Raw genomic sequence first — 144179 nt, forward strand, 5'->3', positions numbered from 1 at the left:
AAGATCTGTGAAGGAAGCTCGACAATGGCTATAACCTGCACAACGATCGGGCCCAATAGATTGAATGACTCTCAATCGATTGGGGAGGCTTTGAATTGATCAACTGATCGATTCAGAGTGCCTCTGTGCTCTCTGGAAATAGCCTGAATCGATCGACCAATCGATTCAGGCTTTCTCGCGATCGCGCAAGAAATCCAGCCTGTCCCCAATCGATCGACCGATCGATTGGAGGTTCCCAATCGATCAACTGATCGATTGGGAAATCTTCTGTGCGTGCAACATAAGCTCCCAATCGATCGACCGATCGATTGGGTCATCTTTCTTCGCGGCGCACATCCAATCAATCAACTGATCGATTGGACCACATTTGACTTGCCTAAAACCAAGTCCAAGGTCTCCAATTCCAACATCCGATCAACTGTGACCTGTTGGAATATTATGTCTAGCATCCAGTCAACCTTGACCTACTAGGACTTTTTCACCAAGTGTCCGGTCAATCCCTCTGACCCACTTGGACTTTTCTTCTCGTGCCAAATGTCCGGTCAACCTTGATCCACTTGGACTTACCATCTCGTGCCAAGTGTCTGGTCCTTCATGACCCACTTGGACTTCCTTCCACCAGATATCTGGTCATCCTTGACCCATCTGAATTTCCTTGTACCAAGTATCTAGTCAACCCTTTGACCTACTTGGACTTCCCACACCATGTGTCCAGTCAACCTTGACCCACCTGGATTTCTATGTGTCTGACTTTACTCACCAGGTCTTTCCACTACCCAGCTTCACTCACCAGGACTTTCCACTGCCCGGCTTCACTCACCGGGACTTTCCACTGCCCAACTTCACTCACCGGGACTTCTACCTGTCTGGCTTCACTCACCAGGGCTTTCCATTGCCCGACTTCACTCACCGGGACTTCTACTTGCCTGACGTTACTCACCAGGACTTTCACCTAGCTTCACTCACCAGGATTTTCCATCTGCCTAGCTTTACTCACTAGGACTTTCCCAGTCAACTTAACTCTTCTTCACGTCAATCTGGTCAAATCCTGACCAGAGGGGAATTGCACCAGCAATCTCTCCAATCAGATGATTGCACCTGCAATCTCCATGTATTGTCAAACATCGAAATCCAAAGATCTAGACTCAGGCGTGAGCCAACTCAAGCCTAGTCAACTTGGTCAACCTTGACCCAGGGGATATTGCACCAACAATCTCCTCCTTTTTTATTTTTGACAATACCCTTAAGTTAGGCTAATCCATAGCCTCAACTTCTTCCTCATGTCAAAGCATGAATGAGGATTTCCTCCATTCTCTCCCTTTTCTAGAGGGCAAACTCCCTCTTAAGGTAATGAAGGCATAATACAGACCCTGCATTCTCCCCCTAACTTTCCTAGAGGGGTAAAGGCCTAACTTAATCCTATATTCTCCCCCAATTAGCACACATAAAAAATTATGCCCCTGAAGAGTTACTCACATTGTTCACAACTTCACTTGTTGTGTTCAACACCATAATGAAAGTCTCATACCCTTCATTATCTTCAATGCTCACCCTCGAGCATGAACTGATCTAACAAACCCAATGAAGGTCTCATACCCTTCATTGTGTCTAATGCTCATTCTTGAGCATACACAATTGAACAATGAAGATATCCACTCTCTATTGTGTTTAAATGCTCACCCTTAAGCATTTATGCTAAGGAAAGTTAACCACCTTCCAAGGTGTATGAAAGATTAATTTTCATGTCCTTAAAGAGTAACTCCTTCTAAAGACATGTACGTAACTTCTGTCATTGCACCAACAATGACTTGGAATTCCTAAACATTTAGGAAACCCAAAAATTTGAAGTTTTGAGGCTCAAATATCAAAATTTGAATGCAAACTTCAACCTAAACTTCAACTTAGTCTTCCTTAACCATTTCCCCTTGTTTTCTTCATGAAAACTCCCCCTAAATATATACATATGTGTATTAAGGGGTTATGTAACGCCCGAAAATTCTCAAATAATTATTAGAAATATCCTAGTATTTTTCTGGAATTTTAGAATATTTTTATGGAATTTTTAGAATAGCGGAAGCAGCAAAAATAAATAGAAAACAAAAATAGCCTACGCGGGAATTGAACTCGAGATCTATGGGGTCCTATGACTTATGGTGAACCATGGTAACCAAGTGAACCCAGCAAAGTCGTGCTGAAAGGAAAGGGAATCAATAATATTTATGTTAGATTTGGGCGGAAATTACCACTTAATATAAATAGGAAATAATTAAGTGAAGGGTTATGTGGGATCGTGATTTTTCCTCTCCTCAAACCCTCACCGCCGACTCCCCTTCTCCTTTCCTTCTCTCGGCGCCAACCACAAGGAAGGCTAAGGTTCGGCCCAAGGGCACTTTCCGGCAACGACTTCGAGACGAGGACTATCCCCTACGCGAGAAGAGCACGTAGACGTAGGAGAATCGTCAAGGAGATCGTTCTTCCGGGAAAACTAGCGATTAGAATCGTAAGAAACTTCGAATAGGAGGTAAGAAACCCCCTCACCTGCAGTATAAGTAGTTTTTCGTACGATTCTATGTTTTTTTAAATTAGTTATATGTAGACTTTTCGACGCATAGGGTGTATTTAACCCTTCTCGCAGGTTTAGGGATTTAGTTGAGCACCTCTAGATGGGTCGGTCACGTTTCCTCCTTTCAGTTGGAGATTCTGGACGTTGTCGGGTGCCTAGAGGTGGTCTCCCTAATAGAGAGGAGAGTTGGAGCACACTAAGTGTTCGATAAAATGCTTAGCTCAGTAAAATGCTACAGTAGACAATTTTTAATAGCTCAGTAAATGCAATAGAAGCATTTAAATAGTTTAGTTAGTCTTGCTACAGCTTATATGGGACTACGGTCCAATGGGTGGGCACCCATAGTCGCCTCTAGGTTCAAATAACCCAGTAAAAGCAAGATAAATTAGTTAGCTATGATTCAGTATTTTATTTTCAGTAGGGGCACTGTACAGGATTAGATATCCATTGGGCTGGGCTCCCATAGTCGGTCCCTAGGTTTAGATAACCTAGTAAACCTTACTAAATTTGGGATTTGCAACCCCGGGTTCAGTTAAGGATGCGCGCATAGCATGTACAGTTGCCGGGCCCACTAGCAGTATGATTATGTATTTTAATCTATTATGATATTAGTTTTCCAAACTCACAATCAGTCATGTGATTATATGTCAAATCAGTTCTAGTTCAGCTTTAGTTTAACTCAGCTATGTTTCAGTTAGTCCTTTCTTATTGATACACATGCTAGCTTATGATTCACTTTGTATATCATGCTTTAGTGTTCATGTTCAGTGATTTCAGTAGGCCATGCTTCAACAAGTTTAACATATGTTTAATAGCATGTTTTTAAAATCATAGATGCATCGTATGCATGTTTTAGTGAGGTAGATGGTTTCTTACTAAGCGAAATCTTATAGATACTTTCTTTTCCTTATACTGCAGATAAAGGTAAAGGAAAGATGGACTAGCGGAGGCTGGAGGGCAATGCTACGAAGATGTGTGTGGGCAGGAACTTGGAGTAGAGATCCTAGGGAATTACAGCAAGCTTGTTTTTAAGCATTAGAACCTTTTAGCATTTTGTTATTTTGCACCTTCATATGTTAAGTGTTATGAATTAGTTAATCATGCATCCTATCATGCTCAGAACACTATTTTTATGATGTTAGAATGTTTGGCAATTGGTTTAGAAATGTTATAAGTAGTCTTGGCACAAGCAAGTGCTGACATCAGACCTTTGGCACGAAATCAGAAACTTGAATCGATCAGCTGATCGATTCGAGAGTTTCCAATCGATCGAAAGATCGACTGGGCATCTGGTTTCGTGAACAGTAGGCCTCTTGATCGATCGGTCGATCGATCCAGCCAATTCCGTCGCGAACAGAAGGCTCTGGGATCGATCACTGGATCGATTGACCAGTCTGGATCGATCAGCCGATCGATCCAGAATATTGCCCGAGCACAGTAGCGTGCTGGATCGATCACTGGATCGATCCAACCTATATTCCGCATACAGTAGCCGGCTGGATCGATCACTGGATCGATCCGACCATTCCAATCGATCCGTGGATCGATTGGGAGGCCTGATATTAGCTAAAAACCCTTAGTTGAGTTCCTTGACCATTGGGGAATGTAATATATGTCATGAATAGCTTAGATTACACCCCTTAGCACATGTAGAATAAAGAAGTGACAATAGTTTAGCAAAAATTTGATTAGTACAGCTTCCGCACTTAGTATTTAATGATGGTCATGGATTAGTTAGCACAGATTAATGTAACGATCGGCCTCACAGCCTAGTTAGTAGGAGGTGGGTCGTTACAGGTTAGGAATGGTTACCTAGACTAAAAATGGTTTAAAATGCTGAAATCAGATATTTATAGTCAAAATCAGCATTTTCAATCGATTGGGTTGGGTCTCAATCGATTGAAACCATTTCAATCGATCCACTGATCGATTCAGAGAGGTTCTGTTCGCAGAACCTGCCTTTGAATCGATTGCCTGATCGATTAGGAGAGAATGGATCGATCGGCTGATCGATTCCGTGAGCTACTGCTCACGGGAAATACCTCACACTCGATTAGCTAATCGATTTGGGCACTCCAATCGATCGGCTGATCGATTGGAGCTCTGATTTTCTGAAATAAAATTTCAGCGAAATTCAGAAACTCTCCAAATATTCTAAAAAATTATAAAAATTATTATAGACATTATTTAGGGTATATACTATCATGGAAAAATAATTTTCTAAGAAAATACTTTATATTTTCAAAGATTAACATAAAATTGAAAACTTGTAAAAACTTTAATGTTTCTTCCAAGTTTGTGACTAACTATTCAATGATGATTATTATCAAAAGTTAGCCTTCACCAAGGTTTTCCAAAAGTATTTTAAAAATATTTTCAAAACCAATTTCCAACCATATTTTTTGGGCTCAATGCACATAACTTGTACATTAGCTTTCCCAATGATTGGAGTACACATAACTATGTGTTTTGATGAAACCAAAACTCAACTAGATGCACAAAATTAACATCTTGAGTCGTGTTCATCATCCTATCATCCCACTTGTATCTAATGTGTGCTAAAACACATATAAGTCACCTTATAGTCTTTGTGAGATGTAGATTTTGGCTTTGTCCTAAATTGGGATCATGTATATCTATCTAGACATTTTGAAAGTTATGAACATCCACCTAGGATGTTACTTGATAGTAAATGTCATTTTCCTTAATTGCAAGGAAATTAAAATAATGCATGATGATTTTTATGGCATATATCAAAATGAAAATAATTTTCAAAAGAAAATATACTATAGCTACATGATGTATGTATGACATGTCATGATATTTTTGTTATTTTTTATAATAAACATGAATGCAAAATATGATGTCATAGCATGTAATGGGAAAACAAAGCATGACAATTAGTATAAATAAAATATATCTAGATTATCTATCTAAGTGTCCTTAAATCCTTAGCTAAACCTAAAAGTAATCCTAAATTGCTTATATTTTCTTAAGAAAATGTCAAAACCCAACTTGACATTTCTTTTGCACTTAATTTATTTGTGCCAATATAAATTACATCAAGTTTCTCAAATAATGGCACATTTTACTCTTACAAATAGTAAAGAAATTAAATTAAGACTTAAATTTGCCCTTAATTCATTAAGAAAATGCCAAAATCTCAACTTGACATGTCTTGTGCTTTTCTTATTTATGCCAATTAAAATTAAATTTAATTCCTCAAAGCTTGACACATTTTACTCTTCCAAAGAGTAAATAAATAATCCATTTCATTTTCAAAAGTTAACAATAACCTTGAAAATGCTCTACGAGTGTCAACTTCATCAACGTTGGGTTAACTACCCTTCCAATTTGAGTTGACACTCTCTAACCTTCTAGGGTGTAGAGAATATGCTCCTAGGAACCCAACACCTATTGGTGCTCCTTGGATGTTCTAGGTACTTACTAGGGATAACTTCCCTAGATACCTTCTTAATGACCTTTTTAGACTTCTTAGAAGCATTGATCACTTCCTCTAGGTCAACTCTAGGGATAGCTTCCCTTGTGACCTTCTTGGTGACTTTCTTAGACTTTTTAGAAGTCTTAGTCACATCAGTTGTCGCAAAGATACTCCTAGGGATAACTTCCTTTGTATCCTTGAATTGACCGCTAGACCTATGGTTGGTTCCATAGGTATATGGAACCCTATGATAAGAAGGCACATCCTTCTTGGTTTTAGGTTTGTATCCCAAACATCTATGACTATTGGATGCCCCTTGTTGTACTCCTAGACCTACTTTATGTTCATTTTGCCCTTCTAAGATGTTTTCCATCCTTTTAGGGTATTTTTCATTTTATCAAACCTTGACCTCAAGACTTGATTTTCTTTTCATAAATTCCTAGATTTTGGATTTTTATTTTATCCTTGAGCATTTTTATTTTTAGGCCTATTACTAAAATCCTTAGATTTATTGCCTAAATTTTTATCTACCTTCCTAACCTTAGATGTGATAGTCTTAGCATGAAAGACCATATAATTTTCCTTAAGCTTATCAGGCTTCCTATTTTCATGGTAAATAGCGTTAAAATGATATAAGTTAGAACTAGCATGCTTCTTACCATTACTCAAAGGGATAGACTCAATAAATGATACCTTGGGGTTTACCTTGGAAGCTCCCCCTTGACTTGAGCTTCCTTCCTTGACTTTGACTGCTTTCCTCCCCTTAGGACATTGACTCCGAGAATGTCCTTTTTGATGACACAAGAAGCACACAATGTGCTCCTTCCTCTTCTTTGTTGTGGGGGCGGTCTCCTTGGACTTCTCCTTTCCCTTAAGTGCCACTTGGACCTTCTTCTTGGCCAATTTAGGACACTTACTCTTGTAATGTCCATGTTCCCTACACTCAAAATATATAATATGATTTTTATTTTTAATTGGAATAATTATACCTTCATATGTAGGGATGACACTTTCTTCTTCTTCTTCTTCTTCTTCTTCTTCTTCTTCGCTTGACCCGGAAGTAGAAGCTTCTCCTTCTTCTTGGTCTGGTGTCAACGAATGTCTCTCCCCTTCAATCCTAGAGGTGGAGGCTTCTTCATCTTCATCTTGTACATGAAACAAAGAGTATGCTCCCTCTTTGCCCTTCTCATTGTATTCCTTTGAAGATGAGGTTTCTTGGAATTCTTCTTCGGATGTTGAACATCTCTCAACTTCCGAGTCCTCTTCTTCTTCCTTTTGGTCTTGATCTAATGAATCATCATCTTTTGAGTCTTCTTGGTTTGGTATAGGGGAGGGGATTGTTAGGATCGATGGATTGCGGCTAGAGAGGGGGGGGTGTGAATAGCCGACCTCAAATCTTCGTTTCTTTCTACAAGTTGACGTTAGCGCAGCGGAAAATAAAACAAAGAAACAAAGACAAGAAGATCAAACCTCAACACGCAGCGATGTAACGAGGTTCGGAGATATACTCCTACTCCTCGGCGTGTCCGTAAGGTAGACGAAGCCTATCAATCCGTCGGTGGATGAGACCCCGGAAACCCGGCTAATAATCACTCCTTCTGGGTGGAGAAACCTCGCCACAATAGCTTGCAACAGCAATATGGAAATACAAAGAAGAGCAAGAACAAAATACACAATGAATGTACAAATACTCGCTTGCCTTCTCGTCGACTGAAGTCCCGGATGAAGCACCAACTTCACGGACGAATGCCAACAAGCAACTCAGTCAAAGAAGCTCACCCGAAGCTTCGGAGCTCAGCAAAGCTCAAGAGCACAGCTTTCAGAAGAACAGCAGCTCAGTTCAGAGGAGGAAGAAGTAGTCTGTAGCAGCCCTCGATCTCCTTTTATAACCTCTGATATCCTGAGCCAACCTGCGAACCTGCAAGCAAAAAGGCCAGAACACAGAAGCCCGAAATAACCTAGCCGTTGAGTCACAACGGCTAGTCCTGGACCGATCAGGCTCCACCCTGATCGGTCCAGGGTGCTGCTGATCGGTCATGGGGACCGATCAGGCTCTATGCTGATCGGTCCCTAGACCGATCAAAATGCTTCACAGAGAGTTGCCCAACTCTCTGTGCGTACCCTGATCGATCCCGGGGACCGATCAGGCTTCATGCTGATCGGTCCCCAGACCGATCAGTAAGCTCACAGAGGCACACTGATCGCTTTCTGATCGGTCTCCAGACCGATCAGGAAACCACAGTATCACTGGATCGGTCTGCCGACCGATCCAATGGCTAGGTTATAGCTTCCCAGCTCTAAACCCTAACGCCTAGTCTAGAGAACGAGCTACCGAGCCCTCTCTGACCTAGTCCGGAGAACGAGCTACCGAGCCCTCTCCGACTTCCACGTCCGGTCCAGAGAACGAGCTACCGAGCCCTCTCTGACCTAGTCCGGAGAACGAGCTACCGAGCCCTCTCCTACTCCGTCCGGTCCAGAGAACGAGCTACCGAGCTCTCTCCGACTTCCCATGCCAAGTTTCCATACTTGGACTTCTCCGTGCCAAGTCTCCATACTTGGACTTTTCCCGTGCCAAGCTCTCTGCTTGGACTTTTCACCAGATGTCTGGTCAACCTTGACCCATCTGGATTTCCCTTGCCTGGCTTCACTCACCAGGACTTCCAAACTGCCTAGCTTCACTCACTAGGTCTTTCCCCTGCCTGGCTTCACTCACCAGGTCTTTCCCAACTGCCTAGCTTCACTCACCAGGACTTTCACCAACTGCCTGGCTTCACTCACCAGGACTTTCACTTTCACCTAGCTTCACTCACTAGGATTTTCACCTGGCTTCACTCACCAGGATTTCCTGACTGCCTGGCTTCACTCACCAAGAATTTCCGAACTGCCTGGCTTCACTCACCAGGACTTTTCGCTTTCACCTAGCTTCACTCACTAGGATTTTCACCTGGCTTCACTCACCAGGATTTCCTGACTGCCTGGCTTCACTCACCAGGACTTTCCGAACTGCCTGGCTTCACTCACCAGGACTTTTCGAACTGCCTGGTTTCACTCACCAGGACTTTCCGAACTGCCTAACATCCCAGTTAGGACTTCCCAGTCAAGTATCCGGTCAACCTTGACCTACTTGACTCTTCCTCATCCAACCTGATCAGACCCTGATCAGTATCTCTCCGCATAGACAACTGCACCTGCATTGTCCATGTCTACATGTCTTTCTGTATTGTCAAACATCGAAACCATGACCAAGGTTTACGCTTGGTCAACTAGGTCAACCTTGACCTACTGGAAATTGCACCAACAGGGATCTCATGAATCATTTCCAATTTTCTCTAAAGCTCCTTGGCATCCTTGAATTCTCCAACTTGAGCCAAAATATTGCTTGGCAATAAATTGACCAATAACTTGGTCACTTTGTCATTTGTCTCACTTCTTTGAATTTACTCTTGGCTCCACTTGCTCTTCTTGAGGGGCATACCCTTTGAGTTGGTTGGAGCTTTGAAGCCTTCCATTAGAGCAAACCATTGCTCTATCTCCATCATAAGAAAATTTTTGATCCTTGATTCCCAAGAATCAAAGCTTGTGGATACAAATGGTGGAGGCACCCTCGTATCGAATCTAAGTCCATCTTGGAATTCCATTTGAAGTTGAGCCTTTTGATGAAGTCTTCGACTTGTTGATCTTACTTCAACTTCTTCACCCTCTAGCCTTGTTGCCCTTTCCGGCGATGATTCTAGTAAAGAGCGACCTCGCTCTGATACCACTTGTTAGAGTCGAAATATGCTAGAAGGGGGGGTGAATAGCTCGTCGCGCTTGATTGCTTGCTTCATTGTTGTTGATAGGCAGTGGAATAAGACTACGAATCATTCTACAATGCTAACATGAGGATTTACTTGGTATCCACTTCAAGAAGAGGTGACTAATCCAAGGATCCACACACGCGAGCACTCTCCACTAAGAAAATACTCTTTCTCGATAACTACCGGAGGTGGAGAAACCTCGTACACCACTCACACATACAACACTCAACACAAGGAGAAAATTACAAAGAGTACAAGTGTAAAACTCTCTCTTCTTGCTTATTTGTTGCTTGTTGTTGCCTCTTGAACCTTGGAAGTGCACCAGCACTTGCCTCCAAGAACCTTAGAAGTGCACCAGCACTTGGCGCCAAGAACCTTCAAGAACTGACGGTGAGAGATCGGAAAGAATCGCTGAGAGTGGAGTCGAAGATTTGCGGAGGAAGACGCTCGACAACAGCTATAACCTGCGCAACGGTCGAACCCCAATCGATTGAATGACTCTCAATCGATTGGGGAAGCTTTAAATCGATCGGCTGATCGATTTAGAGTGCCTATGTGCTCTCTGGAAATAACCTGAATCGATCAACCAATCGATTCAAGCTTTCTCGCAATTTCGCAAGAAATCCAACCTGTCCCCAATCGATCGACCGATCGATTGGAGGTTCCCAATCGATCAGCTGATCGATTGGGAAAGCTTCTGTGCGTGCAACATAAGCTCCCAATCAATCGACCGATTGATTGGGCCATCTTTCTTCGCAGCGCACATCCAATCGATCAATTGATCGATTGGACTTTGGTTTAATCGATCGGTTGATCGATTGAACCACCTTTCACTTGCTTAAAACCAAGTCCAAGATCTCCAATTCTAACATCCGATCAACCGTGACCTGTTGGAATATTATGCCTTGCATCCGGTCAATCTTGACCTGCTAGGACCTCCTCACCAAGTGTCTGGTCAATCCCTTTGACCCACTTGGACTTTTCTCCTCATGCCAAATGTCCGATCAACCTTGACCCACTTGGACTTACCGTCTCGTGCCAAGTAGCTAGTCCTTCATGACCTACTTGGACTTCCTTCCACCAAATGTCGGTCATCCTTGGCCCATCTGGATTTCCTTGTGCAAAGTATCCAGTCAACCCTTTGACCTACTTGGACTTCCCGCGCCAGGTGTCCGGTCAACCTTAACCCACCTGGATTTCCACGTGCTCGGCTTCACTCACCAGGTCGTTCAACTGCCCGACTTCACTTATTGGAACTTTCCACTGCCCGACTTCACTCATCGGGACTTCTACCTGCCTGGCTTCACTCCCAGAACTTTCACCTGCTTCACTCATTAGGATTTTCCATCTGCCTAGCTTCACTCACTAGGACTTTCCCAGTCAACTTGACTCTTTTTTCACATCAATTTGGTCAAACCCTGACCAGAGGGGAATTGCACCAGCAATCTCCCCAATCAGATGATTGCACCTACAATCTCTACATATTGTCAAATATCGAAACCCAAACATCTAGACTCAGGCGTGAGCCAACTCAAGCCTAGTCAACCTGGTCAACTTTGACCTAGGGGATATTGCACCAACAGTTAGAATGAGCGTTGAGGTTGGATTCGACGTAACCACTCCGATACCCAAGTTAACACAGGATCTGGGATAAAATGAAAGCACTGGATTAGTAGAGTGTTGGTGCAATTTAGCTCAGGTCAAGGTTGACTAAGTTGACTAAGCTTGGATTGGCTTGAGCTTGATTTTTGATGTTTGATAATATGCAAGAGAGAAGTCAAGTAGGTCAAGGAGGACCAGATACTTGACTTAGAAATTCCTAACTGAGGTTAGGCAAGAGAAAGTCCTAATTGAGGTTAGGCAATAAAAAGTCCTAATTGAGGTTAGGCAAGGAAAAGTCCTAATTGGAGGTTATGCAGGGAAGTCCAACGAGAAGGTTGACAAGAGGAAAATCTAAATGGATCAAGGAGGACCGTACTTGGTGGATGAAAGTGCAATGGGAAGTTGATAAGGGAAATTTTCAAGTGAGTCAAGGAGGATAGGACACTTAGTAAACGGAAGTCCAACAGGAAGGTTTGCAAAAGAAAATTTTAAGTAAGTCAACGAGGGCTATACTTGGTGAATGGAAGTACAACTGAAGTTGACAAGTGAAAAGTTCAAATGAGTCAAGGAGGATTTGACACTTGATGAAGAAGCCCAAGCAGATTAAGGTTGATCGGATGCTAAGCAACAGTAAGTCCTAATAGGGCACAAGACGATTGGATGTTGGACAATGGAAGTCATGGTTAGTTGAGGTGAACCGGATACCACGCAAGATATGATTTCAATCTTGGAAATGATGAAACTTGGGCCAGTAACCAATTGCCAGGAAGTGAAATCGATTGATAAACCCTAAACCCAAATTTTCGGATTTAGTTGCTTGAATTGATTGCCTTAATCAATTGAGCAACGCCAATCGATTGGTAGTCATTACCAATCAATTGGGAGGTTAGTTTTCACGACGTATAGTAGGCTACTGAATCGATTAGGCTAATCGATTTAGCATAGTCGATTGATTGAGACAATCGATTAGGAGTTTTTTTACGAGAGCACAAAAGGTGCTAGAAACAATTGAGACAATCGATTGAAAACTTTTTCGCAAGAGCACAAAAGGTGCTAAAATCAATTGGGGCAATTGATTCAGTAAGGATAAATCAATTAGGCTAATCGATTGGAGTGTTTTTGCGAATAACAGAAAGATTCGAAATCGATTAACTTAATTGATTACAAGCTAATAATTGATTGGTATGACTCATTAGTTGATCAGTCAGGCAAAAAAGAGTTGCACTGTAAGTTTTAAACGGTCGATATAAGGTGGCAATCGATTGGAGGTAAAGCTAATCAATTAGGAGATATTTTCCATATCGAAAGGAACCCTAGAAAAGGGAAGTCTGTGGATATTTGAAGAGTCCAGTTCTTTGTGATACTAAGCAAAGTGCCGCTACATTTTGGAGTCAACAAGATGCATATTCGAGCAACAAGAAATGGAAGCAAGGTCTTCATTGTATTTTGTATCATGTTCTTGTTGTATTCTTGTGTTCGAGATTGCACTAGAGTTCTCCATTTGAGAATGAGATTTTCAAGTTTCCTCTGTAACATCAAATTCAAAGAAGCGAAGTGAGCTAATCACTCCCTCTGACTCATGTGTCATAACATAGAGAAGTCTAGATGGTTATATGTGTGTACCTGCATCTGCCGGAGTAGACGACTTTATAAAGGGTGGTGAGTATACCCGTTACTCCGACGTACCGACATCCAATTATCACGTTCTTTGAGATTTATGATGGCATTCTCCCTTCTTCCGTGCGAAACGGTCCCATAAATGGAGCTATTTTACCGCCTACCACGTTTTTAATGGGCCCCATAGGATAAGGGACAGCCGAGCCCAATAGGGCTAGAGAAGCCTAGGAAACAGAGTTGACGAGGTCTAGGAGGCCGAGCACGGTAGACTGTGCTAGGGAAGTTCGAGGAGCATGTTTTTAAGGAGCCCGGTTGTGTTGAACTGTAGGAATCGGGCGAGGGAGTCGGGTGACGAAGTTAAGGGAGGGTGATGGAGCCGAGGTAGTTAGGTGTGTCATCTTGATCAAAGTTGATTGTCTGTTCCCTTAACGTAAGCTCCATTTGACTTTTGATCAAGAGCTCGACTTCTACTTTGACCCTGCCACGGGAGACATCCACCATTACGACATCAATAAGGAGTATAGAATTTAATATGTACTAAATCTACCTGAGTTACTTGATGTAATACACATTGTGCGAGTTTAATGCTACAATTTTTGTTGCCACAAATATTCATCTTCCTTGTTCAATTTATAAAGTCAACTTTTAAAATATTTCGTTCTAGTACAATTTAAATTTAAATTTTTATTTTTTAAAAAACATAAACATTGACTTTAATCCAACGTCAATTAGTCATGTGTGAGAAGAAAGGTAAGCTCTTAAATTTAACATTAAATAATTATTCACAGCTGGTTCATCTTCCAATAAAAAAAAAAGAAAAAATAGAAAGTAAATGGCATATCATTTTCTTAAAATAATTACTCATTAATATTTCAATAAATCAAGTAATTATTAGAAAGGAAAAACTATCCAACAGTCTCGTTTTCAATGACCATGTAATGGGTAAACATTTATTATAGATAATGTTGTGAATATTTTGCGTATAATTTCCTGACTAATAAATAGAGTCGACATAATTTTTTTAATAAAAAATTTAAAATTTACCAAATTACCTTGTAAATTTTTTTATTGAATTCACAATTAATTTATATCAAAGAGTAATATTTAAAATTTCACTTTACCTTACAAACAATTTAATTTTAATATTATTTTCACACAAAAATTAACTTTTCTTTATAAGTCTCTATGAAAATAATATCTATTTAAGGATATTAAAATTCTAAAATTTAACTAAAGGTCTTTCTAAATTAGCTAAGTATTAGCTATAGTTGAAGATTCAATTTAAACCAAACCAATTGAACTAAACTAATCAATTTTTAAAATTCAAAATTAAAATCAAAACAAACCAATTTAATTAAAATAATCAATATTTTTTTAAAAAAATAAACTTTAGAATAAATCAAATTAAAATTTTGAATAAGTTCGATTCGGTTGATTATTTGTATTTGAATAGATATTTTGCTCACCCTATTGTTAATTGACTCTAATTTTTTTGAAGTAAAGTTGAAATTGGGAAATGGAAATTAGAGATACATTTCTTTTTCTGCAAATTTGGAAAAGGAAAGGGCATAGTTGCATAAATTTCTATATCATTTTTTTTTGGCATCCGCTTAAAATATGCCAAGCAGTAAACGAAACGTTTAGGGTCAGAAGTAATTCATTCCATAATTAATTACGCGATTATTTAATAACCTCCATCGACGCGGAAGCCATAGCATAGAATTTAATAACTATGTTGGTGTGAACTGTGAACAGGTGCATATCTATTTATGTATTATAGTAACGTATAGGCATCGCATCTCTATATACATGAAGGACAAACATTAGAACTCTCAATCGATAGAATTAAGCATATCCATATGGCCGTGGAAAGAAACGGGGAGCCCATGCCCACAGCCATAAACGGCTCCTTAGAGATCGACATCGGTGATCATTCACGCGACGAGTTTCTCGACGACGATGGCCGTGCAAAGCGTACTGGTAATAATATATATTTCTATAAATTTTAACTTCTTGATTTGTAAATGGAGTGAAGGGATATCATATATTTATATTTATAGGGACAATGGTCACTGCAAGTGCTCACATCATCACGGCGGTGATTGGGTCAGGAGTGCTGTCGCTGGCCTGGGCCACGGCTCAGTTGGGTTGGATCGCCGGACCAGTTGTTCTCTTCATCTTCGCTCTCATCACCTGGTACTGCTCCATCATGCTTGCAGACTGCTACAGGAGTCCTCAAGGGAAGAGAAGCTACAGCTACAAAGATGCTGTCGAGGCCATTCTAGGTAAAAAAATAAAATTGTTAACAAAGAAGTAGCTATTCAAAAGCGTCGTGAATAGCTAGTTGTTAATGATATATTCGTTTATTGACAGGGAGCGTTTACTGTAAGTTCTGCGGATGGGCACAGTACGTAAATCTGGTTGGAGTTTCCATCGGCTACACCATCACAACCGCTATTAGCATGGGGTATCCATCCATCCATCCATCCATCCATATCTGATATCTGTTACTTTAAACGCATGCAATATAATCACAGTGGTGGGATGCAGGGCGATCAAGAAGTCCCACTGCTTTCACAAGAACGGCCAAAATGCGACGTGCGAAGTGTCGACGACGATGAATATGATCATCTTTGCGGTCATCCAAATACTGCTCTCCCAGTTGCCTAATTTCCACAAGATCTCGTGGCTCTCCATTGTGGCATCGATCATGTCCGTGGCTTACTCCAGCATCGGCCTCGGCCTCTCTGTGTCCAAAATAGCAGGTTTCTAATTGTCTGCACCCACCCACCGAGCTTTTCACATAACTCGATCCCGCAATTAATGCATGCATGTATGTGTGTCTAGCTAGCTAACACGGTATCTGCTTGATTTGGTACTACGCAGAGGGACCTCAGGCGACGACCACTCTCACAGGAGTAGTAGTGGGGGTGGATGTCACAGCGACTGAAAAACTTTGGAGAACATTTCAGTCTCTCGGAAACATAGCCTTTGCTTACTCTTATTCCAACGTTCTCATTGAGATCCAGGTACGTACATTAGTTATGCATGAATTGCATTCAAGTTAAAAATGAACATGGATGCAGTTAAAAATTTAGTCAGCAGAAAATTTATTGCTAAATGCCGAAACTTTATCTTCATTGATCTGCGAGGAGTTTGGTGAGGAAGTGGTTCGAGTGTAATTGAATAAGCATGCATATATGCATGCTTAAATTGACTCACTTTGACTTAATTATATAGGACACTCTGCGATCAAGCCCTCCGGAGAACCAGGTGATGAAGAAGGCCTCCTCCATAGGAGTTTCCACCACCACGATGTTTTACATGGCGTGTGGACTTCTGGGCTATGCAGCTTTTGGAAACAGTGCGCCAGGCAACTTCTTAACTGGGTTCTACGAACCATTTTGGCTCATCGATATTGCCAACATTTGCATTGTCATTCATCTCGTCGGTGCTTATCAGGTACATGCCCTGATAAATTCTTCCATTGCTTCTAATATTTGGATCACAAATTCAACTTTTTGATTAAAAAAAAGGACATTGGCTCCACTATAAGACCCACCGTTCATTGAACGGAGCAAAACAGAGACTACCTGACATGGACAATATATTCCAGAACTGAGAGTCTGAGACCTAATACCATACGAGTTGTGGACTCTTTGAACTACTAATACCATACGAGCTGTAGATCTTGGGCATCCTCACCTAACCTCATGACTAAAGCTACAAGTTTTGAATCTCAATTTAATTTGTATACGTAAATTATATTGCAGGTATTTGCTCAACCATTTTACCATTTCATCGAAACTTGGAGCAGAAACCGTTGGCCGGATAGCCGCTTCCTAACATCAGAGCATGTTGTCAAGGTTCCATTGCTGGGTGATGTTCCCCTCAGTATTTTTCGGCTGACCTGGAGAACTCTTTACGTCATTGTCACAGCTGTTGTCGCCATGATCTTCCCTTTCTTCAATGATTTCTTAGGCCTGATAGGAGCTATATCATTCTGGCCGCTGACTGTGTTTTTACCCGTAGAGATGTACATCGTGAGAGCAAAAATTCCAAGGTTCTCTTCGACGTGGAATTGGCTAAAGATCCTGAGCACGATCTGTTTGTTAGTGTCACTGATGGCCGCCTGTGGGTCTGTTCGAGGACTTATTCAGAGCGTTCAACATTATCAACCTTTCAAAAGCTCCTGAGAAGCAAGACAAATCCAGCTGTTAAAATTCAGCATAGTTTAAACTTACAAATTATGATCTCTCAATGTTGTTTACTCATGTTATAGAACTTACAAATTGTGCTGAGTGGATTTTCATTCACTTACCGTAGAATAAAGAACTAATCTTCAAATTGATTCAAATGCCAAATCCTAACCTTAAGTTGAATAGTTTCTTCGAAATCAGATTCCATATGCCACTCGAAAAATGGAACAATTGCTTTTCTAGCACCAACATCGTCAGTAAAAGCGAAAATGATGCCATTTGCTCATGCTTTTTGAATGCAAAAATACATTGCTGTCTCCTTGGATAACTTTGATAATTATTCATATTACCATGCCATTAAGTGTAAGAAATGTATTCATTTCCACAGCAGAGTTGCAAATTTGCTCACAAGTATTGTGAATGGATTGAAAACACAAGTGAATTAGCTTGCGAATTGTTTTAAAAAGCCATTACAAGGTAGGTAACAAATATTGAAAGATAGACATAAAAATAAAGTATTTAGACTCAAGAAGGTAGGTAACAAACACTAGAGAATTAAGCTTGGCAGTAATCTGCAATGTCAAAAAAAAAAAATCAAGTTATTTATTATGACCTAGCTAAAATGTAGTGTTACTATCGCCAAAGCTAATTATATTTCGTTTTACTAGCCAAGCTTTTAAAATTGAAACCTACAAAGAAACAAATATAAGTGTTAAGTGTTGCAGATAAAAATGAGATAGCAAGTTGACATCGAAAAAAGATAAGGCACGTCGCTGGCTTGGGCCACGAATCAGTTGGGTTGGATCGCCGGACCACATGCTCTCTTCATCTTCACTAACACGATTATTTAATTAACTTCATTGACATGTAGGTCATAGCATAGAATTCACATCTATACATACAAGAACAAACATTAGTACTCTCAATCGAAAGAATTAAACATTTCCATATGGTCTTTGAAAGAGACGGGGAACGCACACCCACAGTCATAAATGGCTCCTTAGAGATCAATCATGTTACTTTTACAATCAATACTTTAGTTGTTAATACTTGATTGTATTTTTTAAATTTTATTATTTGTTGTCAATTTATTAACGCTTTTTTATTATGAACAGGAGTATTGTATAACTTCTAAATTACTTATATTTCTTAGTGTCAAAGTAATTTCGATATACCAAAAGTTATGGTATAATGAAATCTTCAGTATGTCCGGTATGCAATTTATTATGTATCAAAGTTTCGGTATATCGAATTTTCGATATACCAAATTTTCAGTATGCTGAATTTTCAGTATGCTGAATTTTCAGTATGGTATCAGTACAATTATTTTTTATACTAAATTTTTGGTATGATATACGATATCGTATATAAAATTTAATATACCATACCAAATCAACCCTAATTTAGTGGCTTTAAATTTAAAAGAAAGTGTCAAATTCTCAAATTAGAATTCAAATTATAACTTACATCTCACAAAAAGCCACGAGATATGATACATCCCCACAAATATACATATATTTATTTATTATTTATTTTTATGTTTACTAGACCATATATAATTGTATACTGGACAAGCAAACATAATAGATAGAGTGTCCCAGCTACTCAAGTTTAATAGTTTAAAATTGCATTGTATTGATGTACAACCCATTCCACATTTTTGCATGCTATAATTTTTATTTGTCACAAATATTCATTTTCTTAATTTGTACAATTTACATAAATATTCATTTTAGTAAAAGTTAAATTTTATTAATTATTTTTTTACATAACATTGACTTAAATCCAAAATCAATTAGTACTGTAATTAAGCTCTTAAATTTAATATTAAATAATTATTAATTGTTGGCTCATCATTCAACACAAAAAAAAAAAAAGTAAAAAAATATTACATAGCTTATCATATTCCTGGAAGTAATTACTCATTTTAGCTATTATCAAGTTTTAAGATTCATGCATACACGAGATATTCTTTCATACATGGCCAACTCTATCGCCCAATCATTTGGTTCTAGCCATCCAATCATTGCGACATCTAAGCCCTAAACCTTTGGACAAGACATTGATCAAACACGCGCTAATCCATGCTAAGTTGTAGGAGCTATCAAATTGTACTTTAGGTATTATCAAGTTTTAAGTTTTGTGCATAGACAAATTCACTTTATTCATCGCAAATAAAGTGGTATTCTTTAATACGTGGCCAACTCTATCACCCATTCATTTGGTTTACCTAGCCATCCTCCTACCTATCTCTATCGCCCATTCATTTGGTTTATCTAGCCATCCTCCTACCTATCGCTCGATTTGTCTACTTGACCAAGATATTTATTTATTAGAAGTTCTACCTCCAAACTTCGGTCCTAGTTTCCGTATTCAACTCAAATTCTTAAAACCAAATCCTTTTGAATTAATCATTTTAATTATTTTGTTTACAAATTAATAATATCTGCGATAACCTTGTTTGGATTCATTTCCAAGTGGTCTTTAGCTGTTTATCATTATCATCCAACGCATTCGACATCATGTTGACGCCCCAACTTTACTTTCCCATATTCTACCCAGGAGCTAAGTTACTGCCTATAAACAACTTGTTTAGTTGCCCCATGCCAACTCAACTTTCTCTTAGGGCATCTCTAATAGTTAAAGTTCTAAATAATTTTTTTTAATATTTTTAATATTTCACATCAACATTATAAAATTTTATTAAAACATCTCTAATGGTTAGAGTTATAAGTAAGTTTTTTTATAGTCTAATTTATAATATGTAGTTGTATGGATTTATTCATATTACATCAATTTCAAGATAAAATAGTAAACTTGAATTTTTACTACTGTTCTTAAACTACAAACCTCAAATCTCACCTCTACAATGGTTCGAACATTTTTATTCTACTTTTTTGACTCTACAAAGCTTTCACAAAACTTGCATTGGAGATGCCCTTAATACTACCTCTATCAAACCATACTTATTTTTCCATAGCATTTTTCTTATACAGTTCATATTTCCACATGTTTAGTGTAGGGGTGGAAAAAATATTAAAATTTTTTGTATATCCTATATTAAAAATTTATCCATAACTTTCACTTTATTTATTAGAAGCAAGACAAATCCGGCTGTTAAAATGCAGCATGGTTTAAACTTACAAATTATGATCTCTCAATGATGTTTACTCATGTTATAGAACTTACAAATTGTGCTTAGTGGATTTTCATTCACTGACAATAGAATAAAGAACTAATCTTCAAATTGATTCAAATGCCAAATCCTAACCTTAAGTTGAAAAGTTTCTTCGAAATCAGATTCCATAAGCCACTCGAAAAATGGAACAATTGCTTTTCTAGCACCAACATCGTCAGTAAAAGAGAAAACGATGCCATTTGCTCTTGTGCTTTTTGAATGCAAAAATACATTGCTGTCTCCTTGGATAACTTTGATAATTATTCAAATTACCATGCCATTAAGTGAAAGAAATTTATTCATTTCCACAGCAGAGTTGCAAATTTGCTCACAAGTATTGTGAATGGATTGAAAACACAAGTGAATTAGCTTGCGAATTGTTTTAAAACGCCATTACAAGGTAGGTAACAAATATTGAAAGATAGACATAAAAATAAAGTATTTAGACTCAAGAAGGTAGGTAACAAACACTAGAGAATTAAGCTTGGCAGTAATCTGCAATGTCAAAAAAAAAATCAAGTTATTTCTGTACAATAATGCATATAGATGTCTATAAGGCTAACTTTTTTTCTTTCTTTTTTTACATATAGGACGGAACAATATCCAATGACACAAGTGTCAATATTATGACCTAGCTAAAATGTAGTGTTACTATCGTCAAAGCTAATTATATTTCGTTTTACTAGCCAAGCTTTTAAAATTGAAACCTACAAAGAAACAAATATAAGTGTTAAGTGTTGCAGATAAAAATGAGATAGCAAGATGACATCGAAAAAAGATAAGGCACGTCGCTGGCTTGGGCCACGAATCAGTTGGGTTGGAATATAGCCGGACCACATGCTCTCTTCATCTTCACTAACACGATTATTTAATTAACTTCATTGACATGTAGGTCATAGCATAAAATTCACATCTATACATACAAGAACAAACATTAGTACTCTCAATCGAAAGAATTAAACATTTTCATATGCTCTTTGAAAGAGACGGGGAACGCACACCCACAGTCATAAATGGCTCCTTAGAGGTCGATCGTGTTTCTTTTACAATCAATACTTTAGTTGTTGATAGTTGATTGTATTTTTTAAATTTTATTATTTGTTGTCAATTTATTAACGTTTTTTTATTATGAACATGAGTATTGTATAACTTCTAAATTACTTATATTTCTTAGTGTCAAAATAATTTCGGAATACCAAAAGTTTTGGTATATTGAAATCTTCAGTATGGTCGGTATGCAATTTATAATGTATCAAAGTTTCGGTATATCGAATTTTCGATATACCAAATTTTCAGTATACTGAATTTTCGGTATGGTATAAGTACAATTATTTTTAAACTAAATATTTGAAATGATATGCGATATCGTATATAAAATTTAATATACCATACCAAATCAACCCTAATTTCGTGGCTTTAAATTTAAAAGAAAGTGTCAAATTATCAAATTAGAATTCAAATTATAACTTACATCTCACAAAAAGCCATGAGATATGATACATCCCCACAAATATACATATATTTATTTATTATTTATTTTTATGTTTACTAGACCATATATAATTGTATACTGGACAAGCAAACATAATAGATAGAGTGTCCCAGCTACTCAAGATTAATAGTTTAAAATTGCATTGTATTGATGTACAACACATTCCACATTTTTGCATGCTATAATTTTTATTTGTCACAAATATTCATTTTCTTAATTTGTACAATTTACATAAATATTCATTTTAGTAAAAGTTAAATTTTATTAATTATTTTTTTACATAACATTGACTTAAATCCAAAATCAATTAGTACTATAATTAAACTGTTAAATTTAATATTAAATAATTATTAACTGTTGGCTCATCATTCAACTCAAAAAAAAAAAAAAGGAAAAAAATATTACATAGCTTATCATATTCTTGGAAGTAATTACTCATTTTAGCTATTATCAAGTTTTAAGATTCATGCATACACGAGATATTCTTTCATACATGGCCAACTCTATCGCCCAATCATTTGGTTCTAGCCATCCAATCATTGCGACATCTAAGCCCTAAACCTTTGGACAAGACATTGATCAAACACGCGCTAATCCATGCTAAGTTGTAGGTGCTATCAAATTGTACTTCAGGTATCATCAAGTTTTAAGTTTTGTTCATAGACAAATTCACTTTATTCATCGGAAATAAAGTGGTATTCTTTAATATGTGGCCAACTCTATCACCCATTCATTTGGTTTACCTAGCCATCCTCCTACCTATCTCTATCGCCCATTCATTTGGTTTATCTAGCCATCCTCCTACCTATCGCTCGATTTGTCTACTTGACCAAGATATTTATTTATTAGAAGTTCTACCTCCAAACTTCGGTTCCCAGTTTCATTATTCAACTCAAATTCTTAAAACCAAATCCTTTTGAATTAATCATTTTAATTATTTTTTTTCCAAATTAATAATATCTGCGATAACCTTGTTTGGATTCATTTCCAGGTTGTCTTTAGCTGTTTATCATTATCATCCAACGCATTCGACATCATGTTGAAGTCCCAACTTTACTTTCTCATATTCTACCCAGGAGCTAAGTTGCTACCTATAAACAACTTGTTTAGTTGTCCCATGCCAACTCAACTTTCTCTTAGGGCATCTCTAATAGTTAAAGTTTTAAATAATTTTTTTTAATATTTTTAATATGTCACATCAACATTATAAAATTTTATTAAAACATCTCTAATGGTTAGAGTTATAAGTAAGTTTTTTTATAGTCTAATTTATAATATGTAGTTGTATGGATTTATTCATATTACATCAATTTCAAGATAAAATAGTAAACTTGAATTTTTACTATTGTTCTTAAACTACAAACCTCAAATCTCACCTCTACAATGGTTCGAACATTTTTATTCTACCTTTTTGATTCTACAAAGCTTTCACAAAACTTGCATTGGAGATGCCCTTAATACTAGCTCTATCAAACCATACTTATTTGTCCATAGCATTTTTCTTATACAGTTCATATTTCCACATGTTTAGTGTAGGGTTGGGAAAAATATTAAAAATTTTGGTATATCCTATATTAAAAATTTATCCATAGCTTTCACTTTATTTATTAGAAGCAAGACAAATTCGGCTGTTAAAATTCAGCATGGTTTAAACTTACAAATTATGATCTCTCAATGATGTTTACTCGTGTTATAGAACTTACAAATTGTGCCATTCACTGACAGTAGAATAAAGAACTAATCTTCAAATTGATTCAAATGTCAAATCCTAACCTTAAGTTGAATAGTTTCTTCGAAATCAGATTCCATATGCCACCCGAAAAATGGAACAATTGCTTTTCTAGCACCTACATCGTCAGTAAAAGCGAAAATGATGCCATTTGCTCTTGCTTTTTGAATGCAAAATTACATTGCTGTCTCCTTGGATAACTTTGATAATTATTCAAATTACCATGCCATTAAGTGAAAGAAATGTATTCATTTCCATAGCAGGGTTGCAAATTTGCTCACAAGTATTGTGAATGGATTGAAAACACAAGTGAATTAGCTTGCGAATTGTTTTAAAACGTCATTACAAGGTAGGTAACAAATATTGAAAGATAGACATAAAAATAAAGTATTTAAACTCAAGAAGGTAGGTAACAAACACTAGAGAATTAAGCTTGGCAGTAATATGCAATGTAAAAAAAAAAAAAAATCAAGTTATTTCTGTACAATAATGCATATAGATGTCTATAAGGCTAACTTTTTTTTCTTTCTTTTTTTACATATAGGACGGAACAATGTCCAATGACACAAGTGCCAATATTATGACCTAGCTAAAATGTAGTGTTACTATCGCCAAAACTAATTATATTTCGTTTTACTAGCCAAGCTTTTAAAATTGAAACCTACAAAGAAACAAATATAAGTGTTAAGTGTTGCAGATAAAAATGAGATAGCAAAATGACATCGAAAAAAGATAAGGCACGTCACTGGCTTGGGCCACGAACCAATTGGGTTGGATCGCCGGACCACATGCTCTCTTCATCTTCACTAACACGATTATTTAATTAACTTCATTGACATGTAGGTCATAGCATAGAATTCACATCTATACATACAAGAATAAGCATTAGTACTCTCAATCGAAAGAATTAACCATTTCCATATGGTCTTTGAAAGAGACGGGGAACGCACAGCCACAGTCATAAATGGCTCCTTAGAGACCGATCGTGTTTCTTTTACAATCAATACTTTAGTTGTTGATAGTTGATTGTATTTTTTAATTTTTATTATTTGTTGTCAATTTATTAACGCTTTTTTATTATGAACAGGAGTATTGTATAACTTCTAAATTACTTATATTTCTTAGTCTCAAAGTAATTTCGGTATACCAAAAGTTTTGGTATAATGAAATCTTAAGTATGACCGGTATGCAATTTATAATGTATCAAAGTTTCGGTATATCGTATTTTCGATATATCAAATTTTCAGTATACTGAATTTTCAGTATGGTATCAGTACAATTATTTTTATACTATATTTTTGATATGATATGCGATATCGTATATAAAATTTAATATACCATACCAAATCAACCCTAATTTAGTGGCTTTAAATTTAAAAGAAAGTGTCAAATTCTCAAATTAGAATTCAAATTATAACTTACATCTCACAAAAAGCCACGAGATATGATACATCCCCACAAATATACATATATTTATTTATTATTTATTTTTATGTTTACTAGACCATATATAATTGTATACTGGACAAGCAAACATAATAGATAGAGTGTCCCAGCTACTCAAGTTTAATAGTTTAAAATTGCATTGTATTGATGTACAACACATTCCACATTTTTGCATGCTATAATTTTTATTTGTCACAAATATTCATTTTCTTAATTTGTACAATTTACATAAATATTCATTTTAGTAAAAGTTAAATTTTATTAATTATTTTTATACATAACATTGACTTTAATCCAAAATCAATTAGTACTGTAATTAAGCTCTTAAATTTAATATTAAATAATTATTAACTGTTGGCTCATCATTCAACACAAAAAAAAAAAAAAGAAAAAAAATATTACATAGCTTATCATATTCTTGGAAGTAATTACTCATTTTAGCTATTATCAAGTTTTAAGATTCATGCATACACGAGATATTCTTTCATACATGGCCAACTCTATCGCCCAATCATTTGGTTCTAGCCATCCAATCATTGCGACATCTAAGCCCTAAACCTTTGGACAAGACATTGATCAAACACGCGCTAATCCATGCTAAGTTGTAGGTGCTATCAAATTGTACTTTAGGTATAATCAAGTTTTAAGTTGTGTGCATAGACAAATTCACTTTATTCATCGCAAATAAAGTGGTATTCTTTAATACATGTCCAACTCTATCACCCATTCATTTGGTTTACCTAGCCATCCTCCTACCTATCTCTATCGCCCATTCATTTGGTTTATCTAGCCATCCTCCTACCTATCGCTCGATTTGTCTACTTGACCAAGATATTTATTTATTAGAAGTTCTACCTCCAAACTTCGGTTCCCAGTTTCAGTATTCAACTCAAATTCTTAAAACCAAATCCTTTTGAATTAATCATTTTAATTATTTTTTTTCCAAATTAATAATATCTGCGATAACCTTGTTTGGATTCATTTCCAGGTGGTCTTTAGCTGTTAATCATTATCATCCAACGCATTCGACATCATGTTGACGCCCCAACTTTACTTTCTCATATTCTACCCAGGAGCTAAGTTGCTGCCTATAAACAACTTGTTTAGTTGCCCCATGCCAACTCAACTTTCTCTTAGGGCATCTCTAATAGTTAAAGTTCTAAATAATTTTTTTTTAAATATTTTTAATATGTCACATCGACATTATAAAATTTTATTAAAACATCTCTAATGGTTAGAGTTATAAGTAAGTTTTTTTATAGTCTAATTTATAATATGTAGTTGTATGGATTTATTCATATTACATCAATTTCAAGATAAAATAGTAAACTTGAATTTTTACTATTGTTCTTAAACTACAAACCTCAAATCTCACCTCTACAATGGTTCGAACATTTTTATTCTACTTTTTTGATTCTACAAAGCTTTCACAAAACTTGCATTGGAGATGCCCTTAATACTAGCTCTATCAAACCATACTTATTTGTCCATAGCATTTTTCTTATACAGTTCATATTTCCACATGTTTAGTGTAGGGTTGGGAAAAATATTAAAAATTTTGGTATATCCTATATTAAAAATTTATCCATAGCTTTCACTTTATTTATTAGAAGCAAGACAAGTCCGGTTGTTAAAATTCAGCATGGTTTAAACTTACAAATTATGATCTCTCAATGATGTTTACTCGTGTTATAGAACTTACAAATTGTGCTTAGTGGATTTTCATTCACTGACAGTAGAATAAAGAACTAATCTTCAAATTGATTCAAATGTCAAATCCTAACCTTAAGTTGAATAGTTTCTTCGAAATCAGATTCCATATGCCACCCGAAAAATGGAACAATTGCTTTTCTAGCACCTACATCGTCAGTAAAAGCGAAAATGATGCCATTTGCTCTTGCTTTTTGAATGCAAAATTACATTGCTGTCTCCTTGGATAATTTTGATAATTATTCAAATTACCATGCCATTAAGTGAAAGAAATGTATTCATTTCCATAGCAGGGTTGCAAATTTGCTCACAAGTATTGTGAATGGATTGAAAACACAAGTGAATTAGCTTGCGAATTGTTTTAAAACATCATTACAAGGTAGGTAACAAATATTGAAAGATAGACATAAAAATAAAGTATTTAGACTCAAGAAGGTAGGTAACAAACACTAGAGAATTAAGCTTGGCAGTAATCTGCAATGTCAAAAAAAAAAATCAAGTTATTTCTGTACAATAATGCATATAGATGTCTATAAGGCTAACTTTTTTTTCTTTCTTTTTTTACATATAGGACGGAACAATGTCCAATGACACAGGTGCCAATATTATGACCTAGCTAAAATGTAGTGTTACTATCGCCAAAGCTAATTATATTTCGTTTTACTAGCCAAGCTTTTAAAATTGAAACCTACAAAGAAACAAATATAAGTGTTAAGTGTTGCAGATAAAAATGAGATAGCAAGATGACATCGAAAAAAGATAAGGCACGTCACTGGCTTGGGCCACGAATCAATTGGGTTGGATCGCCGGACCACATGCTCTCTTCATCTTCACTAACACGATTATTTAATTAACTTCATTGACATGTAGGTCATAGCATAGAATTCACATCTATACATACAAGAACAAGCATTAGTACTCTCAATCGAAAGAATTAAACATTTCCATATGGTCTTTGAAAGAGACGGGGAACGCACAGCCACAGTCATAAATGGCTCCTTAGAGATCGATCGTGTTTCTTTTACAATCAATACTTTAGTTGTTGATAGTTGATTGTATTTTTTAATTTTTATTATTTGTTGTCAATTTATTAACGCTTTTTTATTATGAACAGGAGTATTGTATAACTTCTAAATTACTTATATTTCTTAGTCTCAAAGTAATTTCGGTATACCAAAAGTTTTGGTATAATGAAATCTTAAGTATGACCGGTATGCAATTTATAATGTATCAAAGTTTCGGTATATCGTATTTTCGATATATCAAATTTTCAGTATACTGAATTTTCAGTATGGTATCAGTACAATTATTTTTATACTATATTTTTGATATGATATGCGATATCGTATATAAAATTTAATATACCATACCAAATCAACCCTAATTTAGTGGCTTTAAATTTAAAAGAAAGTGTCAAATTCTCAAATTAGAATTCAAATTATAACTTACATCTCACAAAAAGCCACGAGATATGATACATCCCCACAAATATACATATATTTATTTATTATTTATTTTTATGTTTACTAGACCATATATAATTGTATACTGGACAAGCAAACATAATAGATAGAGTGTCCCAGCTACTCAAGTTTAATAGTTTAAAATTGCATTGTATTGATGTACAACACATTCCACATTTTTGCATGCTATAATTTTTATTTGTCACAAATATTCATTTTCTTAATTTGTACAATTTACATAAATATTCATTTTAGTAAAAGTTAAATTTTATTAATTATTTTTATACATAACATTGACTTTAATCCAAAATCAATTAGTACTGTAATTAAGCTCTTAAATTTAATATTAAATAATTATTAATTGTTGGCTCATCATTCAACACAAAAAAAAAAGAAAAAAAAATTACATAGCTTATCATATTCTTGGAAGTAATTACTAATTTTAGCAATTATCAAGTTTTAAGATTCATGCATACACGAGATATTCTTTCATACATGGCCAACTCTATCGCCCAATCATTTGGTTCTAGCCATCCAATCATTGCGACATCTAAGCCCTAAACCTTTGGACAAGACATTGATCAAACACGCGCTAATCCATGTTAAGTTGTAGGTGCTATCAAATTGTACTTTAGGTATTATCATGTTTTAAGTTTTGTGCATAGACAAATTCACTTTATTCATCGCAAATAAAGTGGTATTCTTTAATACGTGGCCAACTCTATCACCCATTCATTTGGTTTACCTAGCCATCCTCCTACCTATCTCTATCGCCCATTCATTTGGTTTACCTAGCCATCCTCCTACCTATCGCTCGATTTGTCTACTTGACCAAGATATTTATTTATTAGAAGTTCTACCTCCAAACTTCGGTTCCCAGTTTCAGTATTCAACTCAAATTCTTAAAACCAAATCCTTTTGAATTAATCATTTTAATTATTTTTTTTCCAAATTAATAATATCTGCGATAACCTTGTTTGGATTCATTTCCAGGTGGTCTTTAGCTGTTTATCATTATCATCCAACGCATTCGACATCATGTTGACGTCCCAACTTTACTTTCTCATATTCTACCTAGGAGCTAAGTTGCTGCCTATAAACAACTTGTTTAGTTGTCCCATGCCAACTCAACTTTCTCTTAGGGCATCTCTAATTGTTAAAGTTCTAAATAATTTTTTTAATATTTTTAATATGTCACATCAACATTATAAAATTTTATTAAAACATCTCTAATGGTTAGAGTTATAAGTAAGTTTTTTTATAGTCTAATTTATAATATGTAGTTGTATGGATTTATTCATATTACATCAATTTCCAGATAAAATAGTAAACTTGAATTTTTACTACTGTTCTTAAACTACAAACCTCAAATCTCACCTCTACAATGGTTCGAACATTTTTATTCTGCTTTTTTGATTCTACAAAGCTTTCACAAAACTTGCATTGGAGATGCCCTTAATACTAGCTCTATCAAACCATGCTTATTTGTCCATAGCATTTTTCTTATACAGTTCATATTTCCACATGTTTAGTGTAGGGGTGGGAAAAATATTAAAAATTTTTGTATATCCTATATTAAAATTTTATCCATAGCTTTCACTTTATTTATTAGAAGCAAGACAAATTCAGCTGTTAAAATTCAGCATAGTTTAAACTTACAAATTATGATCTCTCAATGATGTTTACTCGTGTTATAGAACTTACAAATTGTGCTTAGTGGATTTTCATTCACTGATAGTAGAATAAAGAACTAATCTTCAAATTGATTTAAATGTCAAATCCTAACCTTAAGTTTAGTGGTTTCTTCAAAATTAGATTCCATATGCCACTCGAAAAATGGAACAATTGCTTTTCTAGCACCAACATCGTCAGTAAAACCGAAAATGATGCCATTTGGTCATGCTTTTTGAATGCAAAAATATATTGCTATCTCCTTGGATAACTTTGATAATTATTCAAATTACCATGCCATTAAGTGAAAGAAATGTATTCATTTCCACAGCAGCAAATTTGCTCACAAGTATTGTGAATGAATCGAAAACACAAGTGAATTAGCTTGTGAATTGTTTTAAAACGTCATTACAAGGTAGGACATAAAAATAAAGTATTTGGACTCAAGAAGGTAGGTAACAAACACTAGAGAATTAAGCTTGGCAGTAATCTGCAATGTCAAAAAAAAAATCAAGTTATTTCTGTACAATAATGCATATAGATGTCTATAAGGCTAACTTTTTTTTCTTTCGTTTTTTACATATAGGACGGAACAATGTCCAATGACACAAGTGCCAATATTATGACCTGGCTAAAATGTAGTGTTACTATCGCCAAAGCTAATTATATTTCGTTTTACTAGCCAAGCTTTTAAAATTGAAACCTACAAAGAAACAAATATAAGTGTTAAGTGTTGCAGATAAAAATGAGATAGCAAGATGACATCGAAAAAAGATAAGGCAAGTGTTGGATCGAAAGCGCTAGAGGGGGTGGGGGGATGAATAGCGCTCGTGACTTTCACTCGTTTCGGAATCCCAAAACTCGAGTAATAAACACAGAGGAAATAAAACAATCAACAAGCGAATATAAGTGATTTACTTGGTTCGGAGCATGTGGCGACTCCTACTCCAAGGTCCACGCTCGTTGAGCGTTTACGTTGGGCAACAACTATAATCTCGTAAAATTCAGTACAAGTATAGAATGAGTACACAAGAACTTTAAAGTAATACCGACAACTAAATTATAGAAAACGGAGCGCCGGGTTGTCGGGAACTTGTCACAGCTTGATCGGAAGCTTTCGTTAGCAGCACGTTGGAGATGATTCACTTTTGAATTGTGGTTCTTGGCTGCTGCTCGAATCCCTCTTTTATACAGTGCTGGAGGCGCCTCCAACCCTGTCCGAGGCGCCTCCAGGTTGCCGAGTCGCACGCGTGGATCAGCATAGAACTGGTCGCACTTATCGGCTTTAAGGCGCCTCCAAGCCTCTTCAAGGCGTCTTTAAGCCTTGGTCTAAGGCGCCACTAGCTACGTCCGAGGCGCCTCCAGCTCCTCTGGATAGCTGGCTTCGGCTTGCACCCGAGACGCCTCCAAGCTCCATGGAGACGCCTCAAACACTGTTCATCCGAGGCTTAAGGTGGTCTTTTGTACCTGCAAAGTATGTTAGTCCCAAAAATACCCTGCAAAACAAAGTTAGCACAAAACAATAATATGAATAGAATATTTTGACAGTCTTCGGACTATCCCGTTCTGACTTCGGATTTTCATCCGGAAACCCTAGGTCGAACCAACGTCTACTGTTCCCTCCGTGGGGAACACATCCTCACCTACTCCTCTCAGGAGATTTACCTGTTGCCAGTGCGATCCTCCAAATCGACTGGACTTTTGCTTAGCGTCCGATGCTTCCGGTCTTCATGCTGGATGTCCAGTCCTCGACCCATCCAGACTTCTACCCGATTCGCGACACCAGGATTTTAACCTAGGGTTACCACCCCCTAGGATTTTTGCCCGAAGCTCCAACCTACCAAGACTTTCCGCATAGGGTTACCGCCCCCTATGACCTAGGGTTACCATCCCCTATGACCTAGGGTTACCACCCCCTAGGGTTTTCCCCTTGCCTAACCGCAGCTAGGACTTTCCTGAAACACTCAATCATACATATTAGATAACAATTAAACTTAACTTTGAATCCCTTTGCCATTATCAAAACTTGAGTTCGATCGTCAGATGCTTCCCGCACCAACAATCTCCCCCTTTTTGATTATGGCAACCGAAATTCAAAGTTAAGTAAAAAATACAATAAAGATAAACATAAATGAGCACAATCATAAATAAAACATAAGCATATTAAAGCTCCCCCTTAATAGAAGCTCCCCCTTTAAAAAAATTTCTTTTGAATTTCCTTATACTCTCCCCCTTTGCCATATATGAAAATAAATAAGAGAGAAAAATGAGTATAGAAGTAAACACTTAGCTTTTAAACTTAACTTTCTTGTAAACCTTTAGCTAAGTTAGAGAAGATAATTCGTCATATATTTGGAAACATAACTTTTTCTTTTAAAATCTAAGTTTGAGAAATACTTTCATCTAAGATAAAATTATTTTGACTTTGAAAAATAACTTAGCTAATTTTTGTGATATCAAAACACTTAGTTAAATTTTTGAAGAGTAGTTTTTGAAAAGATACTTAGTTAAAATTTGTACAATACCGGTTAGTTAAGCTTTTGAAAATAATTGCCTTTTGAAAAATTGAGCTCTTTAAAGGATTTTTCAAATCTTTTGAAATTGATTTTTTAAAAGAATTTTCAAATATTTTTGAAATTACTTTTAAAGAATTTTCAAATAATTTACAAATGATTTTGAAATAATTTTCAAAGTATTCTAAAATAACTTCTTTTCAAATGATTTTGAAGTAATTTTCAAAGTATTCTTAAATAACTTTTTCAAATGATTTTGAAGTAATTTTCAAAGTATTTTAAAAATATTTTTCAAATGATTTTGAATTAATTTTCAAAGTATTTTAAAATAACTTTTTCAAATGATTTTGAAGTAATTTTCAAAGTATTTTTAAAATATTTTTCAAATGATTTTGAAGTAATTTTCAAAGTATTCTTAAAATATTTTTCAAATGATTTTGAAGTAATTTTCAAAGTATTCTTAAAATATTTTTCAAATGATTTTGAAGTAATTTTTAAATTATTTTAAAATAACTTTTTCAAATGATTTTGAAGTAATTTTCAAAGTATTTTTAAAATATTTTTCAAATGATTTTGAAGTAATTTTCAAAGTATTTTTAAATGGCTTTTTCAAATGATTTTGAAGTAATTTTCAAAGTATTCTTAAAATATTTTTCAAATGATTTTGAAGTGATTTTCAAAGTATTTTTAAAATAAATTTTTCAAATGATTTTGAAGTAATTTTCAAAGTATTTTTAAATAACTTTTTCAAATGATTTTGAAGTAATTTTCAAAGTATTTTTAAAATATTTTTCAAATGATTTTGAAGTAATTTTCAAAGTATTTTTAAAAAACTTTTTCAAATGATTTTGAAGTAATTTTTAAAGTATTTTTCAAATGATTTTGAAGTAATTTTTAAAGGATTGTTTAAAAGATTTTTCAAATAATTTTTAAAGGATTTTTGAAAAGATTTTTCAAATTTTTAAAGGATTTTTGAAATTATTTTTGAAATAATTTTTAAAGGATTTTTGAAAAGATTTTTCAAATAATTTTTAAATATTAGTTAATTGATAAGTTGAATTAATTAAACTAATTGAGTAAATTGAGTTAATATTTTGAATTAATTAAATTAATTACTAATTTCAACCTAGATCCATCTCACCCGATTCTAAGTTATCAATCAGGTAATCTTAAGTAGTTTTGTGAGATAGTTATCTTTAATTTAGGTTATGTCTAAGGATTAATTTGCATTGAGTTAAACTTAGGTTTTCAATTAGTTAATTAAATATACATTTCAAAGATTGGTTCCCAGTTAGTGGCGAGACACTAGGCCTTCCTTGGTATGGGAACATCCACCACTTTCTAGACAGAGTCGTTCAAAGAAATTACATATTTAATCTTCTTTTTGAAACCCCTAGATTTAACTAACAAGTGTAAATTATGCCTAGGTCCTTAAACTATCCTAAATCTAAACATGCATAAAAAAATAAATAAACAAGCAACAATCAGTTCTATCTATTGGTAAAGATGGTCTTTCTATTGGCTCCCCCTAGATCATAACCTCGATATGGTCTATCAAGGTAATGGATCTGATCCTTGGGGACCCAATATTGCCCAAGTCCAACTTGATTAATCAAGTTTGACTTGAGGACCCATGATTGAATTATGTTTCTATTATTTCTATTTACTAAGGATAGATATGATTTATATTTACTTTTAGTTTTGAATCCAAGTCCGGACTTGTTGTAAATGGCTCGCTGTTTTCCAAGAATCAGATCCAAATTCTTGGAGCCCATGGTGAACCGTTCCAACGTGTCCTTGAGTTCTTTAATTTGAGTTTTCAAATTGGAGTTTTCTTCCTCAAGTTTGACTTGAGGACCCATGCTTGAATTATGTTTCTATTATTTCTATTTACTAAGGATAGATATGATTTATATTTACTTTTAGTTTTGAATCCAAGTCCGGACTTGTTGTAAATGGCTCGCTGTTTTCCAAGAATCAGATCCAAATTCTTGGAGCCTATGGTGAACCGTTCCAACGTGTCCTTGAGTTCTTTAATTTGAGTTTTCAAATTGGAGTTTTCTTCCTCAAGTTGTTCGACTTGAGTTGAGTTTCCAATTTAAACTGGCTCAGTTAAAGAACTCAAGTCAGCCGCTTCCTTAAGGGTTGTTACCTCCTTTTGGAGTGACTTGACCCGAACGTTGGATTTAGCCAACTTTTTTAACAAGGTACTAATTCTTTCAATTCATCTAAATGAGTTTTGGCGAGTAGGGCACTTACAGTGGGGTTCGGTCCTTCGGAAACGGATACGGATCTGTGGCTTCGCTCGGACTTGGTGTCTGATTCGCTCTTGGTTTTTGAATTGGACTCGAACTCGGACTCGATTTTAGCAACATGTGCTAGTACTGGTAGAGCGAAAAGGCTCGCTTGCTCTTCTTCGTCGGATTCAGATTTATCTGATGACTCGGACCATGTTTCCTTCAGTGCTTTCTTCGTCTTGGTTGTTCCTGCAAATAACGTAACACCTTCCTCGACCGGAATAGTATTAGTCTGCTCAAATAATTTGTTTATTAAAACATGCTTACCTATTTTCGTATCAGGAATACCTTCGTGTAGCTCAATCAGATTCTCCCATAGCTCTTTTGCAGTTGAGAATGAGCTAACGCGGTTCAGCTCATTATAGGTTAGGCCGCACTGAAGTGTATACGTTACTTTGGCATTTGCCTCCACCTTCTTGATTAATGCTGGTTCCCAGTCCTCGCAGGGTGTTGGTTTGCTATCTTTATCAGTTGGTAGATCCAATCCAGTCTTGACGATTATCAACGTCTCAAACTAGATTTTGAGGAAATTCTCCATTCGTCCTTTCCAATATCCGAAGTCTTCTCCGGTGAAGAGCGGGGGACGAACGGTGCTATATTCTTCTTGCTGAGCCATTTAGTTAATATGCAAAAACACAATAGAAGAGATGTCCCAAGACTAGGTCTTGGATTAGTAGTGCGGGAATAAGTTTAATAAAATAACGAACTCGAGTGGTGTTGCACCAACTTCGAGTTAAAACCGATTTGAAGGAAAAATAATTAGAATTTAGCTATTAAGCTAATTCTAATTGGCTCCATAAAACTGAAAATACCACGAAAAAATTGCTTGAACGATGGTTGCACCGATTCAAAGCGACCCCGCTCTGATACCAATTGTTGGATCGAAATCGCTGGAGGGGGGGTGAATAGCGCTCGTGGCGTTCACTCGTTTTGGAATCGCAAAACTCGAGTAATAAACGCAGTGAAAATAAAACAATCAACAAGCGAACACAAGTGATTTACTTGGTTCAGAGCCTGTGGCGACTCCTACTCCAAGACCCACGCTCGTTGAGCGTTTACGTTGGGCAACAACTATAATCTCGTAAAATTCAGTACAAGTATAGAATGAGTACACAAGAACTTTAAAGTAATACTGACAACTAAATTATAGAAAACGGAGCGTCGGGTTGTCGGGAACTTGTCGCAGCTTGATCGGAAGCTTTCGTTAGCAGCACGTTGGAGATGGTTCGCTTTTGAATTGTGGTTCTTGGCTGCTGCTCGAATCCCTCTTTTATACAGTGCAGGAGGTGCCTCCAACCCTGTCCAAGGCGCCTTCAGGCTACCGAGTCGCACGCGTGGATCAACATAGAACTGGTCGCACTTATCAGCTTTAAGGCGCCTCCAAGCCTTGGTCCAAGGCGCCTCCAGCTACGTCCGAGGCGCCTCCAGCTCCTCTGGACAACTGGCTTCGGCTTGCACCTGAGGCGCCTCCAAGCTCCATGGAGGCGCCTCGGACACTGTTTATCCGAGGCTTAAGGTGCTCTTTTGTACCTGCAAAGTATGTTAGTCCCAAAAATACCCTACAAAATAAAGTTAGAACAAAACAATAATATGAATAGAATATTTTGACAATCTCTGGACTGTCCGGTTCTGACTTCGGATTTCCGTCCGGAAACCCTAGGTCGAACTGACGCCTACTGTTCCCTCCGTGGGGAACGCGTCCTCACCTACTCCTCTCAGGAGATTTACCTGTTGCCAGTGCGATCCTCCAGATCGACTGGACTTTTGCTCAGCATCCGATGCTTCCGGTCTTCATGCTGGATGTCCGGTCCTCAACCCATCCAGACTTCTACCCGGTACGCGACACCAGGATTTTAACCTAGGGTTACCACCCCCTAGGATTTTTGCCCGAAGCTCCGACCCACCAAGACTTTCCGGATAGGGTTACCACCCCCTATGACCTTGGGTTACGACCCCCAGGGATTTTCCCTTGCCTAACCACAGCTAGGACTTTCCTGAAACACTCAATCATACACATTAGATAACAATTAAACTCAACTTTGAATCCCTTTTCCATTATCAAAACTTGAGTTCGATTGTCGGATGCTTCCTGCACCAACAGCAAGTCACTGGCTTGGGCCACGACTCAGTTGGGTTGGATTGTCAGACCATTGACTCTCTTCATCTTCACTAACATGATTATTTAATTACCTTCATCGACATGTAGGTCATAGCATATAATTCACATCTATATATAAAAGAACAAACATTAGTACTCTCAATCAAAAGAATTAAACATTTCCATATGGCCGTTGAAAGAGACGAGGAACACACATCCACAGTCATAAATGGCTCCTTAGAGATCAATCGTGTTTCTTTTACAATCAATACTTAGTTGTTAATAGTTGATTGTATTTTTAAAATTTTATTATTTGTTGTCAATTTATTAACGCTTTGTTATTATGAACAGAAGTATTGTATGATTTCTGAATTAGTTATATTTTTTAGTGTCAATGTAATTTCGGTATACCAAAAGTTTTGGTATAATGAAATCTTCAGTATGGTCGGTATGCAATTTATAATGTATCAAAGTTTTGGTATACCAAAGTTTCAGTATACTGAATTTTGGTATGATATCAGTACAATTATTTCTATACTAAATTTTTGGTACGATATACAGTATCGTATATAAAATTTAATATACCATACCAAATCAACCCTAATTTAATGACTTTACATTCACAAGAAACTGTCAAATTCTCAAATTAGAATTCAAATTATAACTGGCATCTCACAAGAAGTCATGAGATATGATACATCCCCACAAATATACATATGTTTTTCTATTCTTTATTTTTATGTTTACTAGACCATATATAGTTGTATACTGGACAAACAAACATAATAGATAGAGTGTCCTAGCTACTCAAGTTTAATAATTTAAAATTGCATTGTATTGATGTACAACACATTCCACATTTTTTCGTGCTATAATTTTTATTTGTCACAAATATTCATTTTCTTAATTTGTACAATTTACATAAATATTCATTTTAGTAAAAGTTAAATTTTATAAATTATTTTTTTACATAACATTGACTTAGAATTCAAAATCAATTAGTACTATAATTAAACTCTTAAATTTAATATTAAATAATTATTAATTGCTGGCTCATCATCCATCACAAAAAAAAGAGAAAAAAATATTGAATAGCTTATCATTTTCTTGGAAGTAATTACTCATTTTAGGTATTATCATGTTTTAAGATTCATGTATACACGAGTACATGACCAACTCTATGGCCCAATCATTTGGTTCTAGCCATCAAATCATTGCGGCATCTAAGCCCTAAACCTTTGGACAAGGCACTGAACAAACACGCACTATCCATGCTAAGTTGTATGTGCTATCAAATTATACTTTAGGTATTATCAAGTTTTAAGTTTTGTGGATAGGCAAATTCATTTTATTCATCGCAAATAAAGAGGTATTCTTTCATACGTGGCCAACTCTATCACCCATTCATTTGATTTACCTAGCCATCCTCCTACCTATCACTCGATTTGTCTACTCGACCAAGATATTTATTTATTAGAAGTTCTACCTCCAAACTTCGGTTCCCAGTTTCAATATTCAACTCAAATTCTTAAAACCAAATCCTTTTGAATTAATCATTTTAATTATTTTTTTCAAATTAATAATATCTACGACAACCTTGTTTGTATTCATTTTCAGGTGGTCTTTAGCTGTATATCATTATCATCCGACGCATTCGACATCATGTTGATGGCCCAACTTTACTTTCCCATATTCTACCCAAGAGCTGAGTTGCTGCCTATAAACAACTTGTTTAGTTGTCTCATACCAACTCAACTTTCTCTTAGGGCATCTCTAATAGTTAAAGTTCTAAATAATTTTTTAAATATTTTTAATATGTCACATCAACATTATAAAATTTTATTGAAACATCTCTAATGGTTTGAGCTCTAAGTTTTTTTATGGTCTAATTTATAACATGTAGTTGTATGGATTTATTCATGTTACATCAATTTCAAGACAAAATAGTAAGCTTGAATTTTCATTGCTGCTCTACAAACCTCAAACCTCACCACTACAATGGTTCAAACTTTTTTATTTTCCTTTTTTGATTCTACAAAGCTTTCACAAACCTTGCATTGGAGATACCCTTAATACTAGCTCTATCAGACCATACTTATTTGTCCATAGCCTTTTTCCTATACAATTCATATTTCCATGTGTTTAGTGTAGGGGTGGGAAAAATATTAAAACTTTTGGTATACCGTATATATCATGCTGATATTTATTGTTTATACCAAAATTTCTTGTATATCAAAAAGTTTGGTATGGTATTATACCGTACTAAAATTTTTATTTTCGATATCAATATCAATATAATATTTACCATTTTTTGATATTTCGGTATATACCGAAATATCCAATATAATTTTTATAAATTATTTATTATTTTATTTAGGCTTAAAAGTTGTATCGGCAGGCTATAGTTGACATTAAAAAATATTAATAATCCCAACTACATTGAATTTAGATTAAATAGTATTGAGACACTCCGGAGCTAGAGGCGAATAGCAAATCTTGCTTCATCGATATTAATTTGCAGCCAAAAATACGACGCAAGCTCCTCTAATGCTAACTTAAAAGATTTACTTGGTATCCACTTCAAGAAAAGGTGACTAATCCAAGGATCTACACAAACATACTCTCCACTATGAATACACTCTTTCTTGAAAATACTCTGGAGGCAGAGAAACCTCGTACAAACTCTTAATACAACAAGAATATAAGAGAAGTAAATACAAATGAAATCTTAGCTTGCTCTCTTCTTGTTTGAAAATGCCTCTTGATACTTGGAAATGTAGTAACACTTTGCTCCAAGAAACTTCAAGAACCGACAATGAGAATCAGAGAAGAATCAGAGAGAAGTAAGTCCAAGAGTTGTTACGTTTGAACTTGTTGTTGACTTTATATCTACATTTTTAGGGTTCTCAATCAATTGGGCCTACTCCTAATTAATTGTCATGTTAGATCCTGTTAGAATTTGAGGGATGTCCTAAGGCAATGACTTTACATTTTTTTCTATTTATTTGATAAGTATAGATTCACTATTTGAATGCATATTATATGTTTAATTGTTTTAAACTCATTTATTGAATGCTTATAATATAATTCATAGCATGAGAGAATTTGTGATTGGATCACAACTAGTGATTATCTCTACATGTGCAATTATGAATATATTGAAATTTCCCTAGTCGTCGAATTGATGCATTCGAACATCATCAATTCTGTAAGACTAGCACGGGTTATACTCCTTGGTTCAGTCAAGCAGTTGTTTTCTCAACAGCTGGAGACATTGGAATATCGAGAGTTAAATGTGGATGCTGGTTATGGTAACTATTTCATTGGAATAACTCGCTGTAAGACTTCATATGTGTTCGAACCCCAAGGTTGTTTTGATGTGATCAAACAAGTTAAGTTAGGTTATGTTTGGTTTAACCCTTGTGTCTAAGTGTGTAGGAGCTTAGGAGCATAGGAAGTCGAGCGGAAGACGTGGCTAGCGAGAAAGACGACACGGGGACAGAGCCGATGGGCTTGGTGCGTCCGAGGGATGAGGTGCTGCGGAAGAGTACACCGGTGGACAAGAAGAACGTACGCGACATTCGAGGGACAAGAAACCGGGGAGGAAGGCTACGCGAGGAGAAGGCCAAAACTTGGGTTCGGGTGAGCCCTATTCCGGATGGACGAGATCACCCAATCTAGTGGAGCCGGAGTGAAAGACTCGGACTGAGACGAGCACAACCGGAGTAGAGGAATTTGACCATAAAATGCCAATCCTGTTGACTTTTGTGGTTCGGGCGCCCAGAGCCATTCCGAGCGCTTGGAACCCTTTCGGGCGCTCGGAACCCAAAGATTATCAAGAGTGATGTGGTCATTGACCGACGCATCGGGGATAGAATTTTATCCCCCCCCCCAACCGCCCGAAATCCTTCCAAGCGCCCGGAGCCCTTCCAGGCGCCCCGAACCCTTCCAGGCGCCTGGAACAGTGTTATAAATATAACACTGATTTCAATAGTTAGAACAACAACTTATAATCCATTTCTTTATGTTCTACTTTTCTTTGTGTGCTATTAACGCTATAAAAGGCTACTCCGCCCGAAGGAGATCTTCAAGAAAGTGCACTTCATATTCCTTGGATTAGCAATCTTCTGATTGCAAGCCAAGTAATTTCTCTTGTGTCTATTTCATTTTAATTAGTCTCTTTATTTTTAATTACAAGTGTTCTTATTCAAGTTATAAGTCGAGAAATGGTTGATTTGATTTTGTAGGGCAATTCACCCCTCCCCTCTTGCCGCCCTCCAAAGGGACCAACAAGTGATATCAGAGCAAGGACACTTCAGAAGAACTAACTGCCGACCGAAGCAAAGCAACCAATGGTCGGACCAAGTATCGTTCCACTAAAATTTGAGGGAGACTTCGCACACTAAAAACGTCGTATGGAGGTATTTCTGAAAACAGACTTTAAGATTCGTTTAATAATAAAATATGGTTTTATAGCTCCTATGAATCAAAATGGAGAGGAAAAAGAAGAGAGTCTTTGGACGAAGAAAGAGCAAAATGATTCCGTAGCGAATAACCGAGCGGAGTATCACTTGCTGAGCATACTGTCGCCTTTAGAAGTCAACCGCATCAAGAGTTACTCGTCAGCCAAAGAACTCTGGGAAAAATTTCTGGAACTCCATGAAGGCACATCCAAAGCCAAGCTCGCAAGAAGAGACATACTTCCGAACAAATTGATAAATATTTGTCTGGAAAGAGGTGAGAAGGTAGCCGATCTACACGCGAAGGTAAAAGAACTAATCACCGGACTTGAAAACCTTGGTGAAACGGTAACCAACCGGGACACGATACGCTACACACTCAATGTCTTTCCCAGAACTCCAGAATGAACCTCAATAATCGACGCCTACTACATCTCAAAGGACCTGGAGGTAAGTACCCTATAGGAACTTTTGTTCACTTTAGAATTACATGAAACCAAATGTGCAGGGACAAAAAAAGAATCAAGCCAGATTATGGCGCTAAATGCAACCAAGACGAATGAACCTGAGTCAAACTTAGAAGAAGATCAAGAAGCTTATATGGTAAGGAATTTCAGAAAATTCTTTAGATCTAATAAATTTAAAGAAATGCAGAATATGAAAAATCCAAGAAATAGAAGAAGGGTTCAATACTACTAGTATCAAAAGGAAGGACACTTAAAAAGAGGACTGCCCATAACTCAAAAAGGATAAAGTCAAGATACCCAAGAAGTACAAGACTCTAAAAACTACTTGGGACGATAGCTCATCATCTAAGTCCGAAATACAAGAATATGCCGGTATAGCACTGATGGCGAACCATGAAGAGCAAAGCATATCAGAAATCAGCATCGATGAAGGAGGAGCGACTTCAGATGAATGCAGCGAAGTAGGGGGAGAGTCAGACTTCAAGTCTGATATGGTAAGTGAGGTATGTCTTTTACCTCTTGATCAACTTTATTATGGTATTAAGTCTATAGCAAAATCTATGTATAAATTTAAAAGTAAAAATAATAAATTATAAAATAAAAATATAGAAATAAAAAGAATTTTAACAAAATCATGTCTGATAGAAGATTTTGATAGAGTAAGACTTGAAAATGATAAATTATAAGAAGAAATAGAAAACTTGAAAATTTTCTACTTATTCAAATATTTCTACTTTTAGAAACTATAGAGGATTAAACTGGTACTATAGGTTTCACAAAAGTCAGATCAAAAAAAATATCAAAAGCTAATATACCTATAAAATACCTGATTAACCCTATAGGAAGGAACCTGTATTGGGTTCCAAAAACTTGTTTGAATTAAAAATAAAATTAGACCTAGGACTTTCAGGTAGAAAATTGAATATTTAAATTCATTAAAAGGCTTTGTCTAGAAGTGGTTGATGATCCAATAACCAAGAAGGCATAGTGCCTCGCCACTGCCTGGAAGCCAATTTCTAAATTAAATATTTAATTGACAAACTGATAAACATAAAAATTAATTGCCTTTAATCTTTGTCAATGGTTTAACATTTGTTAAAATTTCTTCTAAAAATAAAAAAATTCTTCACTTAGAAAATTTGTTTTCTTAACTCTACATTTTTTTATAGCAGACTTCATTTAAAATTATTTCAATTAATTTTTTTTCGTTACACAAAATTTTATTTTTAATTTAGAAAATTTTCTGCTTGAAAATTTTCTTAATTAGAATTTTTTTTAACACTTAAAAATTTCTAATTTATTAAAAAAAATTTTTAAAAAATTAACCTTAGACTTATTAAGGAACCCCATTTTTTATGTGATCAAAGGGGAAGAAGGATATTAAGTCTAGGGGGAGGTATATTTTTAATTGAAATTTTTTTTTGCACTTATTTGCCAAATTAATTGTCTTTACATTACATTTTTTTTCATTTGTTTTACCCTAGCTTAACTTGGGTTGCTCACATTAAAAAGGGGGAGATTGTTGGAACCCCAAGGTTGTTTTGATGTAATCAAACAAGTTAAGTTAGATCCTGTTTGGTTTAACCCTTGTGTCTAAGTGTGTAGGAGCTTAGGAGCACAGGAAGTCGAGTGGAAGACGTGGCTAGCGAGAAGGATGACACGGGAACAGAGCTGACGGGCTCAATGCGTCCAAGGGATGAGGTGTTACGAAAGAGTAAACTCGTGGATGAGAAGAACGTACATGACGTTCGAGGGACGAGAACCCAGAGAGGAAGGCTGCTCGAGGAGAAGGCTGATACTTGGGTTCGGGTGAGCCCTATTCCGGATGGATGAGATCACCCAAGCTAGTGGAGCCAGAGCGGAAGACCCGGACCGAGACGAGCATAATCGGAGTAGAGGAACCGGACCGCAAAATGTCAATCCTGTTGACTTTTATGGTCCGGGTTCCCAGAGCCATTCCAGGCGCCTGAAACCTTTCCGAGTGCCCAGAACCCAAATATTATCAAGAGTGATGTGGTCATTGATCGACGTGTCAGGGATAGAATTCTATCCCTCCCCAGGCGCCCAGAACCCTTCCAGGCGCCCGGAACAATGCTATAAATATAGCACTGATTTCAACAGTTAGAACAACAACTTGTAATCCATTTCTTTTTGTTCTACTTTGCTTTGTGTGTTGTTAACGCTGTAAGAGGCTACTCTGCCCAAAGGAGATCTTCAAGAAAGTGCGCTTCATATTCTTTGGGTTAGCAATCTTCTAATTGCAAACCAAGTAATTTTTCTTGTGTCTATTTCGTTTTAATTAGTCTCTTTATTTTTAATTACAAGTATTCTTATTCAAGCTATAAGTCGAGAAAGGGTTGATTTGATTTCGTAGGGCAATTCACCCCTCCCCTCTTGCCGGCCTCCAAAGGGACCAACAATATGGTCCTCTACATATGTGTGTGTATAGACAAACACACATATGGTCCTCTACATATGTGTGTGTATAGACACACACACACACACACACACACACACACACACACACACATATGTAGAGGACCATATTGTTGGTCCCTTTGGAGGCCGGCAAGAGGGGAGGGGTGAATTTCCTTGCAAAATCAAATCAACCCTTTCTCGACTTATAGCTTGAATAAGAACACTTGCAAGTTTCCTTCAACTTGAGGTATACAAGTCATCTTGGTTATGGAGACTTATACTTTGACATCTTAAGCAAACATCTCATTGAGGTGTGGACCCGGGATAATTGGGTATTTGTTGAAGTGGCTGAAGATGTTTGGATATCCCACAAAGGATTCACCTCTCCTTGAGAGGAGACGTATACCCTATAGTCATTCATTATGATTATTATTCAAAGTCTTTGGCCAAAGCATCACATGTTGAGAGTGCAAGACTCTTGTACACATGTATGAGTAATTTGAATCCGCAGAATGAGGAAGTATTACTTGGGCCAGGTGTGACATAATCAGCCTAGTGGGGACAAGACACATACACCATGTCCTGAACCAAGTGGGTATAAGATGAGTGAAAGGAATGAGACACAACTCACTATAGCTGTTGAAGGGTTTAGAATTAATTCTAAGATCAACTATGATTTTCTGACTAATTGGGGATCATGATGAACTACTAGGTGCCACTCATGATTATTCTATAATTGAATAATTAATTATGGGCGACCAAGATAAACCGGGAACCTATTGGGTCACACACACTAACGAGTCTCTAAAAGACGTAAAACAAGTTAAAGAATAGGATTCTTAGATCAAGAGATAAATATTTGGTGTTGGATCGAGAAGCGCTTGAGAGGGGGGGGGGGTGAATAGCGCTTGAGGGGGGGGGGGGGAATAGCGCTCGTGGCTATTTTGTTCAATTTAAAACACTCAAGATAATAAACGCATCGGAAAAGAAAAGAACACAGTCAAACGCTAACACAGGTTGTTTACTTGGTTCGGAGCCTGTGACGACTCCTACTCGAAGGCCAGCAATCGTTGATCACTTCCGGTGGGCAAAAACTATAAGCTCGAAAGATTATTACAAACTTATTACAATTTGAACTGTAAAGAAAGCAATACCGACAACAAGAATATCAAATCTGGAGCTCCGGGTCATCGAGATGTTGCTACAACACTTCAGGAACTTCTTGTTAGCAGTTTATTGCGGAAGGATCGCTTAGAATGTGTGTCGTCAAGCTGCTGGTCGAGACCCTCTTATATAGGGTGTTCAAGGCGCCTCCATCATGCTTCAAGGCGCCTCCAACCTGAAGTTTGATCCCGAAATCCACTCTGCGATAAGCCTCTTCTCGCTGCCCATTATCCATCTGAAGGCGCCTTCAACGCCACTCCAAGGCGCCTCTAAGCAGCAGTCCTAGGCGCCTCCAAGTCCCATGGAGGCACCTCCAGCTCCTTGTCGCAGACAGCTTCCGCCTTGCACCCGAGGCGCCTCCAAGCTCCATTGAGGCACCTCGGATACTGTTCATCCGAGGTGTGACTTGCTCCTTTGTTCCTGAAAAATGTGTTAGTCCCAAATACATACCCTACAAAACAAAGTTGGCACATAATAGTCATAAAATATTGACAGTCTCTGGACTATCCGGGTCTGACTTCGGATTTCCTACCAGAAACCCTAGGTCGACCCGATGCCTATTATTCCCTCTGCGGGGAACACGTCCTCACCTACTCCACTCAGGAGAGTTACCTGTTGCCAGTGCAATCCTCCAGATTGACTGGACTTTTGCTCAGCGCTCGATGCTTCCGGACTTTCTGCTGGACGCCTGCTCCCTGACCCATCCAGTCTTCCACCTGGTTCGCGACACCAGGACTTTCCACCTAGGGTTACCACCCCCTAGGACTTTTGCCTAAAGCCCTCGACCCGCCAAGACTTTTTGCATAGGGTTACCACCCCCTATGACCTAGGGTTACCACCCCCTAGGGTTTTCCACCTGCCTATCCGCAACCAGGACTTTTGCCTAAGTACACTTAGGACTTTCCTGCAAGTTTATTCAAACTGTTAGATCACAAACCAACTTAACTTTGAACCCTTTGCCATTATCAAAACACAGGTTCGATCATCGGATGCTTCCTGCACCAATAATCTTCCTTTTTTTTATTATGGCAACTCAAATTCAAAGTTAAGTAAAAACAGGTATAATTAAACAGATGCATAAGTAACAATTTTAAAGTTTTAGTGTAAGCATAAGAACACAATTTTAGACGCAATCAAAGCTTAAACTAACATCTTAAAGTGTAAGGCTCCCCCTTAATTAGAGCTTTCTTTTTGAATTTTGAATTTATGCTACTCTCTTCTTTGCCATATATCAAAATATAAGGAAAAAAAAAGGAAAAACCATTGTACTTAGGTATATTTAGAAAGATTTTAAAAAATGTTTAGTTATACCTTGAAAGAATACTTATCTTTTTAGAAGAAATATTCTTGTAAATTATTACAATTTTGAGAAATAACTTTGCTAATCAAAATACTTTGAAGAAAAACAAAATACTTAGTTGAATTTAGAAGTACTTAACTAAGAGAGTGATTTTTGTAAAACATTTAGCTAAGTAAATGTTTAAGGATTCAGATAGGATCTTTTTTAAGAAAGTCTGAAAAGGTTATATTAAGAAGAAAAATTCGAAAAAGTACTTAGGTAACTTTTGAAGGAAAAACCTTTTTGAGAAAAGTTAGTTAGATTGGAAAGACTAAAGAATTTTTCTCAAAGAAGGCATTTGCAAGAATATTTGAAAATGGCTATGCAAGGTACTTTTAATAGGTCTTTTGAAAAATAGCTTTGAAAAGTTAGAAAATACAGCTAACGTTGAAATATTTAGTTTGAAAGACTTAGTTAAATTTAGCTGTAAAAAGGGAGGAGCTTAACTTGTAAAAGTTTGAATTAAGGTCATTCATCTAAATTCAGGTAGCCCTAAAGTCCAAGCATGAGTATTTATTTAATCTCCTGGGTCAAATGTCTAACCATTAGCTACTAACTATTTACCTAGAAGGTAACAACTTTCACTTGGCTAGTCAAGTTAAGTTGACAATCCAGTTAGATTTGATTAAGTCAGGATCACTTAACTTGATTACTGTATTTTTAGTATTTAAGGCCCAGACTTCCTACAATGCACAAAAATAAGCATTCTGAAGTCTAGGCTGTACCCTATGCATCTCACACCGTTCTAAGTTTTACAAACACAAACAAGTTATGCCTAGTGTGCTTATGAGATGCTCTGGCTAAAATCTAGGGGAACATGATATGTAAAGGTAAGTGCCTAAGCTAAGTTGTAACGCCCCGTCTTCTACTTGTAACAACCCACCCTTCTTACTACTACTCTCTAAGGGTAATCGTTACCTATCTATTACTCTACTTACTAGTGTCACTGATGCTGTTATTAGCATCAGTTAGATTTATCACGGCTCAGAGGAATTCCTACCAAAAAATTTCGGCAGAGTCTCCCCTGTACCGGTGACCAAATCAATAATACAAGCAATGTATACATAGCCACAGGCGGCTAGAACATATTTTTCACAATCACGCAGTGATAAAAACCACAATAAGAAGAAAGAAACTACTCTAGCAATAGTAAACAACTATATCACTCCATGAATAATAAAAGAAAACTAATTACAAGTGCGGAATAAACTCAACTACAATCCCAATTGCATAATAACATTAAAAGAGAACTAAAAGAACTAAACAGAAAAGTCTTGGCAATTTGCCAGCTCATTCTGGATCTCTCCATAGTCCAGTCATCACACATCTTCATCACCACCACCTTGTCACCTTCCTTTCATATTTTAGCTTTTCTTTTATCTGCAGTAGGAGGAAAAAATAGATCTATAAGCGAAACGCTTAGTAAGTACTATACTATCTCACAAAAACTCGAAATGCATAAAAATGCAAACGATACTGAAACTGAAATGCTAAAAGAAATCTACTCATGCTCATCTAATAGCAAAGTACTCAAATAAACTGCATACTCATGATATATAGGAATAAAGCTGAATACTGGAAATAATACTAAACATGCTCACTAAACTGATAAGAAAGTAATGAAACAAATGTTGTATGCTTAGAAATAAAGAAACTAAACTTCTGTTGATTCTAAACATAGGTGATACTTGTTTCATTTACTTATAGCTTTATACTTGAAATTAATCTTTTAATTTCTTTTACTTTTACTTTTCTTTCTTCTTCTTTTTCTTTTTCTTTGGGCCCAGGCTTAGTACCATCTTTTGCGCGCTCTCTAATAGAGACTGAGGTAGCGAGCCTCTAGTCCTATGAGGTAAAGACCTTGGTCTTACCAGGGCTAAGACCTTGGAATTGGTCACCTGGATTTGTTTAACGACAACCTTGGAAGTCGGGTACTAGCCTCTTACTTTAAATGATCTACTGGTTAGCTCTTCTTAATTAGACCTTGGTCTTTTTCTTACTTATAGCTGCTTATTACAGCAAAGAAGGTCCAAACTAAATGCTATGTGCATATATGAATATGCTAAAATCTGTTCATGCACATTTTAAAGCAAGGGAAATAAAAATCAGCATACTACTACATGCTAAAATCTGTTCGTGCATACCCTAAAGCAGAGGGAAGCCAAAATCAGCATACATGACTAATAAAAATCTGCACATATGACTAATAAAAATCTGCACATATAACTAATAAAAATCTGCACTTAAGCTCAATAAAATGCTTAAACCATTCTAACTAAATGAAGGGTTGTTCTTGCCCCTTGAGTAGCAAGGAAAGCTGACTGCATGCTTCAAACTAAAAATCTGCTGAACTAAAACCCCTTGCAAGCATATTCACAGCATAAGGCAACAGAAATATTCAATTCCTTGTTTAAACCCTGACACACATCAGCAATCATCTTAAAACAACAAGATGGGTATATGGCCACAACAAGATCTACACTGGATTACTAAGGTCACATGCATAACTGGAAATAAACCCTAGCATGTAACTCTACTCGGCACTGTGGAATCCGGAGCAAGGGAAGAAAACCTAAAGCTTGTCTCTGCCACCTGGGAAGTTAGCTACAAGATCCAACCGAAACTTAGAATACATGGCAAAATGTTTAAGCAGCAACTGAAGGTAAGAAGGAAAACAAAATCCGGTTCTGCATTTATTTTCTTTGCTTAAGATCAAATTCAACTTACTGTAAAGCTAAAACGAGCATAAATATCATTTCACAGCTTAACTCTTCTTGTAAGGCAACCCTAAATCCCCTATTCTGTTTCATCCGATTGGCACAGAACAAGAAGTGTTATGCACCTATTCGAAGAACCCTAACATCATCCTCTCCTACAACCCAAAGTCTGTAGCCATCCAAAATAGATTCCTCTCGGAACTGAGGCACAGCAAAAAAACCCGAACAAGCAATTCACGGCAGCAACCCTAATTCCACTATCTTCACAGAAAATTCGGAACCAAAAAGAATAGGAAATCTGAAACAATCCTACAGCAGGTGAATAGTACTTACCGCGGTTTGCTTGAACTTACAACCGAAATCGGCTTCTAATGCTTCTAGGGTTTCGGGTGAGATGAAGATCCCAGTGATCTCTTCCTATCTTCTAGTTCTCCTTGGCGAGAGGAGCTCGAATCCACAAGGTTCACCGAACAAACTTCGCCGACCGTCGGAAGGAGACGTGCCCTAAGTCTTCTCACTGGGATTTCGCCCGAGTCGTCGTCGCGAGAGAGAGGAGAGGTTTCGAGAGGAAGAAAAATAGGTTTAGGGAAAAGAAATCTAATCCTTATACTTAGGGTTATTTCCATTGTAACTACATCTTAAATCTCTTTCTCCTCATACTTGGTTAACAAAACGAGCGCAGCCTAGTTGGTTGGCTGCGTCCGGTTAGGTCGGGTTCGGCCGGAGGTCATGGGTTCGAGTCTCACCTTCAACATTTTTGGTCAAAACTTCTTTCTTTTTGTAATATACTAAACGACCTCCAAAAATTACGTAAAAATACTCTAAAAATTCCTAAAAATCTCTAGAATATTTTAAAAGTATTTCCAAATATTTTTATGGACTTTTAGAACTTGAAATAGGCAAAATTGGGTTGTTACAATCCCCCATACCTTATAAAAAGTTCATCCTCGAACTTAGAATAGTTCTGGATACTTCTGTCTCATATTGTCCTCACGCTCCCAAGTGACTTCCTCGTGCTTCTGGCTCTCCCAGATGACCTTCACTAGTGGCACTTCTTTATTTCTTAGTCTCTTAACTTCTTTGTCCACTAACAATTTATTAAAATATTTTATTTTTTGGAAAGTTTCCTAAATTGTTAGAGTGTATATTAAAAGCATAACTTTTTTGTAAACATTTTATTTTGAAATAAAGAATCACATTGGTCAAATGTCTATATTTATATGTTAAGTGTAGTTGTTCAATTAATTTATATTGTAGATAACATGGTGTGTGGTGTCACGCACAGAAGATCATGTTATTAAGTCCTTATAAATTATAAACAGTAGCTCACGACTAAGATGGAAAGGAACAAACCATTGGAATAGTTGTAGTGTAATTTGGTATTAGTTTATCTTAACTATAAAATTACACTAGTACACTCTGAGTGTATTGAGCAAGACCATTTAAGGTAAGTTCTTTTTATACTGACTAAATAAAAGAACAAGATCTTTGTTATTATGGAAGTGTGTGCTCTTAATTCTGATATAATAACAAACACATATATCTAGTATTTATTTCTTTAACTTATCAATGGGTGAGATTTAGTTCGATAAATCAAGAGGTCCGATAAGTTGGAAAGTGATATTATTTATAGTGTGTGTTGTTGATTATAGAAGGAAATTGTGTCCTAGTAATCTAGGTTGATAATGTCCCCAGGTTGAGTGGTTCTACTCTTGGAGCTTGATATTAATTAAGTGAGTTGTCAGTAACTCATTTAATTAGTGGACATTTGATATCTTAAACACAGGGAGACTAACACACTTATGATAAGAAGGAGCCCATATAGTAATATGGGATTTGTGCGGAAGTTCAATAATAACTCTTTAGTGGTGTGAGTTATTATTGATGAACTCGAGTTGTGTGTTCGGGGTAAACATGGGAAGCTCAAGTTCATCAAGACACTAAAACCAATTCCTCCTCTCCGTCCCTGTCATAGCCTCTTATTTATAAAGTGTTATACCCACTCATACCCATCTTCTTACCCACCTTAAGGTGGCCGGCCAAGCCTAGCTTGGAGCCCAAGCAAGGGTCGGCCAAACCAAGGTGAGAGGTGGTCGGCCCTAGCTTGAACCCAAGCTTGGTGTGGCCGGCCACAATAAATTAAAAGGATTTTATTTTTTAAAATCTTTCTTATGTGGAAGCCATGGTTTTAAAAAAGAGTTTAAAATTTAAATCTTTCCTTTTATAACTTTCTTCAAAGGATTAAGAGAAATGTTTGATATCTTTCCTTATTTGTAGTTAAAAGTGAGATTTTAATTTTTGATAAAACTTTCCTTTCTTGTAACCATTCTCATGATTTTAAAAGAGAGTTTTAAAATTATAAATCTTTCCTTTTATAGTTTTCTACAAAAGATTAAGAAAAAGATTTGATATCTTACCTTATTTGTAGTTAAAAGGAAGATTTTAATTTTAAATAAAACTTTCCTTTTTGTAAATCACCCACATGTTTTAATAGAGAGATTTTAATTTATAAAAGTTTCCTTTTATAACCAACCATGAAGGGAATTTTTTAAAGAAAAATTTTTATTTTAAAAATTTTTGGAAACAAATTAGGAAATTTTAATTTTGTGTTTAAAACTTTCCTTGCTTGGAGGATTATAGGTGGTCATCCACATTGATTGAGAAAAGGGAATTTTTAAAATTTTCCTTTCAATGGCAAAGATAATAAGGAAGTTTTTATTAAAACTTTCCTTATTTGCCAAGACCAAAGAATATAAAAGAGAGGGTAGAGGTGCCTCATCTCAATACAAGATATCATCTATTCCTCTCTCTTTTCTTCCTTGGTGTGGTCGACCCTCTTCCTTCCCTTCTCTTCTTCTTGTGGCTGAACCTCATCTTCTCTTGGAGTTCTTGTGGTAGACGGATCTTGCTTGGAGCAGAAGGAGAGAAAGGAGACTTTGTTTCTAGCATCCCTTGGAGCTTGGTGGTGGTGGTCGAACCTCATCTTCTCTTGGAGATCTTGTGGTGGCCGAAACTTACTTGGAGAAGAAGGAAGCTTGGGTGGATTCTCGTCCTGGTAGATCATCACTCACATGACGCCCGAGATAAGAAGAGGAATACGATAGAAGATCGTGAGGTATATAAGCTACAAAAGGTATAACTAGTTATTAGTTTCCGCATCATAACTAGTTCATCCTTTTGTTTAGATCTTGAAATACCAAATACAAGAGGCTAATGAATCTAGGTAATCGAATTTATGTTTTTGATTTTATGTTTCTTTTGTTTTTCGAACTTGTGATTCGATTGTTCTTTTTGGTTAAACCTAGGGTTACTATAAGGAAATTAAATATTGAATTTCATTGAAAGGCTTTGTCTAGGAAGTGGTGGATGCTCCCATACCCAAGAAGGCTTAGTGTCTCGCCATGTTTAACCTGGAAGCTGATCTCTGAAATTAATATTTAATTGAATTTGTAACATGGGTGGATTTGGATCAATAATGTTAAGCATCGTTTGTGATCCAAGTCTAAACCTCTAAGAACAGATAAGTTGAATTTGGAATCAATAATGTTAAGTTTCGTTTGCGATTTCAAATTTAATTTCTAAAGAACACAATAGGTTGTTAGGAACAGTTCAGGACGTGTTCAAAATTTTTGTACAGGGGAACCGGTACGATATTTCGAGTAGCAACCAACAATTGGTATCAGAGCTAGGGTTTGCCTCTGTGTATTTGGTTTTCAGTTTAATTATGCACATGTCATACATATTTTAGGCAGGATAATAGTAGGATATGCTAACTCTGTGGTTGCAGGCTCCAACTATTATGTCTTAATGTGATTGTGTGTGATTGGCCCCTTGGACATGTCAAGGGCATTTTATGTGTGTGCATGATTGTATGTATTAAATACAATAAGAGCTCTATTAGTTTTAGAATTTTATATTTTTGTTTTGATCTAGATTACATGTACATTCCTTTGTGGAATATACGATTGATATATGTAAAATTTTATTTTTGTCGTGGATCGTATCCTTGAGAGGCATGGTACTATTTGAGGACCAGAGGTGCAATGGAATAAGAAGCAAGATGGATGCGGTGACTGGACCCGATTACGATGGCTAAAGATGGCAGCAACTAGGGTTGGCAGCACATGGAGGGTAGTGATGGAAAAAAGCCATAATAGTTGGAAAATTAATTTTCATATTTATTGCTTTTATTTACTGTGATGTGTGCATGCATGTGATGTGTGCTTGCATAGTTAAAATTCCTCACCTTAAATAACTAAGTGGGAGAGGGATTAGTAAATAAATTTCACGGTCTCCATTACTGGTTTGTAAGTGATGCAACAAACTTGTGTGTTGGCTCTGAGTGCCTTCCTCCACAACGGATGAGTTTGTTTATGGATCACTAGATCAAACTTCCTTTATGAATGATTACTGGTTTGTAGGTGATGAATTCAAACTTGCATGTTGGCTATGAGTGCCTTCCTCCACAACGGATGAGTTTGTTTGCAGATCACTAGATCAAACTTCCTTTATAATTATTGGTTTATAGGTGATGCATTCAAACTTGCGTGTTGTCTTTGAGTGCCTTCCTCTACTATGGATGAGTTTGATTGTGGATCACTAGATCAAACTTCCTTTATGGGTAATTATAGGAAATTGTTTAGGTTTGTGTGATCTTCTCTAGGTGAAGGAGCACAATTCTATAAGTAATCAAGTAATGGTATACGCTTAGGCACATCTAATAGTATCCTCCCCAACGGAGTCACTGCTATTATTTGTATGACCAAAGGAATATCAACTATTAATTTTAGATGTCATAAAGTTAGGATGACAAGATAATAAAAGTAATGGGTAAGACCCTCCTCTTACAAATGTTGAATTTGTATATGTTCACACTAACGTGGCATGCAAAATTCACGGTGTTTTGAGGTGTTGGTAAATTTAAATAATATTGTTTGAGGAATCAATATTATTCTAAATTTAGAATCTTGACCAAAAGTTTATTTTGTGATTCTTAGGATGACTTTCAACCCACTGGCTATTATACTAAAAGAGAACAAACTTACTGGTCCCAACTACATAGATTGGAAAAGAAACCTGGACATTATCCTAACTACTGAAGGCTATAAGTTTGTACTGTTAGAGGTATGCTCTAATGTTCCTAATAGCGATTCTAGTGAAGAGGAGATTGAGTATCATAGGAAATGGGTCAAGGCAGATGAGATGAAGCGGAGTTACATTTGACTTTTATATCAAATGTGCTGCAACATCAGCATCAGACCATGCCTATTGGCCAAGACATGATGTACAATCTCAAGGAACTCTTAGGACACTAGAATCAGGATGACATGCAAGACTGTATAATCTCTAGGTATTGGACTAAAAGCAGGAATGAAGAAGCCGAAAGACAAGTACTTCATTTGCAAGCAGTCTGGACATTTATAGGCGCACTGCCCTCGTAGGAAGTGAACAATATAGGTATATCTTATTCTCTAGTAGTTGGAACATGATTAGTGGTGTTATCTACCAGTACCTGGCATGTAGATATGATAACCACTGATCATGTCTGCAAATCATTGCAGGGATTCCAGGAAACCCGACAACTACACGAAGGAGAAATCACTGTTTACATGGGCAATGCTACAGAAGTAGCAACTATTGCAGTGGGAGATGTTTTGGTTTTAAGAAATTATCTTTACGTACCAAGTTTTAGAAAGAACTTGATTTCAATTTCTAAAAATACAAGGATGGATATTCTGTCTATTTATGATAGCAAAGGTGTTATCAAGATAAATAGGGAAGTTATTTGTTCTGGTACATTAGTTGACAATTTATAATCCAATAACTCTCATGATGCAATAAATGGAAATTAATAACACATCTTCTAACTCTATTAAGAGAAAGCAACCTTCGGAAATGAACCAATTGTTAGGACCAAAAGTAGCTAGAGGGGGGGGGGGTGAATAGCTCGTCGCGTTCACTCGGTGCTCGGCGTTGCTTGTTCCTTCAAAGATGTGCAGCGGAAATACAAAGAAACAATCACACAACGCTAACACGGTTGGGATCCACACCAACACACACACCCTCCACTAAATAAAACTCTCCTTTATGGTAACTACCAAGGGCGGAGAAGCCCTACAAGACTCAATACAAGAAGAGAGGGAAAGGATACAAGAAATACAAGCTTACAAGCTTACAATGAGTATAAACCCTAACCCTAGCTTCTCTTCTTGGCTTTGATCCGCCTCTTGACTTGGAAAACTTCCAAGATCCTTCAAGAACTGGCGATCTGAGCTTTGTGAGTGCTGTAGAGGAGCTGGCGAGAGATCTGGAGTGAATCGGAGAAGAGATGCCGCAGCCAACGCACGCCTGCAGCTCAAATACGACGCAACGGTCGGATCCCGATCGATTCGAATATTCCCAATCGATCGGGGAGGCTTTGGATCGATCCACGGATCGATCCAGAGCGCCTCTGTGCTCTGGAAAAACGCCTGGATCGATCCACGGATCGATCCAGCGCTTATCGCGCAAAGCAGCCGCGTCCCAATCGATCCACTGATCGATTGGAACATCTGGATCGATCCACGGATCGATCCAGAGGCTCTCTGTTCGCTTAGGAGAAGCCTGGATCGATCCACTGATCGATCCAGCTCCTGGATCGATTCACTGATCGATCCAACACTTGGTTTTTGCCCAAAACCAAGTTCCAAGCCTCTCAAACCAACATCCGGTCAACCTTGACCTGTTGGTACATCATGCCTAGCATCTGGTCACTCCTTTGACCTGCTAGGACTTCCCACCAAGTGTCTGGTCAATCCCTTTGACTCACTTAGACTTTTCTATTCATGCCAAGTATCTGGTCACTCCCTTGACCTACTTGGACTTCCATCAGATGTCTGGTCAATCCCTTTGACCTATCTGTATTTCCTCGTGCCAAGTATTCAGTCAATCCTTTGACCTACTTGGACTTCCCAACACCAGATGTCCGATCATCCTTGATCCATCTGGATTTTCCCTTGCCTGGCTTCACTCACCAGGACTTTCACCTAGCTTCACTCACTAGGGTTTTCCATCTGCCTAGCTTCACTCACTAGGACTTTCACCTGGCTTCACTCACCAGGATTTCCAATCTGCCTAGCTTCACTCACTAGGACTTTCACCTGGCTTCACTCACCAGGACTTTCACCTAGCTTCACTCACTAGGGTTTTCCTTCTGCCTGGCTTCACTCACCAGGACTTTCACCTAGCTTCACTCACTAGGGTTTTCACCTGGTTTCACTCACCAGGACTTTCACCTAGCTTCACTCACTAGGGTTTTCACCTGGTTTCACTCACCAGGACTTTCACCTAGCTTCACTCACTAGGATTTTCACCTGGTTTCACTCACCAGGACTTTCACCTAGCTTCACTCACTAGGGTTTTCCTTCTGCCTGGCTTCACTCACCAGGACTTCCCTGTCAAGTATCCGATCAACCTTGACCTACTTGACTCTTCTTCAATCAATTTCTTATTGTCAAACATCTAAACTCAAACCAAGACTCAGCTTGGTCACCCAGGTCAACCTTGACCTGAGGGATGTTGCACCAACAATCTCCCCCTTTTTGATGTTTGACAATACCACAATAACACTTACAATACCACATGTAAGTTAGGCTAATCCTATAGCCTCAATCTTCATGCCACTAGGTAATGAACATATAAATTAAGCTCTTCATTCTCCCCCTACGAGGGCACACTCCCTCTAGGTAATGAAAGCCTAACTTACACCCATTCATAGGTCCTTTCATTCTCCCCCTATTGGCACACATCAACCCATCTTTGGGCACACATCAACCCATGCCCCAATTTTGGGTACACATCAACAAATCCATTTGTTGACGACTCTCCCCCTGAAGAGTTACTCATCATTGTTCACAACATCACTCGTTGTGATCAACACGATAATGAAGGTCCCATACCCTTCATTTATCCTTAACTTCTCCCTCAATGTAGACAAATACCCAACCTTGAGCATTATCTAACCACTTGAGTTCCCACTTGAAATAATGAGGATATCCACTCCCCATTTCAAGTTCAAAAGCTCATACATGAGCATTTTCTTTAAAGAAGGTTAACCACCTTCCAAGGTTCATGAAAAGTAATTTTTCATGTCTTTAAAGAGTCCCTCCTCCTAAAGACATGGTGGTGACTTCTGTCATTGCACCAACAATGACTTGGAATCCCTAAACCTTTAGGAAACCCAAATTTAGAAGTTTTGAGGTTCAAATACTCAAAATTTGAAACAAACCTCAACCTAAACTTCAATAAAGCCTTCCTTAACCAATCCATCCTTGTTTTCACATGAAAACACCCTTTGTATGTATACAAATGTATTTTAGGGGTTTGGAATGGTTACCTAGACTCAAAGAGGTTCAAAGATGCTGAAATCAAGCCTTCCCAACCAAAATCAGCAACTTGGATCGATTGGAGTTGGGTTCCAATCGATTGAACCTTTCTGAATCGATCCACTGATCGATTCAGACTACCTGGATCAATCGGCTGATCGATCCAGCGAGCTTCTGCTCGCGGGAGACTTGCCTTCTGAATCGATCCACGGATCGATTCGGGCACTCCAATCGATCCATGGATCGATCGGAGCTCTGATAGTTGCTGAAATTCCATTTCAGTCAACTTCAGAAACCCCTAGAAAATTCTACAAAAATCCAAAAATCATGAAATTTCGTGTAGACATTATTTAGGGCATACTTAATCATGGAAAAATAGCTTTCTATGAAAATACATCATATTTTCAAAGATTGACACAAACTTGAAAACTTACAAAAACTTTAGTGTTTTTCTTCAAGTTTGTGTTTAACTATTCAATGGTGATTACTATCAAAAGATAGCCTTCACCAAGGTTTTCCAAAAACATTTTAAAAACATTTTCAAAACCAATATCCCATCATGTTCCTTGGGCATAATGCACATGACTTGTACATTAGCTTTCCCAATGATGGGAAAACACATAACTATGTGTTTTGATGAACCTAAAACTCAAAAGAATGCACTAAATCAACATCTTGAGCTTTGTTCATCATCCTAACATCTCACTTGTATCTAATGTGCACTAATCACATACAAGTCACCTTATAGTCTTTGTGAGATGTAGATTTTGGTTTTTGCCCTAATCTAGGGATCATGCATATCTATCTAGGCATTTTAGAAATATTAGACATCCACCTAGGATGTCACTTGTCAATAAGTATTGTTAAATGTCATTCGTCCTTAATTACAAGGAATTAAACTTAATGCATGATTATGTTATGGCATACATCAAAAGAAAATAATTTTCAAAAGAAAATATCCTATTACTACATGATGTATGAATGTCATGACATGGTATTTTTGGAGTTTTCATAATAAAACAATGAATTCAAAAATAGACATGATGTCATGGCATATGATGGGCAAACAATCATGGCAATGTTTAGCATAAATAAATATACCTAGATTACCTATCTAAATATCCTTAATCACTTAGCTAAACTCAAAATATACCACTTGTTTTAACTTAAAACGATACCACTTGTTTTAATTTAAAACATTAAACCTAGATTGCCCTAACTGCTTCAAAGAAATGCCAAAACCTAAATTGACATTTCTTATTTCTCTTGATTTATTTATGCCACTTAATAATTAAACATATCCTCAAATGTTGGCATATTCCATTTTTCCTCAAGAGTGATTACATAAATCAAGGCCCGGATTGCCTTAAATTTCCAAGAGAATACCAAAATCCCAACTTGGTATTTCTCAAGGTTTTCCCAATTTGTGCCATTTTAAGATAAAATCAATTTTTTACCATTAGACACATTTTACTCTTTCAAGGAGTAATCAATAGGTCCATTTCATTTTCAAAGGTTAACTAAAACCTTGAAAATGCTCCTTGAGTGTCAATTTCCTCAAAGTTGGGTTAACTACCCTTCTAATCGGAGTTGACACTCTCTAACCCATCTATGGGGTAGAGAAGATGCTCCTAGGAACCCAACACCTATTGGTGCTCCTTGGATGCTCTAGGTACTCACTAGGGATAACTTCCCTAGATACCTTCCTAGTGACCTTGTTGGGCTTCTTAGAAGCCTTGGTCACATTTTCTAGGTCAACTCTAGGGATAGCCTCCCTTGTGACCTTGTTAGTGACTTTCTTAGACTTCTTAGAAGTCTTAGTCACTGTGGTTGCAAAAATACTTCTAGGGATATCTTCCCTTGTATCTTTGACTTGACCTCTAGACTTAAGGTTTGTTCCATAGCTATATGGAACCCTATGATAACTAGGCACATCCTTTTTAGCTTTGGATTTGTATCCCAAACCTCTATAGCCATTGGATGACCTTTGTGCTCCTAGCCCTAGGTATTGCTCATTTTGCCCTTTAAGGATATTCTCCATCCTTTTTAGGGTCTTTTCTAGTTTGTCAAGTCTTGACCTCAAGACTTGATTTTCTATCATTAAATCCTTAGGTTTTGGTCCATGAGCATTTTTGATCTTGGGCATGTGTCTATTTTCCTTAGTGTTCCCGCCCAAGTGTCTATCTACCTTCCTAACCTTAGGTTGGGTAGTTTTGGCATGTAGGGCCACATGTTTTTCCTTAAGGCCCTCATGCTTTCTATTCTTATGGTAAATTGCATTAAAATGATAAAAGTTAGAACTATCATGCTTTTCACCATAATGTAAGGGGGTAGGCTCAATAAAAGATACCTTCTTCTTTACCTTGGAGGCTCCCCCTTGACTAGTGCCTCCTTGAGCCTTGACCACCTTCTTCCCCTTGGGGCATTGACTTCGGTAATGCCCCTTTTGATTGCAAGAGAAGCATATAATATGCTCCTTGCTCTTCTTTGTGTTGGGGATGATCTCCTTGGGCTTCGCCTTGCCCTTTTGTGCCACTTGGCCCTTCTTCTTGGCCAATTTAGGACACTTGCTCTTATAGTGCCCATGTTCCCTACACTCAAAGCATATAATATGATTTTTATTTTTAATTGAAATATTTATACCTTTGCTTGTAGGGGTGGCATCTTTCCCTTTGGATCCGGAGGTAGAAGCTTCCTCTTGATCCGATCTTGATTCTCCTCCATTTGATTTTTCTTGACTCGTGGAGGTAGAAGCTTCTTCAATCTCTTCATCTCTTGACCCGGATGTAGAAGCTTCTCCTTCTTCTTGATCCGGCGTCACCAAGGATTGCTCCCCCTCAATCCTAGAGGTGGAGGCTTCATCATCTTGAATATGAAACAAGGAGTATGCTCCTCCTTGTTCCCTTGTGCATTCCCTTGAGGATGAAGCTTCTTGGATTTCCTCTTCTTCGGAGGTTGAGCATCTCTCAACCTCGGAGTCCTCCTCTTGGTCTTGCTCCAAAGAGTCACCCTCTCTGGATTCTTCATGATCTTGTACAGTGGAGGGGATTTCTTCATGAAGCTTAGCCAATTTGCTCCAAAGTTCCTTTGCATCTTCAAATTCTCCAATTTTGCAAAGAATGGTGCTTGGCAATAAATTGACCAAAAGCTTGGTCACTTTGTCATTTGCCTCGCACCTTTGGACTTGCTCCGGGCTCCATTTGCTTTTCTTTAGAACTTTGCCCTTCGAATTTCTTGGAGCCTTGAAGCTTTCCATTAGAGCAAACCATTGCTCTATCTCCATCATAAGAAAATTTTCGATTCTTGATTTCCAAGAATCGAAACTCGTAGAAGTGTATGGTGGAGCCACCCTTGTGTCAAATCCAAGCCCATCTTGGAATTGCGTCTTGAAGTTGAGCTTGATAAAGTCTTGAACTTGAAGAATTTGCTCCAACTTCTTCACCCTCTAGCTTTTCTTGATATGTTTGCCCCTTTCGGCGGTGATTCCGGTGAAGAGCAACCTTGCTCTGATACCACTTGTTAGGACCAAAAGTAGCTAGAGGGGGGGGGTGAATAGCTCGTCGCGTTCGCTCGGTGCTCGGCGTTGCTTGTTCCTTCAAAGATGTGCAGCGGAAATACAAAGAAACAATCACACAACGCTAACACGGTTGGTTTACTTGGTATCCACCTCACAAGAGGTGACTAATCCAAGGATCCACACCAACACACACCAATCATATCTTTGGCATCTAAGGCTAGGTTATATTAACTTGAGTAGGATTCAAAGGATAATAGCCGATGAACTTTTGGGTTCATTGGTAGTGAAAAACTTTCCAACCTACGAGTCTTATTTGGAAGGAAAAATAACCAAGAATCCTTTTAAGTCGAAGGGGTATGGAGCCAAATATGTGTTGGAATTGGTTCATTCTAATTTATGTGGTCCTATGTCTATCTAGGGAAGAGGTGGTTTCGAATATTTTTTCTCTTTTATAGATGACTATTCGAGATATGAGTACATTTACTTGATGCGTCATAAGTCTAAGTGCTTTGATGAGTTTAAAGAGTATAAGACTGATGTGGAGAAACGTCAAGGTAAAAGTATCAAGACTCTACGGTGAGATCGTAGTGGCGAGTACCTCTTAGGAGAGTTTAGGAGTCACTTATCAGAAGTCAGGATTCAATCCCAACTGACGGCACCTGATACACCCCAATAGAATGGTGTGGCAGAACGAAGGTATAAGACTCTTATAAAATAACTAGATAAATGATGAGTTATTTAGAATTACCAAATTTATTTTGGGGATATGCTCTAGAAACAGCAGTGTACATTCTGAATATGGTACCTTCTAAGTCAGTACTCTCTACTCCCATAGAATTATGGAATGGGCGTAAGCCTAGTCTGAGTCATATTCGGATATGGGATAGTCCAGCACATGTGCTGAAGGGAGATACTGACAAGTTGAAATCACGTACAGAAGTTTGTCTGTTTGTAGGATATCCTAAGGGAACGAAAGGTGGCTTGTTTTATAATCATAAAAATCAAAAGATCATTGTTAGCACCAATGCTTGATTTTTAGAGGAAGATTATGTAATAAACCATAAACCCATGAGTGAAATTGTTCTAGAAGAAATGTGAGAGGACACGCCTACTTTAGTACCAACAGTGCAAGATGAAATATCACAAGAAACTACAACATGTATCACAAATGATACACAACCACAGACAGTGCCTCGTCGTAGTGGGAGGGTTGTAAGGCAACCTGAGAGATTCATGTTGTAACAACCCAATTTTCCCTATTTCGAGTTCTAAATGTCCTTAAAAATATTTGGAAATGCTTTTAAAATATTCTAGAGATTTTTAGAAATTTTTAGAAATTTTTAGAAATTTTTAGAAATTTTTAGAATATTTTTATGCAATTTTTGGGGGTCGTTTGGTATTTTTACAAAATGAAAGAAATTTTGACAAAAAAATATCCAAGCCGAGGTTTGAACCGAAAACCTCGTGTTAAGTAAAGATTCGCTTAACCAACAGACCAGTCGCGGGTTTCTTAGTAAAATCCGAACCAAATAGTATTTAAGCTATAGTTGGAACATTTAAAATAAATTGGAAAAAGGGGGCGCGGCGGAGGAATCGAAGCCCAAACCTTTGATTCGGTTAAAAGTCGGCTTACCAACTGGGCTAGCGGTCGGTGCTAATTAGATAGACAGCGACAAATATATAAGCAGTAGTTAGGAATGTTTTAAATAGATCGAAATAAAAGTGCGTGGCTGAGGGATCGAAGCCGAGGCCTTTGACCCGAGCAAAAACCTGCCTTACCAGCTGTGCTGGCGGGCGGTGTTAATTAAGGAAAGAGTGAATAATATTTAAGGTATAGTAATTAATAAAAATCTTAGTTATAAGAAAAGGTTTAAGTTTTTCCCGAACCCTAAAACTTTTCCTCACACACGACGTCGTTCTTCTCTCGGGCGAAAACCGCAGGACGCACCTAGGCGACTCCGGCGGCCGGCGAGCTCCCTCCTCCGCGGATTCTTCACAAGTCCGAGCTTCTCTCGGCAAGGAGAGCGCGCGGGCACAAGAAGAGGCCGAGAGTTGCAAGTTTCCAAACCCTAGAACCTTCTTTCTCCTTCGGTTGGGGGCTCATCCAAACCCTAGGTCTTCCTCCGGTTGTAAGTCCTAAAAGCAAGGGTAAGTTGCTTACTCGCCTGCAGTAGGAGTAGCTATCGAGTTTTTGGTGTTTTCCTTGTGTTTTTATGGGTATGCCGTGAGAAAGGATTGAACTTTGAAATCCTGCCGTGAATTGAGGTTTCGGGATTGGTTTTCTTCCTTACATGAATGCTGTTCAGGAATTTGAGTTTACTAAGAGTTTTTGAAACCGTTCCTTTGTTTTTGGAAGGCTGTATAGAATCCAGGTTGTTGCTTAGGGTTGGCTGCCGTGAGTTAAGGTTTAATATCTTGTTTTTTTCCTTATCTAGTATGCTGTAAAGAGTGTCTTAGGGTTTTGCTACTGTGAAACACATAAAGAAGATAGAAGGGGTTTTGGTTGGATTAGGTTTGGATTTCCTTGATGATTTTACCTTAAGCTTGTTGATTGTATCTTTCGTGCCATTTATGAAGTAATTGTTCCTTGCTGTTTATAAGCATGAGAAATTAGTAGCTTTATAAAGTATAGATTTTAACAAACAAAACAAGCTTTACATAGGTTCTAAATGCCAGCAAGTTTTAATTTGTTTTGCGCTGAGAAAGGGGCGCGAACAACCCCATTTCTTTTCTGTTGCAGCAAGCACGGACAGCTCTAATAGAGCCTAGAACCGTCTTTGCCTCGTTGCATTTCTGCAGGGCACGGACAGCTCCTGTGGAGCTTATTCCAGCTAGTTTCTTTGCATTTCTACAGGCCGAACAGTCCCATTTGGGGCTTAGAATAATGCATTCTTTTAGTTTATGCAGTAGACGTGGAAGTTATATGTAGCAGAATAGTTTTATTTCATTAAGAATGCGCTTTTCTTTTAAATTGCAATAGGCGTGAATCACATATATAGCATTGTAGTTTAAGTCTTTTAATAGTAGCTTTTATTTGTTATCACATGTATGTGTACTGCCCTTCCATGCTATTACTGAACAACAGTAGCTTTGTTTGTTATCATGTGAACATGGACAGTCTTAACAGTAGCTTTGTTTGAACACCAGTAGCCTTAACAGTCTTCATTGCTATTAGTTGAACATCAGTAGTATTCATTTGCTATTAATTGAGTATGTACAGCTTACATTGTTATTAGTTGAACATGAGTAACTATAAGTAAGAAAAGACCAAGGTCTTGCTAGGATCCCTAAATTTTAAGTATTGGGATCAGCAGCACATCAAGTGCTCAAAGAATTGCCAAGGTATTTTGTTATAAGAGAATTAAAGAATAACAAGTATAAGGAAGTTATAGTTAAAAAGAAAATAAGTATTTTACTTTTTAATGGCATGTACCGGACACAAGGTCCATTGGGTGGGCTCCTAGATCGCCCCTAGGCACAAGATCGCCTAGAAGTACCTTAGTAGTTTCGGGATTAGTTACCTCGACTCATATTAAGGATGCGCGTAAATTGGTACAATGTCGGGCCCAAGAGAAGTTGATTATTATTTTAAAGTAATAAAGTATAAGTTTTGAAACAAGCACCATTTATGCTTAGAGTCAGTAAGTTTAGTTCTTTTGAATTCTAGCATGCAGTATTAGTTTTGTTTGTTTCCTGATTTGATATTTAGCATGATTAGCTTTATCTACCAGCATGCAGTTTTATTCTTGTATAGCATGATTAGCTATTAGAATTACATGAGTAGATTCCTTAGCTTTTCTTTGCTATTAGTTTGATATGAGCAGATATGTTTATGCTTTACTTTCTTTTAGAGCATATAGTTTCTAGTTCTTTCTGTATACATGCATATTTGTGTTTTTGTGAGTTAGATAGCGCTTACTAAGCAAATTTTGCTTATAGATTGCATTTCCTCCTACTGCAGATAAAGGAAAGGAAAAGATCTAGCAAGGAAGGCGACAAGGTGGTGCGGATGGTGTGTGATGCCAGGACTATGGAAGTCTTGGGGCTAGAAAAGAGTTCTTTTAGTTTTCTTTCTTTATTACTAAGTTTTCCATGTTTTAGTGGACTGTAAATGTTTGAGATTGTACTTTATAGTTCATGTCATTTGAGTTCATCTTTGTTTTAGATTGTTATTACTGCGTGGTTGTGAAATATGTATACCAGCCGCATGTGGCTGATGGTTATTATTTGCATGTATTGATGAATTTGGTCACCGGTACAGGGGAGACTCTGTCAAAATTTTTCGGTAGGGATTCCTCGTGGTTTCAATCACACCGGTTAAGTAGAGTTAATAGTTAAGTAACGGTCACCTTAGAGAGTAGTAGTAGTAGTAAGAAGGGTGGTCGTTACACATGTTTTTGGGAGAGTCGTTAGACTTGGTCCCAGGTAAACATGAATCTGATCCCCGAACATATGACGAAACACTCCAAGATATAGATGCAGAATCTTGGCAAAGAGTAATGAATTCAGAAATAGAATCTATGTATTCTAATAAGGTCTGGAAGCTTGTAGAACCACCAAATGGTGTAAAAGTCATTGGATGAAAGTGGATCTACAAAAGAAAAGAGGGACAGATGGGAAGGTGGAAACCTTCAAAGCAAGGCTTGTTGCGAAAGGGTACACTTAGAAAGAGGGAATCAATTATGAGAAAACTTTTTCGCCAGTGGCCATGCTTAAGTCTATCCGGATACTCTTATCTATTGCTGCTCATATGGATTATGAGGTTTGACAAATGGATGTCAAGGCAGCTTTCCTTAATAGAAGTCTTGAAGAAAACATCCATATGAAGCAACTAGAAGGGTTTATTGCAAAGGACAAAGAGCATCTAGTATGTAAGATCAATCGGTCTATTTATGGACTGAAGCAATCTTCAAGGTCTTGAAACATTTGGTTTAATGAAGTAATCCAATCATATGGATTTATTCAGTGTCCGGATGAGTCTTGTGTATACAAGAAGTGTGATGGAAACGTGGTGGTATTTCTTGTACTATACGTAGATGACATTTTGTTAGTTGGAAACAATATCAAAGTGTTGTCGGAAGTAAGGGTATGGTTGTCTAAGCAATTCGATATAAAGGACTTAGGAGAATGCGCACATATTCTTGGGATCAAAGTGATAAGGGATCACAAGAAAAGGATGTTGTGCTTGTCCCAAGCTTCATATATCGATACAATCCTTGCTCGTTTTAGCATGCAAGACTCCAAGAAAGGTTTTCTACCTTTTAGGCATGGAGTAGCTTTATCTAAAGAGATGTCTCCAAGACATCAAAGGAGATAGAGGACATAAAGGTAATTCTTTATGCTTCGGTTGTCGGAAGCCTAACGTATGCTATGTTGTATACGAGACCGGATATCTGTTTTACCGTGGGCATGGTTAGCAGATATCAAAGTAACCTAGGACCGGGACACTGGACTGCCATAAAGCATATATTAAAGTACCTTAGAGAGACTAGAGATTATATGCTAGTTTACAAGGTAGATAGTTTGCTCCTTATGGGATACACAGATTTTGATTTCCAATCAGATAGGGACAATAGTAAGTCGACCTCAGGGTTTTGTGTTTACTTTAGGAGGTAAAGCTATAACAATGGAGGAGTGATAAGCATAGATGTTTTCAGACTCCACCTTCGAAGCTGAGTATGTGGCAGCCTCTGAGGCAGCCATAGAAGCTATATGGCTCAGAAACTTCATGATGGACTTAGATGTGATTTCTGGTTTGCCTAAAAATTATTACAGTGTATTGTGATAATAAGTAGTGCAGTATCAAACTCGAAGGAACCACGAACTCATAAGGCAAGTAAACACATAGAGCGCAAGTACCACCTAATACAAGACATCGTATAACGAGGAGAAGTTGTTGTCGCCTAGATTGCATCAGATGATAACCTGGGAGATCCTTTCACTAAGGCCCTTACGGCAAGAGCTTTTGATGGACATGTTGAAGGTTTGGGAATTAGATGTATGACAGGGAATATGACAACATAGTCTTTTAGTATAAGTGGGAGATTATTAGAGTGTATACTAAAAGCCTAGCTTTTTTTGTAAACATTTTATTTTGAAATAAAGAATCACATTGGTCAAATATCTACATTTATATACTAAGTATAGTTGTTCAATTAATTTATATTGTAGATAACATGGTGTGTGGTGTCACACATAGAAGATCATGTTATCAATTCCTTATAAATTATAAACAGTAGCTCACGACTAAGATGGAAAGGAACAAACCATTGGAATAGTCATAGTGTAATTTAGTATTAGTTTATCTTAACTATAAAATAACACTAGTATACTCTGAGTGTATTGAGCAGGACCATTTAAGGTAAGTTCTTTTTATACTGACTGAATTAAAGAACAAAATCTTTGTTATTATGGAAGTGTGTGCTCTTAATCCTGATATAATAACAAACACATATATCTAATATTTATTTCTTTGACTTATCAATGGGTGAGATTTAGTTCGATAAATCAAGAGGCCCGATAAGTTGGGAAGTGATATTATTTATAGTGTGTGTTGTTGATTATAGAAGGAAATTGTGTCCTAGTAATCTAGGTTGATAATGTCCCCAAGACGAGCTCATAAAGATTGTCATGTAAACTATGCAGGTGAACTTAGTCCGACATGACAATAAGGTTGAGTGGTACTACTCTTGGAGCTAGATATTAATTAAGTGAGTTGTCAGTAACTCATTTAATTAGTGGACATTTGATATCTTAAACACAGGAAGATTAACACACTCATGATAAGAAGGAGCCCATATAGTAATATGGGATTGGTGCGATAGTTCAATAATAACTCTTTAGTGGTATGAGTTATTATTGATGAACTCGAGTTATGTGTTCGGGGCAAACACGGGAAGCTCAAGTTCATCGGGAGACCAAAACCAATTCCTCCTCTCGGTCCCTGTCGTAGCCTCTTATTTATAAAGTGTTATATCCACTCATACCCACCTTCTTACCCACCTTAAGGTGGCCGGCCAAGCCTAGCTTGGAGCCCAAGCAAGGGCCGGCCAAACCAAGGTGAGAGGTGGTCGGCCCTAGCTTGAACCCAAGCTTGGTGTGGTCGGCCACAATAAATTAAAAGGATTTTATTTTTTAAAATCTTTCTTGTGTGGAAGCCATGGTTTTAAAAGAGAGTTTAAAATTTAAAAATTTCCTTTTATAGTTTTCTACAAAGGATTAAGAGAAAGGTTTGATATCTTTCCTTATTTGTAGTTAAAAGAAATATTTTAATTTTTGATAAAACTTTCCTTTTTTGTAACCATCCTCATGATTTTAAAAGAGAGTTTTAAAATTATAAATCTTTCCTTCTATAGTTTTCTACAAAAGATTAAGAAAAAGATTTGATATCTTACCTTATTTGTAGTTAAAAGGAAGATTTTAATTTTAGAGAAAACTTTCTTTTTGTAAATCATCCACATGTTTTAATAGAGAGATTTTAATTTATAAAAGTTTCATTTTATAACCAACCATGAAGGGAATTTTTTAAAGAGAAATTTTTATTTTAAAAATTTCCGGAAACAAATTAGGAAATTTTAATTTTGTGTTTAAAACTTTCCTTGCTTGGAGGATTATAGGTGGCCGGCTACATTGATTGAGAAAAGGAAATTTTTTTAATTTTTCCTTTCAATGGCAAAGATAATAAGGAAGTTTTTATTAAAACTTTCCTTATTTGCCAAGACCAAAGAATATAAAAAAAAAGGGTAAAGGTGCCTCACCTCAATACAAGATATCATCTATTCCTCTCTTTTCTTCCTTGGTGTGGCCGACCCTCTTCCTTCCCTTCTCTTCTTCTTGTGGCCGAACCTCATCTTCTCTTGGAGTTCTTGTGGTAGCTGGATCTTCCTTGGAGAATAAGGAGAGAAAGGAGGCTTTGTTTCTAGCATCCCTTGGAGCTTAGTGGTGGTGGTCGAACCTCATCTTCTCTTGGAGATCTTGTGGTGGCCGAAACTTGCTTGGAGAAGAAGGAAGCTTGGGTGGATTCTCATCTCGGTAGATCGTTGCCCACACGACGTCCCAGATAAGAAGAGGAATACGACATAAGATCGTGAGGTCTATAAGCTATATAAGGTATAACTAGTTATTAGTTTTCGCATCATAACTAGTTCATCCTTTTATTTAGTTCTTGAAATACCAAACACAAGAGGCTAATGAATCTAGGTAATCGAATTTATGTTTTTGATTTTGTGTTTCTTTTGTTTTTCGAACTTGTGATTCGATTGCTCTTTTTGGTTAAACCTAGGATTACTATAATGAAATTAAATATTGAATTTCGTTGAAAGGCTTTGTCTAGGAAGTGGTGGATGCTCTCATACCCAAGAAGGTCTAGTGTCTCACCATGTTTAACCTGCAAGCCAATCTCTGAAATTAATATTTAATTGAATTTGTAATATGGATGGATTTGGATCAATAATGTTAAGCATCGTTTGCGATCCAAATCTAAACCTCTAAGAACAGATAAGTTGAATTTGGAATCAATAATGCTAAGTTTCGTTTACGATTCCAAATTTAATTTCTAAAGAACATAATAGGTTGTTAGGAACGGTTCAAGACTTGTACAAAATTTTTGTACAGGGGAACTAGTACGATATTCCGAATAGCAACCAACAATACACTCATGACAACTGTTTACTTGCTAAACAGAGTCCCAACGAAGGCAATCTCAACTACTCCATGTGAGGTATGGACTAGTAAGAAACCCATCATATCTTATTTGAAGATATGGGGATGTCCTGCTTATATGAAGAGGACTATATCAGACAAGTTGGACGCCAAGTATGATAAGTATTTATTTATTAGATACACTAAGAAAACTAAGGGTTACCAATTCTATCACCCCTTGAAACAAAAGTGTTTGTTTCAAGACATGCTACCTTCCTAGTGAAAGAATTTCTCTTACAGGAAGCAAGTGGGAGTATGGTTAAACTTGATGAAGTTTAAGAGACTCTAATAAACACTAATGAAATTCCTAGTCAAGAACCACAACTGATTATGACACAACCTCCTCGTAGATCAGGTAGGACACGCAATATTTCTAAGAGATATGGATCTCTTGTAAGAGAATCAAATAATGTGTTACTCATTAAGGATGAGGAACCTACTGATTGCGAAGAGACTCTAAATAGTTCAGAAAAGGACAAGTGGTTTACAGCTATGAAGTCAGAAACGGATTCCATGTATGAAAACCAAGTTTGAAACTTGGTGGACCCACCTGAAGGCATTACGCCTATAGGGTGAAAATGGGTTTTCAAGAAGAAAACTGACATGCATGGTAATATTATTATCTACAAGGTAAGGCTGGTGGTGAAAGGCTATCATCAAAGGTAAGGCATTGACTATGATGAAACTTTCTCACCTATGGCCATGCTTAAATCCATCAGATACTCTTGGCCACATCAGCTCATCATGATTATGAGATATGACAGATGGATGTGAAAACAGCTTTCCTTAATGGAAATATGCTCGAGGATGTGTATATGACATAGCCCGAAGGCTTTACATCTGTCAACAAGAATAAAGTATACAAGCTTCAACGGTCCATTTATGGACTAAAGCAAGCATCCAGGAGTTAGAATATCCATTTTGATAAGGCAATCAAATAGTTTTATTTCTCACAAAATCCAGACGAACCTTGTGTGTATCAAAAGATTAGTGGGAGTGTAGTCGCATTCCTAATATTATGTGTTGATGACATATTACTTATAGGAAATGATGTGCCAGCTCTACAGTTAGTTAAAGTTTAGTTTTCCAATACGTTCTCCATGAAAGATATGGGAGAAGCAACTTACATCCTCGAGATGAAAATCTATAGAGATAGATTGAAAAGGTTGCTTGGTCTTTCATAATCGACATATATGGACAGAGTGCTAAAACGGTTTAGCATGTCTAAATCTAAAAAAGGTTTCATACCTATGAGGCATGGAATTCAACTTTCGAAGTCTATGTGCCCACGCACAAAAGACGAGAGGATTTGCATGGATAAGATACCTTATGCGTCCGCAATAGGATCTATCATGCATGCTATGTTATGTACAAGACCTAATGTATTATATGCTCTGAGTGTTACGAGCAGATACTAGTCTGATCCAGGAATAGATCATTGGGTGGCTGTCAAGATGATCTTTAAGTACTTAAGAAGAACTAAGGATATGTTCTTAGTTTATGGAGATAGTGATATGACCATACGTGGATATATAGATGCTAGTTTTTAGACAGACAAGGATGACTCCAAGTCCCAGTCTGGATTCATATTCATATTAAATGGAGGTGCAGTTAGTTGGAAAAGTTCCAAGCAAGACACTGTTATAGATTTTACCTATGAGGCAGAATATATTGCAGCTTCGGAAGCAGCAAAGGAAGCGGTTTGGATCAGGAAGTTTATTACCGAACGTGGAGTGGTTCCATCCATTGTTGATGCATTACCTATTTACTATGACAACACTGGAGCCATTGCGCAAGGAAAGGAACCAAGGTCTCATTAGTGATCAAAACATGTGCTTCACCATTATCATCTGATTAAGGAGATCATTAGTAGGAAAGAAATACAACTCGAGAAAATTCTCATTGAAAGGAATCTAGTAGATCCTTTGACAAAGACTCTACCACAAAGCAAGTTTGAGAGTCACATCTGTGTTTACGGTTTAGTACATTGTGGCGATTGGATTTAGGCCAAGTGGGAGTGTTAAAATTTGAGGGATGTCCTAAGGCAATCACCTTATATTTTTTTCTATTTATTTGATAAGTATAGATTCACTATTTGAGTGCATATTATATGTTTAATTGTCTTAAACTCATTTACTGAATGTCCATAATATAATTCATAGCATCAGAGAATTTGTTATTGGATCGCAACTAGTGATTATCTCTACATGTACAATTATGAATATATTAAAATTCCCCTAGTAATTGAACTATAAGACTAGCACGAGTTATACTCCTTGGTTCGGCCAAGCAGCTATTTCTCACTCGCTGGAGACATTGGGATGTCGAGAGTTAAACGTGGATGCTGGTTATGATAACTAGTTCATTGGAGTGACTCGTTGTAAGACTTCATATGGTCCTTTATATATATATATATATATATATATATATATATAAAGTTTTTATTGTATCACGAGTGTAAGTTTCCTTCGACTTGAGATATATAGGTCATCTTTGTCATGAAGACTTATACTTTGACATCTTAAGCAAGCATCTCATTGATGTGTGGACACAGGATGATTGGGTATAAGTTGAAGTGCCCGAAGGTATTTGGATAGCCCACAGAAGATTCACCGCTCCTTGCGAGGAGACGTATACCCTATGGCCACTCATTAGGATTATTACTCAAAGTCTTTGGCCAGAGAATCATATGTTAAGAGTGCGAGACTCTTGTACACATGTACGAGTAATTTGAATCTACAAAATGAGGAAGTATTACTTGGGCTAGGTGTGACATAGTCATCCTAGTGGGGACAAGACACATACATGATGTCCTAAATCAAATGGGTATAAGCCGAGTGAAAGGAACGAGACACGACTCATTGTAGAAGCTGAAGGGTTTAGAATTAATTCTAAGATCAACTATGATTTTCTGACTAATTGGGGATCATGATGTATTACTAGTGCTACTCATGATCATTCTATAATTGAGTAGTTAATTATGGACGACCAAGATAAACCGGGAACCTATTGGGTCACACGCACTAACGAGTCTCTAAAAGACACAAAACAAGTTAAAGAATAAGATTCTTAGATCAAGAGATAAATATTTAGTTGGACCTTACATAAAATAAATATGAAAATATTTGTCACAGTGGAAGCACGGATGAACCACATCTCTTATGGAAGAGTTGGACCATATTTGGTTTAATCATGAATTCGTCATTAACCAACTTATTTTAGTTGTGAATCAAATCAAGGGGTTAATGAGCTAATTTTTGGTTAAGAGATAATGGGTTGGATTTGGGCTTTCTAATCTAACTCATTAATAAGGGTTATATATTAATATGGTTGAGAGAAGATTATAAACATGAGATCATTAATTAGCTTGTAAGGATTTTGGAAAACCATAACCCAATTTCTCTTCTCCTCTCCCTCTCCCCTCTCTCTTTGCCACCGCCAACAAGGGGAAGCCTTTCCCCTTGTTGCCGTGACCACCACAAGGGAGAAAACTCTCCCTTGCATGCTTCTCTTCCTCTTTCGAAAAGAGTCTGCATTTCTGGTAATTTAAAATAATTAGCAGCGACATATATTAGCAAGAAATTTAAAGAAAGAGTCTACATTTCTGGTACCACATGGAGACATGTAGACCAGGAGACAAATTTTTTTTATTATAATGAATTTATGGTAAGTAAATTGAATATGTACAATATATTTATCCTTTATTATACTAAATTTTTAATTTTTAATTACAGAAAAAATATACGTGGGAGGATGGACATGAGGTAGAATTTGCAGCGATGTGGAATATTTATTGTGCCAAATTGTACAAAGACCTCTTATATTATATGAGAAAGGATGGCACAAGGCCAGCTTATGTATCTGAGGAGATCTGCGATGCATGGATGACCACTTGGTCTGCAAATAGATGGCAGGCAAAGGCTCTAAAAGCTCGAGAAAATAGGAATACAGAGTCAGGTGGTCTGAGTACCGGATCCGCTCGGCATACATCAGGATCCCCATCCATTGTTGAGCACGCTATGGATCTGGTGAGTGTAATTTAAAGTTATATAAATCAAATTTTTATTTATTAACAAACTTGCATAATTTTGGCCCAAGTTATTTGTGTATGTAGGAGTGTTCTTTAGAAAGACAACCCACTTGCCTGGAGATCTTTCTCAAGACTCACCAGAGAAAGGATGACACATATGTTGATGCTCGATCCAAGAACATTAGGGTTTGAATTATTAACTTTATTATATTTAATCATTAATAATGATTACTTATCTTTAGTAATTGTGTACAACATATAAATCGTATATTTTTTCTCTACACAGGAGGAAATGACAAGTAGGGTGGCTCAGGCATCTCAGCCATCAGTAGAGGGAGGGGAGTCACAGGATCTATCCACCCAACAAATAAATGATATTTATTATGATGTTGTGGGTGGAAGGACAAAGAACTCCTCCCTCTATGGCCTTGGCTCCTAGCTAAGGTGGTATTTGATCGCTTGAGGACTCCTAGGAGTCGTGCTAGTTCCTCTTCTTCTTCTTCTTCTTCTGAGGTAGCGTCATTAAGAAAAGAAAATCAAGAATTGAAGACTCAAATGACTACGATGGATCAGAGGTGGGAGGAGAGGTGGGCTGCTCAGGAGTAGGCATTGGCTCAGATGTGAGCAGTCATTGCTAGATGGGACCAGTCACAACAACCCTAGTCACAGGATGATATTGAGTCATAGGAGACTCGAGACTTATCAGACCCTACTGATGATTAGATTTTCTGAGGTATGTTCAAATATAACTTGATTTTTAAATTTATCATACATTAAGTAAAATATATTTGTTCTATTTGGATATTATTAAATATTTATCTTAAATTGTATTACATTTTTCAGGAGTCCGTATTGATATATTCACCGTCATTATCATTACATATCCAAAATATAATCCAGGTATTTTTTTTACATGTAAAATTAGTTATATGCTGCAAATTTTGAGTTATATATTACATTTGTATAGATTCGTTCTAATCATGACCCCTTGTATTTGACTTTCACAGGATTATATTTGGATATATGTAGGAGATGTATCATGGTAAGTATTTTAGATATGTTGTATTTGCCTTTTACTTGTCATTCAATTTGGATAGTATGATTTTGAGTATGTTGTATATTTGGATACTTATGCTTGTATTTTGTGCTAAATTTTAGACATTTGGACAATTATGATTGTGTTTAATATTGAATTTTGCATATTTTGATTGTTTGTATGTTGTGAGTATGTTGTAGGAATTGTGATTTATGTGTGGTTTGTATTTGTGTTGCCATCGTTTGTGATGGTTTTGTTGATATGAAAATTGTTTATAGGATAACATCTTAACAAGAGAGGTACTGCTGAATTTTTTAGCTGGCATTACCGACGGAATCATGATTCCGTCGGTAATTTCCGACGGAAAGAATGATTCTGTCGATAAAATATCGAATCTATATAGTCGTGTATTGATAAATTACCGACTGAATGATTGTTTCTGTCGGTAATATACCGACGGAATCATGATTTTCATTGGTAATTACCGATGAAATCATGATTTTTGTCGGTAATTACTGACGGAATATTACGTTCCGTCGGTAATTACTGACGAAAATCATGATTTCGTCGGGATATTACCGACAGAATGTTGGTTTCCGTCGGTAATATACCGACGGAATGTTGGTTTCTATTGGTAATTATCGTTATCTTCCGTCTCCTCCCTGCCAACGGGGTAGATTTCTGTCGTTAAATATTACCGACGGAAATTTATATTTCCGTCGATGAATACCGACTGAATATCATTTCCGTCGGTAAATTCCCTTCCTGACGCAATAACTTCTGATGTCACAAATTTCGTCATTATTCCATTGATAATCCAAGTTATCGACGGAATTGTGACAGAAATTTTAGTCAGTATTTGCTGTAATTTTTGTAGTGTCCTCTTGATCCTTCTTCTTCGCTCGTGGCTAGTAACTTCTGAAGGAGAGACATGTAGTCAAGGAGTTATCTTGAGGAGCTCTGCGTGGATACGAATAGACGCGAGGTTCGACAACGTCACTACGGTTGATGTCCTTCTCGTTACTGGTCATCCGTAAGGTACACGTAGTGTAAATTTACTTTTAGTACAAATTTAATTATGCGATCAAGTTTGACATGTTGTATCCTTGTATGCATATGGTGCGTGTGATGTAATAATTTAAGAATTATTATTATTTTATTTTCCGCTACGCATGTTTATGAAACATGTTTTAGCACACACCGCTTTGGGCATATCCTAATAGATCCAAGTGATCATAATCATCCAAAGCTCGCAACTTGCACAACGGTCATATCCCAATCGATTGGGGAGGCTTCAATCGATTAGCTAATTGATTCAGTGTGCCTTTGTGCTCTCGTAGAAGACCTAGAATCAATTGGTCAATCAATTCTGGCTACCTCTTAATCTCGCGAGAAAACCTAGCCTACCAATCGATTGCGATCGATTGACATAGCCCCAATCGATCAGCTGATCGATTGGGTAGCCTTTGGTTGTAGCACTCTCCCAATAGATTGGGCTTTGGCTCAATCGATCTCCTGATCGATTGACCAACCCTAACCTACTTAGCTCAAGTCTAGGGTTTCCATGTCCAATATCCAGTCAACCGTGACTTGTTGGGACTCCTTATTGCGTAGCATCTGGTCAACCTTGACCTATTGGACTTTGTCACCAAGTGTTTGGTCAACCCTTTGACTCACTTGGACTTTTCTCCTCATGTCAAGTGTCCGATCAACCTTAACCCACTTGAACTTACTGTCTCGTGCGAAGAGTCTGATCATTTATAAGCCACTTAGACTTTCACTCACCAGATATTCGGTCAACCTTGATCCACTTGGATTTCTACTATCTGGCTTCATTCACCAGGACTTCCTCACTACCTAGCTTCACTCACTAGGACTTTACCATATGGCTTCACTCACCAGGATTTCCATCTACTTAGCTTCCCAACTGTCTGACTTCACTCACCAGGACTTTCTCACTGCCTAACTTCACTCACTAGGATTTTTCACCTAGCTTCACTGACCAGAACTTTCTCGATCTTCCTATCTTCACTCACTAGGGCTTTCTAATTACCTGACTTCACTCACCAGGACTTTACAGTTGTCTAACTTCACTCATCAGGACTTTCACACCAAGTGTCCGATCAACACTGATCCACTTAGATTTTTTTTTTCTACCGACCTTCCCCTTGGACTTGCCATTGACTAACCTTCAGTTACAACTTTCCAATCAAGTATTTGGTCAACCTTGACTTACTTGATGTTGGTGTCACGCCCCAGAGGAGTCTCTGTCCGAAGAAATTTCGGCAGCATCTCCCCTGTACGGCGGACAATCTGAAACTTTTCTACAAGCACTATATACCTCAGCCACATGCGGCTGGAATAATAACAATAAAAGAAAACAAACACCACGCAGTTAATATCAAATTCAGCCTCTGGCTGACACAACCACGCAGTTAAAAATAAAGCAGCCTACTCGGCTGTACCAAAAACCAAAACACAAAACTGCTAGCCGGCTAGGCTTACACAACCAATAACAAATACAAAACACCACATAACAACATCAACCCTCCAAAAATAAAACCAGAGTACAGAGCTAAACAAACTGATACATAAAAACAAGCAAAACATACGTGAAACCGATAAGTCTTCTGATGTGACGTGGGGACCAACAGACAGGATGCTCCAAGCGACACCATAAATAACCTGGTACCTGAAAAAGATAGTGTCAACGGGGGTGAGTTCAACAACTCAGCGAATACCACTGGACATGAGTAGTAAGATATATCTAACAGCAACAAACATGGAATATAGCTTCCTAATCATATATAGGGAATATGCAAAACTGAAAGGTAACTGAGGAAGCTGTACTCACCAGGAACTCCTATCCAGACAAGAGGGTCGTCAAACCGAAAATGTCAATAATCCTGTATGCAGGTCAAAGGTATGCATCCAACCAAAATGCAGCAACCAAATGCAGCAAATACAATCACAATAATATAAATACATCAATGCATATGATGCTAATGATGCGTCCTGGTCACCCCTGATTGACAATACAGTTAGGGATGATTAACACAACTAAATATGGCTTAATGGACTGAAATTAGACAATACAGATAAAATCAATTTTTCCAATCGATTTAAGTTGGGAGTCAATCGATTGAAGCCTTTCAATTGATCAACTGATTGATTCAGCAAGGCTCTGTTCAAGGAAAATCACTTGAATTGATCAACTGATCGATCTAGGCAGGGTCAATCGATTAACTGATCGATTCTGCGAGGTTTTTCCAGCGGAAAACCCTAGTTTAATCGATCAACCGATTGAATAAACATCCCCAATCCATCAGTTGATCGATTGAATTTCTGATTTTCTAAAATAAAATTTTAGCTGAATTTCAAAAATTCCTAAATAATTTTATAATTTTCTAAAAAATTATGAAATTTTGCATAGACATTATTTATGTCATATACTATCATGAAAAAAATAGTTTTCTAAGAAAATAATTCCTATTTTCAAATATTGACACAAAACTTGAAATCATTGAAAACTTCAATGTTTTGCTCTAGTTTGTGTCTAACTATACAATGGTGATTCCTATCAAAGGTTAGCCTTCACTAAGATTTTCCAAAAGTACTTTGAAATGATTTTCAAAATCAATATCTAACCATGTTCCTTGGGCTAAATACATTTGACTTGTACACTAGCTTTCCTAATGATTAGATAACACCTAATCTAAGTATTTTGATGAAACTAAAACTCAAAAAGATGTATTAAATCAACAACATGAGTTTTTGTTCATTCTCTTAACATCTCACTTATATCTAATGTGCACTAAAATATATACAAGTCAACTTATGGTTTTTATGAGATGTAGATATTGGTTTTCTCTAATCTAAGAGTTCATGCATATCTATTTAGGCATTTAAATTGTGATTATTCATCTAAGATATAATTTGTTAACTAATGTCATTATCCTTAACTACAAGGTATTAAAATAATGCATGATGATTTATGGCATACATCAAGATGAATAATTTTCAAACGAAAACATACTATAGCTACATGATGTATATATGACATGACATGATATTTTTATTTTTCATAACAAATATGAATACAAATTTATAATGTCATGACATATGATGGGAAATCAATCATAAATAATATACCTAGATTATCTAGTTAAATATCCCTAATTAATTGCTAAATTTAAAGAATCAACCTAACCTTGCCCTTATCTCTCAAAAGAATGTCAAAATCCCAACTTGACATTTCTTTCCCTCTATCTTAATTGTGTCAATTTTAATTGAGTCCAATTTTTCAAATTTTGAAGCATTTTACTCTTCCAAAGAGTAAACCTTTAAACCTACATTTTCAAAGGTTAATCAAAATCTTGAAAATGCCTTCAAGTGTCAACTTCATCAAGATTGGGTTAACTACCCTTCCATTTAGAGTTGACACTCTCTAAATCCATCTATGGTGTAGAAAACACACTCTTAGGAGCCCAAAATATATTGGTGCTCATTGTGTGCTCTAGGTACTCACTAGAGATATCTTCCCTAGTTACCTTCCTAATGGCATTCCTAGGTTTCTTAAAAGCCTTGGTCATGCTAGACTCCTCTAGGTCAACTATAGGGATAACTTTCCTTGTGACATTCTTAGTGACTTTATTAGGCTTCTAAAAAACCTTAGTCACATTAGTCTCTTCAAGGTTAACTCTAGGGATGACTTCCTTTGTAACCTTGACTTAACCCCTAAACCTAAGGTTAGTTCCATAACTATATGGAACTTTATGGTATGAAGGCATATTCTTCTTGGTTTTAAGTTTGTATCCCAAACCTCGACCCTTGGACACCATTTGCCATTCTCTTAAGGGTCATTTCTAATTTATCAAGTCTTGATTTCAAGACTTGATTCTCCTCCCTTAAGTCCTCAAATTTTGATTTTTCATTAAAACCTTGAGTCTTCTTTTTCTTAGGCATATATCCAAAATCCTTAGAGTTCTTACCTAAATTGTTCTCTACCTCCCTAGTTTTAGATGAGGTAGTTTTAGCATGATACGTTGCCTACTTTTCTTTAACCCCTATTATGCTTTATATTTTCATGATAAATTGTATTAAAATGATAAAGATTAGACCTAGCATGTCTTTTATCACGACTTAAAGGAATTACTTCAATCAATGATACCTTGGATTTGCTCTTGAGAGCTCTCCCTTGATTTGAGTTTCCTCCTTTGACTTTGGTCAATTTTTTCCCTTGGATATTGACTCTGATAATGCCCTTTTTAGTTGCAAGAAAAGTACACAATGTGCTTCTTGCATTTTCATACAACGGGACCAACTTTCTTGGGTTTCTCCTTGCCCATTGGTGCTAATTAACCCTTTTTCTTGGTCAACTTTGGACACTTACTCTTTAATATCCACTTTCTCTACACTCAAAGCATATAATGTGACTTTTATTATTTACAATTGAAATTATTATACCTTCTTTGCTTGTAGGGGTGGCACATGATCCTTTTTTTGATCTGGATGTGGAGACTTCTTCTTGATCTGATGCCAAGGATTGTCGCTCCCCCTCAATCCTTGAGATGGATGTCTCTTCATCTTTATCCTAAAATGTCGAGCATCCCTCAACCTCCGAATCCTCATCCATGTCAAACAAAGAGTATCTCCCTTTGCCTTTGCCCTTATGATCTCTTGAGGATGAATCTTCATCAATTTCTTCTACCTTGGAAGATGAGCATCTCTCAACCTCCAAATCTTCTTCTTTATGATCCAATGAGTCTCCCTCTTTGGATTCTTCTTGATTTGGTATAATGGAGGGGACTTGATGAATCTTTTCTAACTTACTCCAAAGCTCCTTGGCATCTTCATACTCTCCAATTTGAATCAAAATGTTTCTTGGCAATAGGCTGACCAACAATTTGCACACTTTGTCATTGGTCTCGCTTCTTTGAATTTGAATTTTCTCCTTCCTTCATTTGCTATTTTTGAGGATTTTTCCTTTGTCATCCTTTGGAGCCTTAAATCCTTCCATTAGAGTAAATCATTACTCTATCTCCATCATGAGTAAATTTTGATCCTTGATCTCCAAAGATCGAAACTCCTAAACCCATACGGTGGAGGTGCTCGTGTATCAAATCTGAGTTCATCTCGGAACCCCATCTTGAAGTTGAACTTGTTGATAAAGTCTTTGACTTTGTTGACTTTAAGGCTTCAACTTCTTCTTCCTCTAGCTCGTTGTCCTTTCCGGGGATGAGTCCAGTGAAGAGTGACCTTGGTATGATACCACTTGTTGGGACACTCTGAATTCAAAGGGGGTGAATAGCTCATCTCTCTTCGTTAATGTTGATTTGCAGCGAAAAATATGATGCAAGCTCCTCCAACACTAATTTAAAGGATTTACTTTGTATCCACCTCAAGAAAAGGTGACTAATCCAAGGATCCACACATGAGCACGCTCTCCACTATGAATGCACTCCTTCTCAGAAATACTCCGGAGGAAGAGAAGCCTCGTACAAACTCTAAATACAACAAGAATATAAGAGAAGAAAATACAAATAAAATCTTAGCTTGCTGTCTTCTTGTTTGGAAACTCCTCTTGATACTTGGAAATGCAATAGCACTTTTCTCCAAGAAACTTCAAGAACTGGTAGTGAGAATCAGAGAAGAATCGGAGAGAAGTAAGTCTAAGAGCTATTATGTTTGAACTCGTTGTTGTCTTTATATCTTCCATTTTAGGGCTCCCAATTGATTTCCTCATCAAATCCCAATGATCATAGTCGTCCAAAGCTCGCAACCTGCGTAACGGTCATATCCCAATCGATTGACCAAACGATTAGGGAGGCTTCAATCGATCAACTAATTGATTTAGAATGCCTCTATGCTCTCGCAGAAGACTCAAAATCAATTGACCAATTGATTTTGGCTACCTTGCGATCTCGTGAGAAAACTTAGCCCAATCGATTAACTGATTAATTGGGAACCTTTCTGTGCTCACGAGAATGGCTGCCAATCAATTAGCTGATCAATTGGCATAGTGCCAATCCATCAGCTGATCGATTGAGTCACCTTTGTTCGTAACACTCTCCCAATCAATTGATTGGGCTCTGGCTCAATTGATCACCTGATCGATTGACCAACCATAACTTGCTTAGCTCAATTCTAAGGTTGTCATTCCCAAAATATGATCAACCATGACCTGTTGGGACTCCTCATTGCCTAGCATTTGGTTAACCTTGACCTATTGGGACTTCGTCACCAAGTGTCTGGTTAATCCTTTGACCCAGTTAGACTTTTCTCCTTATGCTAAATGTCTGGTCAACCTTGACCCACTTGGATTACCATCCCATGCCAAGCGTCTTATCATCCATGACCCACTTGGACTTTCACTCACTAGATGTTCAGTCAACCATGACCCACCTAGATTTCTACTGCTTAGCTTTACTCACCAAGACTTCCTTGTTGGTGTAGTCTGGGTGCCTTAGGTTTTGATGTTTGAACAAAGGGTTAAGTTAGGTTTATTATTGTATTTGATATGTGATTGTTAGTGTGTAGGATGTGTTGATTGGTCCTAGGAAGATCGTACTGGTTCCATTGTACAAAAATTTTGTACAAGTTTCGAACCTTTCCTAACAACCTATTGTGTTCTTTAGAAATTAAATTCGGAATCACAAACGGAACTTAACATTATTGATTCCAAATTTAACTTATCTGTTCTTAGTGGTTTAGACTTGGATCGCAAACAATACTTAACATTATAGATCCAAATCCACCTAGGTTACAAATTTAATTAAATATTTATTTCAAAAATTGGCTCCCAGGTCAAACATGGCGAGGCACTTGACATTCTTGGGTATGGAAACATCCACCACTCCCTCGACAAATCCTCTTAACGAAATTCAATATTTAATTTCCTTATATAACTCTAGGTTTAACCAAAAGGAGCAATCGAATTACAAGATCGAAAAAACAAAACAAAAAAACACAACTTCGAATATCTAATCCGAAAATCTAGAATCACTAGCCTCTTGTGTTTGGAATTCATACAAAGAAAACTAGTATGATGCGGAAAACAATTACTAGTTATACCTTTCTTTGTCAGCAACGACCTCTTGATCTTCTACCATATTCCTCTTCTTATCTCGGACGTCGTGTGGGCGACGATCTACAGAGATGAGAACCACCCAAGACCTTCTTCTTCCTTCTTCCAAGATTTGGCTAAGCAACCTTCTCCAAGAGATTATAAGTCTCGACCACCAACCAAGCTCCAAGGAAAACTAGGAAACAAAACCTCCTTTCTCTTCTTCTTCTCCAAGCTAGATCCAGCTACCAAAATAAGCTCCTAGAGATTGATGAGGTTCGACCACTAAGGAGGAAGAGGAGGAGATGATATGGCCAGCCACCACCAAGGAAGAAAAAGAGAGGAAAAATAGAAGATAGGTTGTAAGGTGAGGCACCTCTACCCCCTCTTTTATATTCCTTGGTCTTGGCAAATAAGGAAATTTAATTATAATTAAAATTCCCTTATTCTCCTTGCCATTGGTTAATGAAGAAAATTTAATTAAACTTTCCTTTTAACCCTTATCATGGTCGGCCACATCACAAGCTCCAAATAAGGCAAGCTTTAAACACAAAATTAAAACTTCCTTATTTGTTTTCAGAAATTTTTAGGATAAAAATTTCTCTAATAATTTTCCCTTCATGGTTGGTTATAAAATGAAATTTTATAAATTAAAATCTCTCAATTAAAACATGTGGATGATTTCCAAAAAGTAAAGTTTTCTCTAAATTTAAAATCTTCCTTTCAATCTACAAATAAGGAAAGATATCAAATCTTTTCTTAATCTTTTGTAGAAACTTAGAAAAGGAAATATTTAATTTTAAAACTCTCTTTTTAAATCATGAACATGGTTACAAAAAAGGAAAGTTTTATCAAAAATTAAAATCTTCCTTTTAACTACAAATAAGGAATGATATCAAACCTTTCACTTAAGCTTTTGTAGAAAGCTATAAAAGGAAAGATTTAAATTTAAACTTCTCTTTTAAAATCATGGCTTCCACATAAGGAAAGATTTTAAATAAAATCTCTTTTATCTTATATGTGGCCGGCCACACCTAGCTTGGACTCCAAGCTAGGGCCGGCCACTAATCTTGGCTCAATCCCTTGGCTTTGGCCGGCCCAAGCTTGGGCTCCAAAATTGCTTGGCCGGCCACCTAAGGGTGGGTAGGAAGTGGGTATGTGGTGCGTATAATTCTCTATATACAAGAGGTTATAATAGGGATCGAGAGGAGGAATTGGTTTTGGTCCCCGATGAAATTAAGCTTCCTGTGTTCGCCCCAAACACCCAACTTAATTTCATCAATAATAATTCATACCACTAAAGAATTATTATTAAACTACCGCACCAATCCCAAATTACATTTTTGGGCTCCTTCTTATTATGAGTGTGTAAGTCTCCCTGTGTTTAAGATATCGAATGTCCACTAATTAAATGAGTTACTGATAACTCACTTTAATTGATTTCTTAATCCAAGAGTAGTACCACTCAACCTTATCATCATGTCGGACTAAGTCCATCTGTAGGGTTTAACATGACAATCCTTATGAGCTCCTCTTGGGGGCATTATCAACCTAGATTACTAGGACACAGTTTCCTTCTATAATCAACAACACACACTATAAATAATATCATTTCCCAACTTATCAGGCCTTTTGATTTATCGAGCTAAATCTTACCCTTTGATAAGTCAAAGAAATAAATACTAAATATATGTGCTTGTTATTATATTAGGATCAAGAGCACACACTTCCATAATAACTAAGGTTTTGTTCTTTTATTAAGTCAGTATAAAAAGAACTTACCTTAAGTGGTCCTGCACAATACACTCAGAGTGTACTAGTGTAATTTATTAGTCAAGATAAACGAATACCTAATTACACTACGACTATTCCAATGGTTTGTTCCTTTCTATCTTAATCGTGAGCTACTATTTATAATTTATAAAGAACCAATAATATAATCTTCTTTGTGTGACACCACACATCATGTTATCTACAATATAAATTAATTGGGCAACTACACTTAGCATATAAATGTAGACATTTTTTACCAATGTGATTCTTAAATGTTTATACAAAAGATAGGTTTTTAGTATACATTCTTAAATCTTCTGTTGGGACTCCTCATTGCCTAGCATCTGATCAACCTTGACCTACTGAGACTTCGTCACCAAGTGTCTGGTCAACCCTTTGACCCAGTTAGACTTTTCTCCTTATGCTAAATGTCTAGTCAACCTTGACCCACTTGGATTACCATCTCGTGCCAAGCGACTTATCATCTATGGCCCACTTAGACTTCCACTCACTAGATATTAAGTTAACTTTGACCCACCTAGATTTCTACTTCTTAGCTTTACTGACCAAGACTTCCTTGTTGGTGTAATTTGGGTGCCTTAGGTTCTGATATTTGGACAAAGGGTTAAGTTAGGTTTATTATTGTATTTGATATGCGATTGTGAGTGTGTAGGATGCAGGTAGAATAAGGAAAAGTCCAAGTAGAGTCTTGGCGGTATAAGTCCAAGTATGTAGTCTTGGCAATGTAAGTCCAAGTGTGACTTGGCAAAGGATGAAGTCCCAAAGGTGAGTCTCTTGGCAATGGAAGACCCGACAACAAAGGACAAGGTTGAAGAAAACTCTTGAAGGTAAGGCGTGAAGGATGGGGAAGCATCCGAGGGGCACAATGCTGATGAAGGAGGCTAGAAGGTAAGGTCGAGGTTATATGAGTAAGAACGAGTACATGAGAGATTGTACTCAAGGTAAAATCCTAGGTTAGGATTTTACCAGTCGACTGGAAACTAGACCAGTCGATTGGGCCAGGGCATAGAATGTTTTTGTACCCAACGAATGTGAAAACTAGTCTACTGGTACTATAGCAGTCAACTGTTATTGTAGCAATTGACTGGTAAGTATGACAGTCCACTGGTATTGAGTCGTTCGGGAATAACGGTCAATTTTTTCATAGAGGCCAGTTGACTAGTGATTTTACCAATCGACTAGTGGCGGAAAACATAGCTTATGTTTTCTCTCGAGCCCTATTTATTAGAGCTCAGGGTGGCCGGCTATGGTTGATGTCAATAGAGGTGGTTAACCCCTATTAGAGTCTCCAAAGCTCTCCTTGAGATCCAAGTGCTTGTGGTCAAAAGTTGTGGTGAGATTTCTTTTCCAACAAGGAGGTTATGCTAGCTGGAGTTCGTCGGTGATTGATCCATCAACGGATTGAGGTTTCATCCACCTTACAGACACACCGTAGAGTAGGAGGAAGTTATCTCCAAACCACATAAATGAACGCGTCATTTGGTTTTTGGTCTCTTTGTCTTTATTGTTTATAGGTTAGCTTTTATCTTGTTAGTTTTTTTATATTTTGCTGTGCATTAACAAGTGTAGAAAGTGATCAAAGTGGGTGCTCAGCTATTCACCCCCTCTAGCTGTGTATCAAGGTTCCAACAATTGGTATCAGAGTGAGGAGTACTCTTGAAGGACTAATCGCCGGAAGGAGCAAACGCTAGAGAAAGAAAATGGAGTCGAAAGGTCCGCTAGTATGGGATATTCGAATCCTACCTCCATATGATCGAGATGATTTTGAGTATTGGAGGAAGCGGTTGGAGACGTGGTTCCAAATAGATTGGGACCATTGGACCATGTTGGAAGTTCCTTTTAAAGTTCCAACAGACAAGAAGGGGAAGCGTCTCTGACCTCAGTATTTGACCAAGGAGCAAAGGGAGCAATCAGAGACGGATAAGGAGGTAACTAGAATTGTATTAAATTTGTTATCTTCTAATATTATGTCACATGTAGGTGAGTGCAAGTGTCCTTATAAGCTATGGAGCAAAGCGATTGCGCTTCATGAAGGCCCTACACAAGTCCAAGAAGTAGAGGAGCCCAAGGAGAATGGCTCATTAGTCCAAGAGGAGGAGAAGGACCAATAGAATGTGGAGATGAGCTCAACATCCAATGAGGAAGAAAAGTGGAATCAGCCACATCTTCGGAGGAGGAAGAAGTGGAAACGTCCACATCTTCAAAGGAGGGAGAAGAATCCAAGATGGGTGAGGAAGAAGTCTTGCAACCTCAACCCTTGACCTTACCGAAAAGAGTGAGAAAGCCCGTATCAAGTGCTTTGAATGTGGTGAGATGGGACACTACAAGAGTAGGTGTCCATTGCTCAAGAAGGTAAAGGAGGTAAACCCTAAATCCCGTAAAGTTCTTTTGAAAACTAACGTGGATTGTAGGGATGGTTCCAAGGAGAAGATGCACATTCAACATGTGGTGAGTGGGAACACTACCACACAAACTACCCAAGGAGAGGAGAGTTCAAGAAATTGGCACACTTAAAGAAATGGAAGAAGAGGAGCTCAAGTCAGGGGGGAGATCCAAAGTTAAAGGGAAGGTAATCCTTAATTTGAAGTTTAATCCAATTTCAAAGGGAAGGTAATGCTTGCTAGGAATAATGAAAATTATGTACCCATGCATAATTATGAATTTAGGTATAATGATAGGAATAAGGTTAACTGTTAGGGTGTATACTAAAAGCCTAGCTTTTGGTATAAACATTTATCTAGTAATAAGAATCACATTGGTCAAATGTCTACATTTATGATAAATGTAGTTGTTCAATTAATTTATATTGTAGATAACATGGTGTGTGGTGTCACATACAGAGGATCATGTTATCAGTACCTTATAAATTATAAACAGTAGCTCACGACCAAAATGGAAAGGAACAAACCATTAGAAGGTCGTAGTGTAATTAGGTATCAGTTTATCTTGACTGTATAATTACACTAGTACACTTATAGTGTATTGAGTAGGACCATTTGAGGTCGTTTCTTTTATACTGATTTTATAAAGAAACAAAGACCTCGGTTATTATGGAAGTGTGTGCTCTTAATCCTAATATAATAACAAGCACATATATTTGATATTTATTTCTTTAATTTATCAATGGGTGAGATTTAGTTCGATGAATCAATAAACCCGATAAGTTGGGAAATGGTATCACTTATAGTGTGTGTTGTTGATTATAGAAGGAAACTGTGTCCTAGAGGTACTAGGTTGATAATGTCCTCAAGAGGAGCTCATAAGGATTGTCATGTTACCCTGCAGGTGGACCTAGTCCGACATGATGATAAGGTTGAGTGGTACTACTCTTGGACTAAGATATTAATTAAATGAGTTGTCAATAACTCACTTAATTAGTGGACATTTGATATCTTAAACACAGGGAGACTAACACACTCATGATAAGAAGGAGCCCAAAATGTAATTTGGGATTGGTGCAGTAGTTCAATAATAGTTCTCTAGTGGAATGAATTATTATTGATAAAATTAAGTTGTGTGTTCGGGGCGAGCACGGGATACTTAATTTTATCGGGAGACCAAAACCAATTCCTCCTCTCGGTCCCTATCGTAGCCTCTTGTATATAGAGATTTATACCCACCACATACCCACCTTCTTACCCAACCAATAGGGGCCGGCCAAGCTAAGCTTGAAGCTCAAGCTTAGGGCCGGCCAAGCCTTAAGGTGGCCGGCCAATAGCTTGAAGCCCAAGCTTAGGTGGTCGGCCACATCATATTAAAAAGGATTTTTTATTAAAATTATTTCTTATGTGGATATCATAGTTTTAAAAGAGAGTTTAAAAATTAAATCTTTCCTTTTAAAAGCTTTCTACAAAAGATTAAGAAAAGATTTGAAATCTTTCCTTATTTGTAGATTGAAAGGAGATTTTATTTTTAAGAAAAACTTTCCTTTTTAACCATGATAATAATTTAAAAGAGAAGTTTAAAAATTAAATATTCTCTTTTATTAGTTTCTACAAAAGATTAAGAAAAGATTTGATATCTTTCCTTATTTGTAGATTGAAAAGATATTTTAATTTTTAAGAGATAACTTTCCTTTTGGAAATTATCCACATGTTTAAAAGAAGAATTTTAATTTATAAAATTTCCTTTTTATTAACCACCATGAAGGGAAAATTATTGGAGAAATTTTTTATAAATTTCTGGAGACAAATTAGGAAGTTTTAATTAATTAAAACTCTCCTTGTTTATAGCTTGATGGTGGTCGGCCATGTAAATTGAGAATAGGAAAATTGTTAAATAAATTTTTCTTTTTCATGGCAAAAGAATTAAGGAAGTTTTTAATTAAATTTCCTTATTTGCCAAGACCAAGGATTATAAAAGAGGGGGTAGAGATGCCTTCATGGGTGATCAACTCTATTATTCTTCTCCTCTCTTTTCCTCCTTGGTGGCCGGCCCTAGCTTCTTCCTCTTCTCTTCTTCTTATGGCCGGCGGCAACCTCTCTTGGATCTCTTGATGGTGGCCGGTTCTAGCTAGGAGAAGAAGGAGAGAAAGGTGGTTTTGTTTCTTGCATCCCTTGGAGCTTGGTGGTGGTGGCCGGACCTCTACTTCTCTTGGAGAATTGTGGTGGTCGAAACTTGTAAGGAAGAAGAAGGTGCTTGGTGGTTCTCATCTCGAAAGATCATTGTCCACACAATGTCCGAGGTTAGAAGAGGAATACGGTAGAAGATCAAGAGGTCTTTTAGAAGGTATAACTAGTAATTTTTCCTTTCCGCATCATGCTAGTTATTTATGGAAATAATACCAAATACAAGAGGCTTACGATTCTAGAATTTCGAATATGTTTTTCGATGTTGTGTTCTTTTGTTTTTTCTTTTCCTTGTGATTTGATTGTTCTTTTCGGTTAACCTAAAGTTATTTTAGGAAATTAAATATTACCTTTCTATAAAAGGTTTTGTCTAGTCGGTGGTGGTTGCTCCCATATCCAAGAAGGCCATGTGCCTCGCCACGTCAGTACTGGGAACCAATTATGGAAATTAATATTTAATGGAATTAATAACTTAAGGTGATTTGGGTCGAATGTGTTAAGTTCCACAGGAGACCCAAGTCAAAACCTAAAAGAACGAATAGATTAAGTTTTGGATCAAACGTGTTAAGTTCCGCAGGCGATCCAAAATTTAATTTAAAAGAACACATGGTAGCTAGGAAAAGGTTCAGACCTTTGTACAAAATTTTTGTACAGTGGAACCTCTAGGTTTTCCGAGTAGCAACCAACAATTGGTATCAGAGCTAGGGTTTTGCCTCTGTGTATTTGGTATTAGTTTAATTATGCACATGTCATACATAATTTAGGCAGGATAATAGTAGGATGTGCTAACTTGATGGATGCAGGATCCAACTATTATGGCTTATAGTTTTATGTGTGTGATTGGACTCTTGGACATGTCAAGGGCATTTATATGTGTGTGCATGATTGTATTATAAAATACAGCAGGAGCTGTATTTAGTTTTATTAGGATTTTATTTTTGATCTAGATACATGTACATTCCTTTTATGGAATATAGGATCAAAATTGTAAAATTCTATTTATGTCGCGGATCGAATCTTGCAAAGCGTGAACCTTCTAAGGACCAGAGGCGCAGCGGAACAAGGTGCAAGATAGATGCGACAGCTAGACCCGGTGGCGGTGGCCAAATATGGCAGCGCTTGGGATGACAACACACGGAGGACAACTAGAGATAAAAGCCATAATAGTTGAAAATTAGATTTTCTATTTATTGCTTTTATATTGTGCTGTGTGTGCATGTTAGTTTACAAGTTTAGTAGGCTAGCATAGTTAAAATTCCTCATTAATAAATAACTAAGTGGGAGAGGGATTTTTAAGTAAATCCCATGGTCTCCATTACTGGTTTGTAAGTGATGCAAACAAGCTTGCGCGTTGGCTCTGAGTGCCTTCCTCCATAACGGATGAGCTTGTTTGCGGATCACTAGAACAGACTTCCATTTTTGGATGACTATAGGAAGTTAATTAAGAGCGTGTGATCTTCCCCAACGGAAGGGGCATAATCTTATTAATGGACTTAGTGTCAAGTAATGGTATACACTTAGACACATCTAATAGTATCCTCCCCATCGGAGTCACTGCTATTATTTGTGTGATCAAATGAAACCAACTATTAATTTGTCATAAAATTAGGTTGACAAGATAATAAAATTAAAGGGTTAAAACCCCTCTTACAAATGATTGATTTTGTATACGTCCACACTAACGTGGCATACAAAATTAACGGTGTTTGAGATAATTTTATTTGTCATAAAGTTACGTTGACAAGATAGTTAATGGGTAAAACCCTCCTCTTACAAATGTTGATTTTGTATACGTCCACACTAACATGGCATGCAAAATTCACGGTGTTTTGAGGTGTTGGTAAATTTAAATAGTATTGTTAGAGGAATCAATATTATTTTAAATTTAGAGTCTTGACCAAATATTTGATTAAAGATAGACCAACTATTAATTTTATTCGTCATAAAGTAAGGTTGACGAGATAATAAAATTAAATGATAAAATTTCCTCTTTGAATTTGTATACGTCCACACTAACGTGGCATACAAAATTCATGGGGATTTTTAAGGAGTTGGTCTTAACCAAATATTTTTGTGATTCTTAGGAAGATGGTCAATCCCTAGCTGATATACTTTAGGATAGACTTAGTGGTCCCAATTATAATTGATTGGAAATAGAATTTGGACATTAAGGTAGACTGTCCTCTTAGAACTAAGAACAATATAGGTGTATTTTATTCATTAGTTGATACATGTTTAGTGGAGTTATCTACCGGTACCTGGTGTGTAGATATGGGAGCCACTGATCATGTCTGTAATTCATTGCAGGGTTCCAGGAAACCGACAACTAAATGAAAATAAAAAACACCGTCCACATGGGCACTACTGCAAAAGTAGCAGCTGTTGCAGTGGGAGAGGTTTATTCTCTAATAGGAATAAAATTTGGATTATTAGGAATTGTCTTTACATACTAAGTTTAGAAAGAACCTGATTTCAATTTCTAAACTATTATAGAATAGATATTGTGTCTATTTTGATAACAAAGTTGTTATCAAGAAAAATAGGCAAGTTATCTATTCTGGTATGTTGGTTGACAATTTATAATCCAATAACTCCCATGATGCAACAAATGGAAATTAATAACACATCTTCTAACTTAAGAGAAAGCAACCTTCGAAAATGAACCAATTATATCTTTGACATCTAAGGCTAGGTTATATTAACTTAAGTAGGATTCATTGGTAGCTGATGAACTTTTGGGTTCATTAGTAGTGGAAATCTTTCCAACCTGCGAGTCTTACTTGGAAGGAAAATAACCAAGAAGCTTTTAAGTCCAAGGGGTATGGAGTCAAAGATATGTTGAAATCGGTTCATTCTGATTTGTGTGATCCTATGACTATCTAGACAAGAGGTAGTATTGAATATTTCATCTATTTTATAGACAACTATTCAAGATATAAATAAATTTACTTAATGTACCGCAAGACTAAGTACTTTGATTAGTTCAAAGAGTACAAGGCTGATGCGGAGAAATGTTAAAGTAAATGTCACTATGGTAAGATCGTAGTGGCAAGTACCTCTTGGGAGAATTTAGGAGTCACTTATCAAAAGTAGGGATTCAATCCCAACTAACTGCACCTGGTACACCCCAACAGAATGGTGTAGTAGAAAGAAGGTAAAGGACTCTTATGAAATAATTAGATAGATGATGAGTTATTTAGAAAATTACCAAATTTGTTTTAAGGATAAACTCTGATAACTAAAGTGAACATAGTACCTTCCAAGTTAGAACTCTCTACTCATATAGAATTGCTGAATAGGTGAAAACCTATTTTGAAGCATATTCGGATTCGGGTAATCCACATATGTTAAAGAGAGACAATGATAAGTTGGATAGGAGTTCACTTGTTTGTAAGTTATCCTAGATAAACAAAAGTAGGTTTATAGTCTTAAAAATCAGAAGGTAATTGTTAGCATCAATGACTGATTTTTTAGAAAAGGACTATATAATGAACCACGTGCTCATAAGTAAATTTGTTCTTAAGGAAATAATAAAGGACATGTCTAACCTAGTACCAACTGTACAAGATGAGATACCACAAGAAAACTGCAACACGTATCACAAATTGATACACAATTACAGAAAGTGTCTTATTGTAGTGGGAGGGTTGTTATGCAACCTAAATAGGTTCATGTTTTGGGAGAGTTTTTGGACTCGATCCCTGGAGGGCATGAACCTGATCTCCGGTCATATGATGAAGCACTCCAAGATAAAGATGCAGCATCTTGGCAAAGAGTAATGAATAAAAGAATTAGAATATATGTATTCTAATAAAATCTGGAAGCTTGTAGAATCACCAAATGGTGTAAAAGCCGTTGGGTATAAAAAGGTCTATAATAGGAAAAGAGGGATAGACAGGAAGGTAGTAACTTTCAAAGCAAGGCTTGATGAAAAAGGAAACTTTTTCACTGGTAGTCATGCTTAAGTCTATCCGGATTCTTTTATCTATTTGGCAAGAGGATGTCAAGACAGCATTCCTTAATGGAAGTTTTGAAGAAAGCATCCATATAAAGCAACCAGAAGGGTTCATTGCAAAGGGCTAAGAGCATCTTGTGTAAGCTCAATCAGTCTATGGACTGAGGCAAAGCTTCAAGGTCTTGGAACATCCGGTTTATCAAAGTAATCCAGATCTATGGATTTATTTAGTAACTGGATAAGTCTTGTGTATACAAAAGGTGTGATGGAAGCGTGGTGGTATTTCTTGTACTATACGTAGATAACATTTTTGGTAGTTGGAAACAATATCAAAATGTTGTCAGAAGTAAGGGTATGGTTGTCCAAATAATTCGATATAAAGGACTTGGGAGAATGTATATATTTTTGAGATCAAAATTATAAGGGATCGAAAGAAAAATATATTTTACTTATCCCAAGCTTGATACATCGGAAAATCCTTGCTCGTTTTAAGCATGCAAAACTCCTCGAAAGGTTTCTTACTTTTTAAGGATGGAGTAACTTTATCTAAAGATATGTCTCTGTAGACATCAAAGGAGATAAAGGAAATAAAGGCAGTTCTTTATGCTACGGCTGTTGGAAGCCTAATGTATGCTATGTACGAGATCAGAAATCTGTTTTGCCAAAGGCATAGATAGCAGATATCAAAGTAACCATGGACAAGGACAGTGGATTGCAGTAAAGCATATATTGAAGTACCTTAGAGGCACTAGAGAATATATGCTAGCTTACAAGGCAGTTATTTTGGTCCTTGTGGGTTGCATGGATTTTGACTTCCAATCGGATAGGGACATTAATAAGTCAACCTCGGGGTTTTGTGTTTACTTTAGGAGGTAAAGTCATTACTATGGAAGAGTGATAAGCATAGGTATTTTTCTGGACTCCACTATAGAAGTTTAGTATATGGCAAGCCTCTGAGGTAGCCATAAAAGCTGAATGACTCAATAACCTCAAGATAGACTTAGATATGATTTCTGGTTTGTCCAAAGATTATTACAATTTATTGTAATAATATTGGTGCAGTAGTAAACTCGAAGAAACCATAAGTCTATAAAGGCAAGTAAACACAATAGAGCGCAAGTACCACCCAATACGAGAAATCGTATAAACGAGGAGAAGTTGTTGCTGCCTAGAATGCATCAGATGATGACCTATAGATCCTTCCACAGAGGTCCTTAAGGCAAGAGCTTTTGATGGACATGTTGAAGGGTTAGGAATCAGATGTATGGCAGCAGATATGGCAGCTTAGTCTTTTAGTATAAGTGGGAGATTGTTAGGGTGTATACTAAAAGCCTAGCTTTTGGTATAAACATTTATCTAGTAATAAGAATCACATTGGTCAAATGTCTACATTTATGATAAATGTAGTTGTTCAATTAATTTATATTGTAGATAACATGGTGTGTGGTGTCACACACAGAGGATCATGTTATCAGTAATTATAAACAGTAGCTCACGACCAAAATGGAAAGGAACAAACCATTTGAAGGTCGTAGTGTAATTAGGTATCAGTTTATCTTGATTGTATAATTACACTAGTACACTTAGAGTGTATTGAGTAGGACCATTTGAGGTCGTTTCTTTTATACTGATTTTATAAAGAAACAAAGACCTCGGTTATTATGGAAGTGTGTGCTCTTAATCCTAATATAATAACAAGCACATATATTTGATATTTATTTCTTTAATTTATCAATGGGTGAGATTTAGTTTGATGAATCAATAAGCCCGATAAGTTGGGAAATGGTATCACTTATAGTGTGTGTTGTTGATTATAGAAGGAAACTGTGTCCTAGAGATACTAGGTTGATAATGTCCTCAAGAGGAGCTCATAAGGATTGTCATGTTAAACCCTGCAGGTGGACCTAGTCCGACATGATGATAAGGTTGAGTGGTACTACTCTTGGACTAAGATATTAATTAAATGAGTTGTCAGTAACTCACTTAATTAGTGGACATTTGATATCTTAAACACAGGGAGACTAACACACTCATGATAAGAAGGAGCCCAAAATGTAATTTGGGATTGGTGCGGTAGTTCAATAATAGTTCTCTAGTGGAATGAATTATTATTGATAAAATTAAGTTGTGTGTTCAGGGCGAGCACGGGATGCTTAATTTTATCGGGAGACCAAAACCAATTCCTCCTCTCGGTCCCTATCATAGCCTCTTGTATATAGAGATTTATACCCACCACATACCCACCTTCTTACCCAACCAATAGGGGCCGGCCAAGCTAAGCTTGAAGCTCAAGCTTAGGGCCGGCCAAGCCTAAAGGTTGGCCTTAAGGTGGCCGGCCAAGCTTGGGTGGTCGGCCACATCATATTAAAAAGGATTTTTTATTAAAATTATTTCTTATGTGGATATCATAGTTTTAAAAGAGAGTTTAAAATTAAATCTTTCCTTTTAAAAGCTTTCTACAAAAGATTAAGAAAAGATTTGAAATCTTTCCTTATTTGTAGATTGAAAGGAGATTTTATTTTTAAGAAAAACTTTCCTTTTTAACCATGATAATAATTTAAAAGAGAAGTTTAAAAATTAAATATTCTCTTTTATTAGTTTCTACAAAAGATTAAGAAAAGATTTGATATCTTTCCTTATTTGTAGATTGAAAAGATATTTTAATTTTTAAGAGATAACTTTCCTTTTGGAAATTATCCACATGTTTAAAAGAAGAATTTTAATTTATAAAATTTCCTTTTTATTAACCACCATGAAGAGAAAATTATTGGAGAAATTTTTTATAAATTTCTGGAGACAAATTAGGAAGTTTTAATTAATTAAAACTCTCCTTGTTTATAGCTTGATGGTGGCCGGCCATGTAAATTGAGAATAGGAAAATTGTTAAATAAATTTTTCTTTTCAATGGCAAAAGAATTAAGGAAGTTTTTAATTAAATTTCCTTATTTGCCAAGACCAAGGATTATAAAAGAGGGGGTAGAGGTGCCTTCATGGGTGATCAACTCTATTATTCTTCTCCTCTCTTTTCCTCCTTGGTGGCCGGCCCTAGCTTCTTCCTCTTCTCTTCTTCTTATGGCCGGCGGCAACCTCTCTTAGAGCTCTTGATGGTGGCCGGTTCTAGCTAGGAGAAGAAGGAGAGAAAGGTGGTTTTGTTTCTTGCATCCCTTGGAGCTTGGTGGTGGTGGCCGGACCTCTACTTCTCTTGGAGAATTGTGGTGGCCGAAACTTGTAAGGAAGAAGAAGGTGCTTGGTGGTTCTCATCTCGGAAGATCGTTGTCCACACAACGTCCGAGGTTAGAAGAGGAATACGGTAGAAGATCAAGAGGTCTTTTAGAAGGTATAACTAGTAATTTTTCATTTCCGCATCATGCTAGTTATTTATGGAAATAATACCAAATACAAGAGGCTTACGATTCTAGAATTTCGAATATGTTTTTCGATGTTGTGTTCTTTTGTTTTTTCTTTTCCTTGTGATTTGATTGTTCTTTTCGGTTAACCTAAAGTTATTTTAGGAAATTAAATATTACCTTTCTATAAAAGGTTTTGTCTAGTCAGTGGTGGTTGCTCCCATATCCAAGAAGGTCATGTGCCTCGCCACATCAGTACTGGGAACCAATTATGGAAATTAATATTTAATGGAATTAATAACTTAAGGTGATTTGGGTCGAACGTGTTAAGTTCCGCTGGAGACCCAAGTCAAAACCTAAAAGAACGAATAGATTAAGTTTTGGATCAAACGTGTTAAGTTCCGCAGGCGATCCAAAATTTAATTTAAAAGAACACATGGTAGCTAGGAAAAGGTTCAGACCTTTGTACAAAATTTTTGTACAGTGGAACCTCTAGGTTTTCCTAGTAGCAACCAACATTAACATAGTAGATAACCTTAGGAAATCATATACTAAGATTAGACCTAAAAAGAAACAACCTATCTTGCCTAAGGAGAGGATGGTGGTTAAAAACCTAAACATTAATCTCAAGAAAGGAAACATATGCCTAGGAAGGATAGGTCTAGGTGTAAGTACCCCAGGTAGTTTTGATGTGATCAACCAAGTTCAATTATGTCCTGTTGCATTTAATCCTTATGTCTAAGTGCACAAGAGCTTAGGAACACAAGAAGTTGAGTACAAGACGCGGCTAGTGAGAAGGATGGCACGAGAAAGGAGCCGACGAGATCAGTGCATCCAAGGGATGAGATGTTGTGGAAGAGTACACTGGTGGACGAGAAGGATGTGCATGACGTTCAAGGGATGAGAAGTCAGGGAAGAAGCCTGCTTGAGGAGAAGGTCAGAAAATGGGTTCGAGTGAGTCTTGTTTCGGACGGTCGAAATCACCCAAGTGAGCAGAGTAGCGGAAGATCCAAAGAAGAAGTTTGGAGCTCGGTAGTAGCTGCTGAAGGCATCTTCAATGGTATTGAAGGCGCCCTCATGCCTTTCGGGAGGAAGACGCCTTCAACCCTTGAAAGCGCCTTTGAGCCTCTATGGAAGGCGCCTTCAACCCCTTGAAGGTGCTTTCAAATAGTGACCGTTGCAAAGATAAACTTTATCTTGGCACGGATAGGATTTTCCATACTGGAGGTACCTTCCACCCTATTGAAGGTGCCTTTTAGCTTTGGATAAGTTTTTCCAAGGGCTATAAAAAGACCCCTGAACCTAGGAAAAATACAACAACTGAACTACAAGTCTTGTATTCACTTCCTAGTCATTCTGTGAGCTATAAACATCTATAAGAGACTACTCCACCTTCAACAAAGGAGTTTTTGGATATTTCTTCAATACCTTGGATTAACAACCACCTAGTTGTAACCAAGTAAATAGATTGTCCTCTTACTTTTTGTTCAGTTTTATTATTTTGTTTGGTATACTTGTGCTACTAACTAGAGTTGAAAGAACGAGAAAGGTTCGCTTTATTTTTAACAAGAAATTTACCCCCTCTTGTCGGTCCCACTGCACCAACAATTGGTATCAGAGTCAGAACACCTCAGAAGGACTAACCACAGATTAAAGCACTAATACGATGGTCGGACTGAGCATCTACAGGCCAAAGTTTGAGGAAGAATTCGCATTATGGAAGAAATGCATAGAGGTATTTTTTAAAACTGATTTTGAAATTCTTTTGATAATTAAATATGATTTTATAGCTCCCAAATACCTACAAGGAAATGAAAAGAAAGAATACCAATGGACCAAGAAGGAGAAAGCAAACTTCATAGCGAATGGACGAGCCGAGTTCCACCTACTTAGCGTACTTCTACCCCAGGAAGTAAATCAGATCGAAGATTACGAATCAGTAAAGGAACTTTGGGAGAAGTTCCTGGAGCTTCACGAAGAAACTTTCGAAGCAAAGCTTGCGAGACGGGACCTGCTCTGGAACCAACTGACGAACCTTCAAATGGAAGAAAGAGAAACAGTTGCACATCTGCACTTGAGGATCAAAAGACTCATCACCGGACTTATGAATCTCAGAGAAAAGGTAACGAACCGAGATTCATTAAGGTACACTTTAAATGCATTTCCTAGGACACCCGAGTGGACCTCTATAGTCGACTCGTTTTATATATCTAAAGACCTTAAAGTTAGTTCATTAGAAAATATTTTTTCCACCTTTAAACTTCACGAATCTAGATGTGTAGAGATGAAAAGAGGGCCTAGTAAGAACATTGCCCTGAAGGCAAAAATGGATGATCTAGACTCCGAAGCGTCAATTGATGAAGACGAAGTGACTCTAATGGTAAGAAAATTTAGTAAATTCATTAAATGTAATAAATTTAATAAGTTGCAAGCAAAAAAGCACTTTCAGAGCAAAAGAAAGATCCGATGCTACAACTGCTAAGGAGAAGGGCACATCAAAGACGACTTCCCAGAACTAAAGAAAAAGGAGAAGGACAAGTGAAAAGGACCAACAAGATCGAAGCATAAGAATCTGAAGGTCATATGGGATGAATCATCGTCCTCCGAGTCCGAGATTAAAGCCTACGCCGGACTAGCCTTGATGGGAGAGCACCACAGGGACATTAAAAGTTCCTCAGAGATGAGCATCGACGAAGGGGGAGGATCCTCTGAAGAAAGCAGTGTGAAGGAGGAGCATCATAACACGAGGTAAGTGAGGTATGTGCACTATCTCCCAAGTAATCTTTTGAGTTTATCAAAATGCTCTCTAAAAATATATGCAAATTAGAAAAAGAAATTGTTAATTTGAAAAGATAATTAGTCAATGCATGCCCACTAGAATTATTTGATAATTTGAAATTTGAAAATGAAAAATTAAAAACATAAATAGAGAGATTAGAAGATAACCATGCATGTTCTAATTACTATCAAAAACTAAGGTTTAGAAATTATGGTAAAATCAATTAGTACATTAGAAATCACCAGAGCTAAATTTAAAAAATATCACGGAAATATATACCTAAGAAATTTTTAATTAATCTAGTAGATAAGAACTTATATTGGGTTCTAAAAATATGCTTAGATTAAAGTGTTATGTTTGAAAGATAAACCTATAATTTTCAGGAAGAAATTAAACATTTAATTTCTTTATAAGGTTTTGTCTAGAAGTGATTGTTGTTCCAATATCAAAGAAGGTCTAATGCCTCGCCATAGCTTGGAAGCTAATTATTGAAATAAATGTTTAATTAACTAACTGAAATAGAAGTTTTTTTCAGTTTTATTTTTCACTTAAAATAATTTTAGTATTTTTTCTATCCCTTAGACACCTGCTAAAAATTCTTTCCAGTTATTTGTTTAGATTACCCCTAGAAAAATATTTCAAAATATTCTAAAAGTTTATTTTATTTTTTTATTTTTTTATATGATCAAAGGGAGAGAAATAAGTACAAGTTCAGGGGGAGGTAGGATTTAAAATTTTTATTTGATTGCAAGCATTTTTTTATTTATTTTGCAAATAATTTGTTATCTACTTTTATGTTATTGTATTTTAACTCTAATTTGAATTTGGATTGATGCATATCAAAAAGGGAGAGATTGTAAGTACCCTGGGTAGTGTTGATGTGGTCAACTAAGTTCATTTAGGTCCTGTTGTGTTTAGTCCTTGTGTCTAAGTGTTGACTCTCCGCAAGTGTACGGATATGTCGTAAGTAATAATAAAAGATATCGAATCCACAAGGACTGGAATAAGCACTAAAGATGTCTCAACGCGAGTAAGCTAAACAACCAATCAATTGATTTACAAAATATAAGTGTAACTATGAAAGGTAAACAAAGAAATGAAAGAATAAGAAACAAGAATAAGGGTGACGATAAAGGGTATGTTCTAGGAGTTTTGGTTTCTTTGTAAGGATTGTTCAATGTAAATGATCTACCAAATCTTATTCTTCAATTATCCATCATTTGTAGAAGGTTGTCGGTTCCCTCTTGCAATAGACAACCGACCTAGGATTTAAATATATCTAAATGTGATCAATTAGAAATGAATCTATGTTGTCCTTACACGGGCTTGCCTGTCACGTGCACCCCTCGGATAATCAACATAGAATTCATCACTCCTCAACCGCATCAAGATATAATGTAGAAACACATACAATCTATCCTACCCTCTAGAAATACCTAATTTCCCCTTCAAGATTACCCCTCAAACGTCCTTACACGGGCATGTTCCTGTCATGAACGTCCCTCAGAAAATCGAATGAGGAATTACCTCTACAAGATCCACAAGATATCCAAACATTTAATCAAGCATGGTAATTAAGCCCTAATTACAATAATCCACACATGAAAGAATAGATACAAACAGGGCAAAATCATAGAAATAGGAAATTAGCACATCCACAAGAGTTTTACATCAAATCATCCTTACAATTACTCCCTCCATCCTAGAACAAGAAATATACTCCATAAAACAAGGAAAGAAACCCCAAGAGATGAAGATTACAAGCATTCTTACCCCTCAAATCCAAGAAAAGAGAGAAAGAAAACTTATCTACAAAGAAGAACATCTTCGGATCCAATCCTTGCTTTCTCAGAGTCGATTTGGTGAAGATCCGCCCTTAGATCGCCAGTAATCCCTCCAACAATGGTAAGGAACGCCCCACTCTTGTTTTCCCCCCAAAAGGGAGAAGATCCCTTTTGAAATGAAGAAGAAACCTTTATATAGAGAGGGAAATTCGGGCGCCACACGTGTAACGACCCGACCCTTTTGGCCTCTTGGGCGGCCCTTGTGGCGGCCCAACTAGCGGCCCTTATGTCGTCGGCCCATTTGGCGACCTCTCATGTCGTCGACCGACGACCCTTTGGCCGTGCCGTTACTCACTAGGACTTTCCACCCCTGGCAGTAGATTTTTGCCTCCCCCAGGATTCGAACTCTAAACCTCCAGGCTTAAGTATTAGAGTTTATGAATCCTGGTAACCAAGTGAGATGATCTTCGCCGGACCAATTGTTCTGGTCATCTTCGCTATCATCACCTGGTACTGCTCCATCATGCTTGCAGACTGCTACAGGAGTCCTCAAGGGAAGAGAAGCTACAGCTACAAAGATGCTGTCGAGGCCAATCTAGGTAAAAAACATAAAAATTGTTAACAAAAGAAGTAGCTATTCAAAAGCGTCGTGAATAGCTAGTTGTTAATGATATATTCGTTTTTTTTGACAGGGAGCGTTTATTGTAAGTTCTGCGCATGGGCACAGTACGTGAATCTGATTGGAGTTTCCATCGGCTACACCATCACAACCGCTATTAGCATGGGGTATCCATCCATCCATCCATCCATATCTGATATCTGTTACTTTAAACGCATGCAATATAATCGCAATGGTGCGATGCAGGGCGATCAAGAAGTCCAACTGCTTTCACAAGAACGGCCAAGATGCGACGTGCGAGGTGTCGACGACGATGAATATGGTCATCTTTGCGGTCATCCAAATACTGCTCTCCCAGTTGCCTAATTTCCACAAGATCTCGTGGCTCTCCATTGTGGCAGCGATCATGTCCGTGGCTTACTCCAGCATCGGCCTCGGCCTCTCGGTGTCCAAAATAGCAGGTTTCTAATTGTCTGCACCCACCCACCGAGCTTGTCACATAACTCGATCTCGCAATTAATCCATGCATGCATGTATGTCAGTATGTGTATCTAGCTAGCTAACACTGTATCTATTTGATTTGGGACTACGCAGAGGGACCTCGGGCGAGGACTACCCTCACAGGAGTCGTAGTGGGGGTGGATGTCACAGCGACAGAAAAACTTTGGAGAACATTTCAGTCTCTCGGAAACATAGCCTTTGCTTATTCTTATTCCACCGTTCTCATTGAGATCCAGGTACGTACATTAGGGTTAATTCGATCCTACCTGTACAGGCATTGCCCCAACCTCTCACAATGAGGTGGTGGGGCCCACACTTAAGTAGTGGATCCCACCATCTCATTGTGAGAGGTTGGGACAGTGCCTGTACAGGTAGGGTGAAATTTACCCGTACATTAGTTATGCAAGCATTGCATTCAAGTTAAAAATGAGCATGGATGCAGTTAAAAATTTAGTCAGCAGAAAATTTATTGCTAAATGCCGAAACTTTATCTTCATTGATCTGCGAGAAGTTTGGTGAGGATGTGGTTCGAGTGTAATTGAATAAGCATGCATATAAATTGGCTCACTTTGAAATTGAACTTTGACTTAATTATATAGGACACTCTGCGATCAAGCCCTCCGGAGAACCAGGTGATGAAGAAGGCCTCCTCCATAGGAGTTTCCACCACCACGATGTTTTACATGGCGTGTGGACTTCTGGGCTATGCAGCTTTTGGAAACAGTGCACCAGGCAACTTCTTAACTGGGTTCTACGAACCATTTTGGCTCATCGATATTGCCAACATTTGTATTGTCATTCATCTCATCGGTGCTTATCAGGTACTATATGCCCTGATAAATTCTTCCATTGCTTCTAACATTTGGAACACAAATTCAACTTTTTGATAAAAAAAAAAAAAAAAAAAAAGAAAAGGACATTGACTCCAATACAAACCCACCGTTCATTGAACGGAGCAAAACAGAGACTGCCTGACATGGACAAAGACAATATATTCCAGGACTGAGAGTCTGAGACGTAATACCATACAAGCTGTGGACTCTTTGAACAACTAAACCAGACATATGGATTCGCCACGTCTTCCAATGAAGACAATCAATTAATTGTAGACATTGAGCACCCAGTCATTGCCACATGACTAAAACTACAAGTTTTGAATCTCAATTTAATTTGTATACGTAAATTATATTGCAGGTATTTGCTCAACCAGTTTACCATTTCATCGAAACTTGGAGCAGAAACCGTTGGCCGGAAAGCCGCTTCCTAACATCAGAGCATGCTGTCAAAGTTCCATTGCTGGGTGATGTTCCCCTCAGTATTTTTCGGCTAACCTGGAGAACTCTTTATGTCATCGTCACAGCTGTTGTCGCCATGATCTTCCCTTTCTTCAATGATTTCTTGGGTCTGATAGGAGCTATGTCATTTTGGCCGCTAACTGTGTTTTTACCCGTGGAGATGTACATCGTGAGAGCAAAAATTCCAAGGTTCTCTTCGACGTGGAATTGGCTAAAGATCCTGAGCACGATCTGTTTGTTAGTGTCACTGATGGCCGCCTGTGGGTCTGTTCGAGGACTTATTCAGAGCGTTCAACATTATCAACCTTTCAAAAGCTCCTGAGAAGCAAGACAGATTCAACATAGTTTAAACTTACAAATTATGATCCCTCAATGCTGTTTACTCGTGTTATAGAACTTACAAATTGTGCTCAGTGGATCTTCATTCACTGACAGTAGAATAAAGAACTAATCTTCAAATTGATTCAAATGTCAACCATCGTCTAAGAGCAGTCATCGTCAGGCTAGTAACAGCTGCCAAATAAATGGTTCTAGCTAGTCGATTACTGCAAAAACACTTAACATATTCAAGGTATATATAACCTGTCTTTTAATCCTATGTTTAAGAAAAAGATAGCCTAAACAATTGCCCTAGTTTGAATGGACTAGAAAAGACAACCACTAACCTTCAGAAGTTGAGTACTTTCTTCGAAAAAAAGATTCCATGCCATTTGAAAAATGGATCGCAAGTGGTCGAACTCCGCGTAACAGAAACAATTGCTTTTCTAGCACTAGCATCCTCAGTGAAACCGAAAATGATGCCATTTGCTCATTCTTTTTGAATGCAAAAAATACACCAAGATTGCTTGGTGTCTCATTGGATAACTCTGATAATTATTTAAATTACCAAGCCACTTAAACGTACTCATTTCCACAGCAGAGTTGCAAATTTGCTCACAAGTATTGTGAACCGAAGGAAAACACAAGCGAATTAGCTCGAACTGCTTTAAAACGTCTTACAAGGAAGGTAAGAAATATTGTAGGATAGACATAAAAATAAAGTATTTGGACTCCAGCAGACTAATTGATGCGGTGATAAGGGAGATCTCATCTATCACAGGTCAATTGACACGATGTCGATCAAAGTCAAGATGATCAACGTCAGACTAACGGTTATCCCAATCAGCAAAGGAGTGATAGAGCAGACATCACCCGACACATCGGGGCATCATGTATCGGTCGGTAGGAAAGCAAGCAGCTCGGACCACCTGTCCGACGCAAGGAATGACATTACACAGGAGAAGACAAGAAAGTAAAAGAAAATACGTTGTCTATCATTAAATATGAGGAAGTAAAGATAAAGAAGAACACTACATTTATCATCAATGTACAGAAGTCAAGACAAAGAAACCTTCTTCTGACAATTAATATCATTAATTAAGGGTGGATAAACGATCACAGAAAAAGAAATAAAAGAGTACATCAGGTATGAGGAAGATAAGATTTTATCATTTTCTTGATTACTCATTGTCTTTATGATTTTTACTTGAGCGTCGAAGGGTCAACGCCAGAGACCCCTTTCCTGGTTTGGTTTTATTTTACAGGATCAAAATCTTCATCCCGTTGATGGTCATCTCATCCTCGACTTTCTAGGTTCCTTCATTCGGACATGATTCACTAACTTTTTTTTCCCTTGGACATGATTCACCCGGACATGATTCACTAACTTTTTTTTCCCTTGATTTTTTAGAGATGCGCTAGAGAATTAAGCTCGTGGCAGTAATTTGCAATGTGGAAAAAAAATCAAGTTATTTCTGTACATTCATGCATATAAACCTCTCAGGCTAACTTTTCATATTATGACCAAGCTAAAATGTAGTGTTACTATCGCCAACATATGTTGGCATGGTTATTATCCTTGTGCTGCTCATGCATCTAACATTTCATTTTACTAGTCAAGCTTTTAAAATTGAAACCTACAAGAAACAAATACAAGTTTGCAGATAAAAATGAGATAGTAAGATGACATAAAAAAAGATAAGGCATATTGTCATTGTAGTAAAAGATGATATCCTCATCTAAAGAGTCTCTCCAGGATTGACTCATGCCATATGGAAGGGAAGTAAATCACGGAGGGTTTTATCTAATACCGTGGCTAAACATGTTGTTATTGAATGTACGAATGGTGAATACAAAATGTATTAAAATGTTGTCAGAAAAAAAAAAAAAAAAAAAAAAGAGGAAACATGATGATTTTGGAATGGAGATCAGGGAGAGCAATTAATTGAAATCCGTCATTCATTTTTCCTGTACTATAATCTATCCTGCTGTTTCAAACTTTTACCATTATTTTATGTTGTTGCTTTCCATTGTTTTTTTTTTAAAAAAAATAGTTGCCTTTTTATGAAAAATAATTGCTATGCCCTTTTGGTTGCAATCTGCGAAGAAAACACAGGCCAGACCTAAACTGGCTGTTGGGGATCCACTCGATGGCAATGGACAGTTGAGGATTGGATATAGTTTCCCGATCGAGATCATTGCGACATCTGAGCCCTAAACTTTGGACAAGGCTGATCCATGCTAAATTGTATGTGCTGTCAAATTGTAGTTTAGGTATTATTAAATTTTAAGATACAGATTTACTTTATTTATTGTAAATAAAAAAAAATTCTTACATGGCCAACTCTATTGTCCAATCATTTGATTTGTTTAGCATCCTATATTCTTGGTCTGTCTATTTATTTATTTATTTATTTGAAATGTAACCTCCAAACTTCTGTGCTAATCCGGTTCCGTATTCAACTAAAATTCTCAAAATCAAATCCTTTCAAATTAATCATTTTAATTATTTTTTAAAATCAATAATACATTTATTTGGATTCATTTACAGATGGTCTTTAGCTGTATATCATTATCATCCGACCATTCGACGTCATGTTGACGCTCCAATTACACTTCATCATCTTCCATCCCAAGAGCTGAGTTATTACCTGTGAACAGCTGTAGCTTCGCTGTCCTATGCCAACTCAACTTTCTCCTTATTTTGGATTTTAAATTGAAATTGAATCTGTTGTTACCATCCGTACAAACTCCCAGACTTTACTTTATGGGAAAACTGATTAAGGATAGGAATTAAATTGAATTACAGTTCATTCCAGTTAAAAATTGACAAGTTTTACTTTCACCATAATTCAATAGGATTTAATAATAAATTTTATATAATTTCTTTAATGAAAATTGGATGATTTCGTTTTCTTTTTATTTATTAACTAATTACCTGTGAACTGGCATACCAAGTGGGACCACCGCACGACGCTTTCGCACGGCTTGATTCCTCCTCGTCCGTCGCTCTCTCGCCAGGCTGTCAACGACTCCAACCATCGCTGTCACTCTCCCTCCCTCCCTCCTCTTCCACTCGTTCACCTACAAAAGCCCTAACGCAACCACCGGGCTCAAGGATTTGTCCGAGCTATCTCGATTCATCGACATGGATCCCTGTCCCTTCGTCCGGGTTTTAGTGGGCAACTTGGCGCTCAAGATCCCCGTCGCCACCCGCCCTGCAGGAGTCGGCGTCCACAATTCCTCCTTCCCCTGCTTCGCCAAGATCCGCCTCGATAAATCCTCCTGCCAGACGTCTGCCGTCCCGCTTGTCTCCCCTGAGGAGCCTCCCTCTACGCCGTCTTCCTCCCTTGCCGCCCATTTTAACCTTTCCAAGGCCGATCTCGACCGGATCTCTAGCAAATCTTCGATCTTTGCGGTGAATGGAGCCGGCTCCAGACTCAGTGTCGCTGTGTATACTGGTCGGAGAGGGACTACCTGCGGAGTCGCCTCGGGCCGGCTCCTCGGAGAGGTCACGGTGACTTTGGATTTGAAGAGTACCATCGCGGAGGGAGGTGAGAACAGGGCCGTTGTGTTTCACAGCGGGTGGGTGGAGTTGAGCAAGAAGAACGCGAGGAAGGGGTCGTCGTCGCCCGCGCAGTTGTATCTCACGGTGAGGGCGGATCCTGATCCGCGGTTCGTGTTTGAGTTCGACGGTGAGCCAGAGTGCAGCCCTCAGGTGTTCCAGGTGCAAGGAAACATTAGGCAGCCAGTTTTCACTTGCAAGTTTTGCTGCCGCAGTGCTGGCGACTTGAATTCTAGCGCCAGGTTTTGACCTAAACTCCCGGATATCAATGTTTTTCTATACTAGCATTCTTGGTGCATTTACCTCTTGAACTACATATATCCGCGATACTTGTGTTACACTCATCGCCTCTTCGAAATCGAGTTATTTGCAATGATTTTTCAGCAGTCTTTTTTGGTAGATGAAAATTTTTATTTTGTTAGATTTGAAGAAGCATTCTCTTGTGCTGTGACTGAAAAAAAAAAAATTGTGGTTCAGATTGATGAATTCGCAGCGAGGGAGCTCTGGACGTTGCTTTCCGTCGTTCGGATCTGAGCGGGATAGAACGGTGAAGGAGCGGAAAGGGTGGTCGGTAACAGTGCATGACCTTTCCGGTTCGCCCGTAGCCCTCGCCTCCATGGCGACCCCCTTCGTTGCCTCTCCTGGCACTGATAAGGTCAGTCGCTCAAACCCCGGTGCGTGGCTCCTGCTCCGGCCCGGAGACGGCACCTGGAAGCCATGGGGGCGCCTCGAAGCCTGGCGCGAGCGCGGTGGCGCAAATTCTAGCGACGGCCTCGGCTACCGTTTCGAGCTCCTCGCGGAGGCTGCCACTGGAGCGGCCATAAACCTCGCTGAGTCCAACCTGAGCGCCACCAAGGGCGGCAAGTTCAACATCGACCTGACCAGCGCTGCTGGCACGCCTTTAAGCCGGTCGACCTCGCCGGGCTGCAGCCCGAGGGGGAGCGGCGACTTCGGGCACGCAATATGGCCCTTCTCTAGCTACCGGGGGTTTGTGATGTCATCCACGGTGGCCGGTGAGGGGCGAATCGGCCGGCCCACTGTCGAGGTCAGTGTGCAGCACGTGGTGTGCGCAGAGGACGCTGCCGCCTTCGTGGCGTTGGCCGCCGCTATCGACCTCAGCATGAACGCCTGCCGTCTCTTCAGCCACAAGCTCAGGAGGGAGCTGAGCTCGCCAGATTTGCTGCGATGATTTAATCCTACCAAGGCGTCTGCTTTTGTCTGTATAGGCGTGAGAAATGTTTCATAAGCAAGGTTTTATTTGCTTCCCTTGCATTTCAGCTGCATATGCATTTGTTTTAACAGCCTTCTAGTTGGTTTTTATTGCGCTAGAAGTGTAGTAAAGAAAGAATGAAAGTTTGGTTTTTATTGCGCTACAAGTGTAGTAAAGAGAGAATGAAAGGGCTCATGAAAGCAGTCTGTAATCTTTAGTGTCTTGTTTCAACTTGTGGGTCGACCCTTTTTTGTGACTTGCGAGTGGTGTCAAAAGTATAAAAAAAGAAACAACCTGGACCATAATTTGAATAAACTGACGCGATTCTCTGCAGCTCAGACTGGTTTCTTTTTGTTGTGCTTGCATTCCTAATTCCAAATCTTGTTATACATAAGTTGGAGCTCAGATAGTTTGATTGGAGACTGTTGTTCGAAGGATATGACATTTCGAGGAAAAGAAATGGCTTGCAGATAAAGCAAAAATCCGTAACCACCTCGTTGTGTCCTGTCTTCACATAGTCTTATAATAGGGAAAATTTTACATATAGTCTAGATTACAATTTAAATTTTACGTGTAGTCTGTTTTTTTAAAAAAATTTATTTCTACTCCCTAATTAAATAATAGATATCAATTTATCTAATTATCTCTTATTTTTTTAAGATATAAAAAATAACATAATAGATATCAATTTATCTAATTATCTCTTATTTTTTAAGATATAAAAGTCTAAACATAATCCTCTTAAATTCAACACATTAAACTAAAATCTAGTATATTTTCTATGAAATTGAGCACGACTCTTTTTCTACCTAAATTAGATGAAAAATATACTACATTCTTTTTAAATATTACTCAATTGGATGAAAAAGATACTCCAATCCGGTACCGACAGACAAGATACTTCAAGCGACTCCATAAACAATCCGGTACCTGAAAAAGATAGTGTCCACGGGGGTGAGTTCAACAACTCAGCGAATACTAATAGACATGCCTAGTAAGATATATCTAACAACAATAAGCATGGAATACAACTTCCTAATCATATATAGGAAAAATACAAAACTGAAAGGTAACTGAGGAAGCTGTACTCACCAGGAACTCCAATCCGGAACAAAAGGGTCGTCAAACCGAGAGTGTCATAAATCCTGTATGCATGTCAAACATATGCATCCAACCAAATGCAGCAAATAAATGCAGCAAACACAAAGCAATAAATGCATCATGCATATGATGCCAATGTCATGGTCACCCCTGACGTCAATCAGTCACTACACACACAATGGTGAGACCGAGTGGGTAGGGCTGTGACAACCGTGCACTCTGACATCATTACCCTTGATGAGTGACCGAGTGGACGTGATGCTGTCGGAATACACATATCCTTCTACCCTAAATCATAAATGGGGGAGCTCAATGCTCTCATCTCCCGGTACACAGTGACGGGGAGGAAATCTCTGCCGGGTACCACGCTGTGTCACACTACCCATGAGCGGACCAAGCAAAGTCCAACTGCCTGCCGGCTACCACGCTACTACACTAATCTAGCGGAGCCAAATAGAGCAGAACTGTCTGCCGACTACCACGCTGAGTCCTCAGACTAACGGAGCCAAACAGCAGAACCGCCATACACCTGTCTGATATACCACTAACCCATGAGTGGTGGTGTGCACAGATCCATGTAACTGGCAATATGCTCACAATAATGGAGTCGACTATCGCTCAGCATGCAATCATGATGCATGACACTAAGCATGGCAATATCCTGATCAACATAGAAAAATCTATATATATATAAAATGGGTACCACAGTATCGATGGTCAGATCCGAGGTTCTAAGGTATATAAGTCGGGTATGGTATAAAAACCTAGGTATCAGATAATCTAGATACACATGCCAGAAAATAAAATCCAGAACCTAGTCCTAACCTCAGTAAAGCATGGTATGTCACTTACTCTAGGAAGTAAGGTACTCATGACAATAATCACGAGACATAAACATGGATACATAACAGACATCCAACAGAACATGCTATGGGTATCAAACAGTGACATACCAAAGGCAAACATGATCATTGCTTTTAGCTATAAAATACTATGCATATCCAATTGACAATATCATAAAAGATAAGTCAAGAGGTACCCGCCTCCAATGAGGTCCAATCATGTCCAAATCCAACGTCGAGATGCTCGTCTCGCGTCAAAGTCCTGTGTCACTAATATCTAGTTTAGATAATTCTATCATGCATCAACTAGCTAAACTAAATCCTAATTCAATTAAGAAATTCCAAATTGGATTCACCCAATTCATCCAACGTTGACATGAAACCCACGCTATGTAAATCTGATATCCAAGCCAACTTACCTTAATTTGCCAGAGATCTAGCTGTTGAAAAGTCTGTGGTTGCAGCTATGGATAGTCCGCGTACAATGCCGACTGAAGCAGGGTAAAAGGATGCTGCCCTCTACATCAAATGTTCCCTAACTCAACCAAGATATCTATACATGACAGTAATGCACTAAGAACTTTCTTAGCTTTCTTTGCTGCTTGTGGATTTAATGGAAGACCAATTGCAGGTGCCAGTGTGCTGTTAAGAACAAAGCCCATTGAACCATGGCGTAGATTGGAGTGATGCCAATCCAAGATAGAGTGGATTTTGGCTCTGGCCATGAGATCTGCAGGATACCAGTGGTTAGGAAATTCTTGGAAATGCACAAACAAGGTAGCTCAATATGGCGTGACTCTCAAAAAGCTTAAATCTTCCCTCAGAAATTTCTAGAACTTGCCCCATGGGGTTTATTTCCTTGAATGCAGGTGATCTATGTTGGCACTTAGAAATATCAATTCTGACCTCTTCAAATGGGAGCGTGTTGACCCTACAAAATATTAAAATCACCCATGATGGCTGTAACATGCGTTCGATATAAAGCTTTAGCATCATGTTTCTCCGATTTGCCGCTGTTGTTTCTCTCACGGTCGGCGTCGGCTGTGGTGACGCTGGCACCGTCATTTGGCGAAGAGGAAGAGTGTGCGGCAGTGGAAGACAAAACGGAGAAGAAGAGAGGAGATGGGTCGGCGGCAGAAAGAAGAAGAGAGGAGGAAGGGAACCATCGCGGTGCCGATTACCAAAGAGGAGAAGGTGGCGTCGCAAGCTAGGGCACGGGCACAGTTCAGTGAGGAGAAAGGTAAAAGGAAAATAAAATTTCGCCCAAACAAGCTTTAGGGGGCATTTGGTATGAGCATGGGAATGAGAATCGGAATGGGAATCATTATATTGTGGAATGGGAATGGGTATGAGCATGGATATCACTCTTAAAAGCAATGTTTGGTTAGTTGCATACTTTCTATCAGAATAAATTAATATTTCCTTTTTTACCCTTAAAGGAAAATAAGAGAAAAAAATTGATGTGAGAGAAAGATGAATGTAAGAGAAAAATATAATGAAAGAGAATGATGAGAGAGAAAGTATGATGAGAAAGAATGAAGAGAGAGAAAGTGTGATGAGAGAAAATGAGAAAAGAGAGTGTGATAGAAGAGAACATGATGAGAGATAAAATATGATGTGAGAGAAATTATGATGGGAGAGGATGAAGAGATAGAAAATGTAATGAGAAAAAATAAGGGGAGAGAGAGTGTGTGATGAGAGATATTGAGGAGAGAGAAAGTATAATGAGAGAGAAAGTGTGATGAGAAAAAAAAGAACAGTGAGTGTGATGGGAGAGATGATGAGAGAGAAAGTATGATGAGAGAGAAAGTGTGTTGAGGAAAAAAAGGAGGGAGTGTGACAAGAGAGATTGAGGAGAGAGAAAGTGTGATGAGAGCGAAAGTGTGATGAGAAAAAAAAGAGAAAAGAAAGTGTGATGGGAGAGATTGAGGAGAGAGAAATACGATGAGAGAGAAAGTATGATGAAAAATAGAAGGAAGAGAGTGTGATGAAAGAGATTGAGGAGAGAGAAAGTGTAATGAGGAAAAAGAGGAAAGAGAGTGGAACTGAGATATCTGTCAGTACATATGCTGGTTCGACTATGTATCTCCTCAGCATGGATACGTGGAATACATCGTGCACGCCTGCCAACGATGGCGATAGTGCCAACCGGTAAGCTACTGCTCCAATCCTTTCCGAGATCTGGAAAGGTCCAATGTATCACGGAGCCAGCTTACCGATGAGGCCGAATCTCTTCACCCCTTTCGTGGGTGAAACTCGCAGTAAAGCATGGTCACCAATAGAGAACTCCAGGGGTCTGAGTCTCTGATCAACATAACTCTTCTGGCGATCCTGCGACTCTGACATCCTCCGTCTGATAATACGGACCAACTCTGCCTCGTGCTGAGCTCTATGAGGTCCCAACAACTGGGCCTCCCCAACCTCTTCCCAGAGGGTGGGTGTCCGACAAGGCTTACCATACAACGCTTCAAACGGTGTTATCTGGATACCCGAATGAAAGCTGTTGTTGTAGACAAACTCTGCCAATGGCAAGTGATCCTCTCAACTACCTCCAAAACCAATACACATGTCTTCAGCAAGTGCTCTAGAGTATGAATGGTCCGCTCTAACTGTCCATTTGTCTGCGGATGGAAAGCTGTACTGAAACGGAGCTGGGTGCCCAAGGCCTGCTGTAGACTCCGCCAGAATCGAGACGTGAAATGAGGATCTCTATCCGAAATAATACTCAATAGGCCACCACGCTTCCACTGTGCAACTCTGATGATTTCTCGGCAATACTACTCTGCCAATCGATCCAGGAAATCATTCTTCCGGATCATTAAGAAATGTGTGGATTTGGTTAATTAATCAACAATTACCCAAATCACGTCATGGCCTCGTCGTGTCCTAGGCAAACCCACCACAAGGTCCATGGTAATGTGTTCCCATTTTCACTCAGGAATAGGAATCCGCTGAAGTAATTTGGCAGGCCTCTGGTGCTCAGCCTTCACCTGCTGACAGACAAGACATCTAGCTATAAATTCCGCGATGTCTTTCTTCATGTTATTCCACCAATAGGGACGCTTCAAATCTCGATACATGCGGGTCCCGCCTGGGTGAATTGCAAATCGAGAGCGATGAGCCTCCTGAAGTAACTCCTCCCTAACCGGGTGAGCTGGAGGTACGCATAATCGGCCTCGGAAATATATAATACCCGCTTCATCTCGGGTAAAATCGGTTTGCTACCCGGAAGTTAGCTGGCTGCCAATGGACTGTAAACGCTGATCACCGCCTGGGCCTCTCAGATCCTCGTCCTGATCAATGACTGAGCAACCATGGTAACCAGAATACCCTGCTCTGTCCATCCCTGCTCCTCAAGGGCCAACTCGGAGAAACCCTGAATCAAGTCTGTGACCACAACTCGGTGGTAAGCTAAAGTCCCTCTGGACTTTCGGTTAAGTGCATCGGCAACCACATTAGCTTTTCCCGGGTGGTAGCTAATGGTGCTATCGTAATCCTTTAGGAACTCCATCCATCTCCTCAGTCGGAGATTGAGTTCCTTCTGAGTGAACAAATATTTGAGACTCTTATGGTCAATAAGAATCTCAAATGTTATGTCATATAAATAATGTCACCAAATCTTCAAAGTAAAGATGATGACGGCTAGCTCCAGATCATGTACAGGACAGTTCTTCTCATGCTCCTTCAACTGACGAGAAGCATAAGAGACTACTCTATCGTGCTGCATTAGAACAGTGCACAAACCCTGACGAGACACGTCGGTGTAAAGTACGACGTCATCCTCTCCATAAGGTAAAACCAAAACTGGAGCCGACACTAATCTCCGCATCAGCTCCCAGAAGTTGGTCTCGTAGTCCTCGGACCACGTGAACCTCATGCCTTTCCTGGTCAGGTGTGTTAGTGGCATAGCTATGAGGAAGAAACCTTCGACGAACCGTCTGTAATATCGAGCCAGACCAAGGAAGTTGCGAGTCTCTTGTATAGACTACAACTACTACCAACTGTAACAACCTCTATCTCCTGTGGAATCACATATACCCCTACGGGTGACCGTGTGTCCCAAACATCTCACAGAAGACAATCAAAATATGCACTACTGATCTTCACATAGATGTTCTCGTCGAAACATCTCTAGAACTATGCGAAGAAGGTGTACGTGACTCACCTTGGATATGATATAGATCACAACATCGTGAACAAAGACAATGAAAATCGATCCAAACATCCTCGAAATACCAGAAATCATAGAGTCCCTGAAAACATCTAAGGCACTGTAAGCCTATATGGCAAAAACCAAGACACATAACATCTGTATCATAGACAATAAGATCTCCGATAATCTGTCGAAAATCTGATCACCAACAACATAAATCACCAAAGAATAGATCCTCCAGTGTGAGAGCAACGCTCCATCACACGAAATACTACATATGTGGGAGCAACGCTCTACCACAAGAAATACTCCATATGTGGGAGCAACGCTCCACCACAAATAATTCGAAATATGTATCTGCAATAAATATGGGAGCAATGCTCCGCTACAAGTAATCCGAAATATATGGGAGCTACGCTCTACCACAAACAAACCTAAGTGCCTAAGGCACTTAACTATCTAGCCAGAGACTGCATGGGGTCGCTCTACCATAGATCACTGTGGGTAGCCTAGGGTATCACAATCCAGTAATCAAATCAAACCCATCGTCAACTCTATCAACATCGTAGTGAGTCACCCAGTGATAATAAAATTAGTTGACAGGGTAATCCAACAAATGACATAATGTAGACACTCCACATCCTGCATTCAACATAAGTAGAATCATCATGTTGCTACCAACAATACACCTGGCACACGTGCACACACATCACATGTATGATCGACATAATCATCCATTTTGTACACACCAAACATACTCATAACACCAGTATAAATCAGTATGACACCTCCAACATTACATACCAAACCCGTGTCCAAAAATCAATGTAGGTATAATCGACAATACACCTCCAATAATACTCACAACACATACCAAATGAGTATAATCACTTAATACTCCCAATAAAGCCTAATAGACACAAGTGTACCCATAAATCAAATATAATCCACAAGATATCTCGAATCTTACACCGAACACATATGCTCATATCACAACTCAGATTAAATCGACAAAATACCTCCAATAAACCAATCAGACACGTATGCCTATCCACTCGGTATAATCTACTAGAAACCCACAATAATCATCATCTGGACAAATATACACCCACTACATGCAATTTGATCGTCTATCATAGAACTCCTACAACACATAATAATCAAGTGTATAAACTACACATGTATGTATAATCAACATATTTAATCCAATCTACCATACAAACCCTATGCTACCTACTCTCATGGTTTAGTGGTATAACTAAATAAAATCAAACATAAAGATCATGCAGGAAAACACAATCATAGACAATCCAACCAGGTACATACAGTCTAAACCTAAAGTACCCATGGAATATGATACATCGATCCTCTATAGACTGACCAAGCCGACAATGGTAAACGGCTAATTCAGTCTTTTTCACGTCAGTACGAGTCATGTACTCAAATGTGCTCTAGATACCTAACTAAGCACAAATAATATAAAGATTCGAACCTCTAAAAATAGAGTATGACAATCCCCTACCGATCGGACCAACATAACTAAATCGGTCATCTACAAACTAATCAAGAATACCTTAATCCGTCACAAGCAACTAAGGTATATCAATCCACAACTACCCAAATCAACAAGTGTGAATCAGACTTCTTCTGACCGATGTAACAAGAGTAAGTCAATATTGACTGATGAAATTAACTAAGATAACATGGTATTCTACTGGCTAAGTCAACATAAATATGTAGATACTATTTACTACACAACTAATAATAACAGAGGCTGGTATGTGCCTCCATTTCCTAACCAACTAGTAGTAACAGAAGCTAAAACTACTGGTGGTATGATATAAAAAGTCTCCTGAGACCATAATCCTTGATCTCTATTAAGGTCGCCCAAGATCAGTGCTTAACCCATCACATGTAATATATGATACAACAACCAGACAGGTACTAAATAAAAAGTGCTAATACATGTCATAACTCTAATAGTCAACAGTGCATATACTAACAAAAAGGTAGGATAACAGTATAACAACATACCTCCTATAGCTTGGAGATGTCCTGCCGCTGCTAGGTCCCAAAACTCAAAAAGTCACATCGAGAAAACCAAATCACGAAATCCGAAACACAGGAAATAAGACTCGTAGACCTGACTCTGATACCACTAAATTGTCACGCCCCGGGGGAGTCCCTGTCCGAAGAAATTTTGGCAACACCCCCCTGTACGAGTGACAATCTGAAATATTTCTACATACACAATATACATCAGCCACAGGCGGTTGGAATATACACACACCCATGCAGTTTATAATACAGTCTCCTCGGCTGATACAATAAAAATACAACCACGCAGTTATATGTAAAGCAGCCCACTCGACTGTACCAAAACCAAAGCACAATGGAAAAATGACAGAAACCAAATACAAACCAAAATACAAAACTGCTAGCCGACTAGGCTTACACAACCAACAAACAATACAAAATACCACATAACAACTTCAGCACTCCAGAAACAAAATCAGAATACAAACTAAACACACTGACACATAAAACAAACAAAACATAAATGGAATCGATAAGTCTTCTGATGTGACGTGGGGATCGACAGACAGGATACTCCTAGCGACTCTATAAACAATCTGGTACCTGAAAAAGATAGTGTCCACGGGGGTGAGTTCAACAACTCAGCGAATACCAATAGACATGCCTAGTAAGATATATCTAACAACAATAAGCATGAAATACAGCTTCCTAATCATATATAGGAAAAATACAAAGCTGAAAGGTAACTGAGGAAGCAGTACTCACCAGGAACTCCTATCCGGAACAAAAGGGTCGTCAAATCGAGAGTGTCATAAATCCTGTATGCATGTCAAACATATGCATCCAACCAAATGCAGCAAATAAATACAGCAAACACAAGCAATAAATGCATCATGCATATGATGCCAATGTCATGGTCACCCCTGACGTCAATCAGTCACCTCACACACAATAGTGAGACCGAGTGGGTAGGGCTGTGACAACCGTGCACTCTGACATCATTACCCCTGATGAGTGACCGAGTGGACGTGATGCTGTCGGAATACACCTATCCTCCTACCCTAAATCATAAATGGGGGAGCTCAATGCTCTCATCTCCCGGTACACAGTGACGGGGAGGAAATCTCTGCCGGCTACCACGCTGCATCACACTACCCATGAGCGGACCAACGTAGCTAAATAAAGTCCAACTGTCTGCCGGCTACCATGCTGCTACACTAACCCAGCGGAGCCAAACAGTCTGCCGGCTACCACGCTGAGTCCTCAGACCAACGGAGCCAAACAGCAGAACCCCCACACACCTGTCTGATATACCACTAACCTATGAGTGGTGGTGTGTACACATCCATGTAACTGGCAATATGCTCAAAATAATGGAGTCGATTATCGCTCAGCATGCAATCATGATGCATGACACTAAGCATGGCAATATCCTGATTAGCATAGAAACATCCATATATATATAAAATGGGTACCATAGTATCGATGGTTAGATCCGAGGATCTAAGGTATACAAGTAAGGTATGGTATAAAAACATAGGTATCAGATAATCTAGATACACATGCCAGAAAATAAAATCCAGAACCTACTCCTAACCTCAGTAAAGCATGGTATGTCACTTACTCTAGGAACTAAGGTACTCATGGCAATAATCACGAGACGTAAACATGGATACATAACAAACGGCCAACAGAACATGCTATGGGTATCAAACAGTGACATACCAAAGGCAAACATGATCATTGCTTGTAGCTATAAAATACTATGCATATCCAATTGACAATATCATAAAAGATAAGTCAAGAGGTATCCGCCTCCAATGAGGTCCAATCCTATCCAAATCCAACGTCGAGATGCTCGTCTCGCATCAAAGTCCTGTGTCACCAATATCTAGTTTAGCTAATTCTATCATGCATCAACTAGCTAAACTAAATCCTAATTCAATTAAGAAATTAATTGGATTCACCCAATTCATCCAACGTTGACATGAAACCCACGCTATGTAAATCTGATATCCAAGCCAACTTACCTTAATTTACCAGAGATCTAGCTGCTAAAAAGTCTGTGGTTGCAGCTATGGATTGCCCGCGTATAAGGCCGACTGAAGCAGGGTAAAAGGATGCTGCCCTCTACATCAAATGTTCCCTAACTCAACCAAGATATCTATACATGACAGTAATGCACTAAGAACTTTCTCAGCTTCCTTTGCTGCTTGTGGATTTAATGGAAGACCAATTGCAGGTGCCAGTGTGCTGTTAAGAACAAAGCCCATTGAACCATGGCGTAGATTAGAGTGATGCCAATCCAAGATAGAGTGAATTTTGGCTTTGGCCGTGAGATCTGCAGGATACCAGTGGTTAGGAAATTCCTGGAAATGCACAAACAAGGTAGCTCAATATGGCATGACTCTCAAAAAGCTTAAATCTTCCCTCAGAAATTTCTAGAACTTGCCTCATGGGGTTTATTTCCTTGAATGCAGGTGATTTATGTTGGCACTTAGAAATATCAATTCTGACCTCTTCAAATGGGAGCGTGTTGCCCCACGGGGTTATCCGAAGTGGTTGGAGCGTAGAAGTTTGTCCAATGAGAACGTGGGTTCGAATCGCGGCGGCAACAAGGGCGTAAATCCCTTATCCTCGTGTCCCTCAGCCCACTGCGCCCTTAACCCCTTTGGCTACCGTGATTAACCCCCCTCGTGATCGCCTTGGGCAAGGTCCACGGGGGCGCTGAGGGCGAGCGTTATCACCTTTTTGTCCAGTGTTGACCCTGCAAAATATTAAAATCACCCGTGATGGCTGTAACATGCATTCGATGTAAAGCTTTAGCATCATGTTTCTCCGATTTGCCGTTGCTGTTTCTCTCACGGTCGGCATCGGCTGTGGTGGTGCTGGCGCCATCGTTTGGCGAAGAGGAAGAGTGTGTGGCAGTGGAAGACAAAACGGAGAAGAAGAGAGGAGATGGGTCGGCGGTAGAAAGAAGAAGAGAGGAGGAAGGGAACCGTCGCGGCCCCGGTTACCAAAGAGGAGAAGGCGGCGTCGCAAGCTAGGGCACGAGCACAGTTCAGCTAGGAGAAAGGTAAAAAGAAAATAAAAAGGAAAATAAATTTTCCTCTTTTAAATGGGGTAGCCTAAACAGACTTTCCCGGGGTCCAATTTTTATCCCCGTAAACTCGTCCATACAAGATCCGAAAAATTCTAGAAAAATTTCTAAAAATCCTAAAAAATTCCTTTATGGTGTTTCACCTATTTTCAGTATTTTACAAATTAGGTAATAATATTTGTATGATAATATTGAAGCAAACAAAACTTTATATACAAGGAATAATAATAAAAATTTTTTTAGAGATTGAGACTACATGTAAAGTTAAAATTATATTTAAAGATTTTTCTCCAATTTACTCGTTATACTAATTCAATCTCTGTCTCTTGTCTTTTTTGATGAATTATATATGATCCTGTCTGAGAAGTGAGTCGACAGATGCTGGGGACGTGACGCTCTCGCTGGCTCCGCATAGACCTCCAAGTGACGTGTACCTCCGGCAAGAATCCTGCAAGCACAAAACCGAGCCGGGAAGGGGTTCCCGGCGATGGCCCTCCGACGCTCAAATCAAATATCGGCGGCAAGAAATCAGAGCAGAGTAACGAAAACTGTAGCTACAGTGATGAATTGCACATACCTTCGTCAATGGTTGGGTGTCCTTGTATTGGGCTCCTGAGGGAGCGCGTGCACGCTTACCGAGATATACACGCTCCTCAAAGCATACCTGTAAAGGATGTGTCAGAAAATCACACCTAGCGCCATACCTCAATAGTCCGGGCATATCTTTGACGTGACAGTGGAAGCTTCCACCATACGATTCTCTGTCTGATCCGGCCGCCGACCATGCTGTTTGTCGGCAACGCTTGTCTCGAGGAAGATATCACCAGCTGCTCTCTGTCCTTTACTGGGCTGGGCGGGAGATCCGCTCGGCCCAATCCAACCAGTCACCCGAAACAAATGTGAACCGAGCCGAGCGGGTGGTCCGTTTGGTTGATGACTCGCCGCCTCGATTCCATCCTATTGAGCGGAGGAGCCTGGGCTGCCTACTTCTCGGCCGATCGAAGCGCGCCGCTCGGCATTCCTCCTTCTACACTTAGCTTGGTGAGCGTCAGAAGCTTAATGCTTGGTCGAGCTGTCATGGAGCTGGCTCGGGTAATAACCTAGTCGATCGTCCAAGGAGGTCGTTCTGCTCGGTGCACTCAGAAGGCGTTGACCATCTTGACTTTGACCTCCAGGGTGTCCTTGACCATTGTTCGAGCGGAACCCTCCTTTTACCACCGGATCACACAAATGTGAACCGAGCCGAGTGGGTGGTCCGCTCGGCTGATGACTCGCCACCTCAATTCCATCCTGCTGAGCGGAGGAGACTGGGCTGCCTGCTGCTCGGCCGATCGAGGCGCGCCGCTCATCATTCCTCCTTCTACACTTAGCTTGGTGAGCGTCGAAAGTTTAATGCTTGGTCGAGCTATCATGGAGCTGGCTCGGGTAATAACCTAGCCGATCGTCTAAGGAGGTCGTTTCGCTCGGCGCACTCAGAAGGCGTTGACCGCCTTGACTTTGACCTCCAGGGTGTCCCTAACCATTGTCCGAGCGGAACTCTCCTTTTACCACCTGATAACATGCCTCCCCCTCAAGTCTAGTCGAAGGAGGCTGTAAGTCCGACTGACTAGACACTTAAGTCTGACGATCGATCGACCGAACGACCAACATACCACCTAGGGACCCGATCGACTTGAGCAAGGCTGATCATTCGAGCCGCTCGGCGTCCCAAAGTATTTGAGATTTCATCCTTAGAGCTATCGAGCAGGCACGACTCGCGCGGTCCAAGGCTGACACCGCTTGAATCCCTTGAGAATTCGTGTCAAATCCTTTCCATTAAGGCTGGGCACGCACCCATGCCCCTTAATGTCGCACATTAAATGCAAGCAATGCCAGCTTGCCACGTGTCACTACGGCAGTCGCCGCCTGTCTGAGGTGACAACTGTTGATGCGACCCTTGGCGATTCGAATTCTACGATAGGATGTGCGCTTCGATCTTTGTGACCTAGATTTGACGTTCCCGGTCGGCCCAGCCTCCTCTTTATAAAGTCGAGAGGCAGCTTTTGTTCCATCACTTTCTTCCTCCGAGAGCTCCGGCGATCCTGCTAGCCTCCTGTGCTCCGGCGATTTTGTCGTCTTAGTGCTCCGGTGATCCATCGATTTCTTCCAACTTCCCCGTAAGCTCCCTGCCTTCCTCCTTCTTCGTTTTTGCTCTATTCCTTATCTCCTTGGGGCATTTTAGCGTTTTCCAGTCGTCTTCTCCATCGAACTTTCTGCATCTTTGTTTCTTCAACTGTTCAGGCAATGGCCAGTTCTTCACAACCAACTGACCCTGCTCTCGGCTCGTGGTATACCACCATGGAGACCCTGTTTGACGCAGGCGATGCGATGAGCCTGGCCAATGCCTTTGACCTCCCTGAGGACCAAATAGTTTTGGCCTCACCTTCCGACCGGCATAATAACCCGCCGAACGACACTGTTTATTTTTTCCCTGACCAATTTGTGGCCGGTCTGCGCTTCCCAAACCACCCTTTCGTAATCGAAGTCTGCAAATACTTTCGCGTCCCTTTGGCTCAGCTTGTCCCAAATTCTTTTCGACTACTATGCGGCGTGGTGGTGCTATTTCGAGTGCATGGTATCCCGCTAACGCCTCGAGTCTTCCATTTCTTTTATTATCTCAAGAAATCCGAGCTGGGTACTTTCCTCTTATAGTCTCGGATCGGGCTTATCTTTTTTGACAAAATGTTGACTTCTAATAAGCATTGGATGGAATATTTTTTCTACCTGCGATTCCCCGAGCGGCTGTGTTTCCCAACCAAGTGACAGATCGGAGTTCCTAATTAGTCGGACTTGAAGAAATATAAGAGCCGACCGGAGTATCTCCATGCAGCGAACATGTTGGCTGGACAGAAGTACAACATCCATAAGCTTCTGCATGAAGGGGTGATGTACATGTTCGGCCTGAGTCCCATCCGAACGAAGCTCCTGAGCAGCTCCTTGGGTAAGAACTTTTCTTGACTTTTTGCTTTGGGTCTAACTGATTTTCCTTTTTTTCTTTTGCAGCTGACATAATGATGAGATTGGTGGCAGTTGGCCTGATGAGGCTCAAGCCTGCAGAGGTCGAGGAAACTGTAGCTAAGGAGATGGCCAGCCTTGGCATCACGTCGATCGGCTCTCACGAAGGTGAGAGCGAAGAGGTACAAGCTGTGGGCGAAGGGTCTGGCATTCGGACCGCGGGTAAAGAGGTCGCTGAGGCAGACGTTCCCTCTGGCACACAACCCGCCGCTCAGACCGAGGGCTCGTCCTCGACGGGCGATGAGCAACCCCTGGTCAGTCGCAAGCGACGCCGAGCTGGCACCCCATCCTGATCGACCGCTTCGGTGATCGACGTCCCCTCTCCAATGGCCGTTCCTGAGACGATGGAGGCCATACCCTCTGATTGGGCACCGTCGTAGTGCGACATCCCCTTCGATTCGATAGCCGCTCAGCCGGTCAGCATCCTCCCTCCCGCTCGCAAGAGGATTCAGCGGTCGGGAATCCACTCTACTCCGATCGACCAATCCTCGGGTCCGAAGGCGCCCGCTCAATCGGTCCCGAGCGACAGAAGATCAATAAAGGCGATTTTGCACCTCCCGACCGAGGAGCTTTTGTCGGTCAAAAATCAGCCCACCGCTCCTGAACATCAGATAGTCATCTGCGGTACACTAGCCAAAATTTGGAAGGATGCTCGAGTTAGGGTGGCGACCATGCCTCCGGGGCTGCTCGGCAACAACCATATGTCTCGCGCCACAGGAGTAAGTTTTCTGCCTCATTTACATTTTGCCTCCGCTCGGTACTAACATGTTCACATTTGATTGTAGGCCTGGGTGGAGAGCGTGGCGGTGTGCAACCGCTTGGCGTTGGTGGGGGAAGAGCTCAAGAACTCAAGGCTTCTGGCGGAGCTCCACCCGAAGGGCCTTCTTACGCCGAGCTCAAGGCCGACCTGGCAAAAACAAAAAGGCTCCTGGAGGACGAACGGAAGAATGCCTCCGGTCTGCAGACTATTGTGGATCGGCTTGAAACCTAAGTCAAGTCATATAACCAAAAGATCGAGTTAGCCACCACTAGAAAAAATAGAGTCATAGCCGACCTAGAGATCAAGAACAACGAGGCTCGAGCCCTGGAGCAAAGAGTCAAGGAGATGGCCGATCTGCTAGACGCCGAGAGGAACAGCCGCTCGACAGAGGTGACCGCTCTCCGTGTGGACTTGAAGGCCCTGCAGGAGGCTCTCGACGCCTCCCGTGCCGTTCTAAAGGAGTGACAGGATTCCGAGCCAAGCCGATTCACGGACATGAAGCAAAAATACATCTGCTCAGAGGAATTCATCAAAAAGACCTGCGAGTGGCTCGTCAGCTCATTCGAGCTGGCCCTTGATGCCTCGGTGGTATATTTGGAGGGCAAGGACCACCTCCCCGATACCGTGACCATCCCCGTCCTGGATCGCGCTGGGCTCCTCAACTCCATACCAGATGAGGTCTTTGACTACTTGGAGTGAGGAGTGATTTTATAAGTTTTAGATGTACTCTCGTTGCTCGGCGGGCTATGGCTTGCTATTAATGAAAATTCTCTGCAGCTTTCTTGTGTTTGTTTACTCTCCCGCCAGTGTTTGATCGTGTAGGCCTGAGCGGGCCACTTACTTACTACTGAATTATCTAAGGTCACCTCTCGACCTTGGGGCCGCTGCTCGGCCTCTGATTTTATACTCGAGTTTAGAGTCCGTCGTCACTAGACGACTTTTAAGGCGGAATTTTATAGTCGCCGCTCGACTCTGGGGTTTAACGTCGCCGCTCGACGATCTTCAATGCGGGATATTTATGGTTGCCACTCCGACCCTGGGGTTTAACGTCGCCGCTCGACGATCATCAATGCGAGATATTTATGGTCGTCGCTCCGACCCTGGAGTTTAATGTCGCCACTCGACGGTCTTCAACGTGGGGTATTTATGGTGGACGCTCTGACCCTGGGGTTTAACGTCGCCGCTCGACGGTCTTCAACACGGGATATTTATGGTCGCCACTCCGACCCTGGGGTTTAACGTCGCCGCTCGACCGTCTTCAACGTGGGATATTTATGGTCGCCGATCCGACCCCGGGGTTTAACTTCGCCGCTCGACGGTCTCCAAGGCGGAGTATTTATTGTTGCCACTTCGACCCTCGGGTTTAACGTCACTGCTCGACGGTCTTCAAGGTGGAGTATTTATGGTCACCGCTCCGACCCTAGAGTTTAATGTCGCCGCTCGATGGTCTTCAACGCGGGGTATTTATGGTCGCCACTCTGACCCTGGGGTTTAACGTCGCCGCTCTACGGTCTTCAACGCGGGGTATTTATGGTTGCCACTCCGACCCTGGGGTTTAACGTCATTGCTCGACAGTTTTCAACGCGGGGTATTTATGGTCGATGTTCTAATCCTGGGGTTTAACGTCGCCGCTCGATGGTCTTCAAGGCAGAGTATTTATGGTCGCTGCTCCGACCCTAGGGTTTAACTTCGTCGCTTGACGGTTTGGTGGAGTCTTGCTTCGTTCAGTAGAAATTTTGCAAACCTTTGGCTTTTATTTCTATCCTGCGTTTCGAGAGCACAGAAATGTAAAGTACAAGGCACAATTTACAAGGACGAACCTTTCATCCAACTCGATACTGATAGATCGATTAGAGCGATAGAGGGGGGGGGTGAATATCACGTCTTTTTAAAACTTTTCTTTGACTTTGTAAATCAGAATCGTGCAGCGGAAAATAAGAAATAAGACACAATCATTTACTTCGTTCGGAGCCTAGCTCGACTCCTACTCGAAGGCCCGCGGTCCTTGACCGCACCGATGGGCAAAGCACTATAATCCTTCTTTTCGAAATCCTTCGGAAAGAAGTAGATCGTACAATGGAGCAAGATAATAACACCCTACTATCTTGCTTAAATGAAATTACAATGCAAGCTTAATTAAATTATACCGACAAGTGAATTGGAGATGAGGCTTAGGTTGGCACTTCCGGATGTTGTTGCTTGTTGAGCTGATGAAGATGAGTCGTTTGCAGAATAGAATTCTTGATCAGAAAAGTTGTGTTTTTGCTTCTAACTTCGAGCACCTTTTATAATATCCTTCGGCATTCGGTCGACCGATCCTTCTGTTCGGTCGACCGAACCCGCTCCCTTCCATCTGGCTGAAGGCTGAAGCTGGCTCGATCTTTTGCAGTAAATGCTCATAAATGGTTCGATCGACCGATCCCTGGGTTCGGTCGACCGAACAAGGCTCCTTCCCTGTTTGCCGAGATTTACCGTGATCTGCTTTTACTAGGTCATTAATAGTGATTGTTCGGTCGACCGATCAGCTCAACTTCCTTTTGCTTGTGATTGTTGCTGATAGAACTGATCTGTGCTGATTCAACTTTGTTCGGTCGACCAATTCCTCTGTTCAATCGACCGATCCGGCTAAACCTGCAACACAGAGTTAAGCAAAGTGTTCCTGCAACACAAAGGTTAGAACAGTAATATATAATACATGAGTATGATGAAAGACAGTAGAGCTGTCTTGATCTCAACTTGAAAACCTTCTCGGTTTCTTCAGTTGGATCAACGACCTTAGGTTGTTCCATTCAGGAACTCGACCTCACTATTGCTCCTCCAGTTGCTTTACCTCAACTTACCTGCCAAACATGGTCCTCCAAACCTGTTTGGACTTTTGCCTGCTCAGTGTCTGATCGCCTGATCCACTAAGGCCTTTCCTGCAATACTACATTAGCCAACAACAATAATAATACTACAGAAAATAATGGTAAGCCTAAACCTAGATTTACCGAGACCCACTGGTCCGGTCGACCTCGCGATCAACCTTGCTTGGAGTTCTCTCCTCCAAGACTTCTCATTACCTAAGGTTATCTCCCCCTAGGATTTACTTCATCTGGCTTCACTCATCAGAACCTAAGGTTACCCCCCTAGGATTTTCTCCACTTGGCTTCACTCACCAAGACTCAGTATTCGGCTACCCAAAGATCAAGTCCTCCAGACCTATTCACCTGACTTCCACGATATACCGAGATTTCTCCCCTTGCCTAATCTACAACTAGGACTCAGTATTCGGCTCCCCAGGGATCAAGTCCTTCAGACCTATCCACCTGACTTCCACGATATACCGAGATTTCTCCCTTTGCCTAGCCTACAACTAGGACTTCCCTTGATCAAGCTCCATACTTAAACATACTTAACCATACTTAAATATATTTGTCTGACATTAAAACCTTGGAGGTCGGTTGCACCAACAATCTCCCCCTTTTTGATGTTTGACAAATATGTTTAAGTTAGGTCAATTTAAAATATTTAGATTTCTAACTTAAACTCTTCTTCTCCCCCTTTTGTCATACAACAAAAAGAACCCTTCATAAATGGCTTTGATTGCTAAGGATCCCTAAGTTTTGCACCAACAATGATGGAATACTATTAAATATTTTGAAGATTAAGCCCAAGGTATTCCCTCACCCTTTTGAAAGATAATAACAAGATGTATATTTGTGTTTTCAAAAATGATTCATAGATATTTTGAAAAACATTAATCCAAAAAATTGAGTAATAATTTTAAAATAATTTTGAAGAATGCACTAAGTAAAATCTTTCAAGAAATATTTCAAGTCTTAAAGTATTTTTTGCAAAACCATGATATAAAACATTTAATGCTTGCAAAAATTTCTCAGAATTACTTTCAAAAATATTTGTAAAGAGTCTTTATCAAGCTTCCTTTTCAAAGAATATATCATAAATTTTGTAACTTTTGAAAGCAATTTTCAAGAATATTTTCAAAATTTGTTTTAAAGAAGTATGAGTTTGAAGAAAAGAATATGCGTGAGCTATGTTTTGAAAGTAAGTTTTCAAAAATATTTTCAAGATAATTTGTAAAAATGTTTAAGACTTAAGAAAACTAAGTTGCTTTCAAAATAATTTTCAAGTAAGTTAAAAATTTGCAAAGTAATTATTAACAAGAATTTTTCCAAAGAGTGTTTTGAAACATTTTTCAAAATATGTTTTAAGAAAAACAAGATTTTGAATATTTAAAAAAAAATGTCCTTCAGTAAAGTCACTCCCCCTTAACAGACACTCTTTTTAAATATCCTTGATACCCACTAGGAAGATATTCCTAGATGTGTCTAAGGGGTCATGGTTGACTTAAAGGTCTGAAGACTTAGGTGATGAATAATAATAATTTATATATATAATACACCCAATCAATCATCAATCAAAAATTTAAAAATTATTCTTAAGAAAATAGATTTATAAGTTTTCAAAATATTTTAAAATTTAATTTTCTTAGTATCTCACCCATTCTAAATTTTCAAGTAAGGTAATCCTATAATTGTGTGAGATGACTTTATTGATTTTGAAACTTCGATTATGTTAAGTAAATTTTGGGTTAAAAATTAATGGTAACATTATTTGAATTTATAAATTAATTGTTAGTTTAGAAATTTTAAAGTTATTTGTTAAAGATAATTAGCTAATTAAGGATTAATTAAGTTGATTGGGTTAAGATTTTTTTTTAATAGTTATGGTTATAGGTTGATTATTATTAATGATTGATTTAAACTTAATTTAAAAGTTAGTTTCAATTGAGTTTAATTTAGTATGATTATTTATTTTTTAATTAATTAATGATTAAAAATTTAATTTATAATGGTAATTATTTTTTATTTCAATTAAGTTTGATTATAAGTTTCATAATTAATAGTTATGGATTAATTGATTATGAGTTGTTATTAATTTAATTTGTTTCTTAGAAACTAATTAGGTAAAGAGTTTAGAATTAGAAAATTTAATTTTGTTTTAAGGTTAAAGTACTTTATTTGTTGATTAAAGTTAAGATTTCAAGTTGAAAGTCATTAAGAATTAATTAAGTGTATTGTAAGGTTAATGATTAATTTAATTAAGTTAAAGTTATTAAATATTAATTATGTTTATTAAACTAAATTAGTTATTGATTAGGGATAATTAATTAATTTATTTTAAAGTTGTTTTAGTTTGCTTTTAAATTATACTTGAGTTAATTAAAGTTTAAGTATAGTTTTATTAAAGAAATAATTTTTAATTAAGTTTAAAATAATTTTTAATAATTTTAATAATTTTAATAAGTTTTAAAATAATTTTTTATTTAATTGATTAAGTTTGAATTTGATTGATTGATTTTGAATTAAGTTTGAATTAGGTTTGAATTAATTGATTAATTAAGTTTTAAGTTTGAATTAGGTTTGAATTAATTGATTGACTAGGTTTTAATTAATTTTGAATTAGGTTTTGATTAAGTTTGAATTATGTTTGAATTTAATTGATTGATTATGTAACACCCAAAATTTCAATATTTGGAGTTCTAAAAATGCTTATAAATATCTAGAAATGCTTTAGAAATATTCTAGAGATTTTTAGGAATTTATAGAGTATTTTTATGTAATTTTTGGAGGTCGTTTGACATTTTTACCATAAGAAAGAAGTTGCAAAAAAATAAAGAGATTTTGTCAAGGTTCAAACCCGCAACCTCAGACCACTCCAAGTCTGAAGTGGTTTCGGCTAGCCAGGCATCCCAACAGGTGTTTCGTAACAAAAAAGGAAACGAATTAGATTTAAGGGATATTAGGGAACAGAAATACCCTAGATAAAAGGTTGCAGAAAAATGGCCGAGCTGAGGCTCAACCCCAAGACCTCCGACTGCAGCAAAGCCTTAAGCGAATCCGGCTGACCAAGAACCCAGCAGGGCCATGCTGATCAAAGAAAGGGCGAAAATATATTTAAGTAGTAGTAGATAGCAGAATACCTTAGTTATAAAGAGAGGACTTAGGTATTTTCCGTGACCTAAACTCCTCCCTTTCTCTCCTCTCTCGCATGTGACGGCGGCTCGGGCGAAAGCGAAGCCGAAGTTAGGGCTTCGTCTCCGGCGGCCGGACAAGGGCAATTTCGTGGATTCTTCACAAATTCGAGACCCTCTCGTCGAGGAGAACTCGAAGGCGCGAAGAAGAGGCTGAGATTTCAAGCCTTCCGAAACCCTAGAAGCCTTCTTTTCCGGTGGTGAGTCCAAGAACGCAAAAGTAAGTGCTTCTCACCTACAGTAGGAGTAGTTCTCGAATTCCTTGTTCCATTTGGATTTTTCTTTGAAACATACTGTAAGGAGAGTTGTTTTGAAGTTTGCTGCCGTGAATCTCAAAGAGGGAAAATAAATTGTATGGATTAGGCATGTGGTTTAGATTTCTTTAATCTTATAATCAACATTTCAGACTTTGATTTAGGCTTTAATTCCAACAAGTTTTGGGTTTAAGTTTATGCTATGAAGTGGACACGAACAACCCTCTTGAGCTCGTTGTGCAGTTTTAGTTGGTGCTATGTTTATGGGCACGAACAGTTTTTTTTTGAAGCTTGCTGTGAGTTTTTCAGTTTGTGCTGTGAAGGGGGCATGAATAGTCTCTTTTGAGCTTACTGTTTAATTCCGGTTTGAGCTATGCATTGGGTATAAACAACTTTAGTTTTGGGAGTATCCAGTTAGACCTTTAGTGGTTTATTTAGATATGCAGCTTTGATTTTTCTATGGAATTCTTTAGTAGAAATGTTTTGGGTGTTAACCATGCTGTTAGACCTTTGGTCATTTTGTTCTAACATGCAGTTTAGATACTTTACTGATTTGTTCAAGCATTTCAGTTAGATTCTATTCATACACTGCAGTTGTAGAATTGTTTAAGCATTTCAGTTTTGGTATGTTGCATTACAATTTGGGTCATGTCTCTAGTTGTTTTCCCTTAGAAGATTAGAATATTATCCATGCTTAACTCAACTTACAAAGCTAGTAAATATCAAATGCATAGGGGTATGTCTAATTTCTATTTTAAGAGTTAATTATCATGAGGTTGCACTACAAGTTTCTTCATAGTATGTTTCATTTTAAACTCTCAAGTTCTTCATAGTATGTTTCATAAATGGTTTTGTGAGAAGTATAAGCAAGAAAAGACCAAGGTCTTGATTTGATCCTAAATTTCAGAAGTTGAGGATCAAAGGCACGCCTAGTGCTTGAAGAAATGCCGAGGCATTCTATACTAGGAGAATTAGAAGATAATAAGTATTTTACTTTAAGAGGCTAGTACCCGACTTCCGAGGTTGTCGTTAAACAAATCCAGGTGACCAATTCCGAGGTCTTGGCCCTGGTAAGACCGAGGTCTTTACCCTCGTAGGACTGGTGGCTCGCTACCCCAGTTTCTATTAGGGAGCGTGCAATGGTACTAAGTCTGGGCCCAAGAGATTATTATTATTTTGAAATATAAGATTATAAGTTTTTGGAACAAATGAAATAAGCATTATATATGTTTAGAGTCAACAAGTTTAGTTCTTTCAATTCGAAGCATGTAGTATTAGTTTTATTTGTTTTCCTGATTAGTTTATTGAGCATGAATTGCCTTCTTATTCCAAACATGCAGTTTAGATTCCTTATTTATATGCAGATTTGAGTCTTTTATTCTTGTATATCATGAGTATGCAAATTTTAGTGCTTTGCTATTAGATGAGCATGAATAATTTTCTTCTTACAGATCCAATTTTTAGCAATGCTGTATTTATATGCACATTCGAGTTTTTGTGAGTTAGACATCGCTTACTAAGCATTCACTTATAGTTTGCATTTCCTCTTATTGCAGATAAAGGAAAAGGAAAGCTATAGTGAAGGAAGGCGACAAAGAGGTGTTCGATGATGTGTGTGATGCCAGGACTACGAGAGAGACTTGGGGCATTATTAAGTTCTTGTGTTTTAGTGGTTAAGAAACATTTGAGATTGTACCTTATATTCCATGTCATTTGAGATTATTCTTGTTTTAGATTGCATGCTAAGATGAGTTCAGTTTAGTAAGTAGGTACTTTTGTGTTTGCATTGAGATATAGTTTCATATGTTTCTGCTATTATGAGTTATATGTGCATGTTCTGAATTTGAAGTATTGTATTGTATTTTAGTCTTGCTGAACTGCATATACTTGTTGGTGCAACCTTAGGTCAAGGTTGACCTGGTTGACCCGACTCGAGGTGATTTGACTCGAGTTGTATTTTGATGTTTGACTTGGGAAGATTGTCGGTGTAACCTTAGGTCAAAGTTGACCTAGTTGAGTTGCATGTTGATGTTTGACACTCGTGAGAGAGTTGTATTCTTGATGTTTGACAAGAATAGGTGTTTGGGAGATTGTAGGTGCAACCTTAGGTCAAGGTTGACCTGGTTGATCTGATTCGGGAAAAGTCCAAGCAGGGAGCTTGACACGCGAAAAGTCCAAGCAGGGAGCTTGGCACTGGAAAAGTCCAAGTATGGAGACTTGGCACTGGAAAAGTCCAAGCAGGGAGCTTGGCACGCGAAAAGTCCAAGTATGGAGACTTGGCACGGGAAAAGTCCAAGTATGGAGACTTGCATGGAAAAGTCCAAGTATGGAGACTTGGCAAAGATCCAAGCAGGGAGCTTGGCACGCGAAAAGTCCAAGTATGGAGACTTGGCAGGAAAAGTCCAAGTATGGAGACTTGCATGGAAAAGTCCAAGTATGGAGACTTGGCACGAGAAGTCCAAGCAAGGAGCTTGGCACGGGAAAGTCCTAACTGGATGTTAGGCGGTTGGAAAGTCCCGTGAGTGAAGCGGTGGGAAAGTCCTAATCGGGATGTTAAGCGGTTGGAAAGTCCGGTGAGTGAAGCCGAGCGTGGGAAAGTCCTAACTGGATGTTAGGCGGTTGGAAAGTCCTGGTAAGTGAAGCCAGCGGTGAGAAAGTCCTAACTGGGATGTTAGGCAGAGAAATCATGGTGAGTGAAGCGGTGGAAAGTCCCGGTGAGTGAAGCCGGGCAAGGAAAATCCAGATGGATCAAGGGTGATCGGACATCTGGTGTTGAGAAGTCCAAGTGAGTAAAGCTTGGCATATGGAGTCGGAGAGGGCTCGGTAGCTCGTTCTCCTAACTTGGTTAGAGAGGGCACTCTAAACCTAGGAGTTGGATCGGTCTGCGGACCGATCCGGTGATCTCGATGTTTCTGATCGGTGCGGTGACCGATCAGATTCCACCCGAGCATCTTGTGGAGTTCTGTTCGGTCCACGCCGATCGTGCAACGATCGAAGCGAAAAGCTCTGATCGGTCCGGGACCGATCAGGGATACTGATCGGTCTCCACGACCGATCAGAGACGCAGCGATCTCTCTGACCGATCAGGAAGCGGATCGAGGCGAACAGAAAGGCAGGCTGATCGGTCCACGGACCGATCGATGACGATCCACTTTTCCTGATCGGTCTGCAGACCGATCAGGGTTCTAGCCGTTGCAATGCAACGGCTAGTTTCTTCGCTGTCTTCTTCGCAGGTATAAAGGGGTCGAGGGCTGCAGCTGCATTTCTACTTCTTCCTCTTCTTTTCTGCTATAGAGCTGCTGTTCTGGTGCTTGAGTTTTGTTGAGCTCTTCTTCGCAAGCTTCGCGTGAGCTTCCAGCTGGGTTCCTGCTGTTGTAGGCGTCGCTTGAAGTTGCTGCTTCATCCAGCCGACAAGAAGGCAAGCTAGGGCTATTACATTCTTGTATTGTACTTAGTTTCTTGCTGTATTCTTGTACTCCTGTTTATCTTGCTGTTGCAAGACATTGTGGCGAGGTTTCTCCACCCAGAAGGAGTTTGATTTAGCCGGTTTTCCGGGGACTCATCCACCGACGGATTGATAGGCTTCGTCCACCTTACGGACACGCCGAGGAGTAGGAGCATCATCTCCGAACCTCGTACATCGCTGTGTTAAGGTTTGATATTCTTCCTTTCGTTTCTAGTTTATTTTTCCGCTGCGCTAACGAAGTGTAGGAAGAAACGAGCAATTTGGGGCGGCTATTCACACCCCCCCTCTCTAGCCGCGTACGAAGAGATCCCAACAAGTGGTATCAGAGCAAGGTTGCTCTTCGTCGGATCAACACCTGTGGGAGCAAAGCTAGAGAATGGATCTCTATGGAGAAGACGTCACAATTCCACCCTTCTACGAATGTGGTGACTTCGCGTATTGGAAGGTAAGGATGAAGTACTTTCTTATGACTAACATAATGAATTGGTTTTTGTGTACAAGAAGGTTTTACTCCTCCGGTGGATAAGGAAGGAAAACCACTTGAGAAGAAGGAGTGGACAAGAGAACAAATTCACAAATCCGAAATCAACCAAGAGGTAACGAGAATAATTGAATTTTCATTGCCTACTAACATCTTGTGTAAGATAGGTTACAACAATGCCAAGGAATTATGGGATAACTTGGCCAAGTACCATGAGGAGAGCTCCACTTCAAATCATGAAGAGGAGACAAGTGAGTCATCAAGTAGCTCACATCATGGAGGAGAGGAATTAGAAGTTGAGGGTTACTCAACATCTAAGGACGAAGAGGAGGAGAGTTCTTCTTCAAATTCGGAGCAAGAAGAAGAAGCTTCTACCTCCGAAAGGGATGAAGAAGAGAGCTCGCATCCACCCTCAACCCTAGGTAACTCAAGCAATTTAAGTTCAATTAAATTACACATTATGTGCTTTGAGTGTAGGGAACATGGACATTACAAGAGTAAGTGTCCAAAGAGGGTAAGAAAGACTCCACCGGCGCCAAAGGTCAAGGAAGCCGGAGTCCCGAAACGCAAGGGCAAGGAGCACATCGTGTGCTTCCAATGCAAGCAAAGGGGACACTATAGGAGCCATTGTCCGAGGGGGAGGCAACCTCACAAGGGCAAGAGACCGGGCACATCGATAGGGGGAGCTAAGGCAAACCCTAAGGTAATCTCTAAGGTTCATTATTGCAATTCTAATAAGACACATGCTAGTAGTTTTATTGCAATTGCTAATAATGATAAGCATGTTAATTATAGGAATCAATATATGTGCTTAGGTGCTAAACATGTTAGCTTAGATAAGGATAATACTAGAAATGTCAACCCTAGGATTAACTCATCTAAGGCTAAGGAGAACCTAGGTAGAAATCCCAAAAGAACTAGACATATGCCTAGGAACACCTCAAGAAACAATGACAAATCAAAACTTGAGGTATTAGAAAAGGAAAATCAAGTCTTGAGGTCAAGACTTGACTCCTTAGAAAAGGCTCTTAAGGATTTGACTCTAGAGTCTAGGGGTCAAAAACCAATGTCCAAGGACAAGAAAGGTTTGGGTCACAAACCTAAGTCCCAAGTGGTCAAGCCCACTTATCATAGTGTTCCATTCGATTATGGAACAAAACCTAGGGCTAGGAAGACCACCACCAAGGTCACAAGGGGAGTCACCCCTAGAGTTGATCTTGATGAGTCCCAAATGACCAAGGCTTTAAAGCCTAAGAGGGTCATTAGGAGGGTTGCTAGGGAAGTTATCCCTAGTGAATATTTAGTGAACCCAATGAGCTCAAATAGGTATTGGGTTCCTAGGAGCATCTTCTCTACCCCATAGATGGGTTAGAGAGTGTCAACTTCGATTAGAAGGGTAGTTAACCCAACTTTGAGGAAATTGACACTCAAGGAGCATTTTCAAGGTTTTGAGAACTTTTGAAAATGAAATGGAATTATCATTTACTCCTTTGAAGAGTTAAATGTGCCTAAAGATTGGAAATTTCATTTTTAATCTCAATTGGCACAATTTGGGGCAATCTAGGATTAAATTTGAAGTTAGCCAAGTGGTTAAGGATACTTAGATAGGTAATCTAGGTATATTTATTTATGCTAAATCTTGCCATGATTGTTTGCCCTTACATGTCATGACATCATGTTTAGTTTTATTATCATTTGAAATGTCATGATAATGCTTAGGCTAGTTTTTATGTCATGTTTATTTAAGTTTCAAACTTTATGCCATGACATTATGACATTGACATATGTTTTCATTTATGATACCATTTTATGCCATGTCATCATCTCTTGCATTAATAATCAATGAAATTGATTTGAGGACAAACATATAATTTGATATTGAGATCAAATTGGTGTTTAGAAAATGCATGAGAACTTAGCCTAAGTTGACCTTAACCCATATCTCACATCAAATTGACTTGAATGTGGTTTGATACACCTTAGATGTGTGTGAGATATTAGGATCATGAGTTAGGATCAAGGTGCATTGTCCTTGTACCTAGATGACCCTAATTCAAGAAATTAAGGATCATAGGGAAAGCTTGTGTACAAGTCAGGTACATCTAGCCCTAAGATTATGATCCTAAATTAAAGGGTTTAAAATCATTTCAAAATTGATTTGAAAAACCTTGATGAAGCTTTCCTAGTGATTGCATTCATCATTGAACATTGTGATACAAAGTTGAGTTAAACTTGAACTATTTCAAAGTTTTTGAACTTTGTATCAAGATTGAAAAATGGAAGTTATTTTCATAGAAAACTATTTTTCCATGATAGTGTATGATATGAGGAATGTATCCTCAAAGTTTCGTAATTTTTGGAATTTTCTTGAATTTATTAGGAGTTTCTGATTTTCCGGAAGGGGAAATCAGAGTTCTGATTTCAGTGGCTGGATCGGTCCGGGGATCGATCCAGGGAAGATCTGATCGGTCTGCGGACCGATCCAGAGTGCGATCTGGTGAAGGGCTGATCGGTCTGGGGACCGATCAGGGCGTGCCGAATTTCTGATTTTTCAGCAGTTGTCTGAAATTTCAGTTATGGAAGTGGTGTTTTTGGATTTCTAAAGGTTTGAAACTCTCCAAGACATTATTGGTGCAATGGTCAAGGGGGAGTTGACCTTTAGGGGGAGTTTTACCTAATTGTCAAGGGGGAGTTGACTTTTAAGGAGAGTTTTTACTCCTTAAGACTTTTGAGGATTAGTGATATGGGATTATCACTAAGTTGATTGTTGAGTTTAGTATCAAGGGGGAAATTAAGAGTTTCAATGAAAGGTATGGGACTTTCATTAGGAAGAAACTCTTGACCTTGATACCCTCCTTATTCTTTTTGATGTGTGTCAAAAAGGGGGAGAATTATTGGAGAACCCAAGTTAGGTTATCGGGTTAACCTAAGGGGAGAACGTCCAGAGTATGTTCAAGGAAAGAACATTGGACATTGGAAGATGGTTGGAAAACCTAAGTTAGGTTATCGGGTTAACCTAACTTGATTATGGGTTTTGTCAAACATCAAAAAGGGGAAGATTGTTGGTGCAACCTTAGGTCAAGGTTGACCTGGTTGACCCGACTCGAGGTGACTTGACTCGAGTTGTATTTTGATGTTTGACTTGGGAAAATTGTCGGTGTAACCTTAGGTCAAAGTTGACCTAGTTGAGTTGCATGTTGATGTTTGACACTCGTGAGAGAGTTGTATTCTTGATGTTTGACAAGAATAGGTGTTTGGGAGATTGTAGGTGCAACCTTAGGTCAAGGTTGACCTGGTTGATCTGATTCGGGAAAAGTCCAAGCAGGGAGCTTGACACGCGAAAAGTCCAAGCAGGGAGCTTGGCACTGGAAAAGTCCAAGTATGGAGACTTGGCACTGGAAAAGTCCAAGCAGGGAGCTTGGCACGCGAAAAGTCCAAGTATGGAGACTTGGCACGGGAAAAGTCCAAGTATGGAGACTTGGCACTGGAAAAGTCCAAGTATGGAGACTTGGCACTGGAAAAGTCCAAGCAGGGAGCTTGGCACGCGAAAAGTCCAAGTATGGAGACTTGGCACGGGAAAAGTCCAAGTATGGAGACTTGGCACTGGAAAAGTCCAAGTATGGAGACTTGGCACGGAGAAGTCCAAGCAAGGAGCTTGGCACGAGGGAAAGTCCTAACTGGGATGTTAGGCAGTTGGAAAGTCCTGGTGAGTGAAGCCAGGCAGTGGGAAAGTCCTAACTGGGATGTTAAGCAGTTGGAAAGTCCTGGTGAGTGAAGCCAGGCAGTGGGAAAGTCCTAACTGGGATGTTAGGCAGTTGGAAAGTCCTGGTAAGTGAAGCCAGGCAGTGAGAAAGTCCTAACTGGGATGTTAGGCAGTGTGGAAATCCTGGTGAGTGAAGCCAGGTGGAAAGTCCTGGTGAGTGAAGCCGGGCAAGGGAAAATCCAGATGGATCAAGGGTGATCGGACATCTGGTGTTGAGAAGTCCAAGTGAGTAAAGCTTGGCATATGGAGTCGGAGAGGGCTCGGTAGCTCGTTCTCCTAACTTGGTTAGAGAGGGCACTCTAAACCTAGGAGTTGGATCGGTCTGCAGACCGATCCAGTGATACTCAGTGTTTCCTGATCGGTCTGGTGACCGATCAGATTCCACTCAGTAGCATACTGTGGAGTTCCTGATCGGTCCACAGACCGATCAGGCAGAAAGAAGCTTCTGATCGGTCCAGGGACCGATCAGGTGTATGCCTGATCGGTCTCCACGACCGATCGGAGACGAGTGCGATCGGTCTCTGTGAGAGAGCTGGGATCGGTCTGGGGACCGATCAGGACAGAGCCTGATCGGTCCACAGACCGATCAGTGACGATCCACCTCTTCCCTGATCGGTCTGCAGACCGATCAGGGTTCTAGCCGTTGCGATGCAACGGCTAGTTTCTTCGCTGTCTTCTTCGCAGGTATAAAGGGGTCGAGGGCTGCTGCTGCATTTCTACTTCTTCCTCTTCTTTTCTGCTATAGAGCTGCTGTTCTGGTGCTTGAGTTTTTGTTGAGCTCTTCTTCGCAAGCTTCGCGTGAGCTTCCGGCTGGGTTCCTGCTGTTGTAGGCGTCGCTTGAAGTTGCTGCTTCATCCAGCCGACAAGAAGGCAAGCTAGGGCTATTACATTCTTGTATTGTACTTAGTTTCTTGCTATATTCTTGTACTCCTGTTTATCTTGCTGTTGCAAGACATTGTGGCGAGGTTTCTCCACCCAGAAGGAGTTTGATTTAGCCGGTTTTTCGGGGACTCATCCACCGACGGATTGATAGGCTTCGTCCACCTTACGGACACGCCGAGGAGTAGGAGCATCATCTCCGAACCTCGTACATCGCTGTGTTAAGGTTTGATATTCTTCCTTTCGTTTCTAGTTTATTTTTCCGCTGCGCTAACGAAGTGTAGGAAGAAACGAGCAATTTGGGGCGGCTATTCACACCCCCCCCTCTCTAGCCGCGTACGAAGAGATCCCAACAATACTCTGCCGAAATTTTAAGTTTTCTGGAAAAATTTAAGTATAGTTTGCTAAACTAGTTAAGTAAGAATCTATAGTAGTTATGTAATGGTCACCATTAGAGAGTAGTCAGGAGGGTGGTCGCTATAGATTAGGTTTTAAGTTTGAATTAGGGTTCAATTAATTGATTAATTAAGTTTTAAGTTTGAATTAGGTTTGAATTAATTGATTGATTAGGTTTTAATTAAATTTAAATTAGGTGTTGATTAAGTTTAAATTAGGTTTGAATTCATTAATTAAGTTTGAATTAGGTTTGAATTAATTGATTAATTAAGTTTTAAGTTTGAGTTAGGTTTGAATTAATTGATTAAGTTTGAATTAGGTTGATTTTGAATTAATTAAGTTTGAATTAGATTTTGTGAAAAAGATTTATTGAAAAAGGTTATTGAACCCATGTTAGATTCAAACTTAGCTTTGGGTTAATCAAGCAGACGTCCTAAGGATAAGCTTTCAGTTCAGTGGCGAGGCATATGACCTTCTTGTGTATCAACGGTGGACCACTTGCTAAAGACTTTCCAAATTGTTCCCGCCCAAAAAACTTAATGCTAAATTTTGGTCTAACTATCCCATGTTTGACTGGGGTAGCTTCGGTCAGATCCACTAAGTCTAGTGCACCAGGTAGAATTCCATATTCTACCTAGACATGTTTTCGACAAAGCTTCCTTGACGTACTATCATCTCAATCCATTCTGATGCTATGTTATAGGGTTTGGTAAACCTTTTTTAACTAACCGTTCTAAATTAAGACAAGATGCATGACATGTGTTGGACCATAGAGATTCGATAGAGGGGGGGGTGAATATCGATTTAAATCTTTCGAGAGATTGCACAGCGGAAATTAAGACAAGAAAAACAACGGAAGACAGAGACACCAAGATTTTTACTTGGTTCGGAGCTTAGGTCGACTTCTACTCCAAGGCCCGTAGTCTTTGACTGCTTTCGGTGGGCAATCACTATCACTTCGTAAATTTGTTACAATTTGAAAGTACAAGTAATGAAAAGAAGAACAATTATACCGACAGACAAGGATGCAGAAAATAAACGTTAGATATCGGAGGTGCAGAACACAGTTGGAGACTTCGGAGCAACGTACAGGAGCACAAGATGTTCTGTTCGAATTGATGATTGAAGCTGCTGCCGAGGGTCTCTTTTATAGGCTCTTCAACAGTGATCCAGATCCTTGAGGTTCGGGATCAACTTTGACCCGAAGCAGATCGGTCGACTGATCCCCGTTTCGATCGACCGATCAGACGATCTCCACCTCATCTGATGCGCTCACTCCGCTTTGCTCTGGTCAAAGCTTATCCACGGTTCGGTCGACCGATCACCAGTTCGGTCGACCGATCACCAGTTCGGTCGACCGATCAGCTACTCTGACCCGGTCCATTCGGCCTGATCCAGTCGACGATTATCCTTGGTTCGGTCAACCGAACCCAAGGTCTGGTCGACTGATCCCCTGACCGAACCCACTCTGCATCTTGGAAATCTGATCTACTGCTTTGGAGGTTCGATCGACTGATCCAAGGGTTCGGTCGACCGATCTTGGTCAGTTCTAACCTGCACAAAAATGTTAGTCTCCTGTAAAACAGAGTTAGAATAGAATAGATAGAATAGATAAAAAGTAGTAATTAGATTCCGTCTCATTGAGACCGGAATCTAGTCAAGATCTCGACTTAGAGTACCGAAATGACTCTAAGTCGGATCGGTGCCTAAGTTTCCTTCCCAGGAACGCATCCTCACAGTCACTCCCCTCCAGTGACTTACCTTCACATACCTGCCAGACGTCCGGTCAGCCCTTCGACCCGTCTGTACTTCGTGCCAGCTATCCGATCAGATCGTCGACCTAGCTGGACTTCATGCCAAATGTCCTGTTAGCCCGTCGATCCATTTGGACTTCGTGTCAGACATCCGGTCAGCCCGTCGACCTGTCTGGACTTCTCCTGCACACTCAGTCAGAGTGTTAGATCACAACAAAACTAACTTAACCTATTTGTCATTCATCAAAACCTAAGTTAGACCATTAGTGCTAACCACACCAACAATCTCCACATTTTTTATGGAATGACAACCTGGTTAAGTTAGTGAAAAAATGCAAGTAAAAACAAGCATGGTTTTTTTTTTAAGGTTTTAAAGTTAGTTTTAAGTTAGTTTTAAATTTTGACATTGTTGTGCTAACTTAACTACCTATCTCTCCCCCTTTGGTATTCATCAAATATAGACATAAGTAATATTACAGCAACGTTGCAAATAATGTCAAGTTGACTAAGGGGAGTTAAATTGAAAATATAGTCAATTTAGATGTTATTTCTTAATCTTTGTAAAAAACTTGAGCTTGAGACATTTTGCAAACTAGAATTCTATAAAGATAGTTTTACAAAAGTAAGATTTTCAAAATACTTTTGTAAGTTGCAAAGATTTAAGGAAAATTATTTTGGAAAACTTAGTTTATAATTTCCAAAATAGTTTTCAAGACTAAGTTGATAGTAATTTTCAAATTTAATTTTATAAAATTTATCTTTCAAAGTTAAGTAGAATTAGATTTTTCAAATTCAACTTTCAAAATAAAGTTGAATTTGAAGCTTTTTCAAACATAAGTTTTATAAAGATAACTTAAAATTTTTGAAATTATGTTTTTCAAATTCAGATCTTAACTTAGTGGAATTTTCAAATAGTAGCTTTCACTTGGTTAGTCAGGTTAAGTTGGTAATAATCAGTTAGTGTTTGATTAATCCAAACAACTTAACCTGATCGATATTTGTTTAGTATTTAACACCCAGACTTATATCGATGCACTGAAATAAGCATCTTAAGTCTAGGCAATTGGCCTATACATCTCACCCCTTTCTATGTTTGTCAATCACAAGCAAGGTAAGCCTAGGGTGTTGGTGAGATGCTCAATTACTAGTCCTATGGGTATATGCTTTCTAAGAGATTTGATCTAGGCTAAGGCTCAAATTGTTTTTGAAATTCTAACAGTAGGAAAGTTTTGAAAAATAAAACCAATTTTGACCTAGAATTTGAAAGCAATAATTTTTGAAAATAATTTTATCATTTTGACAATCCTAGTCTATTAAGCACATTCCTAATTTTCTACATAAATTGCTAAATTCACTTTCAGGGAGTGGTTTGGTGAATATGTCAGCTAAATTTGACTTGGACTCAATGTATTTGAGTTCAATGTCACCTTTTGTAACATGATCCATGATAAAGTAGTGTCTAATTTCGATGTGTTTGGTTCTTGAATGATGCACAGGATTTTTTGTTAGATTGATTGAACTGATATTATCAATTAAAACTTTTACATTTGTTAGGTTCAAGTTAAAGTCTTTTAGGGTGTGCATCATCCATAAAAGTTGTGCAACGCACTCGCCTATAGCTATATATTCTGACTCAGTTGTAGATAAGGCAACATAATGTTGCTTTCTACTAAACCAGCTAACAAGTGATGGACCTAGTAGTTGACACTCACCACTTGTGCTTTTGCGGTCTAATTTGCACCAAGCATAATCTGAGTCAGAGTACCCTATTAATTCAAAATTATTAGTTCTAGGATACCAAATACCTACATTTGTTGTTCCTTTAAGGTATCTAAATATTCTTTTAACTTGAGTCATATGTGATTCCTTAGCGCAGGTTTGGTATCTAGCACACATACTAACTACAAATAATAAATCGGGTCGACTTGCAGTTAACTATAATAGGCTACATATTGCACTCCTATAGTATTTTAAATCAACTGGTTTTCCATTAGGGTCATGATCTAGAATTGTGTTTACTGCCATAGGTGTTTTTATTTCTTTAGTATTTTCCATTCCAAATTTTCTGAGTAACTCCTTAGTGTATTTTTGTTGATAAATATAGTTTCCTTCATTTGTTTGTTTAATTTGTAATCCTAAAATATAAGTCAATTTTCCTACTAAACTCATTTCAAATTCATGTTCCATTAAACTTGCGAATTCATCTAAAAATTCTGAGTTAGTTGACCCAAAGATTATATCATCTACATAGATCTGAGCTATAAAAATATCTTATTTTATTAATTTGATGAATAGGGTTGGGTCAATTTGACCTTGGTTGAACCCTTTAGAAATCAGGTATGAAGTTAGTCTTTCATACCATGCTCTAGGTGCTTGCTTAAGTCCATATAAAGCTTTCTTTAATTTATAGACATAATCAGGGTGTTCTAGACTCTCAAACCCAGGTGGTTATCCTACGTAGGCTTCTTCTTTTATTAATCCATTTAGGAAGGCTGACTTAACGTTCATTTGATAAAGTCTAAACCCGTTGTGGGTTGCATAACTTAGTAACATTCTAATGGACTCTAGTCTAGCCACTGGGGCGTATGTTTCATCATAGTCAAGTCCTTCTACTTGACTAAACCCCTTGGCAACTAGCCTGGCTTTATTTCAAGTAATTTCTCCAGTTTCACTTAATTTGTTTCTAAATACCCATTTTGTTTCTATTATTTTCTTATTTTTGGGTAGTGGTACTAAGTCCCAAACTTCATTACGCTCGAATTAAGCTAGTTATTCTTGCATAGCTATGACCCAGTCTGGGTCAAGTAGGGATTTAGCTATGGTTTTGGGTTCAATTTTTGAGATTAAAGATATTTGACTTAGATTTCTAAAGGATGATCTTGTTTGAACCCTAAGGTATGGGTCACCAATTATTTGATCAGTTGGGTGATTTGGGCTGACTCTTATAGTTCTAGGAGGTTGACTTTCTTGAGGTTGTTCTTCTTCTTCATGATTTAGAGTTTGGTTGGTTCCTTCAGAATTATTATTTTCTTGAACAAATTTAATTGGTTGAAGTTGAGTTTGTTCTAAATTTTGTTTAGATTCTTCAAATTTCACATTGGTGGTCTCTTCAATTCTTAGGATAACCTTATTATAAACTCTGTAGCCTCTACTATTTAGGGAGTAACCTAGAAAAATACCATTTTCTACCTTAGAAGTGAACTTTCCTAAGTGTTCTCTTGTATTTAAGATGAAGGTTGGGCACCTAAATACTTTAAAATATTTTATATTTGGT

At 38.3% G+C, this 144179-nt stretch overlaps 3 protein-coding genes across 3 annotated transcripts; all 3 read left to right on the forward strand.

Annotated features, from left to right (window-relative positions):
* Nucleotides 1–14880: 14880 nt before the first annotated feature.
* On the forward strand, nucleotides 14881–17217 carry LOC122003330 (amino acid permease 6-like). The gene is made up of 7 exons (XM_042558542.1): nucleotides 14881–15001; nucleotides 15082–15306; nucleotides 15395–15488; nucleotides 15572–15786; nucleotides 15908–16050; nucleotides 16262–16483; nucleotides 16795–17217. Exons 1-7 carry the CDS (start codon nucleotides 14881–14883, stop codon nucleotides 17215–17217), a joined length of 1443 nt encoding a protein of 480 aa, XP_042414476.1.
* A 373-nt stretch (nucleotides 17218–17590) lies between these two features.
* Nucleotides 17591–104057, forward strand: LOC122003346 (amino acid permease 6-like). Its single transcript, XM_042558543.1, has 8 exons — nucleotides 17591–17631; nucleotides 36821–36860; nucleotides 101781–101919; nucleotides 102013–102106; nucleotides 102186–102400; nucleotides 102534–102676; nucleotides 103040–103261; nucleotides 103635–104057. The coding sequence occupies exons 1-8, from the start codon at nucleotides 17591–17593 to the stop codon at nucleotides 104055–104057; spliced, it is 1317 nt and encodes a 438-aa protein (XP_042414477.1).
* A 3098-nt stretch (nucleotides 104058–107155) lies between these two features.
* Nucleotides 107156–108986, forward strand: LOC122034131. The gene is made up of 2 exons (XM_042593259.1): nucleotides 107156–107860; nucleotides 108096–108986. Exons 1-2 carry the CDS (start codon nucleotides 107202–107204, stop codon nucleotides 108805–108807), a joined length of 1371 nt encoding a protein of 456 aa, XP_042449193.1. The 5' UTR covers nucleotides 107156–107201; the 3' UTR covers nucleotides 108808–108986.
* The last annotated feature ends 35193 nt before the right edge of the window (nucleotides 108987–144179 follow it).

This window comes from Zingiber officinale, chromosome 1A (assembly GCF_018446385.1).
Source record: "Zingiber officinale cultivar Zhangliang chromosome 1A, Zo_v1.1, whole genome shotgun sequence".
In the NCBI taxonomy this organism is placed as follows: domain Eukaryota; kingdom Viridiplantae; phylum Streptophyta; class Magnoliopsida; order Zingiberales; family Zingiberaceae; genus Zingiber; species Zingiber officinale.

What these genes read in the sequence shown, in the direction of transcription:
- LOC122003346 (XM_042558543.1), top strand. Translation starts at nt 17,591, where the DNA reads ATGTATTCATTTCCACAGCAGAGTTGCAAATTTGCTCACAA. An exon ending in CGACTCAGTTGGGTTGGATT is followed by an intron (nt 36,861 to 101,780) that starts GTCAGACCATTG and finishes TAACCAAGTGAG; the next exon opens with ATGATCTTCGCCGGACCAAT. An exon ending in CTCGGTGTCCAAAATAGCAG is followed by an intron (nt 102,401 to 102,533) that starts GTTTCTAATTGT and finishes GGGACTACGCAG; the next exon opens with AGGGACCTCGGGCGAGGACT.
- LOC122034131 (XM_042593259.1), top strand. Translation starts at nt 107,202, where the DNA reads ATGGATCCCTGTCCCTTCGTCCGGGTTTTAGTGGGCAACTTGGCGCTC. An exon ending in GACTTGAATTCTAGCGCCAG is followed by an intron (nt 107,861 to 108,095) that starts GTTTTGACCTAA and finishes ATTGTGGTTCAG; the next exon opens with ATTGATGAATTCGCAGCGAG.
- LOC122003330 (XM_042558542.1), top strand. Translation starts at nt 14,881, where the DNA reads ATGGCCGTGGAAAGAAACGGGGAGCCCATGCCCACAGCCATAAACGGC. An exon ending in TGGCCGTGCAAAGCGTACTG is followed by an intron (nt 15,002 to 15,081) that starts GTAATAATATAT and finishes TTATATTTATAG; the next exon opens with GGACAATGGTCACTGCAAGT. An exon ending in TGCTGTCGAGGCCATTCTAG is followed by an intron (nt 15,307 to 15,394) that starts GTAAAAAAATAA and finishes GTTTATTGACAG; the next exon opens with GGAGCGTTTACTGTAAGTTC.